We start from the raw sequence: 144,179 nt of genomic DNA, 5'->3' as shown, positions 1-144,179 counted from the left end.
TGATACCTAAATTAAGTTTTAGTCTTCACAATCAGATTAGGAGCTAGTTTATATTACCTCAATTTTTTGGATTAAAAACCAAAGGTCAGAGGGGCTTCGGATTTTTTTTTCCAGTGAGCAAAAGATAACATCAAGGTAAGTCTCTTGGATCAAAATCCACATCCAATCCATTGTACACCAACTCTTCATTATATTTAAATGTATCTTACAATCAACAATTATGAGCCCACTTGATTTACATTTCAAGGACAATATACTGCAATAATATGCTCAAAAAGAAAAGACTTTAGTTATCTTGCTGACTGTATCCTTGACGTCCTTATTTCTCAGACTGTAGATCAAAGGATTCAGCATAGGAATCACCACTGTGTAAAACACAGACGCCACTTTCACTGTGTTCCTCGAGTTTTTGGAGTTAGGAACACAGTAGAGGAAGACAATGGTCCCGTAGAAGATGGTGATGGCTGTCAGGTGGGAGGCACAGGTGGAGAAGGCTTTGCGACGACCACTGGCTGAACGCATCTTGAGGATGGTGACAAGGATAAACACATAAGACATGAGAATGATAAGCAGTGTGCTGACCACGCTGAAGGTGGCAAAAATGAAAAGCAGCAACTGATTGATGTAAATATCAGAGCAAGACAGGGACAGCAATGCAGAGAACTCACAGAAGAAGTGATTGATTGTGTTGAAACCCTGGAAAGATAATCTGACAGCAGAACATGTGAGTATCAGGGAACATGCTACTCCCCATGCGTATGATCCGACCACCAGCATGGCACAGAGTTTCTGGGACATGGCCGCTGTGTAGAGCAGAGGGTTGCAGATGGCCACAAAACGGTCATAGGCCATCACAGCCAATAAAAAGGATTCAGCTACCACAAAGGTACAAAAGAAAAAATATTGTGCTATACATCCTGGAAATGAAATGGTCCTGTCTTCTACAACTAGGTTTGCCAGGGTCTTGGGAACAATGATGGAGGAATAGCAGAAATCCACAAATGAGAGGTGGCTGAGGAAAAAGTACATGGGGGTGTGCAGTTTGGAGTTAATCTTGATTATAACTATCATCCCAATATTTCCTACAACAGTGACACTGTAGATGGCCAAAAAAATCAAGAAGAGAGGGACTTTCAGTTCTGGGTAATCTGAGAAGCCCAAGAGAGTGAACACAGCCCCAGTTTTATTTCTCTCTGACAGTAACATGATGGTTTCTGCCTGTCAGAATCTGAATCGGTCCTGAAAATAAAAATAGTAAGGGAGTGAGCATCTAAGAAGCTTCCTAACTACCCCTTACCAAGACTGGAAGATGAAGCAAAATATCTTTTCATAATTTCTCTATGTATTTTTATGTAAGATATGCTAAATGTCTAATATTTGAAAACACAAAGTCATTTTTGAAATGTTCGTTAAGTTTAAAAGCAATACAATTACTGAATTAAAATTTTTTAAGCTCTCGGGATGGATGCCTGACTGACTCAGCCAGTAGAGCATGTGACTCTTGGTCTTGGCATTGTAAGTTCGAACCCCATGTTGGGTGTAGAGATTACATAAAAATAAAATCTTTAAAAGTTGTTTAAATTATTAACTGTAATTTTAATATTTACATATAAAAGTATGAGATAAAGGGATTTATGGTTATTTTAAATCAAATATTAGCATAGCCCTTTCAGCCCTCCTTGCACATTATAAGTGCATAAAAGATACACCTAATAGGGGCGCCTGGGTGGCTCAGTCGGTTGAGCGTCCGACTTCAGCTCAGGTCACGATCTCACCGTTCGTGAGTTCGAGCCCCGCGTCAGGCTCTGGGCTGATGGCTCAGAGCCTGGAGCCTGCTTCCGATTCTGTGTCTCCCTCTCTCTCTGCCCTTCCCCCATTCATGCTCTGTCTCTCTCTGTCTCAAAAATAAACAAACATTAAAAAAAATTAAAAAAAAAGATACACCTAATATAATATAATGACTGATTATGTCAGCCCTATAAGCAGTACAAACATGAGAAATTTCCAAATAAATTAATTTTTACATCACAGGTTTACACTGTGACATTAAGCATAAACACCTTTAACATTTTATATTTTTGCCTTTATTATTCATTTCATACAACACATTAATCTTTTTCTTTCTGACTCAGTGAATCTGATATCAAAATAAACCTTAATTCATTTTTTCAGAGTATTCTCCTCAACTAATGGGCTCCAAATTGTCAATGTGACCTCATTACTTGATAAATAATTAGATTAGATGCTAAAGATAATCATGTCTACTTCCTTGTTCTAGAGGTGACAAAACTTCTGGAGACACCTTGACTTTCCCAATGACATGCCAATAATGACCAATCTACATACCTGCGACTAGAGCCTTGATCAGAATCCCAACCATATGTCCATTCCTCCACACCAGACTCTGACCCCTGTTCTAGGTCTAGATACCAAGATATTTCTTTTATTGATGATCATACTTGTAATTTGTGACAAGCCAGAGTCTCTGGGCCTATGGGAAATAGTCTACTGACAATGTACAGACCAAAGAGCTGCACTAGAAATCAGCATCATGATGAAATAAGAACAGGAATTAGGGAAATTTTCTCTCCCAGAAATAACTAAAGTAGTAATAAGCAACTTAGAAACTTTCCTTGCCTAAGAATCTCTCTCTTTCTCTCTCTTTTCTCACACCTCTCCTCTCCCTTCAAGACATGCAGGATATTCATTCTGTCCATATAGTATCTGTGAAGGAGAAGGATTTTTTAAACACTCGAGGTAGTAATACACTATGAAGGCATTTTAGAAGAAAATAGTAATACAATAGTATCGTTGTACTTCTCCAGTTGGTGCCCAACACCTCTAAGATCTTACCATAGCAGAAACTCTTAATCATCTCAATGGTAAGGTTATCTTTGGTCCCACAACCCAAGAAATAGTTTCAGATGGCCCATCAATAAAGATATCAGATCATATTCAAGACTGAGAGCTTAATGGACCTCTGTCCCTATAGTCATACATCTGAGTATTAAAGACAACCTCAAAAGACATCCATCATGAAGCTAGACGTTCTCATTATCACACTTCTTGCTTAATATGATATTTAACTGACTAAGGCTTTTCAGGTTTCATTTTAAATGAATGTTATATTCAACATGATGATTCTTGCATCCCAAATACTATTTTTACATTGTTGGTAAAATCTTTCTCTACCATTGAGTCCAAGAAATATAACAGCTGAAATCTTCTTACCTTTGTTTTCCCTATTTTTTTCTAATTCTCTAATTTTTTCTGCTTTCTCATCTTAATTAAAGCTGGCCCCTTTTAATTTTTTTCACTAGATAGTCTATTCAATCTCTGCTAGTTTCATTTTACTTAAATCTTCTCTATCCTACCTTGACTATTTCTCCCATAACTTACAGAAACAGAACAATGCACATTCCTGAAGTTCTCAGACCTCTTCTATCCTCCCACCCAGGGTACCCCTTGTTCATCTGAGCCAGGCCCTCTGAGACAAAACCGTGTAGCATAAATGCACTTTCTCTTCCTTGCGTGTTCCAGATATGTTACTTCTGCAGTGACTAAATAATTCTCAAGAACTGTCTAAGTTTCCCCCACTGTGCTGCTTCCCAGATACCCTACATTGAAATTAATATCAGTCGGTCTCTAGAATCTGAAAACAAACCTGCTGATGGCAAAGGTAAGGCCACTCTTAGTTGGGACTGATGGATATATTCTTATATCTATAGTGCAACCTTTGGGACATGAGCCCTAGAGATTATGTCTTGCCCCATTCTCTTGAGGTCATGAAATAAACAATTAAAATTAATCATTTTTCTCTAATGTAATGCTTGAAACCCTGGAGCAGCATTAGGAAAATTTTATATAAAAATTTATATAAATATATGTTTGAGTTTATTAATTTAGTCTGGAAGAAAAGGAGAGAGAGAGTGTGGGAGGGGCAGAGAGACAGGGACAGAGAGAGAATATCAAGCAGGCTCCACACTGTCAGCATAGAGCCCAGTGTGGGGCTTGAACTCATGAACCATGAGATCATGACCTGAGCCAAAACCAAGAGTCAGACACCTAGCCGACTGAGCCATCCAGGTGCACCAAAATGTTATATTTTAAAATCACTTCTCCAACCCCTGATTAGTCCCATATATACCTACAACCATTATAAAATTATGGAATTATAAAAACCATCCTTATCAAATATTGAGTGGCTACCATATAGCAGGCATAAGTGTCTTCCTCCCTGCCATCCACTCTGACCCTGTTGGAGAAGGGTGAAGATCCCTCCTTTAGGTCATCATGATTCCCTGAGAGTTAAAGCAGAAATATTTAAAAAGTTAAATATCAACTTGGGAAAATAGCCCCTTTGAAACCTTGTCCTATTCTATTACTCTTAACCACCTCTGCTTCTTCTATCTAGTCTGACCTCTTTGATTTTGTGTTTTGCTTTATGTTTTCCAAAAAATATTACTGACTCTTTCTTTATGGTCTTTTCTCCTCATGTTTCCTGCACACTGTAATGTTTTCCCTTAAGTTTTTGTTCCAATGCAGCTTTTCAGTGATACCCTCCAAAACATACTGTTTTACCACTGGGGCTATTCTACTACCCAATATAGTGTTTAAAGTACTTCACATGTTTCAAATATATTTACTTTATTTATTTATTTTGAGAGAGAGAGTGTGTGCGTGAGCGTGATTGGGGGGAGGGGCAGACAGAGAGAGAGAAAGAGAGAGAGAGAGAGAGAGAGAGAGAGAGAAACCCAAGCAGGCTCTACACCATCAGCCCAGAGTCCCAGGCAGGGCTCGAGCTCATGAATCATGAGATCATGAGCTGAGCCAAAGTCAAGAGTTGGACGCTTACCAACTGAGACTTCCAGGAGCCCCTCAAATATATATTTTAATCCTTACTTATTTCTTTATTTGTACGTTGCTTGTTTTCTTCTGCTAAGATAAAAGTTCCAGGAAAGCAGAGATCATTCATTGCTTTGTTCACTAATATATCCCAAGCTCCTAGATGAATGAGTAGCATAAAGTCAGTGCACCATGAGTCTTCATTGAACAATAAATATGGCCTTCCAAAGGAACTGGGAATAGAGCCAAACTACCAGAACTACGAGGAATTTCAGTGCAAAGAGGAGATAGTTCACAAAGAATGATAAGGATGTTTTAGAAGTGATTCTTGAAACTGCAGTCACACCAAAACAGAATACAAACAAAGCAAAAGAAATTTGCACTCCTCTCAACTTCCTGTCTTTATCAGGTTTATTATATCAGAAATCTTGACATTTTCAACATCAGGAGCAGCATGGTGAAATTACCGGCAAATGGAAAATATCTCAAGTATTCTCCTTTAGAAAAATTTACAGGTAGTTTTGCTAAAGTTTTATCGCGTTGATCCATTTGGCAAATGTTTTTTACATATCAATTAAATACAAGGCTACACTGTTGATATAAGAATAATAAGGAAGTGGATCACATTAAAACTTTTCTTTCAAAAGATGTATAATTTCTCTGTAGTAACAAGCAATACAATTGAATAAAGACTGAAGGTTGTACATGCTCAGAATTAAAGCAGGGACTGTTCTGTGAATTTTGTGTTTTGCTACAGGAACCAGGGAAAAGTGGTTGGGTACCTGATGAGGGTAAGTAATTATTTATTATAAGTTTATAATGAGCTAGGTACTATCTTAGATATTGGGGGAAAAGAGAAAGAATGTTCCTTTGTCAACAAATTTCTATTTAATGGGGAGTACAAATAAATAAATATGTGATCATTTTTTAGTAATTATAAATGCTATAAGTATATAACTGAAGATATCATTTTTTAAAAATTATTTAATGTTTACTTATTTTTGAGAGAGTGAGACACATGGTGCAAGGAAGGGAGGGGCAGAAAGAGAGGGAGACACAGAATCCGAAGCAGGCTCCAGGTTCTGAGCTGTCAGCACAGAGCCGGCCCAATGCGGGGCTCAAACTCATGAACCATGAGATTATGACTTCAGCCAAAGTCAGAAGCTTAACTGAGCCACCCAGGTGCCCCATTTTAAATAAGGAGGCCAGACAAGACCACAGTGAAGTACTATTTGAGCCTGTACCATGATGAACTGAGAGAGGAAGACGTACAAAGATTGGGAAGAAGAGTGTGGAGTTTGGGGCAAAGGAAACAGCAAACACTACTTATTTTCAAATGCATACTCAGCAAATGGCAAGATTGTGTTCTTTTTTATGGCAGAGCAAGATCCCATTGTGTGAGTGTCTATGTCTATGATATATGTCTAGACATATATACTCCTCTTTATCCAGTCATCAATCCATGGACATTTGGGTGATTTCCATAGTTTGGCTCTTTTAGATAATGCTATTGTAAACATCAGAGTATGTGTATTCCTTCAAATCAGTATTTTTGTGTCCTTTGGATAGATATCTAACAGCGCAATTGCTGGGTCGTTGGGTAGTTCTGGTTTTAACTTATTGAGGAGCGTCCATACTGTTTCCAGAGTGACTGCACCAGTTTGCATTCCCACCAACAGTGTAAAAGGGTTCCCCTTTTTCTACATCCTCAGCAACACCTGCAGTTGATGGAGATAGAGAGTATTATGCTAACCAAAATAAGTCAGTCAGAGAAAGACAAATACTATATGATTTCATTTATTTTATTTATTTTGTTTCTGTTCAGAAACAAAACAGATGAATGTGGGGGGAGAAAGAGAGGCAAACCAGGAAAACAAACTCTTAACTATAGAAAGGAACTGAGGGCTGCTGGAGCGGGGGTGGGTGGGGGGGATGGGTGAAATGGGTGATGGGTACTAAGGAGGGCACTTGTGATGAGCACTAGGTGTTGTATGTAAGTGATGAATCACTGAATTCTATACCTGAAACTAATATTACATTGTATGTTAACTAATTGGAATTTAAGTAAAAACTTAAAAAAAAATACACACTGTGTTTTTACGCATCCCAATAATTAATCAGTTCGTCGTGATGTTTTGTGCTTTCTAAATCTGCTTGCAAAATTATAACTTGGATATTTCCAAGTGACATTATTCATGGCAGAAAGGAAAAGAAGGAAGCCTACTTGGTATATCAATGGGTGTTCTTTAAAGCTCTGTTTATGCTACTAAATGGGTATTGGAACAATAACAAAATATGGGCTGCATTAGTTTATAGTACATTTTCATTAAGAAATTATCATTGAATAATTTCCGCTCTGCAGAAATAATCTGAGATGATATAGCTTAAGAATAAAAAAGGTTTATCGATGTAATTTTTAAAAGTTTAACGGCGGGGCGCCTGGGTGGCTCAGTCAGTTAAGCGTCCGACTTTGGTTTCTGCTCAGGTCATGATCTCGTGGCGTCGAGCCCCACATAAGGCTCCGTGCTGGCAGCACAGAGCCTGCCTGGGATTTTCTCTCTCTCCTCTCTCTCTGCCCTTGACCACTTGCCCTGTTTCTGTCTCTCTCAAAATCAAATTAGAAAAACTTATTTTAAAAGTTAATGTTTTTTTCTTTTGAAAATATTCAAGGAAACAAAAAGCCCTTGAGCCAATGTGAGAAGCCTCAAAACAAGACCCACAAGAACTGCTGGCCATGCTGATTGTTTTTTTCTGTCCTAAATGTATTTCTTGGCCAAGAGTCCTGTGTGCAGCCTGGAAAACAAGACTAATGTGGCTTGCTCTTTGTCCTGAAGGGCCAGAGCATTTAATGGACAGTGAGTCCCTGACTTCCAGTCTTATTAATTTGAGTCCTCTACAATATAATGATATTTATAGAATATTATATTTCTCTATCAATCCACTTGCTAAGACAACTGAGTCATTAATAGGAACTTATGAAAAGTGTGACAGTTGGTAAAATGAACATTTGAGTAAATACCCTCGTCAAAATTCCACCTAACAAAAAATATATCCTTACAAAATTCTACACGTATTCTGTTGTTATAACTCAGTTTCCTTTATTATGTAAATGCTCAATGTATCATGTAACAGTTCCCTGGGGGCGGGGCGCATGGGCATGCACACACATGTGGACCGGTATGTGCGTTCAGGTAATTTTGCGGAAGACTTGGACCCTTTGCAGAAGGCTGCGTTCTCTGCATTGGGCTTACTGCTTTAATTGGCGTCATTTGACTTGTTCCTGCCCTGGGTTTTATAAACTGACACCTCAAGAAGCTTTATTAGTTTCCGATTCATTCTTTTAGCTTCTGTTCGGCAAGCATTGTTCAGACATGGTTCTGACTCCTCCCGTGGCATTGGATCACAAAAGCACCTGTTAACTGATCGTCTTCTAGGGATCCTCGGTCCCATCTGTGGATGCAGGTCCTGTCAGCTAGATCACCTCATTTTAGCATTCCCCACCAACATTTTGCGTAATGATTTTAATATTTCTTGAAACCATTGCCTTGGTGCATGTTTTAACATTAGGAGTTCTGAAATCGCGATTTTCTAATTCCATCCTCTTTTCTGCTTTTACTCTCCCTGAATTTCCCCTCACAAACTGTTAGGTAACCCTGAAATGCAACTCATAATAGAAAGACAAAATAAATATTTGTTTCCCTTATTTGTCAGTTTTCAGAGCAATGCCTTGACACCCCAGCAACCTTCAATAGTAGCCAATGATTTATTATCTTTTTTTCTTTTTTAGTACCTAAATTAAAATTTTTAAACTTAAACATATCTGATGTCTTTTTGAAAAAAAAAATCTTCTTTAATGTTTATTTATTTTTGAGAGAGAGAGACAGAAAAAGACAGAGAGAGAGAAAAAGAGAGAGAGAGCAAGAGTGGGGGGAGGGGCAGGGAGAGAGAAAGACACAGAATCCGAAGCAGGCTCCAGGCTCTGAGCCGTCAGCCCAGAGCCCGACGCGGGGCTTGAACTCACGGACTGCAAGATCCTGACCTAAGCTGAAGTTGGACGCTTAACCGACTGAGCCACCCTGGCGCCCCTTATGTAAAATACTTTTAACTTGATACTCAGTCATCATGTTTCACGTCACTTCCAATACTATAATAAAAGTACAAAAAGCCCTTGGAAGAAGGAACAAAGAACTTGGCCAGGTCTTAGAAACAGTGCCTCTCTGCTTATTACTAATTCTTCCATATTTACATTCCTGATTAGCCACCACTTTGTAGAATTCCTCCATGACCCTAATGATGCATGAAACAAAGGCAGAAGGAACTGGCAAAGGAACTAAATTTCTTTATAACCTGCAGCCCATTGACAAATACTTGAGGCAGCCAGAGCAAAATGTTCCTCAGGGAACCGCCTTCTGTCTTAATGCTAATGCTTTGCTAGAGGGGAAAACAACCTTAGCGTGACAATAGCTAGGCCTCCGCTATCCTGGGAATCTTCTTTGGCATCTGAAAATCTCACTGGAAACTTCCCTTGGACTTTACCTCTCCCCAACTCCGTAGTATATAACTAATCTCTCCTTGTGGTCCTGGGGCAGCTCTTCCTGCCCACGGGTTCTGTCCCCGTGCTTTAATAAAATCACCTTTTTGCACCAAAGACGTCTTCAAGAATTCTTTCTTGGCCATCAGCTCAGGATCCCGGGAAACCCCGCCCCCATCACCACCAAAAAAACCAACCACCAACCAACCAAGCAACAAATAAACAAACATCTCATCATCTAACATTCTCAATGTTTAAATGGAATTGAGAAATGATTTATCATGCCAGCATGGTAATCCAATGGATTTATGGATTTTGGATTTTATGGTCTGCTGTTTACTGTTAGATAAGTTTCTTAGAGTTGCTGCAGTAAGTTATCACAAACGTGGTGGCTTAAACCAGGGCAGTGCATTTCCTCATAGTTCTCAAGACTAGTAGCCTGAAATCAAGGTGCTGGCAGGGTCATGCTTCCTTTGAAGATGCTAGGGGAGAAGCCTTCTTTGCATCCTCCTAGAGCCCCCTACTCAGTATCAGCAGAGCACTAATCTTCACAAAGACCTCTCCGTGTGTTCTTTTTCTGTCTCTTATAAGGACACACTCATTGGATTTAGGGCCCACCCTCATCCAGGGCGATCTCATCTCAATCTTCACCTTTATTACATCTGTAAAGATCCTGTTTTCAAATAAGGTCATATTCTGAGCTTCTGGATGGACTTGGATATTTGGGGGGACACTATTCAACCCACAACACTATGTTTCTTCACCTGTTGCTCATAGTTCTTTTACAACACATTGAAGTGACCAGAAATCAATGATCAAATAACTGGTTTATTACAACAGTAGATTTCAAAATGTGGTGAATTGACTAAATACTTTGAACTGTCATCTCTACTAGAAGCATTGAGTAATTCTCCGTATAATAAATCAAATCTCTTTTGAAAATCCACACCTTTGACAAAATTGTAGTGAGTGATTTATTAATTTCCTGACACTCTCCTTCACATCTTTGTTTCTGAGGCTATAGATTAGAGGGTTCAGCATGGGGATCACCACGGTATAAAATAAAGAACCTACTTTGATTATGAGCCATGAGTTTTTGGAGTTGGGTACACAGTAAAGGAACAGGACGGTCCCATGGAAGATGGTGATGGCAGTCAGGTGGGAGGCACAAGTGGAGAAGGCTTTTTGGCGCCCACCAGCAGAAGGCATTTTTATGACAGTGACAAAAATAAAAATATAAGTAGTGAGGATGATTGCCAGGCTGCTCACCTCATTGAACATGGCGATGGCAAAACAAAGCACCTGGCTGATGTAGGTGTCAGAGCAGGACACAGAGACAATGACAGAGTGCTCGCAGACAAAATTATTTATGATGTTAGAGCCACAGAAGGACAATGTCAGGAGAAAATAGGTGAGTGTCAGGGAAGAGACTACACCCCATGTGTAGGGCCCCGCCACTAACGATGCACACAGCTTTTGGGACATGACAGCTTTGTAGAGTAGAGGGTTACAAACTGCCACAAAGCGGTCATAGGCCATCACTGCCAACATGAACGTTTCTGACACTGCAAATATACAAGCCAAGAGGAATTGCACCATGCAGCCTATAAAAGAGATGGTTCTGTCTTCCACAACCAAGTTCTCCAACAGTTTGGGGGTAACTGTAGTGGAGTAACAGAGGTCGACAAAGGACAAGTGGCTCAGGAAAAAGTACATGGGGGTGTGGAGTTGGGGACTGACCCTGATGATCATGATCATGCCCAGGTTCCCCACCACAGTGACAGTGTAGACGGTCAGGAATAGCAGGAACAAGGGAATCTGCAGATCCGGATATTCTGAGAAGCCCAAGAGGGTGAATGTGGCTCCAGTACTGTGGTTTCCTTCCAGGAGCAACATGCTTGTGGTTGGAGAAGAATCTGAAATAATACTAAGAACAGTAGCAATGATCATCATGATCACGCATTTCTATTGTACTCACCACGTGGCAGGCATTGTGCTAAAACCTTAAAATGCATTGATTGAAATCTTCAAATAGCACTGTGAATCGTAAAACAAGGAGCTTCATATTTTACTTAAGGATGGGGAGGCATATATAAGTTAAGGAACTCGTTTGAGGCCGCACAGCTTCCCAGTGATGAGCTCGGTTTTGAAATTGATCCTGAATGGCAGAACTCCAATTAAATTTAGGGAACAGACAGAAAACTACACCACATTGTTGTAGACCACATGTATTTTTCACAGTTCCGTCATTCTGAAGATCTGCCCTTTTTCAGGGGGTTAATATAACAATGCAGCTAAATGTAGCACTCAATTTTATAAAGCGAGGATCAGATGTAAAACATTAGAGGCGATAACACTTCGATAGTTATGATGTTCAACCCCAGGCTCAGGGAAGGCAACATTTATAAGGCACTGCAAGAATTTCCGTGTTTTGAAAAAAATATGTGGATGTGGACAGAACATAGCCCCGCATATCTTCAAGCTTTCCACTGATTCTATCCAAATGCTACAATAATTACTTCAGTGTTCCAAAAACAATGTAGGAACCTGGTAAAATAATAAAGTTCCACTTGTGACATGTTTTACCCCCACTTCTGTGTTTTCTTTCCTACCTATTTTCTCACTGTCACTAATGCTTTCCTTTTTTTTTTTTAAGTTTATTATTATTTCTTTTTTTACTTTGAGAGAGAGCATGAGGGGAGGGGCAGAGGAAAAGGGAGAGAGAGAATCCCAAGCAGGTTTTGCACTGTCAGCGTAGAGCCCAACATAGGAGTAGGTCTCACCAATAGTGAGATCATGACCTGAGCTGAAGTCAAGAGCTAGACGCTTAACCGACTGAGCCACCCAGGTGTCCCCTGCTGCTTTCAACATACTCATCTAGATTCCTTAATTATTATCTTTTTAACTTTCTATTATTTTTAATCTGATAACTTTACTAGGCATGTATAATATTAAATACTCATAGAATATCTAAATTAAAGAGCAATTTACGACGTGTTTTGCTCAAGCTTCTCAAGCTAGACGTTACAGCAATAAGCAGCAATGGCTACATTATGACCCGGAAAATTTCTGGTGGGGCCATTGGTTTTGATTAACGTTATATATATGATTATCTTGTTTTGAGTCATGCCATCTTTGTTTACTTGTACCTGTTATTTTGAGAAAGCAGAAGCATCTTGTATTCACAAGCAGTCCTTAGCCACAGAAGTATCTTTAACCATTTAACAATATTTTTTTGTTTTTTTTTTGAAACAATAAGTTAGCCAGTAACAGGCACATGTCTAAAATATTCAGGTTAATTAAAATCTATTAGCATGAATCTCATAAACAAAGACATCATTTTAGTTTTGTCTGACCAGGTCAAGGTAGAAAGAAACTATTGTTTCCCTCATAGCTAAATGCTGTTTTTTGATATTCAACAACATGTGCTTTCTATGTGCAGAGAAGGAATGGGTGGGAAAGGGACAAAGGCTAATGACAGTCCAGCATAATGAAAGAAGCCCGTGCTTGGGAACCTAGATTTAAATTCAATTTCAGGCTTTGTCACTTACTCTGTGATCTTTGATGAATTAAATTTTCTGAACCTCAGTTTTGTCAGCAATAATGACATGATGATACATATTGCATGCGTGTATCAACATTATTTTAGGGAATGATGTTAATGTACTTAGCACTGAGTCTGAAAATTGTGGAATCCAGTAGGTGTGGGCTTCCACACCCTCACTGTTTAAAAAAAAAAATTCTTAGTGCTATCACTAACTAATATTATTTTAAAGCCCTTGTATTATTTTTTTTTAATCTAAGAAATAGGTCAAGGGCCAAAGTGGGCAGCTGCAGATAGGTGGGTACATCTGGGATGCCACAGGGAAGCCCAGGTCTCTTTCCTCAGGAAATCAAAATGTCATGATCTGTTGCGTTCACTACGACTTTATACATGTTATTCTTATCGCCTATCTATAGGACTTTGAGATGTTGAGGACAGTCTCAGTTTTTACAATATTCTTTTGAAGTTTTCAGTGTGATTCTACTATGCTAGGAGCATGGTAGCTCTTCTCGAAGTAAAAATTGGGATGATACCCTAGCGAAGGAGGAAGAAATCACAGCTCATCAGCGGGAGCTGTTAGAAAGACCGACTTCAGAGACATTATGTCATTTAGACCAGCAAAGAGTATTCCCTGTCTCAAAGGCTGCAGGTCCCCCATATAAATGAAAGATTACACAAAATACATCAGCCAGCCTGATACCAACTCACCTGAAGATCCTGTGCTATTATTAACAGTCTCCAAGGAAGTTCCAACTCAGAATTCAAACATTATTAAACATATTGAGCAGTTGGTAAATATTGCGGGAGTAGAGAATAAATTTTAATTAGTGTGACAGGAATATATTTCTTAGTGTCCAGAGAAACTCAGAGAAAGGGGAGAGAGAAAGAGAGAGAGAATCTGACTCCTAGGACCGAAATGTAGGGTTTATGTATGCTTCCATGACCTCAGAGATTTAGACCCTGGAGAATTAGTACTCAACTTTTATTTTTACATCACAAACTCAGAAATGAGATTGAGTGCTAGCTTGTGTGGCGTTTTACAAGAATGCAATTTCTTCTACATCACTGGAGACAATGTCACCAAGTCTACAGCATGAATTTCTTTTAAAAATGTAATTATAGAAAATATACACACTGACTTGGAAAATACGGTAACTAGAGTAAACAAAGATACGGATAAATCAGCTAATATGCAACCATTCAGAGATAACTGCTATTAACATTCACTGTATGATTTTTCTCTTTTTCTCTGCAAAATATATTTGTTGTGAGATGTATAAACAAGAGAACTTGGATTCTGGATTTTTCATTTAACATAAAATAATCATTTTTGTCCTTGGAAATATTGATTTGCTTCATTGAAATAAATGTGTGTGTGTGTGTGTGTGTGTGTGTGTGTGTTTCAAATATGGGCAATCTATTCTTCCAAGTTTGTACTAATACAGTTGAATATTATAATCTTTTTGTGTCTGTACGTTTTTAAAAATGACTAAGTATTTTGGTTTTTTAAAATTTTTTTAAGTTTATTTATTTATTTATTTATTTATTTATTTTGAGAGAGAAAGAGCTGGAGCAGGAGTCAGGGAGGGGCACAGAGAGAGAGGTAGAGAGGGAATCCAAGCAGTCTGCACACAGTCAGTGCAGAGCCTGAGACAGGGCTTGATCTCATCACTGCGAGATCATGACCTGAGCCAAAATCAAGTTGGATGCTTAACCAACTGAGCCACCTACTCACCTGACAAATGTATTTTGGAAGCATGTTTAACTCTCTAAAAACAATGGGTGCCAACCAATCCATTGGGTCTACTTTACCTGAATACCACCCAATTAGATCCATTCAACACTCTCCCTGGGCCCCTGACAACCTATCTCTTACCCTACTCTTGCAGGGACCCTAACACAACAGAGGCTATTTATCACAAGGAATAGAAACATCTGTGGTAAGTGACATTGAAAAGAACAGCTTTAAATCCAAATGACAGCCCTGCCTTAGTTTAAAGCTGAAGTTCTCTTTTCTGCTTATTATGGATCTTTGATAAGAAATACAATTGCTGAGAAGTCTGTTTTGCTTGCTGTTTGCTATGAGCATTGTGAGGCCTTTCCTGAATGTAACCCGCTGTGTAGTAGAATGGGTTGTAAACCTTCCTAAATGTAGTCTGATATGTAATGGAATGAGTGATTGTACATAAACTAACCGGCATTTCTCGCTTCTGTAAACCTGCTTGCTTAGCACATTCCTCACCTACCCTACCCCCTTCCCCCTTCCCCCTTTTTTTCCTCCCGCCACAAGTAACAGACAAAGCCTTCCCGCCAAAGGACAGACAAAGGACGCCCAATCAGAGAACAACAAATGTCCTTACTTTAAAATCAACTAATCAGGCCCCTCATAATTTGAAACCTCCCCTGTGCTATTTGTCTCTGTCTATAAAAACGCTGTACCAACCCTGATCGTGGCCTCTTGCGTCACCGGCGACGAGTGCGCAGAGGACCAGGTTCGAACCTGCAATAAACGACCCTTGCCGCTTGGCTTTGACTTACGACTCTGGTGGACTTTTGTGGGAGGTTTCGGAACTTCGGGCATTACAACATGAATCCCAGAGATCTGCATTGTCATTCGCACACTGGGATTGGCATCAGTTCTGCCCTGCCTCTGCTCCCCACCACTACACCTCTGCACACTGGGAATGTGAATTCTTTCTGATTTCCTTTCACAATTAGAAAGGTAAATAATACATTTGCCAAATCAATGTTTGCATGTTATGTGCCTTAACCCATATTCATCTGCCCGAGGCCTACTATTTGGTTGAGTTTTCCATGGTCTATGGTTATTCTCCAAGATCCATCTGTCTCCCTCTTGCTTGAAGAACTCTTCATATGACTTCTTTTACTGACAGTCACCAGATGTTCCTTCACATTCACATTTTTTGCTGGTTCGGGGAACAAGCTGAGGAGATTTGGCCCTTGCAGAGGGTCAATACTGAGAAAATAATCTAGCAGTGCTTTGTGGAGACACAGGAAATTTATTTGATAAAGTTTTCTAAAAATTTAGTGATGGGAGTGCCTGGGTGGCTCAGTTGGTTACACGTCCAACTCTTGATTTTGGCTCAAGTCATGATATCATGGTTCGTTAGATGGAGTCCCGTGTCTGGCTGGCTCTGCCATGAACAATATGGATCCTGCTTGGGATTCTCTCTCTCTCTCTCTCTCTCTCTCTCTCTCTCCATCTCTGCCTTTCTCTCCATCTTGCTCTCAAAGTAAACATTTTTAAATGTTTTAAAAAAAGAATTTACTGATAAATTGAAAAGTAAAGAAATCCTAAACTCATTATTAATTTTTCCCTACAGAGCCTTTGTTATGTTCTAGGTTTCTGTGGGAGGCTGGGTATGTGAACCAGAGAGACAGATTGAAATGTCCTGGGAAATTTCATGGTGTTTAAGAAAAAAAATATCTCACAAGAGAATTGAGACCTTGCTCAAAGGCTTGACCATCTCTCCCCTCTCACAGTATTTGTCTGGCTATTAAGCTGCAGAAGAGAAAGTTAAACTCCAACACGAGAAGGACAGAACACAAACACTACACATTTTAAGATCTGAGGGAGCTACATAGGAGCTAGGTCTCTCTCAAAAGCCAGCTACGCTGAAGGAACAGTGATGGATCATGGGATGATTTTAATGGTTTCTTTCCTATTTTCAGAGAACCTCTCTTCCCCCTCTTATATCAGCAAGACTTCTATGACTTCTATGACTTTTATGACAAATCATTCTTCTAATCTCCCTCTGTTTAGAGCCAAGAGTACTTCATTTCTTGTCCTCACCAAACATTTACTCATGGATACAGCATCTGTCTTTTCTCAGAATTCATAACAATTTGAAAACCATTCTTCCATAAACAAGTGTCACCCTTACCTCAAATCTCAAAAGGACAATTACGTGACAGGACGATTATACCTCATCAGTACAGTTTTCAAAGTCTTGGTAACATAGATGCTATAAGATTACCAAAGGCACAATGCAAAAGATTTAAGTATATTAACAAGTTTATATAGTAGCATATTTTATTTATTTACGTAAATTTAAGTTTCTCTATGTTAAACTGACAAAAACTTGTCATATCTTTCCTGCCAACTCTTGTTTATCCTTGATAGGTTTCTAGAAAGAGCTCTTCATGAAAGACAAACTACTCCTTCTAGAAAAATCACTTTTTAAAGGCAAAAAGTCAAAAAAAGTTTATAAAAGCAAAAATATCTCTCACACACTATTTTTCCTATTCTTTTCCATTTCCTATATTATTGCGTGTACCAGAGAGAACAATTTTTTCTTCAGTTAAAATAAATAAGTCGGATTTCGTATCTTACAGATGAATACTGAAAAAGAGAATTGTTGAGGTCCATGGGAAGTGTTCACATAACTTCAGAAGACACAGCTAAACTGTTCCCAAAGTCATTTTATGTTTTACCTCCATCCGAAATGTGTGAGCAATCTGCTTGCTGCACATTTTCACCAGTACGTGATATTTCAGTTTTATTTATTTTAGCCATTCCGATGTGCAGCAGTATCTCAGCGTTAATATGAATTTCACTGATGATTAATAATACTTAGTGTCTTTTCATGTGCGTAACGATTATTCATTTATCTCGTTTTGTCAAGTGTCTGCTTACATATTTCACCTTTGACTAGATCCTTTGTCTTCTTGTCTTGAGTATGAAGAGCTTTCTTTCATATGTTCTACAAACAAATCCTTTGTCAACCATGTGCACGTGCATACATGTGGCAAAGATGTATATATAGCAAATATTTATTCATAGCCTGTGGCTTACTTCTTAACACTGTCTTTTACCACCAAGGAACGTTTGCAACAGATTTTAATGTTGATGAAGTTCTTTTCATCAGTTTTTTGAGGATCCATCCTATTTGTGTCTTATCTTTAAGTGACCAGATATGCTTGGGTCCCTTTAAAGTTTCATGAGTGAAAGTCAACTTCTGCCGTTCAATACAACAAACAGCAAAAGGTTGGCTTCTGTACAAGGTACAGTGAGCTGACAGAGCTGACACACCCCGCCAAAGCCGTCCCTGGAACATGAACCACCTGATTGTCATTCGAGGGAACCGTTCTTGACCTGCACGTATTTGATGAACTGGTGATTAGTTTTATTTTGGAAACATACATATGAAATCATACTACATGATAAAATAGTTTAAAATAACTTACAAACATTGCAAAAATATTACGATCCAAGAGTTTATTTATTTGTTTAAGTTTTGGTTTACATGTCTGGAGATATTTCCCTAAAAATGAATGTGTACAAAATCAATTATCATAAAATGCCCTGCCATAAATATATTCACTGAAACATATTAATTGCAAAATGATTTGAATCATCAACTGCATGACAAGGGTTGAACAATCTCTAGCATAGTAAATCAGTTTGTTTTTTCAGGAATAAAATAATGAATCTAACAAGATTATATTGAGGGACAAAGCAATTTTGCAACAACTAATCTCAATGTGTCCTTCACATCTTTGTTTCTAAGGCTGTAGATTAAGGGGTTCCGCATGGGAATCACTACTGTGTAAAACACAGATGCCACTTTAACTCTGAGCCAAGAAGTTTGAGGATTAGGGATACAGTAGAGGAAAAGGATGGTCCCATGGAAGATGGTGATGGCTGTCAGGTGGGAGGCACCGGTGGAGAGGGTTTTCCGGCACCCACTTGCAGAAGACATCCTCATAACAGTGACAAAAATGAGGGTATAGGACTTCAGAATAACCATCAAGCTGCTCACCTCATCGAATATGGCAATAATAAAACAGCACACCTGGCTGATATAGGGGTCCGAACAGGAGACAGAAACAATTACAGAGTGGTCACAGATAAAATTATTTATGATGTTAGACTCACAATAGGATAATGCAAGGAGAAAATACGTGAGTGTCAGGGAACACACTATACCCCATGAGTATGACCCAGCCACCAGCGGAGCACAGAGCTTTGGAGACATAATAGCAAGATAGAGCAAGGGGTTACAGACCGCCACACAACGGTCATAGGCCATTGCTGCTAACATAAAAGCTTCTGTTACTCCAAATATGCAAGCAAAGCAGAACTGCATAATGCAACCAGAGAAAGATACGGTTCTGTCTTCCACAATCAAGTTCTCCAACAATTTAGGTGTCACTGTGGTGGAATAACAGAAATCTACAAAGGACAAGTGACTAAGGAAAAAGTACATGATCATGTGGAATTTCCGATTTATCTCGATGATTATAATCATGCCCACGTTGCCCACGGCAGTGGCCATATAGATAGACAAGAAAACCAGGAAGAGTGGAACCTGGAGGGCTGGGTATTCTGAAAAAACCAAAAGAATAAAAGGGTATGATACTTAGATTTCCTTCAGATAACATCACGATTCCTGTTGATTGAAAAGTTATTTCTAAAAGTAGACCTGAATGGAAAGGAGAAACAGACAGAAGAAAGAGGCTTCATATGCCTCTGTGAAGTTGACACAGAACAGTGACTCTCAACGTGTGGTCCCCAAACCAATAGCAGCGAGAGCACCTGAGAAGTTGTTAGGAATGCAAAGTCTCCAACCCCATCACCAGCTTTCGGAATCAAAAACTCTGGGATGGGGCCTGCAATTCCTTTTTTTTTTTTTTTAATTTAAATGTTTATTTAAATTTGAGAGAGAGAGACAGAACATGAGCAGGGGAGGGGAGACAGAGCAGAGAGAGAGGGAGACACAGAATCCAAAGCAGGTTTCAGGCTTTGAGCTGTCAGCACAGAGTCCAAGGTGGGGCTCAAACTCACAAACCGCAAGATCATGACTCGAGCCAAGGTTGGACATTCAACCAACTGAGCCACCCAGGTACCCCGGGCTCACAATTCTTGATTTGACTGGGTCTCCAGGTGATTTTGCTGCCTGCTAAATTATGAGAACTACTAGGCACATAAATAAGTATATGTATTTATTATTTATATATATTTATTATTATATTTTTATATTATAATATAATTATAAAATATAATATATAATTATAAAACAATATATTATATATAATATTATATATATATATAATTCTATTGTTTAAAATTCAGCCCTTCTTAGTATTATTACTATTGGACTGAAATATAAACTTAGGGCACAAAAAGAAATTGTAAGAGCGAGAGAGGCAGACAAGAAGCACGGAGTACTTTGTTATGGTCCTAAGAACCATACTAAGGATCAAGATCACTTGGCATTGCAAATGGTGCCCCATAACACTTAGTATTCATTGTTTTTATATATTTAACATTTTCCAGGCATTGTACAGAATTAAATATGCACGGAATTTATGAGTCGGAATAAACCTTAAAATGTATCTAGTCTGTGCCATCTGCCTAATGCTTGAGAATCCATTACAAACTCTTACTCATGAAATAATCATCTAGCTTCCATCAAAGCCTCCACTAAGGTGCATGGCCTACAGGGGTAATTTTGTAGGCCTTTCACTGACATTTTGCTTACCATGTATTATTTTAATTCATTAATTAATTTAGATTAATTAAATTTGTTATATATTATAAAATCGTAAATATATAATTAAATTGTATATTTTTTGAGAAACAGAAGAAGTATCTTATTTTCACCAACAATAGCTCCATACAAAATATGTCCCGTGATACAATGGAAATTACACATTTTCTTAACCAATGGAAGTAAGCCCTCTCCTACGGTGAGGCAAACTTGGGGAAGGTAAGGAAGTTAGAGCAGGAAGCCCATAAAATGAATGGTCCCAAGATTTAGACATGAGACTACGACAGAATTAGATGGGCAATCTGTTCCATCTTCTGAAGCATCAAGCTCCAGACTCAGCAACGTGGCTGCCTACCTTTCCATGTGCCACAAGCAACCCCACACATAGAGCATCCATCAGCAGCATTTTTTTTTTCCAACAGCAAGAAGGACCAGGCAGATACACTGTAAACATCCATTGTTGTTCAGGCTATTTTAATAAATGAGTTCCCTTCATCATGTGAAACTATTTGCAAAACCCTGCTTATTAGGGAGATTGTTGCTACTACTGTTCTGGCTTTTTGGCACGCTTCTTAGGTCAATACCAAAAAGTTATTCAGAAAAAGACTTGGTAGCCCAACCCTAGCAATTTAAAAGGTTTTGGTGAAAACCAATGGGACCGGATTAGGTTTGTATCCAAACAGAGACCAGGCCTATGGAAATACAAAATCAACAAATACCCCATGATTTTCTGTGTCTTTCCCATTGCTCACTGTTGCTAGTTTCTGTCATACGAAATTTAATTCTCAAAAACATTCATGCCTCATGAATGAAAATTAAAAGGTCTCTGACCAGAGAAAGGGGTCCACGTATAATTTTTGGAATAATCTATATGAGCTGGAGCTCCATGTTTTCTTCCTAAATTGAAAGCTACTGAAAAAGAAATGAACTGACCTGACACCAGAAGCTCTTGATTGTTTTACTGAGAACGTTTTTTTTATGATCAGTGAATCTCAGGCATTTTTCTTCTTAGTAATAAAACATTCTTTACAGTAGCAACAGGCTTGAGGTTTGAAATAAAATGGTAGTATATTTCAATAAGTATAACCAGTCAAAAGGCATTTTATTTCCAGGACCTAAGAAATCTTTGGGAATTCAAAGAAAAAACCAAAAGTTGAATCTACAATCTAAACCCTGCCAAACTCTGGGTCTTATATCTGCCTCCATAACTCTGAAGATATAGATTACAGAGAATTACAATTGGAGTGTTCTTCAGTGCACCACAAATCTTACAGTTAGTTGAAACACCGTCCCTTGGGTCATCGTGGTATATGCATTTTCTCTTAAATCATTAAGGATAATTACATCACCACATCTATTCCACTAATTGCTTTTAAATTTTGAATTATTGAAGTAATATGTATTAACTGAAGAAAACGTCAGCTGTTGAGTTTGAAATAAGTAAGGGGAAAAAAGAACAATTGAGAAACAGCTGTTAGGAACTCAACTGCATTTTTAAATTCCACAGTAAGTTTGGAGTGGAATACTGCCCCAACGCTACCTTAGGGAAAAAGAAGGTGACCATTATCAGTGAAACAATGCAGATATCATTTACCCCTTGATATAATGTGATGAGAAAGTGTTCACCTTTCTGACACTCTTAATTCCATAATTCCAGCTTAATATGAAAAGAATCATTATGCAAACTCTTATTTGGAAGCATTCTATGGGATACCTAACCAGTATTCCTTAGGGCTGTCAAAGTCAAGAAAAAAAAAAGAGTAAAAAAACTGTCACAGACCAAGGTAGACTGGGGACACACAGCAACTGCATGCACTGTGGTATCCTGGATTGGACCTCAGAAAACGAAGAAGGCATTAACGGGAAAAAATAAGGAACCTATATAAAGTTTAGATTTTAGTGATCATAACATACTAATACTTCTTTTTAAAATTTTCATTTTATTGTGGTAAGAACACTTAATGTGAGATCTACCTTCTTAAGAGGTTTTTAAGTGTGCAACACAGTATTATTGACTACAAATACAATTTTGTACCGCAAATCTCTAGAACGTACTCATCTTTCTTAACTGAAACTTTATAACCACTGATTGGTAACTCCTCTTTTTCCCTTCCCCCAGTCCCCAGCAGCTATCATTCCACTCTTTTATTCTATGAGTTTGATTATTTTAGATAACCTCATATAAGCAGAATTTATTTTTTCTGACTAGCTTATTTCACTTGCATAATGTCCTCAAGGTTTATCCAGGTGGTCACATATTGTGGAATTCCCTTTATTTTTAGGGCTGAATTGTCTTCCGTTGTATATTCATACCACATTTTCTTTATCCATTTATCTGTCCATGGACATTTAGGTTGTTTCTGCATCTTGACTATTGCTAATGGTTCTGCAATAGAACACAGAAATGGTAGTAGCTCTTTGAAATATTGATTTCAATTCTTTAGGATAAATAGGATTACTGGATCACATGGTAGTTAAATTTTTAATTTCATGAAGAATCTCCGTAACTATATCCATAGCAACTGCACCATACTGCATTCCCATCAACAGTGCATATGGGTTCCAATTTCTTCATTATCTTCACCAACACTTGTATACACACACACACACACACACACACACACACAGATGTGAGGTGAGTCTTATCGTTTTAATTTGTATTTCCCTGATGACTAAGTGACATCGATAATTTTTTTTCATATACCTATTGGCTATTTTCAATACCTATTTTCAATATTTATGAAAAGAAGAAACTCAAGACTTTATAATATAGATTTAGCCATTTATATTTGCAAATTACAACTATAACTTACAAAGCAGCTCTGCATATCATCTCAGTTGTTTCTTGAATAAAAATGGGATTATCATGAGATTCTAATGTCTACCTTGTCAGAGAATGTACTTTCATAAAGATAATTGCATTCTGGATATTAATGATCTGGGAGTTATTGTAAGTACTCCAAGCATGTGTTGCTAATTAGAAATAGAAATTGGACCATTCCCCGGATCATTAACTCTCTGTAGTATTTGAAACTCCCTGTACACAATACATCGCAATGGAAAATTTCTGGAAGTCTAAGCTAATTATAAGTAACAGAATAATCAAAATCTGAAAATAGATTGAAAGTTTATAATTTCATGAAACTAGCTAAGGGTATAAAATATGAACATTGTCAGAAATGGTTGAAGTAATTATTGAAGCAGAAGTGATGTATCATATTACAATTCAAAGAAGACAATAGCAAGTCCTCTAAAATTATGGAATAAAAGAGTGGGGATGAATCTCAATGAAATTTTAGCTCATTTTTTATAGGTTCAGTATAATCTGGCTCTCAATGTGGCATACTGATATTTGTAATATAATATATTTACAACCTGAAATACATAGATCAAATATGTAAATATTGAACTAAATACAAATATATTAATATATATTTGTATCTGTATGTTATCTGTATATATGGGTATTCATATCTCTGTATATAGGCATCTACCAATTAATCTACAAAAAGAGAAAGATAGAAGCAGATACCTTGGTGATTATAAAATTGAGAGACCATGCCAACGTTTTTTTAATCATCAATTTCTGCATTAAAGATATTTATGATAAATTACATGAAATGGTCTTCCTTTAGATAATGCATTTTCTTAATGTGATTCCAAAGATAAGTTTAAAAAAAATCTCCCACATGCTTCTGCCTGTCAACCCATTAGTTTTTCTACCTGAGGTAAACAGTGCTACCTGTTTCTGTTTGTTTATTTGTTTGTTTTGAATCATCAAGAAACTGCAGTGCATTTAATATGTTCATATGTACAGAGAAACGTATATACACTCCTAACATAAATGATGCTGAATTAGGACTACTGCGTGGTTCTTGCTCAGTTTTTCTGGAACATTTTATTTTGGCGATGTAGGTATATATGAAAATAAGCTAACATTTTTAATGGCTACATGGTATGTTCTTTTTTAAAAAAACACTATCGATGGATAAAGAAGATGTGGTATGTATATACAGTGGAGTATTACGTGGCAATCAAAAAGAATCAAATCTTGCCATTTGTAACTATTTGGATGGAAAGAGGGTATGATGCAAAATGAAATTAGTCAGAGAAAGATAAATATCATATGAATTCACTCATATGAGAAACTTAAGATACAAAACAGATGAACATAAGGGAAGGGAAGCAAAAATAATATAAAAACAGGGAGGTGGACAAAGCATAAGAGACTTTTAAATATAGAGAACAAACAGAGGGTTACTGGAAGGCTTGTGGGAGGGGAGATGGGCTAAATGGGTAAGGGGCATTAAGGAATCTACTCCTGAAATCACTGTTGCATTATGCTAACTAACTTGGATGTAAATTTTAAAAAATTTAATTAATTAAAAAAAGAATAAAAAAAGAAATGCAAAAAAAATTATTTGAGGTAATGAGTTTAAATAGAGGAAAAAAAACTTATCATTTTAGCGGGGTGCTCAGTTGGTTAAGTGTCTGACTTTAGCTGAGGTCATAATCTCATGGTTCGTGAGTTTGAGCCCAGCAAGGGGTTTGCTTCTGTCAGCTCAGAGCCCGCTTCAGATCCTCTGTCCCCCTTTCTGTCTGCCCCTCCTCCATTTGCACTCTTTCTCTGGAAAATAAACATTAAAAAAAATACTATCACTTATAAGCCAAACACATATTAATGGGCATTTCAGGTTTTCTAGTCTTTTGCTGTTCTAAATAATACTTTAAAAATATCCGAATGTATACCTCTACTTTGTTTTTCAAAGTATCTCTAGTATAAATTCCCAGAAGCAGTACTGCTGTGTATATTTTCTTAGGATAGCTATTACCAAATTGCTCTCTACCAGTTTTCATGCTCACCAGCAATGTGAGAGTCCTTGACTCCCCACACCTTGCTGTGGTGGGACAAAGATGCACAGTACAGATAGATCCCTCTTCAAGGAAAGATGTGTTCTCCCAGCTGTGAATTCCAAGATTGACTTCAGCTCTACAGAGCCATCATGCCCATATGACAGATTATATGTGGGTAGGGGACCTGACCCAGTGGATCGACTCTGATATATGATATGTGTGCCAAAACTCCCCATTGGGTAGGCAGGACTTTGGTGGCTATATCACAATCTAAGTTGTCCCTGAATTCCATTCTGCCTCCTTCCCTTTCCTTCTATTGCTATGTATCCCATGAAAATTGCATGCCAAATTCCGTCGCGACATCTATGTCTGGAGAATTCAGCTACAACATTGCCAACTCTACATTTTTTCCCCAAATTCTTTGAGAACATTTTTATTGAAGTAGAACTGCTACAGGTGGGTAGGAGAGACACTGGTCTCTGTCTCATGGAGTCAAGGAATGAATCTCGTGGAAGTGGATAGTGACAAAACGATAGAGTTTATGGAGTGAAAGTACAAAGCTCTCAAGAGTGAGAGGGTCCCTACTGGGTTGTCGCCAAGGAATCTTCTCTGACTTTTTATTGGGACCTTATCAGGAACGGTTTGTGAGACTCCATTCATGGTGCTTAGCACCTGGCAGGTCTAGAATGCATTTATCCTTTATTTATTTATTTATTTATTTATTTATTTTCAATAAATTTATTTATTTAAATTCAAGTTAGCTAACATACAGTGTAGTATTGGTTTCAGGAGTAGAACCTAGTGATTCATCACTTACACAGAACACCCAGTGCTCATCCCAACAAGTGTCCTCCTTAATGCCTGTTACCCATTTAGCCCATCCTCCCACCCACCTCTCCACCAGCAGCCCCCAGTTTGTTCTCTGTATTTAAGAGTCTCTTATGTATTGCCTCCCTCTCTGTTTTTATCTTATTTTTACCTCCTTTCCCCTATGTTCACCTGTTGTGTTTCTTAAATTCCACATGTGAGTGAAATCATATGATATTTGTCTTTCTCTGCCTGACTTATTTCCCTTAGCATAATACACTCTAGTTCCAACCACGTTGTTGCACATGGCAAGATATCCTTTTTTTTTTTCACCAAACCCAGCTGCAGCTGCAGACAGCCTCCCCAAGGATCCCTTATCTATCCCTGCCCACTGTTAACCCTTTCCCTACTCAGAACTTAAATCCAATGACATGAAAAATTAAGAGTTCAACTCAATGAATTGTTTAATTAAAAAAACCTTGCACACCTACCAACAAGATCATGATATCAGTTATTATCAAAATATCACTTAGAAGCATCTGCTATGCCTTCCCAGTGAGTAGCCCAAAAGAGCAGCAACTATACTGACACATTACTGTAAACTAATTTGACTATTCATGAATTTTATGTTAATAAAATAATATGATTTATACACTCTGATGTTTGCATTCTTCTTACTTAACATCATGACTGTGAAATTCCATAACGTTGTACTGAATATCGGTAGTTTTTTTTTCATTTCTATACAGTATCCAATTGAATAAATGCAACCAAAAATTATTTTTTTAGAGATATATAAATCATTTTCACTTTGGGACAATTGGAAATAGTGTGGTTGTGAACATTCTTGTCCCTGTCTTTGGTGCAAATATATTTGCATTTCTGTTGGTTAATACCAAGGACTGGAATTATGGGTTCATACTTCCAAAGAGTTTTCAAAAAACCTTTGTTCAACTTTGCAATCATACTCAGCATTTATGAAGGTTTTATTTAATCCATATTCTTGTTATTTGTTTTAATTTGTTTTTAATGTGTGTTTATGAGATTGTTTGCAAATGTTTATTGGGGTTTTTGTACTTTACTGTAAGTAGGAGCTCTTTCTATACAGTTATCACATATATCTCCTACAGATGTTCCGAAGATTTTTTCCATTCTATCCAAGGTTGATTTCCTTAGTAGCAGACCTTGAAACAAGATTTGGATGCAAGTAGTTTGTTTGGAAGATGATCTTAGGAAGCACCAGTAACTAAGTAAGGAAGAGAGACAACCCAAAAATGAACAGGTTATTTGTGTGGATAATTGGGTGTCAGTCCCACTAAGGGCCCCTAGAAGACTGTGTAAAACCTAATTTAGACTTGTTCCCCCCTCAAGGAATGAAGAAGATGGGATCTTTATGTTCTCACTACCATATACTACCACTGGTTGAAAGCTATTCCTGTAGATGTTCACTGTTTGGCACTTTCACACTGGCCTATGTATGGATTGAGGGCACTCCCAGAAACAGGAGAAAAAGAGCCTTCAGATAGAGTCACAGGTATTTTCAGCAGGAAAGCATCTGAAGAAAGAAAAAAGAATTAAAAGGCAAAGACAGAAGAATTTAATAAATAGCAAATATAAAATAGAAGCAATCAACAAATCCAAAATTGGAGAAACCTGATAATATTAAACTCTCATACATCTAAACAAGCAAAAGAGAGAGACAGGGAGAGAAGGCACTAATAACTAATGTCAGTAATGAAAACTGATCATAACTATAGACCATTTCAACTTTATAAAAAACTTTTATGAAAAAAGTTGTGCCACCAACTTTGAAAACTTGGCGATGATGAGTGGGTGAGCTCCAAGAAAAAGAAAACAATATATGGTTTAAGAAAGTGCTCCAGGTTCATTCCTCCGCATGTCGCTGTCCAGTTTTCCCAGTACCACTTGCTGAAGAGACTGTCTTTTTTCCATTGGATATTCTTTCCTGCTTTGTCAAAGATTAGTTGGCCATACATTTGTGGGTCCATTTCTGGGTCTTCTATTCTGTTCCATTGATCTATGTGTCTGATTTTGTGCCAGTACCATACTGTCCTGATGATTACAGGTTTGCAATACATTCTAAAGTCTGAAATTGAGAAGCCTCCAGCTTTGGTTTTCTTTCTCAACATTACTGTGCTATTTGGGATATTTTATGGTTTCATACAAATTTTAGGATTATTTGTTCTAGCTCTGTGAAGAATGCTGGTGTTATTTAGCTAGGGATTGCATTGAATGTGTAGATTATTTTGGGTAGTAGTATCAACATCTTAACAATATTTGTTCCTCTTATCCATGAGCATGGAATGTCTTTCCATTTCTTTGTGTCTTCTTCAATTTCTTTGGTAAACTTTCTAGAGTTTTCAGGGTACAGATATTCTACCTATTTGGTTAGGTTTATTCCTAGGTATCTTATGGGCACCTGTCGGGATGAGCACTGGGTGTTATATATAAGTGATGAATCACTACATTCTTCTCCTGAAGTCAATTCTACACTGTATGTTAACCAGCTTGAATTTAAATTAAAAACTTAGAAAAAGGAAAAAGAAAACAATGAAACTGACTCAAGAAGCAATTGAGATTATAATTTTCTTACCACTATTTTAAAAAGTGCATTAGTAATTAAAAACTTTACTATGCAGTTAAAAATTCTCTTATTTTTCAGTGAATTCTATTAAGGAACATTTTTCACTGAATTGAATAAGGAGAAATTCTTACCATTTCATCTAGAGAGGCCAATACAACTTTGATGTACAAAACTGACAAGGACAATGCAATAAAAGAAAATTGCAGAGCAATTATGAACACAGAATTTTAAATTACAGATAAAATATTGACACAAACTGATCCGCTAATAGAAAAAAAATATTCTATTCTATAACTTTTAAATTCATGTTCTCGGGAAAAGATCACTTGAGTTGATATTAGAAAATTCAAAAAATGTAAGTTACCATATGAAAATATTAAAGGAACTCAGATGAAGAAAAAATAGCTTAATAAAATTCCACATCCACTCACAAAAACCCAAAATACACACAAAAACACAGACAAATGAAGCAGATAACTTTGTTAATCTGGAAGCAGGAGGAATATACAAAAAACCTATAGAAAGCGAGATTTTAGGGAAGCCTGGGTGTCTCAGTTGCTTGAGTGTTTGCCTCTTGATTTCAGCTCAGGTCATGTTCCCAGGATCTAGTCCTGCATTGGTCTCTGTGGTGAGTGTAGAGCCTGCTTAAGATTCTCTCCTTCTCTCCCTCTCCCTCTCTCCCCTGAGACTCTCTTAAATAAATAAATAAACAAATAATCTCATTTAACCTGTAAGAAAAAAACCTAAATTTTCAGGAATGGCTTTACTGGATACCATATCTTATTAGTTATGGATGGTTTTAACTATAAAACAGGGAAGCATGTAGAAAATTTATATACTGTACATATAGGGACATTTACTTTATAAAAAACCTGGCACTATAGATCAGTGCAAATGGAGTGGTTTTCAATAAATAGTGCTGGGAAATATACATCCACAAGTTAAAATACAAAATCAGCTGATTCTCATATCACACCAAAATTTAATTCCAGTTTTATCTTAGAAATACATTGAAAAGTCAGTGTAAAAGGAAAATTGAAGTCTACAATCCAAGAGGAAATAGAATATAATATAAAAGGCATAATAATGTACTAAATTTAGGACAACTTAACCCATAAAATACGGGAATATCTTCATTATTTTAGGGGAAATAAATATATCTTGAATAGGACCTTGGAAGAACAGTTTGATGAACCCTGTTTCATTAAATATAAGGAAATCTGTGTCCCTCAATACATCGTCAAGAGAGTGGATAGAGAGCCACAGTTTAGGAAAAATTAGTCATGGCAATTTTACCAAAAAAAAAAAAAGGACTTTTATTTAAAATGCATAATGAACTACATATTTATAATAAAATACAACCTAATAGGAAAATGGACAAAAAAACAAAATAGGCATCTCACAAAGAAAAAAGAACCAAAGGGCTACTAATAACCCTATTAAAAGAAATTAAACCACATTGAAACTATGAGGAATTTAAATTATAACCAAAATGACATACCAATACTCACCTATGAACTTTGAAGATATTAACATGTCTAGTGTGACCATATTAAATGTTGGCAAGAATGCGCAATAATTAGAATCACACGCCATATAGGAGGAATGTAAATTAGTACACTGACTTTGGAAAATTGTTTGATTGTATCTAGTAAAAGAGAAGAAACCAGCTCTCTGTTATCCAGAACTTTCACACATAGGCACATCCCACAGAGTAAGTGCTTGCTTATGTGCAAATGCCTGTGCAAGAACATTCATGGCAGTGTTTCCATAAAAGCCAAGAAGAGGAAATAACTAAAGTCCATTAATAGTATAGATACACCAATGATGGCATATTTATTTTATGGGACATTCTTCAACAAGAAAAAATGAACTACGGTTACAGCTAATAAATTGAAACATTCACTTAAAACAAATGCTGAGCCAAAGCAGCCAGACATAATGGAATATATACTCTAAGATTTCATCTATGTGAATTTCAAAAGGAGGGAAAGCTAGCACTTATACTCTCAGACTTATTCTTAGGAGTTGTAGCTAAACTAAAAAGAAGCAGCTTTGAAGACCACAAATTCCACAAAGGAGTTTGCTCCTAGAGGTGCTGGAGAGGCAGTGATGAGAAAGTGCTTATGGAAATTTTGAAAAATGCTGATAATGCTCTGCCTTTACTTTCTTACAGAAAGTAACACATGGGATAATTATTCAGAATTACTTCTCTATGTGTTTGTCATATGTCATGATTCAAGAGGAAGGATGAGAAGGGAAGAGTAAGGTGAGAAGGAAGAACGGGAGCAGGGAAGGGCAACATCTTTGCAGGTTCTGAGAGTTAGGATGAAAACCATTATTTAGCACACTACCCTCTGGGATTGGAACTTGAGAAGAATTTTCATTCTTTCTTTTCTTTTAACCTGTAAGCAATTTTTTAAAGCACAGTGAGATTTAATGTCACAGATGTATATGAATGAACTAATTATCTGAATACATTTTCTCCAGTTATTTGAAGAAAAATTAGTAACCCTTAGTGCAACATATGAAAAGTATTTAAAAGTAATTGTGTATGTGTATGTGTATAAAAATCAAAATTAAGGGCACTTGGGTGGCTCACTCGGTTGAGTGTCCAACTCTTGGTTTTGGCTTAGGTCATGATCCCAGGGTTGTGGGATCAAGTCCCACTTCAGACTCCATGCTAAGCATGGAACTTGCTTAAGATTCTCTCTCTGTCTCCCTCTGCCCCTTTCCACAACTCTGTCTCTAAAATAAAAAAAAAAAAGAAAAAAAAAGAATCCAAATTACATTGAGTGAGAAAGCAGTTTGGTATGAATTAACTTTCTGGCTGTGTCTTTCACATCTTTGTTCCTAAGACTGTAAATAAGAGGGTTCAACATGGGGATCATGACAGTAAAAAACACAGTGGCCACTTTGACCAGGAGCCACGAGCTTTTGGAGTTGGGCACACAGTAGAGAAGAAGGATGATCCCATGGAAGATGGTGATGGTGGTCAGGTGGGAGGCACAGGTGGAGAAGGCTTTCTGGAGTCCTCCAGTAGACGGCATCTTGACTATGGTGACAACTATAAAAATATAGGAGGCGAGGATAATCAGGAGGCTACAAGCCTCATTGAATGTGGAAATGACTAAACACATCCTCTGACTAAAGGAGGGGTCAGAGCAGGATAAAGAAAGGATGGCAGAATACTCACAGCCAAAGTGATGTATAATGTTGGGACCACAGAAGGATAGTTCCAAAAGAGAGTATGTGAGTGTCAGGGAACATATTCCACCCCATGCATAGGTTCCAGCTACCAAGAGGGCACAGAGTTTCCGAGACATAGCCACTGTGTAGAGCAGGGGGTTGCAAACAGCCACAAACCGGTCATAGGCCATAACCGCTAACATGAACATTTCTGTAATCACAAACGCACAAACAAAAAAAAATTGCACCATGCATGCTTTGAAGGAGATACTTCTGTCTTCCATGACCAAGATCTCTAGCAGTTTTGGTGTAAATACACTGGAATAACAAATATCCAAAAAGGATAGATGACTGAGGAAAAAGTACATGGGTGTGTGGAGTTTGGGGTTGATCCTTACAACCGCAATGATGCCCAGGTTTCCCACCAGAGTGACTGTGTAGATGGTCAAGAACATGAGGAAGAGGGGTGCCTGGAGGTGTGGGTACTCCGAGAAACCCAGGAGGATAAATATAGTCACAGAGCTCTGATTTCCCTCATCCAGTGCCATGGTTCTTGATTTTAAAAAATAAAGGAGAAGAAAAGAGAATTGAGCAGCGGAACTTGAGAAGGAAAAGTAAAAGGAAGTCAGGACAGGTCAACGCAAGCCAGTGAAGGCAATGGGGTCAGTGCGTACACATGAGTTCTCTGTTTCACTTCGGAGTCTTACTTGACTTTTCAATTATGTGCAATTAGCTGTATCCTTCAGTACTTTAGTTGCCTCATCTGGAAAATAAGAAAAAAAATGGGACTAATCAGTAGTATTAAGTTATATAAATAACCTGTAGATGTATATGATCCTTACAACATTGAATATCCCAGGATAAAATATAGTTATATGAGCACAAAGGAGACATATAGCAAAATTAAAAAACAAACAAACAAGCAAACAAACCTCTGAGCACATCATAGTACTCATATGATCATGTCAGAAGCCACGTTGGGAAAATTAAACACTTTTAATACATAAAGAAAAACATAACTGTAAATATCTTTGGGGGAAAATGTATCATCAGACCTTCACAATTTTTGTATTGCTATATTGAGTATTTCCCTATTCTAGATATAGCCCATTATCAAGGACTTAAGAGTTTCTTTAAGTGGTCTGGTCAAAAATTCCATGGATGACTATATTCTGTCAATTACATACCCACCATGTGGTCATTTTGAAGGCCCAAACTACTCAATGATTTATAACTGTTTTCTAAGGGAGTATTTTGCATATAGTCTTGAAAATTTCACATCAACCCTCTTCTGTTGGTTATACAGTTTGTAGTGTTAATTGTACTAAAATGGAAAAAAATATGCTTATTTATCAGTGATTATAATACACACACACACACACACACACACACACACACACACAATACGGTACTGAGAGAGAAGTATCACTTACAACAACAACCAAAACTTTGTTCTAATGTGGCAAGTCTATCTATAGTGGTCAATGAAGAATAAAACAAAATGTGTTAGATTAAGAAATATAAACATTTGGTTTCTGTAAAACAGCAGGAGTTTAAATATTACCAATTCCACAAGGTCAAATCCTAAAGAACGGATTCTAGAAGTGGATGTGGAGACATAATGAACATGATCCTGCCATCTTGGACACATCTGTGAACCCACACAACTTTAGCTTTGTCTATAACACACAACAGCGTATCATTAAATCTACCACTAATCCAGGAACAGAGCATTAGCTATGCAGTCACATTCTCCATCACATAGAAGATTGGGTCTACCTGTTGTGAACTTCATATATTTAGTTACGTGTATTGATTTAAACAAAAATCCTCTCTAAATTCAGGAACTTAGATTGCTTTTATTGGGTCACATTCATGCAAGTTAAGAATTCTGAGATACAATCTGCTATTATTGCCAGAAGGCTAGATAAACCCAATACATCATGGTTTAGTTGTAGAGCTTGGTCTAGTTCAAGTGAAAGACTCCCTAAATTGTTAGTCATATTCTACCTACTAAAGAATAAGTGATCTTTGTGAGGACTCTAAACCAAGATAAGACAAGACTTAGTACAGTTGAAAGGCAAAGAATTTCTGAGTATTTTCATATGTCTTGTGTTCAGACTTCTTTAGTAACACTTCCACTGCCCTTTCCTTACATTAAAGCTCCTGTCCTCACACCTAATGATCTCTCTTCAAACTCGTCAGTGACACTATCAAAGCAGTAACCACCATACTCAATTCTATGTTTATCCTAAGTAGTATTCTCCTATCGTATTTCCAGTGCTTTCAAAGTCCAAATGGATCTTTCTCTCTCTCTGGAGTTCACAGGATTTGAAGCTAATCCTCTCTATAAAGAGACTTTCAAATGTTTGAAGACATAAAGGTATATCCCTTCTCTTTTCTTCTCTAGGTAAACAATGTTAGTGTTGGTTTATTGTTTGTGCTTTGTTTTTCCATTTTCTTCCTCACATGGGTTTCTAAATATTTCGGACAAACTTAGTCAATATTCTAGGTATAGCATGGACCCCTTTGAGCTGATATTGACACTAAGAACTAAACTAATCTTTGCAGAGATATCATGGAGTGCCAAAAGGCAATGAACTCTGCAATCTGCTTGTACTTGCTATATATGTATACATATGTGTATGTGTATATATATATATATATATATATATATATATATGTATATGTATGAGTTCCAAGTTTTTAAATATATATATAGAGAGAGATATATAGATATAGATATAGATATAGATAGATAGATATAGATATAGATAGATAGATGATAGATAGATAGATAGATAGTGCCTGGGTATTTGTACTCAAATATTTGACCTGTGTTAGGTCAATTTACTGCCCTGCCAAGCTTTGTCCAGGATTTACCAGTAAGCAACAAATCTCAGACGTGTACTTGAAACATTTGTACAAAGTTGAGGATTGTGCATTTATTACTAAATTTCATGCACTGTTGACTCCTTACTTCTCTCTTCACCCCCGGCGTGGCCTTTTAGCCTAACTGAATTGCTGCTGATCTCACTACTTCTTGCCTTTACTAGAGCCACTCAGTCCACCCAGAAGGTCTTCAGGTTCCATTCATATCACCAATCACCAGTGCCCACTCCATTCTCATTACTACTTGGGCTATTTGTTAAATTGTTGGTAAATATGCTTTCCCCGCCACTTCTCAAGAGTGCACATGTTGTGTTCAATACGTGTCCCACATAAACTTTAAGTGAGAGAATTCCAGGATGCCTTAACGACCTAGAGGAGTTCAAGGTCAGGAAAGAATGCCAGGAAGTCTTAAGGAGTTCAAGAGTTAAGAGTTCCAGGTTACTCATAATGAATGTGAGACTTCCTCGCCCATTCCACACCCCTTGTGAGGAACATGCTCCCATTGTAGATTTATTAGTTCACCAATTCTACAGGTACAAAAAAAAATGCATAAAGGCAATAATTTTTAAGGTAATATTGTGGTGATAAGCTTGTCAAACTAAGTAGGGTATTGTTTTTAACTAACTTAGCTTGGTACTGGGAGTATGATTGGGATTGAATAAAGAAGCTATATCTTTGTTCACAGTGCAGAAAAAGGAAAATAAAATATCTCACTTACCTTTTCATATCAGAAACTTTTCTTATAAAATTCTACTATCAACTTTTTTGAAAATTAGCCCCATTCAGAGAAGGGGCTAATTTGAGTGGGTGGAGAAAAGACAGCCTTACATCATGTTATTTTATAGAGAACGTGAATTTAGGAAACAGATGTTAGTTCAGTTTCAGTCTATGTTGTATATTACATAAGCAACTTTAACAAATTCTTTAATCATATGAGCCTCAGTACTCTCATCTACAAAATGTGGGTGGTAACACCACGCTAGCTCATTTAATGTTGAGCGTGAACATATTAAATGACGTATGACCTTAAAATATCCAACAAATCCTACACTTGGTTAAGATCTCCACAGATATCGGCTTCCTTCCATGTTAATTTTCTACTGCCATTAATCTCTATGAAAATAGTACGAGTTCCAAGTTTTTAAACGTTCTTGCCGTGCATATTCGGAAAGCTATTTTAAGAAGAATTGTATCTCCTGGACTCTTTTTGAGATGTTTCACTGAGTCTTGGATTCACAATCGTATCCATTTCTAATCCAGCAACACAGAATCTTCATTTTCCTTTGCTTTTCTAACCCTGCCTGGTTCTTTCTGTCTCTTCTGCCTGTCATATGTGTGACTGTGGGAAAGGCAATCAGGGAGAGGTGAAAAGAGAGAAATAGTCTAAGTGTACCTCCCTCTTCATTTTTACTATCACCAACTATCCTCTCACCTGTATATAAGATTTCCAACTGGAGTCCAGTCTGTGAGATTAACTTTTGTTGACTCACACTTAGCCTGGAATGCAATGGTGTAAGCATTTTTGAGAGCATTTTATACTAAGTGAATCAAATCGAAACTTCTGCCCAGATGTCTTTAATATCTCCAGGCACTATATAACCACATCGTCTGCCATGACCATAGTGCTTCATTCACAGTGGGGCCTTAAATCCTTATTGTACAAAAACAAGCATTTGTAACTCTTAATCTTCCACCATCCATCCCTCTGAAATGGCACCTCTACCCTTGTTGTTGTACGTTGTGCCACCATTTCCTGAAGTACCACATAGCCCCTCCAAAAAAACTGCTGGTTAATAGAAATGCCTTTTCTCTTCTTCTATGTTCTTTCCACGTCTATTACCACAATGTATGTGTAGTGCCTGGCACGTTTGCTACATTTATGGGCATGTGTGTGTATGTGCATGTTTGCATGTGCACCTTAGCTTTTTCCCTGAAGAGTATCACTTCTTTAGGAGAAGACTTGCATTTAACATTTCTTGTCAAACCACACAATGTGTTTAGCTTAGCAATTGGAGACGAACTTTCCAGCTCAGGACAACGGTTCTGGGAATAATGCAAGTAGAATGCAGCCAGTTGAATATACACATAAACCAAGTCGAAATTGCTGTTACTCAGCTCACATAGGTGGCTCCGGCCAACAACATGCTGGGTTCCAATGTCCCTCACATCAGAATGAAAAGGTAATCCTAGGTTGAATCAACTCACCAAAAGCCAGATTTTCCTGATGCATTTTTATTGAAGACTTCCTTGCTAGTATTAATAAGCTGCCTATACTTTCTGTCTCAAAACTGAAAGTTTTGTTTAAATGTTTCAGTTCTTTGATCAGAGTTGATGTTTCTTGCAAAATTTTATTCAATAAAGATCCCAAGAAATGCCACTTTTGCAATTGTCAAGAAATTTTGGAGGGAACATAGAGATGTCCTTCAGAAGTAGATAGACCTGGAAACTATGTTCCATGATGGTGTTTGTTTTATTCTAAGTACCTAACCTTGGGGGCACAGACCTCAGGGAATCCTGACAGTGTGTGCTATAATGAGCTACAAACAAAATAATTAGAGGGAACTTCCTCTTCCTCAGCTCAGACTATAATTTCTTTTAAATCATTGACACGCTGATCTTTACATCTTAAAAAATAATGTGCCTCTGTATAGAGGTTATACTTATTAAAATCATGAAAAATTATAGTCCTATCTATCCCATTGACTCCGGCATACTTATAGCTGCTATGATATGCTTTTTTAGTCTCTTAATTTTGCTTATCTGTTCCTACATGAATTTATATAGAAACACACTTAATATTATACTATGTATATATGTATATACATATACATATATATATAATATATATAACACTTAATATTATACTATGTATATATGCATATATACTATGTATATATGTATATACATATGTATATGTGTGTGTATATATATATATATATATACACATGTATATATATTTTACATTCAACTATTAAGGCTTATTGCTTCTTATATGCTGAACATGCTTGCCTTCAGCTGGGGGCTAGGATATGTTAGTTAATCATCATCTTGGCTATAAAGCCAGCTATATTCTTTAGTTCAGCCAAAAAGGTCATAGTGCTAATATTTTAAGTCCACCTATGTTATTCCTGTACCTCTAGGAATATTTTCTAGGCCACATATTAGGAAAGAAAGAAAATTGTGTTCAATATGGACCTGTTACGTCACAGGCCTTGGGCAGAAAGAAAGTCACATTTATGCCTACTACATCTAAAATTTTAAAGGAAGAGTAGCATATAAATCCATGGGTAGAAAAAAAAATAGTCACGTAACACAACCACTAGTGAACAAATATATTGTCTAATGTGTTTAGCTTCACTGTTAGAATGTCTACTTTCAGGCTGAACGTACAACGTGAGGCTTTTTGAAAATCACTTTACATTACATTTGTGGAAATAAGCTGCATATGTAAGAGCAGTTACCAACATAAAAGAATATGTTCTAAAAGGATTTTTCAACTCTTCACTTTTTCTTGTTTTTATTTTGTTTTCCACTGAGAAACACAAAACTAATTAAAGTACCAAACCCCACGTTACATAACTTCAAAATCAATATTTAAAAATTATATATTCTAGTTTTTAACCTTAGAAACCTTACTGAATATACCAAATATTCCATGATAACACGCTCAAGCTTCCTAATCTATTTTTGTGTTCTTAAAAGATCACACACACGCAGAGGCATGCACACAGCGAAAGAAACTGATAGTACATTTACTTAGGGCCCTTGGTTGACAAACAATTAAAAATTAAAGTAAATCCTTTGTTATTGCTATGATAAACAATGAGTGATTATAATTTTGTTATATATCCCTAATTTACACAAGATACCTGATTCCACATAAAGCATTATGGTAAAGAGCATTTAATTTCCATATGAAAATAAGACTCTAAATAATGGAGAGAAACAAGTAACGTTTAAGTGGTTGAATTAGAGCAACCACACATGAATGTCTCTCTAGTCTTTGCTTATAAACTTTAATCATGATTAAGACAACAAAGAAAATGTGAGTTATTATATTTAATCCCAGGCATTTGCTTAAAGCAATACAATAACCAGTCAATTATTAGAAAACTTGGATGAAACCTACCACAATCATGGGCTATCTGTTATCTGCCATAAAGTTATCTGGCATTATCAAAGAATATGTTCAATGAGGCAAATGTTTTGGTCAATCTTCAGTAGATTTTGAGCCAGATTCTTTACTTCTCCCTATATATACCCTGTTGACTTATAATTTAACAGTTCCACAAGATGTAGATACCTTTCTCACCCCTTGGCCTTGGGCTTAGCCATGTGATTTGCTTTAACTCCGAACATGTTAACAGGTGAGACCCAAACAGGCACTTATAATATACCTTTGCTTTATGCATACTTTATTGTGACTCAGCTTACAACGTAGACCATTAACCGAATAGTCCAATAAAGATGACCTACCTACAGGCCTGTAGATTGAGGTTAGCTGATCTGGTTAGCTCAGAATTGATGCTCAAGTGACCCAGCTGCTATCAGCCGAGGTACCTTCGTCAACTCACTGGTTCTAAAGGATTGCTATTGTTGCATCCTTCTGGAATTTATGATTGTTTTTCATCAATAAATAATTGATGCCTGAGTAAGATCTGTACATTGTGTCATTATTAATATCCTGATTGTTGTATTATATGATCATAGGGGAAAATTGGTAAAAACTACCTGGGATCTCTCTAAATTATTTCTTACAACCTAAAATGTACCTAGTACTATTACAATAAAATTTTGAATAAATGAAGAAAGTACAACTACATTGACACAAAGAGAAAAACTACAGTGATGGGCGTGTATCTCCAAAACGTATATTGGTTTCTTGTGCTACTACAGACATAGAAAATATTTTATATTTGTTCGTACTGCTAGTTATAATTTACATTGTATTCTGGACCTTTTAAGGGAGATATACTTTTATTTATTTTTATTTTTCAGGGAATCTTCCAGTACCAAGATGATTCTTGTGGAATTAAATATAATTTTTGTTTTTGGAACCTTAGAGTTTTATGTTGAAAAGCTTTTTAAATGTTTATTTATTTAACTTGAGAGAGAGAGAGAAAGAGCATGAGCAAGGGAGGGGCAGAGAGAGAGAGAGGGAGAGAGAGAGAATCCCAAGCAGGTTCCATGATGTCAGCAAAGAGCCCGACATGGGCCTCGATCCCAGGAACCATGAGATCATGACCTGAACTGAAATCAAGAATCAGATGCTTCACCGACGGAGCCACCCCCGAGCTCCTATGTTGAACAGCTTTTAAGGTACTATTTTTACATTAAGAAGTAAACTACCTTGTAATAAACCATAACTCTTCAGACCATCTCAAAAACCCCACACTTCCATGACTTAAACTGAACTGAAATTTGTCTGAGCAATTACATGATCATGTATACTGACACAGACACTTTTGTATTTCAATTTATGAATCAAACACTTGGTTTAATCTTTCATCCCTAACATCATATGTAATTTTAAAGTTATTTCACTAAACATTAGTGTGAACAGATTATGGACTGTCAATTACAAGTGTATCATACCCTTATGGACTGATTTTCTATTGGACAAGTCTTACCGGTACTCTAAAAAAAGGACTAATTCATATTTCTGGCTTTACATTTTATCAAAGAATAATTTAACATTAACGTCTTGACTGCCTCTTTCACATCTTTGTTCCTGAGGCTGTAGATCAGTGGGTTCAGCATGGGAATGACCACAGTGTAAAAGACAGAAGCTACTTTGACCATGAGCCATGAACTTTTGGAGTTGGGAACACAGTACAGGAAGAGAATGGTCCCATGGAAGATTGTGATAGCGGTCAGGTGAGAAGCACACGTGGAGAAGGCCTTGTGGCGCCCCCCAGTGGAAGGCATCTTCATGACAGTGATAAAAATGGAAACATAGGAGGGAAGAATGATCACCAGGCTGCTTATTTCATTGAATGTGGCAGAGACTAAAATGACCCTCTGGCTAATGTAAGGATCAGAGCAGGACACAGAGACAATGGCAGCATGCTCACAGACAAAGTTGTTTATGAAGCTAGTTCCACAAAAGGATAAAGTCAACAAAAAGTATGTGTATGTTAAGGAGCAGGCTATACTCCAAGAATATGATGCTCCCACCAACAAGGAACAAAGCTTCTGAGACATGACAACTGTGTACAGAAGAGGGTTACAAACTGCCACAAATCGGTCATATGCCATCACGGCCAACATGAAGGTTTCTGTCACCACGAATATGCACGCAAAGAAGAATTGCATGATGCAGCCTGTGAAGGAGATGGTTCTGTCTTCCACAACCAAGTTTTCTAATAGTTTGGGTGTGACTACTGTAGAGTAACAGAAATCAACCAAAGATAAATGGCTGAGAAAAAAATACATGGGGGTGTGGAGTTTGGGATTGATCTGGATAATCATGATCATGCCCAGATTTCCCAAAACAGTGACTGTGTAGATGGTCAGGAATACCAGGAACAGGGGCATCTGGAGTTCTGGATATTCTGAGAAGCCCAACAGAATGAAGGTGACTCTACTAGTCTGGTTTTCTTGATTCCTGTGGACAAAATATAAAAGTTTATCCAGAAAATAAGTTCCAGAATATGAAATACATAAGAGAAGAAAAGACAAGTTTAGAGGCTCAATGGGTCTCTTAAGAGTGTTGCTGAAAATAGTAGACTTCCTTCCACTGTTACATTTAAAAAGTGAGTATTGACTTATGTAACAATTACACAGTGAGTAAAAACTTTGTGTGACTAGAATCATCAAAACCAAGGTTAAAACAGGAACATAAAAAACAGACTAGACTTTGCTCTATTTCAGATAATAAAATCAGTATTATCATAGGCAGCTGACTTCATAAGCCACTCTCTTTGCATGAATTTGAGCTTAGTAAAAATACAGTTGACCTTTGAACAACGGTTCGAACTGTGCAAGCCCACTTATGTGCTATTTTTTTCCAATAAATATAATATAGTACTGTAAAAGTACTTTATCTTTCTTACAACTTGTCTTAATAATTCTTTTCTCTAGCTTACTTTATGGAAAGAATACAATATTTAATGCAAAACACACACATACATATATACAAGCATAAACCAGGCAACATACAAAATACGTGCTAATCGACTGTGTATGTTACCAGGAAGGCTTCCAGTCAACACTAGGCTATTAATAGTTAAGTTCTGGGAAGTCAAGAGGTATATGTAGGTTTTTGACTGCATGGAGGTTGGTGCCTCTCACTCCCATCTTGTTCAAGGGTCAACGGTAGAAGCAAAGAATTACATGACTTTCTTTACTTTCTTACCTGCCTCTCCCCTTAAACTGTGAGAAAATCAACTTCTAACTGGTTTTAAAAAGTTTAAATGCTAGCATTCATGCAAAATGGTCAATTGAAGATTTTCTTGGTTGTCTCATCTCCTTTTCAATGCCCTTGTTACTCCTGGTAATCCAATATTCTCAACACAGATACAGCTGTGCTGTAGAAGTATACTAAACTTATACACTTATGTTGAACTAATCTTGAAAATTTTTAATATTATCCCTCATGTCATATTATATTATTCATCGAGATATGTTCACAGCAAAATATGTGCTGCGTTTCTAGGGAAGACAGTTAAAACGATATTGAACAAAAATCTCTTCTTTCTCCAGTGTGGTAAATTTTGGAAACTGGATAGGTGGTACACGGTGAAAACTCTCAAAATACTGGACAGTGTGCATAAATCTCATGCTGCAGTGAAAAATGCATTCTGTCGTTTTGAACTAAGTTTAAAGCTTTTCCAAGGACACGTGTCAGGACAAAGACCCATCTCAAACAACACACGATATTTCTTGAAAATTACTTGCTGCCACGAGGCATTTTCTCAACAGTAAAATGAGAATATTTGTAATATAAAATTCCGGGCGCCTGGGTGGCGCAGTCGGTTAAGCGTCCGACTTCAGCCAGGTCACGATCTCGCGGTCCGCGAGTTCGAGCCCCGCGTCTGGCTCTGGGCTGATGACTCGGAGCCTGGAGCCTGTTTCCGATTCTGTGTCTCCCTCTCTCTCTGCCCCTCGCCCGTTCATGCTCTGTCTCTCTCTGTCCCAAAAATAAATAAAAACGTTAAAAAAAAATAAAAAATAAAATTTAAATCACTACAATGGGTGTAGATACTTTGGTAATGAATTCAAGGCTACAAGACACGGTGCAATGCATACTTGATATTCAGCTTTCTTATTTAGTGAAATTTTGAGTAATGGGTAGGATTCCAAAAACCTTACATTGTTACAAAAATCAGGGCCAAGTATGGACATCTATCAATGGGTGGGCACATACAATATAGAAATTCTTTCCTCCTGAACCCATACAATAGAAACGCTATAGAATTTCATTGGGGCATTTAATCTAAGATGCATAATTATATTTTCCCCAATCTGCTATAGGTTTTCTTAACACACTATTGCTTTCTCTGCTTCCCATGTGTTCGTTCCTATAGGAAAGATATATCTCAAAGACCGATCCCACAGCAAAGCCACTGTGACACTCCCTTAAAAAGTCTTAGCCAGGCAAGGCTAGATTATGGACATACACCCCAGGAGCATTCCTTCAATTTGAAATATTCTGTGCAACACTGTGAGAATAATTTTCCACGATTACTTTAACCTGACAACCAGTGACTTCTAAGACTCCAAATACATTTTAAAAGTGAATGCAGGCAATTTACAATGTTCAGCTGGCTTTTCCAAAACTTCTTGGATCTAGAAATTCAATCTCATTGCCACCTGACACATTTTTCTTCAGTCATGGCGGACTTATGAAGACCTGTTACATAATACGTGATCTATTGCCCATAGTTTATTTTCCCAATTTATTCCCACTATTGTCATATTTTATTTTACCACCTACTATTAGAGACATTGCTCATTGTTTCTTGCCTTTTTATAAACTCTACTGTTTATAACTAACGAGTGCCATATGCTGTAGCTTATCATTTAAAATAAGGTTGTTATTATTACTTTCTTCTTTGGAGATTGTAGGCAGTGTGAAAGACAAGGCCCATTTTTTTTTTTATTATTGTTATTCTGGATTTGCCAAGTGTTTGTTGCCTTGCTGGCTGTAGAGTGACTACAAAATAAGGAAAACAGGATGAATAACATTTGAAAGAAAGAAGGAATTAGGATACAATACCACAAACCCTTTGCGCACAGAACTAAGTGGTCTGTGGGCACTTTGTCCTACACACGTGCTCGTCTCCTGCAAAGATTACTGGAACTCCATATTTTCCTTCTAAAGTAAAACAAAATCAACTCACTTAAATGCAGAAAGGCTTGCGTGAGTCATTTAGGGAAGAATTCTTCTCTTGGATGAATGAACTCCAAGAATGTTCCTGCAAAGTATTTAATTAATAGAAACAGAGCTGAAAGCAAGAGAAGTCCACAGTATGTTTCATTAAATGTTTCAGATAGTTACTTGTTTTTTTTCCAATTTATTAAGACAACTCAGAAATAACAGAGATAAGATCACACCTGAAAACTAAATCCGGGCACCAAACTGTGTCACAAATATATGCCAGTAAGACCTTAGGGATGCAGAGACTAGAGAATGTCACTGAGGTACTGCCTTGCAGACTGTAATTCAAGAAATTAGTTGTAACACGTCCCATGTGATATCTTGGTTGTGTATTATTTTCCTGAAGCCCTGAGGTGTTTGCATTATCAACATTAAGCTTAAGGAAAATAAACAAGATTCTGTATATCTTTACATTGATGTAAAATACAGAAATGTGTGAGAAAAAGGAGCTCCTGGATGGCTCAGTTGGTTGAGCGTCTGATGTCAGCTCAGGTCATGATCTCATGGTTCATGTGTTCGAGCCCCGCATCAGACCCTGTGCTGACAGCTCAGAGCCTGGAGCCTGTTTCAGATTCTGTGTCTCCCTCTCTCTCTGCCCCTCTCCCACTCACGCTCTGTCTCTGTCTCTCTGTCTCAAAAATAAATAAAAATAAATAAAATTTAAAAAATTTAAAAAAATTTAAAAAATAATAAAATTAAAAAATTAAAAAAAAATAAATGCATGAAGAAAAAATAACCTGTAAGACAGTAGTCTAGCAGGACACCTGGGTGGCTCAGTCAGTTGAGCACCGACTCTTGATTTCCACCCTGGTCATCATCCCAAGGTCTTGGGATCGAGCCCCATATTGGGGTCCGTGCTGAGCATGGAGCCTGCTTAAGATTCTCTCTCTCCCTCTAGCCTTCTCCGCCACTTGCATTCTCTCTCTCTCTCTCTCTGTCTCTTAAATAAAAAAAATAGGTAATAGTCTAGAGATAGTCATTGTAATTCATGTTGAATTTATATTTTCTATTTTCCTATGAAAGTATACTTATGTCCCTGTGTATGGTAATATAGAGCTTTCTAAATAATAAATTACAGTGTCTATTTTTAATTAGCAATACACTGAAAACTTCCTTTTCTAGTCACACTATGGGTTTTATTAATAGAAGACAATCTGCTTTGGCCTGTCAATACAGGTATGGTGTCCTCGGATATTTATATTTACTATTGACTCTGAAATAATTTTGGATTGTAGGTTTCCTAAAATACCAATTTATGGAAAGGATGATATATTCATTAATTTGGTAATTCTATCCAACATGCATGCGACAAAAATCAAAAATACCAGTAGCTAGATGCAGTAAGAGCATATTTCTTTCTCACTAATGGAAGATTCAAATTGCATTCCTGAATATTAGGCAGTTATGCTCCATATAGTAATTTCGGGGCTCCGGTGTCTTATAACCCCTGGCTCACCATCAACATGGTGCTTCTGAGGTTATGATTCTCTTTTCTAAGTATAGAAGAGGCAGTTAAAAACTCTGTGAATACATCCTTCAGAAGCTCAATTTTTATCGAGTCCAATTTATATAATGCATAAGAAAATCAAGGATAAAAGATGGTCAGCAGTCTCTGAAACAATACATAAAAATATGGCAAATATTTTGAGGATCCACACATAAAAAATGATATGGATCTATGTTCATCAGGGATCTTGATCTGTAATTTTCTTGCAGTATCTTTATCTAGCCTCAGTATTGGGGTAATAGTGCTGGACTAAATGACTTTGGAAGATTTTCTTCTACTTTTTGGAAGAGTTTTAAAAGGATTGGTGTTAACGCTTTTTGAAATGTTTGGTAGACTCCTCAACAAAAGGGTAGCAAATTGAATCCAACAGCCTCCTGAAGGGGTCATATCACATGACTTAGTGATATTTTTCCAGAAATACAAGTGTAGTTCCACATAGGAAAACCAACTAACATATGTACCACATTAAGAACAAAGCAGTAAAACCACATGATCATCTCAGTCGACACAATTTCAGCAAAGTTTCACAGCACACAGTAAACATGCAAAAATCAATGGTGTTTCTAGATAGCAGAAATGAACAATCCTCAATGGAAGTTAAGAAAAACATTCCACTTAAATGAAACTCAAAAGAATCAAATACCTAGATACAAATTTAACAAGGAGGTGAAAGACGTGTATACTGTAACTACAAAACATTGCTGAAACAAATTAAAGAATATCTAAATAAATGAAAAGTACGGTGCATTCATAGGGAAGGAATCCAGAATATGCCCTGCTAAAATATGCATTTTGATATTAAAAAAATTGTTTTGAGCTGAAGGCAAGTAGAGCAACAAATGCAGGGAAAGCTCTTTGTACCGTCCCCTTTTCTGCCAAAAAGCAGAATATAAATTTTCTTTTTACTAGAGACAGACACTTATCAGCCCAAAGAAATCTGCAAACAATCTTACTCCATTACTTTCCTTTTTTTTGTTTCAAGTTTTTATTTAAATTCTAGTTAGTTAGCATATAGGGTAATATTGGTTTCCAGAGTAGAATTTAGTGATTCATCACTTGTGATACAACACCCAGTGCTCATCACAAGTGCCCTCCTTAATGCCCATTACCCATTTAGCCCAACCTCCTGCCCACTTCTCCTCCATCAGCTGTCAATTTATTCTCTATTTTTAAGAGTCTCTTCTGGATTGCTTCCCTCTCTCTTTTCTCCCCTTCTGTTATTCATCTGTTTTGTTTCTTAAGTTCCATATTTGAGTGAAATCATATGGTATTTGTCTTTCTCTGACTGACTTATTTTGCTGAGCATAATACTCTCCATCTCTATCCACATCTTTGCAAATGGCAAGATTTCATTATTTTTTATGGCTGAGTAATATTCCATTGTATGTATATATACCACTTCTTCTTTATCCATTCATCAGTCAATGGGCATTTGGGCTGTTTCCATGATTTGGCCATTGGTGATAATGTTGCAATAAACATCGGGGTGCATGTGCCCCTTCAAATCAGTATTTTTGTATCCTTTGGGTAAAAAGCTAGTAGTGCAATTGCTGGGCCATAGGGTAGTTCTATTTTTAACTTTTTGAGAAGTTTCCCTACTGTTTTCTAGAGTGACTACACCAGTTTGCATTCCCACCAACAGTGGAAGAGGCTTCCCTTTCCTGCACATATTTGCCATGACCTTCCCACAGTTTGCTACCCTTGGAAGCCTACAACTGTTTTCCTTTGTCCTGTCGACTCTCTACACATTCATTGTTCTTTGTTGAAGATGCTATCAAAGCTGCAGTTCTAAGCTGTCTCTGCGTTATTTTATGTTTAAACTTCTCTCATGTGATGTGCACTGCATGCATTAATAAACTTTGTTTCCCTCTTGTTAACCTTTTTTGTTAAAAAGGCCTAGCTGAAAATTTAAGATGAGCAGAGAAGTTTTGTCCCTCCTGCAATAGCGTGGAACACTTAATGTTGTTAAGTTGGCCATAGCATCACAGGTTATATAGAGTTTCAGGGCAATCTCTATCAAAATTCCAAAGGTAATTTTATGGAAATGGAAACTGATTTTCAAATCCATATGGAATTAAAAGGAGTCCAAAAGCTAAGACAATCTTGGAAAAGAACATATGGGGGGGATTCATGATTCCTGATTTCACAACTTACTCCACAGATACAAGGAATAGAATTAAGAATCCGGAAATAAACCCATATATCCATGAACCATTGATTTTCAACAGTATCCCGAGAAGATTCAATGGAGAAAGGAATTTTTTCCATAAGTGATGGCAAGGAGAACTGGATATTCACATGTAAAATAACGAGGTTGGACATCGACTTTGTTTTATTTTATATTTTTAATGTTTTATTTTATATTTGAGAGACAGAGACAGACAGGCAGAGCACGAGCAGAGAGACAGAGACAGAATCTGAAGCAGGCTCCAGGCTCTGAGCTGTCAGCACAGGGCCAATGTGGGGCTTGAACCCACGAGCGGTGAGATCGTGACCTGAGCCAAAGTTGGACGCTTAACTGACTGAGCCACCCAGCATCCCTGGACATCTACTTTATACCATATACAGTGGTTAACTCAAAATTGAACAAAGACCTAAAGTAATGTCAAAACCTATAGAACGCTTAGAAGAAAACTTAGCCGTAATTTTTATAGCCTTGGATTTGGCAATGAATCCTTACATACAGGACCAAAAGCACAAATGACAAAAGAAAAAAATAGATAAATTGGACTTAATAAAAATTTAAAATTTGTGTGCATCAAAAAAAACACACACTATTATTGAAGTCAGAGAATAGGAGAAAAGATTTACAAATCATATATCTGATAATGGAGTAGAATCCACAACATATGTAGAACTCTTACAACAAACACCCAAGAGTCAAGCCTTCCAGTTAGAAAATGTGCAAATGATTTAAATAGGCATTTCTCCCAAGATCTACAAATGCCCCGCAAGCACATGAAAAGATCCTCAACGTCTTTAGTGATTAAGAAAATTCAAATCAATACCACAATGACATGCCACTTCTTCACTAGGAGAGCTATAATTTAAAAAGGAAAAAAAAAAGCACAGTAGCAAACATTGGTGATGATATAGAGTAACTGGAGCTTTTGTACATTGTTCTTGGAAGCCCAAAACAGTTCAGGCACTGTGGAAATCAGCGTGGTTATTCCTCACATAAATAGACTATTAGACTCAATGTGTGGAAAAAAAAAAATTGGTCTCGCACAAATGCAAGTCCGGCTTTTAGTCTCAGTTTCTTGGAGATGATCTATGTCTTACCTGATAGGAGGGTCTGTTTATGATCAGTGCCACACCTGATCTTAAGTTGGGGATGACCACATATGTCAATCTTGGCCTATAGTGGTCTTTTGTCTACAGTCAACCTGGAGGCTGAGATCAACAATGTGGACAGTCAATAAATCAACCCTATGTAATAGAACCGTAATAAAAGCTGAACACTGAGGCTTGTGTGATCTTCCCTAATTGCCAATGATCCATGTGTATTGTCACACGTGGAAGCTGGAATGGTAACATATCCAAGGACACTGGAAGCTCCTCTTTGGGATCTCTTCTAGATTCTGTTCTGTGTGTTTCTTCCTTCAGATGATTGATCTTATTTTGGTTTATGTGGTTTATCACTGGATAAACCGGGAGTTTCAGTGAGTTGTTTGAAAACTGTTAGAAAATTAATAAACCTAAGGGTGGTTTTGGGGATTCCTCTAACTTGCAATTTGTGTCAAAAGTGAGTGTATGGGGCCTTTTAACCTTACAGTTTGGGTAATTCCAAGTACCCAGCAATTCCACTCCTAGGAAAAAACTGAATAGGTGTAGCTGAATACAGTTGATAACAGGCACCCAAACAGATACTTGCACATAGATGTTTACAATAGCACTATTCACAAACGCCAAAAGGTCAAGCAATCCAAATATCTATCAATAAATGTACTTCAACAGATGTATGAACTGTAATATGCACATATGATGGAAGACTGTTCAACCATATAGAGGAATAAAGTACTGATGTATGTTACAACGTGGATGAACCTTGAAAACATGACAAATGAAAGAAGCTAGGCACTCGTGAAATATGAAATATATAGAATGGATAAATGCATGATATGAAATATAAGAATGGATAAATACATTATGACAGAGAACAGAATGGTCATTATTGGGTTCTGGGTGGAGAGGCAGAATGGAGAAAAACTGATTAATGGGTATGACATTTGCTTTTGAAATGGTGAAAATATTTTGGAACTGGGTAGAGGTGTTGGTTGAATAATACAGTGAATGTTTTAATGGCACTGAATTTTTAACTCTAATATGGTTAATTTTATGAAATTTTTGTTTCAATATAAAGGAAGCCAGCTATTGAAAGGAAATGAACTTTGACTCTATGTTTTCTCTCTGCCTCAAGTGTCTGCAGTAATTAGCTCAAATATGTCTAAGGAAAATAGTTTGTTTTCATCCTAACTAAAATTCTAGTGCTCCAGTCTTACACACTATTGATGCCTTATTGTCCAGAAAGACGTAAATGAGTTCTTCCTTCTAAAAATCTGTCCTTTCTATTCCTACTTTACTGAGTATTTTTATCATGAATAGTTGCTTAATTCCATCAAGTATTCTCTACATCTGTTGAGGTAACTATATGTTTCGCTACATTATTTTGTCCATGGGACAAATTATAATAATGGACTCAAATTATACATCATTCCTGCATTCCCGGATTAACTCCCTCTTGTATATGATGTACTAGCTTTTTTTATATACCAATAAATTGTACTTGTTCTTTTAAATATTTGCCCATGCATATTTATGATATGTTTTTCTATAATTTCCTTATCTGGGGATGCTGGCCTACAATGAACTGGAAAGTGTTCCCTTCTCTGCCTGCTGGGATAAATGTATGTAAAGTTGGAATTATATCTTCTCTAATGTGCTATTTACATTGGAGATAGGCTTTATTTTTTTTTTTATTTTTGTAAGGCTTTCCTGGAATTTCAATTTATAGCAGTAGGGAAATAAACACCAAATGCAACCAGAAAATCACTCCAGGATTTTGCTTCTATCAGAGGCACAAGCTCAGGACTGCTTTCACATCCCTTGTGCTTTGAATGCAACTTTTTTCTTCAAGACTATCCTCAACTTGAATGAACTAAGTAACTAAGCAGTAATATCCAGAAAACAGAGCACTGATGAAGGAGAGCCACAATCCCTTCCTCTAATTGTCCATGTAGCTTTCCTTTTTCTCTTTCAGGTTCCATCTAAGATGATGAAGTAGGAAATACCAGATACACAATAAAAATATCACCTATCACCACTGAAATATTCATATCACAAGCCAACTGTCCAACATTAGTAAATTTCCTGAACTCTTATTTATTACTAAACACAATATGAAAATTAATATGTACATAACTTGGTCAACATTCAACTTATAACAGTTCCTCCATTAAGTGGCTATTACTTCTGTACATTTTTTGTTGTACCAGATGATCTTGTGAATATCTTTACCAAGAGTCTTGCCACAGCCTTCAGAAACCAAACAAAAAATTTGCCGCTATCCAAACTACTAACAAAAAGTTAAAGAAGAGTATAACATACATAGAAATAAATAGCTCATTACTATGACTTTATAGAACCCCCAATGAAATAATATACATTAGTAATCATACACTTATCACTTAAAATGTGCACATTCAGATTAAAATTATAATTTTGAAAGTCTTGGAGAACTTCTGTATTACATTTGTGTGAATAAGTGTCCATTCAAAAGCATTTTCCAGAATAAACCAGTAACCTATTTAAAAAGATTTTGCAGTTATTCAGAGATCTTTCTGTAGAGTTTAATTTTGTCCCGCACGGCACAAATCCAATTAGTTTCAAAATAACATTTTACCTCACATCTATGACATTTTTTAAATGTTAACATCTTAAATCCAAAGCTCTATATCATATGCCACATATAGTTAATTCTATACTGTTTTCACACACTCCCTAAATACATTTTTTCTATCCTTAAAATATTTGTATTAACACACACACACAGCCTATAAAGGTATTCTACTGGAATTGGTTGAATGCTTTTGATACTTGGTTAATAGAGAATTAAAAGTTAAATAAATCACAAAAGCCCATAATTATATATCATGATTTGCTCATATATTGTTACGTATTGCTAAACAATCAGATGAATAGGTGTATAAAGAGCAAAGCTTTATATAAAGGAAATTGGAATATTTTATTTGGAAATAAAAACCTCATGATTTGGGCGAAGCCAGTAATATAGTGTGCAGTTGGATTGAAACTATGCTACTTGGAAATTTACCAAGACGTTACCTCTCCTGGGAGTCATCAATCACAATCTGCAAGCAATAACCAATACAGTCATGTAGTTAAGCCAATCAAATGGTGCACCAATGTATTTAAAAGTTCTGTCAAATTAAGACAGTTATATTATATTTATCTGGAATACAGGAGAAGGATATTTTCCACGAAATAAGATTTACCATAAACTTCAGGAATATTGAAATATTGGACCCAGTTCTTCATGACTCCTTGTATGTATGCTCTTTGCCATGAAACTTTTCAGTCTTGCAGCTTAGATATACCTTGGCAACCATCGACTTTGTGCTCAGCTATGTGATTTGCACTGGCTGATAGAATGTTGATAGACATGATACACAAGGGAACTTGAAGCATCTTTTGTTATATCGCTTTCTTTTTTGTGATTCAGCCGTGAACACTGCAAGAAAATCCTCTAACTAGTCCCGTGGTTCAAAGGGGACCATAGATCCACAGAGCACAGCTACCCAATCACCATGCAGATCTATGAACTGGAAGTAAGTTGTCCAGTTAGACAAGACAATATCAAGTTAACCAAGATGATTTTGCTGATATTAGCAGGGCTATCCAATCAATCAACCAATAAATAATTACCTAATGTGACATATGACTAAAATCTTATGTCATTGTGTTATTATGCATCAATAGCTAACTCACAACACAAGATGAACAGGAATGATAAATTTAGATTTAGCAAAAGCTGTTTCTGAACTATACAGTTATTAATTTTTATTTTCATATTTTGTATACAAAAAGAGAATATAAAATTTATATTAAATACAATTTTACTAAGCAGTGTTCTGAACTTTAGTGGGGCGGAGATACTCCTTCTTTGTATTTGTAATGTATCAATGTTGCTTGTGTAAAATTGAAGAAATATTACTTTTAAAATTAGTGTGTGAGTGTTGATCAGCTCTTAATTGACTAGACTACATTTGATGTATCCTTCCCCACGATAAACCATATGTTTTCAGGGTAACTCTATAAACTCAATCTTCAATGACTTAAAAAGGAATCGAAGATTTACGTAGGTGGTCAAATGGTCATGTGTACTAACTCAAAAGTCTTTACGTCACAAGCCACTTTACATTATGTGTCACGATAATTTGGTATTGATTAACTTCTTGACTGTCTCCTTCACATCTTTGTTCCTGAGGCTGTAGATCAGTGGGTTCAGCATGGGGATGACCACAGTGTAAAAGACAGAAGCCACCTTGACCATGAGCCATGAACTTTTGGAGTTGGGAACACAGTACAGGAAGAGAATGGTCCCATGGAAGATTGTGATAGCGGTCAGGTGGGAAACACACGTGGAGAAGGCCTTGTGGCGCCCCCCAGTGGAAGGCATCTTCATGACAGTGATAAAAATGGAAACAGAGGAGAGCAGAATGATCACCAGGCTGCTTATTTCATTGAATGTGGCAGAGATTAAAATAATCTTCTGGCTCATGTAGGGATTAGAGCAGGACACAGAGATGATGGCGGCATGCTCACAGACAAAGTTATTTATGATATTATTTCCTTTGAAGGATAATTTCAGTAGGAAGTAAGTAAGAGTCAGGGAACACACTATACCCAGGAGTATGATGCACCCACCAACAAGGAACAAAGCTTCTGAGACATGACAACTGTGTACAGAAGAGGGTTACAAACTGCCACAAATCGGTCATATGCCATCACGGCCAACATGAAGGTTTCTGTCACCACGAATATGCACGCAAAGAAGAATTGCATGATGCAGCCTGTGAAGGAGATGGTTCTGTCTTCCACAATCAAGTTTTCTAATAGTTTGGGTGTGACTACTGTAGAGTAACAGAAATCAACCAAAGATAAATGGCTGAGAAAAAAATACATGGGGGTGTGGAGTTTGGGATTGATCTGGATAATCATGATCATGCCCAGATTTCCCAAAACAGTGACTGTGTAGATGGTCAGGAATACCAGGAACAGGGGCATCTGGAGTTCTGGATATTCTGAAAAGCTCAAGAGAATGAAAGTGACTTCAGCACTCTGGTTTTCTTGGTTCCTGTGGACAAAACAAGAATGTTGACTCAGAAAAGTCAGAAACAAAATCCAGATAAGGAAGGTTAAAATGAGGAAATAAGGAGAAATTTAGTGATTATTCATAAATAGTCTTGTAGAAAATACTTGATTTCAACCTTTATTTTTAAAGTTAGGATTTACTAAAAAAAAAAAAAGAAAATAAGAAAAATGAAGTTAGAATTTACTAATATCACAATTACAGGGTAAATATGAAATTTGTACAAATAGAGTAATAAAAGATGGCAGTCAAGAGAGACAGAACAAAAATAGAATTGCCCCTGATATATTTCGAATGATCAGACCCAGTTATCTTCAGAGGCAGGTGACTTCATGAGAAAGACCAGTCTGATTTATTTCATGAATCAGAATTCAGTTAAAATGCTGGTCTTAGGAGCACCTGGGTGGCTCAGTCAGTTGAGCATTCGACTTCGGCTTAGGTCATGATCTTGCAGTTCATGAGTTTGAGCCCACGTCAGGCTCTGTGCTGACAGCTCAGAGCCCAGAGCCTGCTTCAGATTCTGTGTCTCCCCCCCCCCCCCGCCCGCTCCTCTCCCACTTGTGCTCTCTCTCTCTAAAATAAATAAATAAACTTTAAAGATGTTTAATAACAAAAAAATGTTTCTCTTGGTAGACATACATATCATAAATTTCTACAATCTCTTCCTGCCTAACCTGTCTATGGGAACTTAGAACTCAAAAGAAAATTAAGGATCCAAAGAAATGACCAGATTACACTTTTTTACTATTGTTGCTATAATTATTTTTGAATTCCCTTTCCAGGAAACTTCTTATACTCCGTTACACATTTCTGTCCCCACATTTTAGCTATGTCCTACAGAAAAGTAGCATGCTTGGTCAGCCACATTTCCCTAAGTATGGAAAATTGTGAAAATCTATTACCCTTTCTTGGTGCATTGTAATATCAGATATTTCATGAGATGTGTGATAGAAATAAACTTATTTAAAATATGTACAGGCTATTTTTTTATGCTGGAAATCTTTCTACCAGATTATCATCAAACTTAGTCTACCTCAAAACCTCCAAAGATTGCCACCTGCTTCCTGAAGTATTACAGTGTGGTTGTTATTTGATTAGGGATTTTTCTTTCTTTCTTTTTTTTTTTTTTTTGTATTGAGTTGATTTCATAGACATAAAGATAATCCTTCCAATACCCTTTTCTCTTAATTTCTTATCTCTTACAAAATCTTTCTCTCCACTTGACCCTTTTTTCACGGCCATGGTCATACTCTCGGGGCCATTATAAGAAGTATAAGCCCTCAAAATACAAATTTCATCCACATTTGTGACATAATTGCATCTTACTTTTTAAAAAATCATTTAACATTTATCATTGTCTGTTCCACGGCAAAATAAAATTCATGAAAACAAATTTGGGATACCAGAACCAGAGTGGATACTCAATAACATTTATTGAATAAATACATATACGAGCATGTGAAAGAGTAAACTCAGGCATATAATACACACGTATTGGGGTAAAAGTTGATAATAATAATAAAAAAGTTAGGTATGCCTATTAAATCACCACCACACACAATGCACTGAGACACATCTTAAGTCCTACAAAACAAACAGAAATAGTGAAAATCCTGAACTTCCTGAATTAGCATAAAACGAGGACCTTTGAGGGAAGAAAGGAAGCAATGAATTGTTCTCTTAAATTGTCCTGTGTTCCTCCAAAATGCCTAAACTGCCTTTTTCTGCCAGTGTAATTAGTTACTCTAAAACCCACTTCCTGACCACTTACTGAAATCTACAATAGCACAAGGCACAACAAGGAAGGCCATTCCACATAGAATTCAGTGAAAATTCTATGCCGTATTATCGGCCAAAATGAAATTCTCCGTGTTTTTCGTTCAGTTGTTCCGGTTTTATCCTCTGGGACCAGATATAGCACTTAGAAGTATGAAGGAAAGCATATATATAAAGACACAATTCCCATTCCCCTGCACTTTTTTCTTCTTCAATTGCTCTTTTAAGAGTCCTTTGATACTTGTGACTTCACCTTCCACCACATTTATTATCATTTCCTGAGTGTATTTTTCAATTTAATATAAAACTCAGTAAGCGCCAATTCCAGAATTGAACACACTTCTCCCAAAATTTGTATTAGTTCCCTCTGTCTGTGGTAGGAAAGTCTGAGCAATTCAGAACTGAGGAGGATAGCATCACCATCAAAAATAAATGTAACTGGGGCGCCTGGGTGGCGCAGTCGGTTAAGCGTCCGACTTCAGCCAGGTCACGATCTCACGGTCCGTGAGTTCGAGCCCCGTGTCGGGCTCTGGGCTGACGGCTCAGAGCCTGGAGCCTGTTTCCGTTTCTGTGTCTCCCTCTCTCTCTGCCCCTCCCCCGTTCATGCTCTGTCTCTCTCTGTCCCAAAAATAAATAAACTTTGAAAAAAAATATATATATAAAAAAAAAAATAAAATAAATAAATGTAACTGGAAGACTGTATCTCCCACCCCTTTTCACCCATTTTGTCCCTAGCCTGCCCCCGCACGTCCCTCTGGCAACCATCAGTTTGTTCTCTGTATTCATAGAGAGTTTTTGTTGAATCTGTTGAATCTGAATCTGTTTTTTTTTTGTTGTTGTTAGTTTACTTACTTGGCTTTTTGTTTTGTTTGTTTTGTTTTGCCTTGTTTGGCATGCCACATATGAGTGGCATTGAATGGTATTTGTCTTTCTCAGTCTGACTTATTTCATTAGCATGATACTTTCTAGGTCCATTGATGTATGATGTGGGGTGATTTTGTACGATATTTTGTGTATGGTGACAGATGGTAATACACTTGTGGTGGGCAAAGCACAACATATAGAGATATTGAATCACTCTGTTGTACACCTGAAATTAAACTAATGCAATATTGTGTGTCAATTTACTCAAATACAAAAATTTGAAGATAACTATAATTTCTGATGTATATTTAGCTCATTCTTACCCACGTATCTTTTCCACACATGTAGCTTTCCACTCCACTTCCCGTACTCCTTATATTTATACCAGCAGCCTTGGGGTCAAAGTTCACAGCCCCCCATTTGGCTCCAGGAAGTGTCCAGCACATTCAGCTGAATGAGCACACAAGGTGCTATGCACACCCTCTCCCTCCTCTCTAGTGACATCTATCATGCTTTCTCATTGCATCTCTACTATGTACTCGACACCGTAATAGGCATTTAGCAACTGTAAAATTATAAAATATAGGCCTCGTCCTCAAAATTGTTCTTTTTTTCTGAGAATTATTTTGAGGAGTATCACATATCACAAATGATATATTGCAATGTGTAATTCTTATTGTTATTAAAATTCAATTTGTTTATGAAGAGAAAGATGAGAATACTGCGGTGCAATAAAGCTGAAAATAACTTCTTAGTGATGTAGGTCAGTGAATAATAATAAATGTGGTTAGAGAAAAAGAACTGAGTTAGTTAGTTAGTTAGTTAGTTATCAGGATGCTTGGATTTACAAATGTGTTTGTCTCCTACAAAGATTATTGGAACACACTATTTTCTTTCTAAACTAAAATACATAAGAATGGAATCAACTCACCGGAGCGCAGAATAATTGGGCTTACTCATTTACTGAAGCTTCTTTGTTGTGATCAATGGGCTCCAGAAAACTTCCTGCTGAGAATTCAAATAAAAAAAAAAAAAGTAACAAACCTGAAAAAATAGTCAAAGAAGTCTACAGTATATTGTAATGAATATTTCAGAGAAATGAATTTTCCTCTAATCTATTAAAAATAAGTTCAGAGATGACAGAGAGAAAGAGAGATCAGAAAGCTGAATCCTAACACTAAACTTATCTTGCCTATATTCCATCAAGACCCTAGGGATGTCAACCCTCGAGAATATGATGGAAGTATTGCCTTAGCAGACACAAAGCAATTAAGTGAAGTAATGTCCCATGTGATATTTTAGTTGCATATAATTTCTTCTGAAGACTGGGGAATCATTTCATCATGAACTTTAATCCAGTGCTCTTTTAAAAATGTTGAAACAGACCCTACATTTTGTCTTAAATACCTGTCAAATGCCGCCATGTCAAAAAGAAAAATCAGCTGCTATGCGACAATCCAGAGATAACTACTCTTATTCTTTGTGGTATTTGTGAATTACTCTCTATATAAGGTTATATATTTATCCGTATGTATTGGGTTATGAAATGTATGCAGTAAGAATCATACTAGTTATATTGTTCATTATCCTTTTAAAAATTTAACATTGTATCACAAGCTTCATTTTTATGAAAACCATTGGTTTTCTTAAGCTGAGACAGTTTGCTTTACTCTTCCAAATGTGACCACAATACTGTTCAATGTTTACACTTATTATTGAAATTGAAAAAAAAAAACTATTACTCTATTTTTCAGTTTATAATCTGGCTTTGTGGAAAGAGTAATATATCTATTATTTAAGAAGCTATCATATCTTAACATATAAACATCTCAATCTCAGTGACTTGTTGTAACAGAACACGTCAGCAAACTTTTCTCATAAAAAGCCATAGCGTTAATAATTTAGGCTTTGTGAGCCATATAGTCCCAAGCCCCACTATTCAGTGTTGTAGCATGAGTAAGGTCATAGGCAATACACAACTCAATAGGCATGTCTCTGTTTTAATAAAATTTTATTTTTAAAAAAACACAAAAAAAATTGGTTTGTGGGACATAGTTTATTAAACCACACAATAGAAATTTATTACTTGATTGCATAAGTTCCAAAGTTATTTCCGGATCGGTAGGCAGATGTTCTCTGAGTAGTGATAGAGAGACCTAGGCTGCTTCCAAATTGTGGCTTATAATAATGCGATTATTATAATGTAAGTATTGTGAGAGGAACAAGAACTTGAAAAGAAGACACTGCACTTTTCTACATCATCACCATGCGTAAGGTTTTTCAGTTTTGTTTCAGTTTGGTTTGGTTTTTACTTTAAGTTTTCGTTGAGTGCATTAGGGGTACTCTTCAGAAGCTGAAATAATTAAATAAAGTCCAAGATTTTTACTGATTGGCAAAATCATAATAGGAATTTGAACTTTGGGATGAACTATAATGTTAGAATAGAATTACGGGGACCAGGGGCACCTGGGTGGCTCAGTCGGTTAAGCGTTCAACACTAGCTCTTGGCTCAGGTCATGATCTCACGGTTGGTGAGACTGAGCCCCTCATCAGGCTCTGCTTTGACAGCACAGAGCCTGCTTGGGATTCTCTCTCCCTCTCTCTCTGCCCCTCCTTGGCTCTCTCTCTCAAAATAAATAAACTTAAAAAAAAAAAAAGAATTACAGGGACAAGAGAGAAAACCAAAAGCTTTTCAATCAGAAGAGGTAGCCTGAGCCAAGGTAGGAATTTGGATGCTTACATTTCTATCAATTAGAAATAGATTTTATGCAGGTAGCGTAGCAGATGAGATTGGAGAATCAGAGGGGCCAAATGGTATAAAGAATGCAATTGGAATCACTGTAGGTCATTGAACCTTGTAATAGGGTTCCATGCTGATAGGACAAGAGTGGAATAATGAAGAGCTTGGTTGTAAAAAGGTACAAGCATTGTGAATGAAACCGACGTAGTTCTAATACAATCACAGCATTCAATTTGGCTACACTAATAGATCATGTAGACAGATACAGGTAACTCCTGTTTTCATTCTAGTTTGGAAGGGAGCAGAATGCTCTTGATGGCATCTCAATGCAGGTAGGCCATCATTTCCCAATAATCATTGGTATTTGTATAGGTTTCTACAAAGTCAAGTAGTTAACAGTGATATCTATATATCTATATCTATATCATCTATACATATATACATACCTATGTGTGTGTGTGTGTGTGTGTGTGTGTGTGTGTGTGTGTGTATATATATATCTCATAAGCCAGTCAAGGGCTTGAAGACATCTGAAATACAGAAGAAAAATAAAAGGGGACTCTGACCAATGATGTTTATATATTTCAAGGCTAAAATGTAAAAAAATAAATAAAAATAAAAGACTAGCCTTGTTTCCTGTGTCTTCAAGAGGGAAAATTAATTCCATTAATTTGAAAAACACAGGGAAAACAATTTTAGAACCAAAAAAAATAAGAACTTTCTCTCTGTACTGTCCAAAACCAGAATAGCATGAATGATTTTTAGAGTCCTTGGGTTGCTCAATTTCACTAATAGGGTATTAGTAGGGACTATAAATAAATAAACTTTAATGTAAGTAGAATGAAGGGTGTGATTCAAGAGGAAGAATGCAGATAAAACTCCATAACGTCCTTCTGTATTTCTCCTATTCTGTGACTAATACTCATTTTGGGTAGGAACTCTCACTAAAATCACTTCATTTTTGGAGTTCTCAAAATACACTGTTGTTTTTAAATTGTCTTTATGCTTCTCAAAACCCATAACCTACATCTATCTCACAGGTTGGCTTAACTGCCCTTCCAATAAAAGTAACTATTATAATAATTAAATAGACATTTTCTAATCTTGCTACCTTAAGGATTTGGTTCAATTCAATCTCTGTTACTTATTATCTATTAATGAGGGGACTATTCAAGCAAGCACATGTAAGTGTATAAATATGGCATATCATAACAAGTTAGAAATTCAGTTCAAAATAGCCTCCAATATCCATCTATGATATACAGGTATATAGAACAAAAAGTATAAATTATATGCCCTTGACTAATATTCTGTATCTAAGATAAATCTCAATTAATGTAACTACAGGCAGTTTTCTTCATCTTTCCCTGATCTAAGCTGAGTCTCCAATATGGCATATATTTCAGAAAAGATCAAAGAGTTAAGGTAGACTTGATAATGAATCTCTTAAATCCTAGTCCAGTATTATTTCTTATTACACAAGAGTTAATTTTTTAAAAAGTTTATCCTAGTTTGACGTAATGAGAATGAAATGTTGGTTTCAATTACCCCCAACATCGCAGATTTGATTATCATCTATTCGTGTTTTTTCAACGAAATTACATTGTAATTGGTAGATTTTTTTCATGTGGTCAAAATAGAGTCTGAGTTGTCTTTTTCTTATAAGTGATACAAATAGAATATCCACTAGATGGCAGGATGATACCAAAATTTGAATCAAGACATTAAAATCCCTGTGTATTATTTGCTTTAAAGAGAGGAACAGAACCCCATAGAAAACACATTCATAACTTGAATATACCTTGAAGACTATTCATTCCACATACCTTGATTTCAGAGACAAGAGAACAAATATTCAAAGATGGTAAATCGTTTGACCACATTCAAACACTGACTCACCTTTAATTTTATCTTTGTTTTCAAACATGGATTAATTTTGAGCTAGAAATAATGTGTGTCGGCTTTCGGTCACTTACACAATCACACAGTTGGAGGAATAAAGAACATTAACAATCCATCTTAATTGATTTGTAATGAGTAAATACACAAATCAAAAGGGGATTAATAATATATAAGGATTTTATTATAAGGATAAAAATCCTTACAAAAATACAAACCTTACTCAAGCCAAAGCTAAATGGTGAAAAAAACATTTATCTATTTACATACACACACCATAGCCATATCTATACATATGCATATACATGATGTAAAATATCATATGTATGACATAAAATATAACAAAATGGAAGCAGCACACATTGATTATATTAATAGATGTAATGACAAAGTTAAACCTAACACTGTGCTATCAACATGAGAAACATAAGCAAAAAGATTCAGGAAAGTTAAAGAATAAATTAGTGATTTCTAAATTAGTTTAATTTTCTCACAGAAAATATTCTGAAAGATTTGAGTCCTTTGAAATTTGTGGTGGTTGGCTTTATGATCCACGAAATACTCAATTGTGGTAAATTTTCTACACGCACAGAAAAACACATATGTTCTGATTTTGTTGATTGTCATATTCTATGTAGGTTAAGTAGGTCAAATACATAAAGTATGTCATTTAGAGCTTAGACATCATATTGCTTATTTATTCATTAATTGAAAAAAGTATGTTAAAATCTCCCACAATGATGAAGGACTTGTCTATTTCTTCTTATAGCTCTGGATTTTTTCCTTTACTTATTTTGAAAACCTATAGTTGAGTGAATGGACATTTGAATTGTAATCTCTTCTTATTAGGGAAATCCCTGTATCACTGTGAAATAACCCTCTATCTTTGTGATTTTATTTTACTTAAAACCTACAATGTCTTATATTATCATAGCTGCATGAGCTTTCTTCAGAGAGACTTTGCTTTGTACATATTTTTACAAAAGCTAAAATAGATGAACACACGCATAATTTACCAGAAAATTTACCCAAATATATAACCAACAGAAATATTTATGTTCACCAAACAATATGCAGGATTGTTCAAAATGCCATTATTTATAATACCTGAAAAGTAAGAAACGGAACAAAACAAAACTTAGAAAGCCATCAACATCTTTATGGATAAAATTTGGGGTATATTCATACATTAAGTATCATACAAGCAAAAAGAATAGAGGAATTTGCGACAACAAGATGAATACATGTTATAAACACAATGTTGATCAAAAGTTGCCAGATACAAAAAAAGAAAACAAACAAATAAAAGAGATGTATTCTGTATAGTTTTACTTATATAAAGTTAAAAACAGAAAATATTGGTATTACAAATTTGAATTTGAATTTTGGTGAAAGGGGGCTAGTAAATGAGAAAAGAGCAAGTATTTTTCTGCGTTTTGTTAACGTCCTGCTTTTGGTCTCTATGCTGGTTACAGATGTGTGTTCATTTTGTTAAAATTGTTGGTGTTATTAGTAGCCTTTTCTATGTGCGTGCTAAAATCGTTACAGAGAGGGAGGGAGGCAAACCCTAAGAGACTCTTAAATACAGAGAACAGGGGCGCCTGGGTGGCGCAGTCGGTTAAGCGTCCGACTTCAGCCAGGTCACGATCTCGCGGTCCGTGAGTTCGAGCCCCGCGTCGGGCTCTGGGCTGATGGCTCAGAGCCTGGAGCCTGTTTCCGATTCTGTGTCTCCCTCTCTCTCTGCCCCTCCCCCGTTCATGCTCTGTCTCTCTCTGTCCCAAAATAAATAAACGTTGAAAAAAAAAAATTTAAAAAAAAAAAAGAAACACTCAGTTACAAAAGCTAGAATTCACAATGACGTTACAGCAGTTATTAATATCTATATATCTAATGATCAAGCAACAATTTTCATAAATCAGAAACTAGAAGAGACGAGAAGTATAGAAAGACTCTTAATTCAAGAGAAAAGAAACACAGCAGACATTTACTAATGCTACAATCGCAAACTGTACAATCCCAAATATCGCACAGAACTCCAGTTAACAGAGAATATAATTTTTTCAGTTGCACCTGAGTAGTTATAAAAATTGAGTATATTTCAGCCCATGAGTAAAACACAATAAATTCAACAATAGGAAGTGAATAAAGAAGATCTGAATATTCCTTGAGGATGGGTGAAAGAGTGGAGAATAAAACACAGCCAGGTTTACGTCTGTGAGTTTCGGGGATCACAAGGGAGGAGACCAGTGGTTTTCGGGAAAGTAACACGAGTGTTAACATATAAGACTACATCCAACCGTGTCATCTCCACAGTAAGCCAATGGACTAAGCAAGGAAGGAGGGAATATCACAGGGCTGAGATTTACGTGATTACCAAATAATGTTTACTGACAAATAAGGTAGTGGTAGAAATCAAAAGGACCTTTCTAGGGGTGCTTGAGGGGTCACTCGATTAAGCCGCTGACTCTTGATTTGAGCTCAGGTCATGATCTCACAATTTATGTGTTCAAGCCCCATGTGGGTCTCTCTGCTCACAGCACAGAGCCTGCTTCAGATCCTCTGTCTCCTCTTTCTGCCCCTCCCCAACTCATATTTTCTCTATCTCAAAAATAAATAAACATTAAAAAAATGTTTAGGGGCACCTGGGTGGCTCAGTCGGTTAAGCATCCGACTCTAGCTCAGCTCATGATCTCACAGTTTGTCAAGTTCGATCCCCGCGTCGGGCTCTGTGCTGTCAGCTTGGAGCCTGGAGCCTGCTTCTGATTCTGTGTCTCCTTCTCTCTCTGCCCCTCCTCCACTTGTCCTCTGTCTCTGTCTCTCAAAAATAAATAAATGTAAAAAAATGAAAAAAAAACAATAAAAACATAAACAAAATGGAATGACATCATTAGTTCTAAATAGGAAAGATTTGGAATATTTGAGTGTGCGTTGCATGGTGGGCTGCAGGAGTCTGTGAAATCCCTCTGGAAATAAGAGGAGTTGAACTGACCGGCAGGACTGAACAGGGCCTGATTGGGAATGGTAAAGCTCCAGTTACGGTACTGCAGAGAGCCCTTCGGGGTTCCAGGAAAAGATACTTAAGTTTAAGCCTACAGACACTGCTAGAGATTTCGACATACGGGTGTACATAAAGAAAACTGTGTTTAGGGAATTGAAAGTAGCAGACTATGATGGATCCTGCTTCTTTTGGGGAGAAAGGCCATTTTGTTCTGATTGCACAATTAACTCAACTGCCCTTCAAGGAGATAAGAGGGACAACCAGCTGAAGCTATTCATTTATTCTGATGTGTTTGGAAGAAAGACAACCAGCCATCAGTAGCCAGCTGCTGACTCCTCCTAAGGGAGGTCAGAATCACGGACAGGTCCAGCCCAGAAGACGCGACCTTAAAAGATCTGGTTTAACATCCCCCTTCCCCTCCAGTTCACTTAGGGTGAAACTGAATAAAAGGAATGCAGCATATTAAAATCATCCAGTTAAGAAGTAATGCATCCAGATGAAGGAGATAATGTTTTGTTCTGTTTTACAAACAGCCCAGTGTTTTAAGGGATATCTACTGATGCAGTGGTATTATTATCTATGCTGTAAAAATGCAGAATGAGTCTTGTAGAATATAGGAGTCATCGCTTCTCAACTTTTTATAGAAATACTTGACAATAAGGGATCTAATACTTTCAAGTGTTCAGGAACATAGATTATAGTTTTTGAGTCATGCACTACACAGATTTTGTATTTCAAAAGGTAAATTAAATGGTAGGTCCTGTCCACATCTTTTTTTTTTTTTTCCATCTTTCTCACAAACTGGATTGGATGCATTCATGTGGTTATAATCTTTAAAACAAGAGTGTATTTAGCTTGCTTCTCAATAATTCTTCCTTAGCCTATCAATGACACTTGAAAGTCTATCACTAGAAAAGTATTTCTCTGTCCTGAGGCTTAATGGTTATACCAAAGAGACATTAATAGAGCCAGTTGTTGGGACGCCCGGGTGGCTCAGTCCATTAAGCATCCGACTTCTGCTCAGGTCATGATATCTAGGTTTGTGGGTTTGAGCCCCGCGTCGGGATCTGTGCTGACAGCTCAGAACATGGAGCCTGCTTCAGATTCTGTGTCTCCCCCTCTCTCTCTGCACCTCCCCTGTTCACTCTCTGTCTCTCTCCCTCTCAAAAATAAATAAGCGTTAATTTTTTTTTAAATACAGCCGGTTGTACATTACTATATTACAGTGAGAGGGTAGTAATACATTACTGTATTACATTTCATTCAATGGGAATACTGGAAATGTGCTAAGTGAAGGGAGTGCACACTTTCAGCATGGGTGGTTAGGAAGAGGTGAACAATTTGTGGACGTCAATTAAAAAGAACCCAATTTGGGGCGCCTGGGTGGCGCAGTCAGTTGAGCGTCCGACTTCAGCCAGGTCATGATCTTGCGGTCTGTGAGTTCAAGCCCCGCGTCGGGCTCTGGGCTGATGGCTCGGAGCCTGGAGCCTGTTTCCGATTCTGTGTCTCCCTCTCTCTCTGCCCCTCCCCCATTCATGCTCTGTCTCTCTCTGTCCCAAAAATAAATAAACGTTGAAAAAAAAATTAAAAAAAAAAAAAATAAAAAAAAAATAAAAATAAAAAGAACCCAATTTATGCAAGTGAGTAAGGCATTACGGGAGAGTCTAAAATCCAAGCTATTCCTACTACCCTTATCCTCAAGTGCCCTGATGAATGTCAAAGACATTTCAAATGATAATGTTTTGAAAAGTAGAGATAATTATACGTCTCTTGTTATCCATATATTGCCTGTGAAATGTAACAAATCCTTCATTTGTAAATTAAGCATATTTACAAATTGAGCACAAGAAAAATAGAACTGATTATACCCATGTGTAAATACTTCACGTTTCTAAATATATGGGCTGATTTTTTTTTTATTTATTCCCTTTCCACACGGGACATATGGCAAGAAATTTTTCACATCTAATATTATCCACTTATTATACTATATATATTTGCAGTTTTTCGTTTTCACTCAATGTTTCATTTGCATGTGTATTTTTGCAATAATGAAGAATGAGAACAGCCAAGAGATATCTTTTTTCTTTCTCTAAAAATACCTTTTTTGTAATTCTATTGAGGCATAATATCCAGTTATGTTTTATAATACATGTTAACAGAATGGTAACACAAACACCCTATATTTTACAAAGTTAGTCCTCATTTCAGGCACCTAAGATGTTTATCACTAACTAATGTTTTCAAGAAAGGAACAAAAAGGCCTGCAGAAAAACCTTCACGGATAACAATTACATTTCTATTTTCATCAACCTTCGAATGCTTTCCATTATAACCAGCTCCTTACCAACGAATCATATGGATCATCATATTTAAATATATATCACAAGAATTAATAATTTATCTAATTGCAGGTAGCTACAAACTGGTCTGGATCATGGAAAATAGGAATAACATCATAGAATTTACTCTTTTAGGACTTTCTCAGAAAAAAGAAATAGAAGTCTTCTGCTTTTTACTGTTCTTGTTTTGTTACATTGCCATCTTGATTGGCAACCTTCCTGTCGTGATTTCTCTCACCTGCAGTCAACTTATTGACCACCCTGTGTATTTCTTCCCGAGTTTCCTATCCCTGGCAGACCTTTTCTACACCTCCACTGTGACCCCCACGTTCATCATTGACTTGCTGACAGAAAAGAAGGTCATTTCCCACAGTGGCTGTACGACACAGCTCTTCACCGTGCACTTCTTTGGGGAAATCGAGGTCTTTGTCCTCACCGGGATGGCCTATGACCGACACGTGGCCATCTGCAGGCCCCTGCACTGTGCAGTCATCATGAGTGGAAGTGCAATGCCATGCTCGCGGCTTCGTGTGCGGGTGGGTTCCTACATTCCTTTTTGGTCAGTTTCTCCTCGCCATTGTCTTACCCTACTGTGACCCCAGTGAAATAGATCACGTCTTCTGCGATGTGTATCCTTTGCTGAAGATGGCCTGCGTGGACACGAGCAGAATAGGTCTCCCTGGCGGTTGCCAACTCAGGACTGATGGGTCTGGTGACTTTCGTGGTCTCGCTGGTATCCTATGCTATGATCCTATATATTGTCAGGTCCTACTCCGCGGAGAATCGCCACAAAGCCCTTTCCACATGCAGTTCCCACATCATCGTGGTGGTTCTCTTTTTTGCTCCTTTAGTCTTTATTTACATTCGACCAGCAACGACCTTACCAGAGGACAAAGTGTTTGCTCTTTTCTATACTGTCATTGCCCCCGTGCTCAACCCTCTCATAGATGCACTAAGAAACATGGGGATGAAGAACACCGTAAAGAAACTCTGGGGCTATGTCATGGGAAGTGAGGACAGAAGCTGAAAGGCATGCCTGATTTTCACCACGGAACTTGTTGAATACATGACTTCTCCACTCAGAAACCTTTCAGATGCGCAATGCTCGCCTGGGTATCTTGTTTGTAGCCACATGATATAGCCCCAAATATGAACAAAATATTGGGATTCCTTAGATTTACCCAGGCTCCTCTCTGCTATGCTTTCTTTTCTAGTTTTCTTACTTATATCTCCTTTGCCCCTGTTGATCCTTTGTCTGTGCAACTAACCTAGGTATTTATTAGCAGACGACCCAAGCAGTGTCACACATATGAACACTACAAACCCATGTAGCTCATTTTTGGATATGGCTATATTCAATAAAGCCAATTCTAGCCACCAAAACAATGCCTTAAAAAAAAAAACTCTCATCTTTTACTTGTGATGAGGAAGCAAAAGGCAAGCTGAGGGCAAACGCGAGTTAAAACCTGGGCAATTTCTCCACCCCCCACTTCTCATTCCCCTCAACCCCACGAGATTCTTCAGGCACTCCTGGCTACCCAAGAATAAAGGAAAGGGAAAAACAAGAAAATAAATGGCTAACTGATACAGATGGCAGTCATGATGGCCATGAGCCTCCACCAGTTTACAACTGTCTTAATGATTTGCCAGAAAAAAACCATCTTATCAATAACCAGGCCCCCAGAAACCTATAGACTCAATCTTCTGGAACCCTAACATCACCCTCCCCTCCACAGGATTGAAAGTCTTACATACTCAGTTACCCCTCACAACCCCAGTGCAGCCCTTTCTGCCCACAGGTCCTGCCCCCATGCTTTAATAAAAACACTTTTTTGCACCAAAAATGTCTGAAGAATTTTCTTAATATCCTGAAAGATCTAATTGACGTACCATAACAGTAGTCCTCAAAAAAAAAAAAAAATCTACTCCGATCATTTTGTAGCCAGTGGCATTTTAGAGCATTTCACATGCCCCCAAACCAGCAGTCCATCCCAAGCCCCACGTCAAAACCTTTTCGTTTGTTCTAAGGCCCTTCCTCTCCAGCTCTGTTCACAGGTTAACTAACTGCACCTCCCTAGCTAATTCTAGCCCCTTCTGGTGCGTTGATTAAGACGTGAATTCTAGACCCAGAATTGGGTATCCACTGTGAGGACTAACACCTATGCCCAAGAAATCATCTATAACATGGAAATAACAACAGTCTTCTGAGGGTGATAAGTGAAGGGCTGAAACACTGACAGACAGCGCTCAAAAAGATGAGGTTTTTTTTTTGTTGTTGTTGGCCCTATCCCCTGTTCAGCATCAGAAAAGCAACCATTCTGTTAAATGACTTTTCTCTGGAGACGTGAGGTATGAGGATAGGAAAAGTTAGGGAACACTCACATGAATGTCACATTCCTGTTACTGGTGAAATTACATCATTCTCAGAATGGGCAGGTAGAAAAACAACACTTACATCCAATGGTGCACTCTTCAGCACCGTAAAAGTTAAAGGCGGGTTTTGTTTTGTTTTTGTTTTCAGTGGTAATTGAAAAGTCACCCTGGAGAAAATTAAAATTTGCCTCAAATCAGAAATGGGTAGGATGAGGGGTGCCCAGATGGCTCAGTTGGTTAAAAGTCTGACTTTGGCTCAGGTCATGATCTCACGGCTCTTGAGGTTCTCGAGTTCAAGCCCCACCTCAGGCTCTGTGCTGTCAGCTTGGAGCCTGGAGCCTGCTTTGGATTCTGTGTCTCTCTCTCTCTCTCTGCCCTGCCCCGACTCAAGCTCTGTCTCTCTCAAAAATAAATAAACATTAAAAAATTTTAAAAAAAGAAAAAAAATGGCTAGGATTAAAATCAGGCCACTGGATAATTAATTAGAACAGAGGAGAAACTCTCAAGTTCTTTTAGAAACTCTTCTCACGTGAATGCTTGGCAGAATTTGTTTCGGGCTGATACAGGAGACATGCTAAATAAAGATGGGTTATTATTGCTGAGGCTTTCCTAAAATGGGAGAAGAACATAAAGAGGAGAATAGCCTATTGTTGTGACTCCATTTAAAATACCCAAAAAATGGAAGTGAAAATATCGCATACTTAAAATTCTTGAAAAATACGCTAACATACGTTCTTAGTTGTTCTTTGTGTAATTCTTGACATTTCTACCAGAACTCCAGAGTAGGGCTTGAACAGGTATGCACGAGCCTACTTAGAGTAACAATAAAAATAAATGAAACAAACAAACAAAATCCTCTTTTGTCCTTTATTTTTCTTCCCCATGTCCCCAATTCTCATTTTTTTTTCTCATCTTGTACTCACTGTATATAATTTCCCTATGCTCAGGTTTATTTAGTTTCTCAAATCAGATTACCTCCTCTCTTCCTTCACTGAAACTGTCCTTTGCAGGACTGTCAATGGTTTTTACGTTGATGTATCTGGAATTTCACAGAGTTGATCTCTCTTTTTACCCTGAGACATTTTGACTTGGCCTTGGGGTCATCATAGTTCTGGTTGTCCATGCATGTAAAAACTATGTCTCAGTTTCTCTTCATTGAACTTGTTCTTCTCACTAAACTCTGTGTCAGACTGTCACAGGGCTCAGGCCTTAGAACTCTTTTGTTTTCTATTTTGGTCGTTTCACATAATCTAGTGGTTTTAAATAGTTTCAATACTTTCTTAAATTCCACATAGGAGTGAAATCACATGGTATTTCTCATTCTCTGACTGACTGACTTCACTTAACATTATACTCTCTAGCTCCATCCATGTCATTGCAAATGACAAGGTTTCATTCTTTTTTATAGCTCAGTAATACATATATATATATGTATATGTGATATATATGTATATGTGTATATATACATATACATATATATATGTATATATATATACATACATACATACCTCATCTTTATCCATTCATCAGTCTATGGGCTGGTCAACCTCTTTAAAATTTCCACACACATTCACATCTATACCCAGACTCTTTTTATCTCTCTTCATTGTTCTATTTAATCTTTACACTTATTCGTATTTAACCTATTACACATTAATACTAAATACTTATTAGCATTTAACCTATTACTTTATTTAGTGGCTGTCTCAATTAAATGCAAGCTCAATGAAGCCAGGGTATCTGTGTTTTTTGTTTTTGTTTGTTTGCTTATTTGTTTTGTTTTGTTTTCACTTTGTTCCTAGAATAACGGCTAGTACATAACAAATAACCAACACATATTGTGGAATGAATAAACGCTAAATACATATACTGGGAAAAATCACTCTGACAGAGAATATAACCTAAAAGAAGGGAGCCTATTAATAGAACTATATATTTATCATGTAATACATTCTTTATATATATTAAGAAATTTTTCTGGGTTCCAAATCTTCTTCCAAAAAGTATTTGTCCTTCCTAAAACCAATTCCTTATTGAACTGATAATCTGAGAAAGCAAATGCCCTTTCAGGGTTCTTATTGTGTATACTATTTCAGATGTTTCCAGATGCCTACCTAGATTTCTCCTTTTTAAAAAAATTTCTATCAGAGCTCTGAGATTGTTCATGCTGGTGGTTCCCCAGTCTCTCTTCTAACTAGGTCAACCAGTGATGCAGCCATCGTCCACGAAAACTAAATGGGAGCTTCCTGGGGAATTCTGGGAAAGTTTTACATCTTGACATTTTTGTTTTCTTTCCTTTCCCCTTCTTCCTTCCTGAAACATGAACATAAGCCTATAGTTAGAACAAGTGCCTGCTCTCTTACTTAACTGTTCTACAGGCCAATGTACCCTGCTGGGGAAGTGAAAACATTACACTTAAAGAGGTGATAGTTTTGCCAATATCACTGTTTTAACGTATATACATTTAAGGGAATGTTAAGTGGGGGAAAACGACAAGGCTTTTAGAGGATTATAAGTATCTTCATTTCTAATGTTCAGATGTTATGTGACATAAAACACATTTTTTTGTCCCTAGATGCACAATGTATTTGTTCATAAGTAAATCTATACAATATATACTTTATTTGGTGGTTTTGCTATTTATAAATGTTATGTTTTAACTATTGCTCTCTTATGGTTTGTTTTGGGTGTTTTTAATATGTCTATCATCATGCTAATTTCTAACAGAAATGCAGTTCATAGTATATACTGTTACTGGTATTAAAATACTTCGCAGCATAATGTCGCCTCCAAGCAAAAGCGAGTATTTAATTGTACAACCAAAAAAGCAAGCTGCATGTTATTGCTGGTTCCTGATAGGCTAGGCCTATTTAAAGAAAAAATTGGGGGTACCTGGGTGGCTCAGTCGGTTAAGCATCCAACTCTTGAGTTCGGCTCAGGTAATGATCTCCCAATTTGTGGGATCGAGCCCCATGTCGGGCTCTGCACTGGCACCACAGAGCCTGCTGGGGATTCTCTCTCTCCCTCTGTCTCTGCCCCTTCCCTGCTCATGCGCCCTAAATAAATAAACAAGCAAAAAGAAAAGAGTTTTACACTTATGCATTTCCCCCATCGCCAAACACATCCCCCAGGTATGACATGAGGTTTTCAAACTGGATTTTAGCCAGTGTATTCATTTAGCCAAAAATAAATAAATAAATAAATAAATTAATTAATTAATTAAAAACAAAAGAATTCCATTGTAACACATCTGAAAACTTCTTTGTTGTGACTTGACACCATGTTTTTTTTTTTTTTTTACTTTTTTTTAAAACACAGCCTGGGATGGGATGGCCATGGCATCTTTTCAGACAATATCCTTTATCTGTTAGAAAGAATCCTTCAGAAATATTAGCTAAAACCTTTTGATTTTTAAGAACAATCTAGTAAATCCATGAAGTCTTTTAATAGCCTTGAATTGGCATTTCTATGAAGATGCTGAGTTATATGGATCATACGGATGGTTATGACATAAACTCCTTTCAAGGATGAACAGCAGAATGAAACATTTTCTGGGTAGTTGAAAATTACACAAGTCAGTTCCCTTTTCATTTCATTCCTGTGTCACCTGGGTCTGTGAAGTCTATACAAAAATACTCTTCTTCAGATGCTACTGTGAGCTTTCCTGTCAGATGCTTAGAAAGTATAGCCAGTTAAAGGTTCATTTCAGGGGACACCTGGGTGGCTCAGTCAGTCGAGTGTCCAACTCTTGATTTAGGCTCAAGTCGTGATCCCAGAGTCATGAGATCAAGTCCTGCATCTGGCTCTGCACTGAGCATGGAGGCTGCTTGGGATTCTTTCTCTCTCCTTCTGCCCCTCTCCCCCACTCACACCTCTTCTCTAAAAACTAAATGTGTTTTTTTTTAAGTTCATTTTGAAATATATGGCCTCTGGGGGATGAGCCAAGAGCTATAAACTCAAAGAGAAGCAGTTTTTATATCTTCACATTTATGGGAAAGAAACTTCCAACCCTCAAGTTTCTAGGACAAAACCAAACAGACAAGGAGAGAAATGTTGCAAAGCCATTACAATTAAAAAGGTAAAAAAGAAAAATATGCAAATGCGCACACAGACAGAATAGCTGAGAAAAAATGTTCAATAGAATGTGAGGGCTGTGTGTATGTGTATATGTAATTACATATTAGCCCCTAAAATTCTCTTCTACAGTATCCATTGTGAATACGACTGAACAGTTGTCAAAAGTTAACACAGCTTGTCTTTGGTGCTAGTTTTTTTTTTTTAATTTTTATTAAAAAAAAATTTTTTTTTTCAACGTTTATTTATTTTTGGGACAGAGAGAGACAGAGCACGAACGGGCGAGGGGCAGAGAGAGAGGGAGACACAGAATCGGAAACAGGCTCCAGGCTCTGAGCCATCAGCCCAGAGCCCGACGTGGGGCTCGAACTCACGGACCGCGAGATCGTGACCTGGCTGAAGTCGGACGCTTAACCGACTGCGCCACCCAGGCGCCCCAAAAAAATTTTTTTTAACGTTTATTTATTTTTGAGACAGAGAGAGACAGAGCATGAGCGGGGGAGGGACAGAGAGAGAGGGAGACACAGAATCCGAAGCAGGCTCCAGGCTCCAAGCTGTCAGCACAGAGCCCGAAGCTGGGCTCGAACTCACAGACTGTGAGATCATAACCTGAGCCGAAGTCAGACGCTCAACCGACTGAGCCACCCAGGTGCCCCACTGGTGCTGTTTTGTTTTTTTTTTCCTCACAGAGTGGACTTATTTTGTTTTCATGTTTAGAAACGAAATATATTGATTCATGTGTAAATTGCACATTATTTGACATCCATATTATGAAAACCGCTATTCGACTCAGTGAGCCTTCCAGTTAGGGCCAGCTTCAAATCTATGGGATTTATGACAAATGTATTATACCTTGTTGAACTTAAACTTTTTTGTTAGCCTGTAAATAGAGATGGCATCTTCCAAAGCTATAGGGGGAGCAGCCGTTTTGCAACCAGAGGGACAAGTGCTTCACAAAAAACATGGTGGAGCAAGAATCTAGAAGGATTGTGGGTCCCAACTAGATCAGCAACTACATCGTTCAATCAACTACATCGTGGTTTTAAGTACGATCTTTGTGCACATATGCTGTTTTTATTGACTTATTACTACATTAAAAAATACTTGCTTAAGTTCCTAACCTGTTTTCTATTAACAGTTGGGAATAGTTCCCAATTAACTGAGGGAAATTTCAACTAATAGAGATCTGGGTTTGGGGTTTTTTGTTTTTGGGTTTTGCCCCTGTTTGAGCACTTATCCTTCTTCAGAAACCTTAGGATTATGTTATCAAAACGAAAACAAAAATATCCTTGGATGTTAATGGAAAACATAATTACATTTATATATTAATTCAGGAAATGGCTATTTTTATGATATCTCCTGATCTAAATCTTTGAGATCTGATTCTGTCAGTGTTTATTATATGGCTTTACTTAAGGTCATGTGATTTTATTCCTATTGATCCAGAGTTTCTTAGTAAAATGTATTTGTAAATAACATTGTTTTCTCATTATTGTGAATAATTTTTCTATTTCTCTATTTTTATTCCTAGATTAAATACAATCTATTTATTTTGTGTATACATATCTTAGATTTAGCTACCTTACCAATTTTCTTATTAATTCTAGATATTTTTACCATTTTTCCCATTTTCCATTTTATAGAAGTATAATCTACTCCATTTTATAGATGAATCAAGCTGTCTTGCAGAAGTTTAGCATCTATCTTACTAAATTAATAGCAAACAAATTATCTTTAATTCCCAGTTTGGGGCATGCTTCATGAAATCATTGCAGCCATTGGTTGCTTTAGAGAAAGTTATGGGTACCTGGGTGGCTTAGTTGGTTAAGCATCCGACTTCAGCTCAGGTCATGATCTTGTGGTTTGTGAGTTCCAGCCCTGCCTTAGGGTCTGTGCAAAGAGCTCAGAGCCTGGAGCCTACTTCAGATTCTGTGTGCCCCCCCCCGCCCCTCCCCTGCTAGTACTCTGTTTCTCTCTCTCAACAAATAAAAAATAAATAAAGCTACGTATGAGATAAATTGTTTCTGGGCTGAAAGCCTAATATTGTAATTTTATAAGATGCCTTTTTTACGGGTGGAGCATATGGACATGTTTAAAATGTTCTCCAGGAAACTTTCAGCTTGAAAGGAAGAGACTACAGGCTAAATTGGCAAACAAAGAAGGCGTTTTAACAATGTAACACCTGGTAAACTTAGAGCGTTGAAATAAACTGGAAGAAACTGAGAATTTAATCCTATCATCAAGGAGTCTGGGGTGATACAAATGTAGGCTATGTTTACCAGCCTCTGCGTATTGTAGAGTTTTAAAATATTTTACTATGATGTCAAATCCATTTATTATTTTAAGCCTACAGTAAAGTCTCTCAGAACCAGTCGAACATGTGATCCTTAAACCAGGCAGTCTGAGGGGCGTCTGGCTCTTGACTTTGACTAAGGTCTTGATCTCCTGGCTTGTGGGGTCACACCCTGTATCAGGCTCCATGCTGGCAGCACAAAGCCTGCTTGGGATTCTCTCTGTGTGTCTCTCTGTCTCTCTCTGTCTCTCTCGCTCTCTTCCCATCCATTGCTCATGCTCTGTTTCTCTCTCAAAATAGATAAATAAATTAAAAAAAAAAAAAAAAAAGGAAAGAAAGAAAGAAAGAAACCAGGCAGTCTGAGTTTAGATCCTCCCACCTTCTCCCAAACATACACCTGTTTCCTACATAGTGTAGATTATAATTAATATTTCAAAAATAGAAATTGAGACATACTAATACAATTGTAACTCTTTCTTTCGTTACTTTCAGAACACAAATAGATTAGAGGAATTTCCCACTGAACGTAACTTTCTTGAAATGAGGAAGAAAACATGAACATTAATATTTGGAGCATGCAGATGTCTTAAAATATTGTTAAAATGTAAAAAGCAATCTATAAAAATAGATGCATTCCTAAACATGTGCTGTTTAAAACAATTTCAATAATAATGACAATTTCTATTAAGCTTTCAAGCAGACGGTAAGGAGAAAGTAAATTTTTTGTTAATTTAATCGTGTCTTCGCAGTTTTAGAACAGATAGAAAGACAAGACTTTTTAGATGTAAAAAAGATGAGAAAACACAATTGTCTTGTAGAATTACTTCAATGCAAATTCAATAGACAACCAAGTTGCAGTAGCCAAATAACATAGAAAAGTTAAAGATTTACTGTTTAATAAAGTTTCCATATGTTTGAAAAAAAAGACTAGCAGTTCCCTGTTCTTTGCTTTTGAATATGCTGTTTGTAATCATATATTTGTCTGGTTTATTATCTGCCTCTTCTTTTAGTCTCTAGCCTCCTTAAAGTCAGAGACTGTCTTGTCCACCAATATATGCATTCTTTATGCTGAATTTTATCCAACTCACACTTTTTAGATGTAGGTGACAGTAAACGTATTTTTTTTAATTTATTATGAATATAATTGATTGTCAAATTAGCTTAATTACATACAACACCCGGTGCTCATCCCAACAAGCGCCCTCCTCAATGCCCATCACCTATTTTCCTCTCTCCTCCACCCCCCTTCCCGCCATCGACCCTCAGTTTGTTGTCTGTATTTAAGAGTCTCTTATGGTTTGCCTCTCTCCCTCTCTGTTTGTAACTATTTTTTTTCTCCTTCTCTTCCCCCACAGTCCTCTCTTAAGTTTCTCAAGATCCACATGTGAGTGAAACCATATGATATCTGTCCTTCTCTGACTGACTTATTTTACTCAGCATAATACCTTCCAGTTCCATCCACGTTGTTGCAAAAGGCAGGATTTCATTCTTTCTCACTGCCAAGTAGTATTCCATTGTATGTATAAACCACATCTTCTTTATCCATTCATCATTTGATGGACATTTAGGCTCTTTCCATAATATTTTTGAGAGGGTGAAAGCAGGGAGGGACAGAGAGACAGGGACAGAGGATCCTAAGCAGGCTCTGTGCTGACAGTAGTAAACCCCATTTGGGGCTTGAACTCATGAATCATGAGATCATGACCAGAGCCAAAGTTGAACACTCAACCAACCGAGTCGCCCAGGTACCCCGGTGACAGTAAATATTTTTTAAATGAAGAAATTGAGGAAACCATCTTATTTATTATAACATTCTTCTGTGTTTTCAAAAATACACATATGTGAAATTTTAATAATATAATCATATAACAATATAAAAGAATTTAATTTAATAAAGGAGGTTGTCATACAGAGATAAACTTCTAAGCTACATGCACACCAAGCAAGAGAACCCATGGGAGCAGACAAGCTTCATGAAAGAATAGTGGCAAAGGAAAGGAGTCTTTTCCAAGCATCAGTTAGAAATCCCAACACCTTAATAGGCTTGTTTTTCTGGGGAAAAAAAAATAACTCTTTAACCTTGGTCTACAGTCTGTACTTTTCATCTGGGTCATAAGGCTCTCTGGTGCTTCTCATTTTAGCTCTCCTATTCCCTCAGTCACCCACTTCTGCCCTGTACTGACATACGAACATTGCATTCGACGTTTCCTTCTAGTCCCGTGTCCCACATCTAATCTCAGTGCTTTGGATACTATGCATTAGGGAAATATAATTATTAACTTTGTTACTAGAGAGAAATTTAAGCAATGGTTTATATTGGTGGCAAAGTATACTGATGGGAAACTTGTAAACCCTCAGAGATGTTGAGAGCTATTCTATATAACATGTTTTCTCAAAATTTGCTTTAAATACCAATTCGATATCTATATCAAATATATATATATATAATGTATATATACATTATATATACATTATATATAATATATAAAAATACATTAATATATAAATATCAAAAAGTATATATATACTTAGTATATATGTAAGTTTTTAGAAGGTAAGATGAATGTCAGAGAGACACATTTCTTTTTCAGAAATGAAAAAATAATTTGCAAAGATCTCAAATCTGGCTCAGTTTACAATGGTATCTCTCTTGTTGATATATCACAAGAGTTCCTTCATAAGACTGTATGCCATAAGACTGCATGCAATTAAGATTTATTATTGCAAAGCAACGTTAATTTTTTTCTCTTCCAATTTTATCTTAGGCGTGAAGCCTCAGCTTACAAGAAATCTGTCTGTTGAGCGAAGCAGCTGGTAAGTTAAATCCAGCTCATAAAGAGGCCAGTCATTCTAATTCAAAAGAATACGCCAGTCATTCCAAATGCAATTTGTATCTGATGTTTTTAAGAAATCTTTGCATGGGAAAACTTCCATAACCATTGAAAATACAACCTCTACGATCTGGGGAAAGTTCCGCCTTGTTTTCCATCTATAACACACGGTAGCTATGTGGGCTGAAGATATGCGTGTCGGATGCTCTAGTCATTAGTGCCGCATCCTCAACAGCTATCAAAGTATTTGTGGGTTTATCTGTTTGGCCTCATTTAGAATATCATGAATGTAGTTATTCATTATCCCTTGATATTCCATAGTCGAGGATAATTGAATATGGAGAGGGGTTTACTGGCTTAGGAGGTCCCTGGACAGAAGTTCAGTAAAGGAGCTGAATATAAAATGATTAAACACTAAAATACCCATATGATTCTAAGACTGAAGAAGCAAAAGTGTATGGCAAAATTTTCAATCAACCTGCTCCATTGTATAATATCTAAGGGGTACATTTCTTTTTGTCCAGGTTTAATACAGACATTTTTTTTGAGGTGAAAGGGGAATTGAACATCCATGTAATTTAGAGAAGGTTGATGAATCCAAAGGAAAGAAAATAGAAGCATTAAATGACTGTAGTGAGTGAGAAGTTGACCTTCAGGTTTCTGGGTTGAAGGTCAGCTGACAAGGTGGGAAGGATTTTGTATTTAATGTTATGGGAATGTTAATCCTGATGTGAGAAACCCCAGCCCTCAGGTAAGAAAAAAAACAGATTGTTTATGGCAGGGAAACTATGCTATGTCTAATCTACTTAACCTTCATTTACCCGTGTTGAAATATGTGCTTTTAATAAGCTATTCACAATTTGTAATAAGAATCATAATCTGACTTATTATTCTTAATTTATATTTATGTCCACTGAAATGGCAAAAATGAAAATATTAATGCTAACAATATTCATCAAATATCTAATTTTTACATGCCAAGTTCTGTACTAAGCTTTTACATAAATAAACTCATCAAATCTTTACAATAGACCTCAGAGTTACAGTATTACTCATTTTGTGAATGAAGGAAATGAGGTTACATATTTTTCCCAAGATTTTTCCATGAATTTTGGAGCCAAGTCCTATATCTTATTTTATATAGCTCTAGAACTTAACTTCTTAATTAGTGGGATCTCCTACCGCTTGAATATCCTGAGTATCTCCTACGTTTATAACACTACAGGAAGTTGCAAGGAGGAAACGGGAGCAACTAGTATGTTTTTTAACATTGAGCTTCATATGCATTATTTTACTTGACTTTCTCAGTAATTCTGTAAGTTAGGCACTGCAATGTTCATTTTATGGAAGAAGGAAGAAAATGTTCAAGGAAGTGAAGAATCTTGCATTTAAGTATCAGGGCTATGTTAAGAACTAGGGTCCATCTCCAAAGTTTGTTATTCCTAATATTGTGAAGGCAGGGATAGTATCAGATAACAGTTTCTGATCTGGTCTACTTACATTTTTCTCTAGGGCTTTGATCTTACGTTCAGTCATTGTGGAAGGTGGCTAACAGTTATTAAACGTCTAATACTTTCCAGACACTGCTCTAAGAAATTTCCCACTTATTAACTTTATTATTTCAAAATGTCACCCTATAAGGAGGTATTATTGTTACTTCAATTTTACAGAGAAGGAAACTGAGGCACAGAAATGGCAGTGAACTTGCTAATACTATATTTTCTGCAGTTTCAATTTATCCAATGGAGCAGGGAAGGCATGAGGGAGGCAGACAGATGTCTTCCCCAAACTACTGATGAATCGGGAGTCATACAGTCAAAGTCAGGGGAGCAAGATCTTCAAAGATTATCTAATCCAACTTCTTTATCGTATGGATGGGAGTCTGATTTGTAGGGAATAAGCAATTAACAGGATGGGGAAAGATCTATTGGTACAGTGCACTTACCAGATAATTACCTGGAATGTCGTATAACTGCTTCTATTTGACAGAATATGAAGAAATCATTTTCTAGAATCATGCCACTTGTGTGGGCAGATTCTCTAAGAAGGTAAGGAAGAAAATGATGGAGGAAAGCAACTCCATTATTTTAAAGTATTGTGTTTGAGGACGTATTTTGAAATTAAAGGAGCCCACTTTTTTGTATATTTCCAACTTAGGCAACCGTAATTGATCACCTGAAAAAAGGCAATTCAAATAACTTTTCTGAAACACTGCTTATTTTGAAGGGGTTGATAAGTAGAAAAAAATATGGAGTGGGTCAAAAGAAATTTACATTGATCTTCCTATCATTTCTTTTTTTTAATTTTTTTAAATGTTTATTCATTATTGAGAGATAGAGAGAAACTGAGCGTGAGCTTGGGAGGGGCAGAGAGAGAGAGGGAGACACAGAATCCAAAGCAGGCTCCAGGCTCCAAGCCGTCGGCACAGAGCCCGACGCGGGGCTTGAACTCACAAACCGTGAGATCATGACCTGAGCCGAAGTCGGTCATTTAACCGACTGAGCCACCCAGGCGCCCCTCATATCATTTCTTCATCCCATGCTGAGTCACAGTCTTGTGACAACAGTATTTAAAATTGTGTAATGCTTTGGCATTTTCTGAATCCTTATTTCTTTGTCTGACATTGCAAGATCTTTGGTATTATTGACACAGAATTGAAACATTTCTTTTATTTAGCAAATTTGTGGGTGTTATCGTTCAACTAAAAAAAAAAACCTGACAAAAATCAAAACATTTTTGTTTCTCAATAAATTCTCACTTAAGGATAAATAATTTTCAGTGTGACCCCTGGCCTCCGTTTCCTATAAAAATCTAAGTGGGCTTCCAGAATCTAGTGGGCATAATCCTTCAATATTTTAAACTACATTTAAAGGATAAATGGACAGGATAAAAAGATAAATTTACAAAGACACTTTCAAATTCACTTACATCATAAACATTAGATGTATAAAATACACATATTTATAAAATATATCTTTTTCTAAAAATGAATAGAGGTTCATGGTAAAAGTTTTGGGCAATAAAAAAAGTATAAATTGGGAAACTAAAATCTGTGTAGTGTAATTATCATGAAATAGCCATTGTTAATAATTTACTTAAATATTTAAATTAATTTATCTTGGATATAACATAACTTGATATAAACTAAAGAATGTTTGCACTTTGGATATATATTTCTTATAAAGAAGCACCATTGACTCCTAAGTATTAATTCTAAAGTTACTATTTTTCAACTACATGGCTCTTAATTATTGTTAAGTTTAATTTCTCTTGTAGTAGAATACATCCAATTTAACAGAAAAGCAGAAGATATCAGTGATGTATAAACATGTTTTAATTCATTTAAAAATTACTGACCCAGAGACATCTGGGTGGCTCAGTTGGGTAAGCATCCAACCCGATTTTGGCTCATGTCCTGATCTCATGGTTCATGAGATTGAGCCCCACATAAGGCTCTGCATTGACAGCATGGAGCTTGCTTGGGATTCTCTCTCTCCCTCTCTCTCTGCCCCTCCCCTGCTCAGGTGCTCTCTCTCTCTCTCTCTCTCTCTCTCTCTCTCTTTCAAAATAAATAAATAAACATTTAAAAGAATAAAATAAAAATTACTGAACCAACAAGAAAATTTTAAAAGTAAGGTTGGTTTTCTTATAATCATGCAAGAGAAAGAAATAGGAAAAACAGAACAGTAGCTACATTATGCTACAAAGAACTCTTAAGTAATATAAACATTTCATGGAGTAATTTCTATACTTATTTACTCTTATAAACCCCTCAAAACTACAGGGCAAATTAGAAAAATAACTTCCCTTTTAGTTCTATCATGAATTACTTGATTAGTGGATTAATGGTCATTTCTAGTCCTGTATTGTTATTCCTTTAAGCCTCTAGCAAACTGTGTACTTGCCAGTTGTTTCTTTTTTTTTTAATTTTTTAAAATGTTTATTCATATTTGAGAGACAGAGCACAAGGGGAGGGGCAGAGAAAGAGGGAGACCCAGAATCCGAAGCAGACTCCAAGCTCTCAGCTGTCAGCACAGAGCCAGAGGCGGGGCTCAAACTCACAAGCCGTGAGATGATGACCTAACCTAAGCTGAAGTAGAACACTTGACCGACTGAGCCACCCAAGCGACCCCAGTTTTTTTTAGTTAGTATCTATTTAACATTGATTATATGCCCAGCATTGTATAAATCACTCACATGCCCTCCACTGTTTTTGTGACCTCATTAGAAACCATCTGTTCAAGTAAATTCTCCAGTTTACATCCTAAAATTGTTCACTTAACATTGATGGAAATAACACTTAACACTATTTACATTAATACGTATACTTTGACTTAGTACTTGAATAAATACTTAACACTATTAGATATCCCTCTTTTATTCTTAGGGAGCATAATTTCCTGTCTTCTCACAAAAGGATGTAAACTACACAAAAACTCGGACTTTGTTTAATTCACCATGCTATCCAAAGTTCTTGGACGAGTATTGGCACTAGATATTTAAAAGGATTTTGTTAAATGAATGAGTGATTTCAGTGGATCTCCAAATGGCTAAGGTCTTAAAATATGCATCAGGCAATTTTAATTGAATATTAGATTTCCATTGTCTCATCAATTATTTGCTTCATTACTTTTGTCCTCTCAGATACCTTTCTGGAGCATCGGATCATGGAAAATAGGAATAATGTTACTGAATTTATTCTCCTGGGACTTTCTAAGAGTAAGAGAGTCCAGATCCTCTGCTTTTTATTTTTCTTACTCTGTTACCTCGCTATCTGGTTGGGGAATCTGATTATTATGGCTTCTATCACCTACAGTCCGCTAATTAACCAGCCCATGTACTTCTTCCTTAATTACCTTGCCCTCTCAGACCTCCTCTACACCTCCACTGTGACACCCAAACTAATGACTGACTTACTGACAGGGAAGAAGGTCATTTCCTATCATAACTGCATGACACAGCTGTTTACCACACACTTCTTTGGGGGGATCGAGGTCTGCATCATCACAGGAATGGCCTACGACCGCTATGTGGCCATCTGCAAACCACTCCATTACGCCATCCTCATGAGTAGACAACGATGTAACTCAATTCTCGGAGCATCATGTGCAGGTGGGTTTCTGCATTCCATTGGCCTGTTTCTTCTTGCAATTTTTCTGCCATTCTGTGGCCCCAATGAAATAGATCACTATTTCTGCGATGTATATCCTTTGTTGAAACTGGCCTGCACTGATACACACAAAATTGGTTTCTTAGTCATTGCCAATTCTGGCCTGATGGGACTGGGGATCTTCGTGGTTTTGATGGCCTCCTACTTCATGATATTATGCAATGTGAGAGCATATTCTGCAGAGAACCGCCACAAGGCCCTTTCCACCTGCAGCTCCCACATCACGGTTGTGATCCTGTTTTTTGCACCCGTCATCTTTGTTTACATTCGACCTGCCACAACTTTACCGGAAGATAAAGTGTTCACACTCTTCTACACAATTATTGTCCCCATGCTCAATCCTCTTATCTACACACTTAGAAACACAGAGATGAAAAATGCCATAAGGAAAGTTTGGTGCGGTGCAAGGTTTTGGAAAGGGAAGTCAATGATTTGAAGGCTCGTCATCTTTAAATGTAAATGGGTATCTTCTCATCACACACCCCCTTTCTCTGATTCTTTGCCAATGGAAAAATCAGTCACAACATGCAAAAGGCAAGCCTTAAACAGCAAAACGCCATCAGTGGATTACTCTTTCATATTCCTTTTCCGGGTGTGCTTCCCTTGTTTTCTTGCTTCGCTAAATTTTAAGTTCCATGAAAGTAAGGGCATATCGTATTTATTTTACTGCTAATTTCCTAGTAGCCAGCAAAGTCTATATCACATATAGGAGCTCAATAAATATTTATTGAATGAATCTATAAATATCTTGTCACATAGCTCTGCTTCTCATCCCTTATAGGAACCGCCTTCATGGCTTAATGACCTACTTAGGCATTAGATACTTCTGATATGTACCTTCTCTGCTTATTTTTCTGCTTCTAAATATTCTGGCTTCATCCAGACCAGACAGGATTCTACCCTGGATCCAATCATATAGACAAGATCCTCCAAAATGTGTATGGGTAGCAAAGATCAGTATGGCTGAATTCATGCTATTCTAACTGGTTTGACATAAAATATATATAATCAAGGAGTAACCACAACTACTTGTACTGCAGGAAGGAAGAAAATATAAATCTCTCCAAACGAAGGACCTTTTCAAAGTAAAAGATTTTCACTTACTATCTAAATTGAAGTTTAAAATAATCCTAAAATAGTATTTCATATAAAATATAGAGCAGGTTTACTGATGGGATAGATAGGGGATGCTGATAGGAAAAAGAGAGAGGAAAATGATGGATAAATGATAAATAGATGATAGAGTGAGTCAGCAAGTACAAGGGAATGGAATGTTTAAGCAGTTCTCTGATGAAAGTTAATGGAAAGAAGTGCATCTTTGGAGAAGGTGGATTCACTCACCCAACTATGTGGTTTTTTGTTTTGCTTTGTTTTGTTTTGTTTTTTTTAAACAAGGCATTCCTCAGTTGTATCTAGTCTGAAAATCTTATCTGACTCCGTCTTCTACTTTTTCTCTTTTCTTTTCTTTTCTTTTCTTTTTTCTTCTTTTCCTTGTCCTTTCCTTTCCTTTCCTTTTCTTTTTTTTTCTTTTTAAGTAGGCTTCAAACCCAGTGTGGAACCCAACACAGGGCTTAAACTCACGACCCTGAGATCAAGACCTGAGCTGAGGCCAAGAGTCCCATGCTTAACTGACTGAGCCACCCAGGCACCCCTTCTACCTTTTCTTTTATACATGACACCATCAAGAGTGAACTCTTGGGCACCTGGGTGGTTGCATCGGTTAAGCATCTGACTTTGGTGCAGGTCACGATGTCAGCTCAGATTACCATCTCATGGTCATGAGTTCCAGCCCTGCATGAGGCTTGCTGCTGTCAACGCAGAACCTGCTACGGATCCTGGATCCTCTGTCCCCCTCTCTGACCCTCCCCCCACTCACACTCTCTCCAAAAATAAATAAACATCAAAAAATAAAAAGGCAAAAAAGAGTGAAATCTTGATCTGGCTAGTGTGAAAATTTCCCTCTTGCTGGCAAGCCTGATAAACTTTGACTGTTGACATCAATTTATACGAGAATTTATTTTTATTTTTATTTTTTTAAAAATTTTATAATATGTATTTCTTTTTGAGACAGAGAGAGAGAGAGAGAGAGGAGACACAGAATCTGAAATAGGCTCAGAGAGAGAGAAAGAGAGAGAGGGAGACACAGAATCTGAAACAGGTTCCAGGCTCTGAGCTGTCAGCATAGAGCTTGACACAGGGCTCGAGCTCATGAACCGTGAGATCATGACCAGAGCCAAAGTCGGACTCTTAACTGACTGAGCCACCCAGGCACCCCAAAAGTCTTTTCTTTACCAAACTATGTAATTGCCTCTTTAGGTTCCAGTTTGATGCTTAGAAAACTTTTAACCTCTAAATTTCAGTTTACTCATCTGTAAAATAAAGCCAATAATTAGGTAATTCAAAATTAAAGTTTTAGAGCTTTTTTTTTAAAAAAAGTCTATTTATTTACTGAGAGAGAGAGACAGACAGAGAGAACTGAGGAGGGCAGAGAGAGAGAGAGAGAATCCCCATCAGGTTCCACACTGCCAGCGTGGAGCCCGATGTGGGGCTCGAACTCATGAACTGTGAGTTACAGACCTGAGCCAAAATCTAGTCTGACGCTTCACTGACCGAGCCACCAAGGAGCCTCAGTTTTAGAGCTTTTTAAGAAAAAGATCCTCAAAAATAACTTGTGTTGACTGAAATCATGCTTTATTGTAATGTTACTTATACATGTATGGACGTAAGTCACAAAAATCATTATGCTTATAATTCTAAAATAAAAATTTCAAAGTATAAAATCAAATATTTATGTTAAAATGTTTTAATTTGAATGTTCCACAGAAATTAATTTACAGATGCTAGGGGATAATAACAACAATAAAAATTATTTTGAGCAGTTTCTTTTCTAAGAACAATACTCATATCCTTCCATTTTTATAATTACCTTATGAGGCAGTTACTATTATCTCGATTTTACAGAAGAAGAAAAAGAGGAGGAAAGACTAGTTGTCTTTCCAGGGTCTCTCATGTAGGAAGATATTATTCATTCACATGCTTAATTATGTTGCTAACGTCATATTTTCTTTTTTATTTTGAGCGTTGTAAGACACCACTTGAATCATAATTGTCATCTCTGTTATTATTTTACTTTGTAATACTAGTTACATATAATCACAAGTAATTTTCATTAGACAATAAATTTAAGAGTGTAAACCAAAATCAAGTGTTAAAAATAAAGCATTCGTTAATAGTCGTCTTACTACTCCAAGAGTTACCTTTAATGAACTCGTATAAACTGACATGTGTCATGACCTAGGCTGCATAAGAATTTCACTAAAGACCCAGTTAGTTTATCAATTGCTCTAGTAACAATTCTCTTAAATTTTTTTTAATTTTTATTTTTTTATTTTTTAAGTTTATTTATTTTTGGGACAGAGAGAGACAGAGCATGAATGGGGGAGGGTCAGAGAGAGAGGGAGACACAGAATCTGAAACAGGCTCCAGGCTCCAGGCTCCGAGCTGTCAGCACAGAGCCCGACGCGGGGCTGGAACTCACGGACCGCGAGATCATGACCTGAGCCGAAGTCGGCCGCTCAAACGACTGAGCCACCCAGGTGCCCCAAAATTTTAATACCTTTACAAACATGCCCTTTCTGAAGACAGCTCTCCAGTCATTTTTCTTTCAGAGAATTAGAGTTTAGTTTTTATTTTAAATTTACTTATTTAAATTCAAGTGGGTCAACAACCAATCATATCTTTCCATTTGAACTCCCTAAAATTTTTCATTGTACACTGTGCTATGACTTTTTTTTTTGCTGCTCTATTTATGTATTTGTTTATATATTCAGTCTCTGTTCATTTCCCCCCTAAGCTGTGCAATACAATGTTTGTTCCACTTTCATGATGTCCAATGTGCCTGACTTCATTAAATAATTAAGACAAAAACAGTTATTTACTTCAATTATTTGAAGAACTTTTCAATTCTGCAGACATCAATGGATATCCAGAGCTATAGATGCTCTATAGAAATTGGAAATTTATGGTTTTCGTTCTGATGGCAATGGAAAAAATAAATTTAAGCATATTCTTAAATTAAATAAATTAAGCATGTTGAAACAAGTAGCTTCAATGCCAGAATTTATATCGGTTTTTACAGTCACATTGGCCCCAAGTAATATTAAGTGGAGATTCTACAATGTAACTGCCACTAGCTTTTCTGTCTAAGGCATCCATACTTCTCATACATTTAAAAGTAGCCAAACATCCTACTCTCCTGGTGCAATCTCATTTTATGTCGGCTGTGTCAGCACAAGTATCAGTAGATCCCCATTTTACACTCAAATGAGGCTCAGTTTGGAGAATGTGTTATATAGCTACCTTATTTATTACCAATGCCACTTTTTTATCACAATACAAACAGGATTTTTATAGCAAATATTTCTGTAATTATTAAAATGCTGTGCTTTTTAAATGATCTAATTAAGTCATTTTAGAAAAACTCTTCGGGTTTTTATACAACCATTATTCCTTACATAAATAATGCTTTTATTCCTCAGACCCTATTTAAATAGTATTTGCTTTTAAATTGTTGCAATGAATATGGAAACTAAAGAGCTAAGTGGAAAACATGATTCTAAGTTTCTGATGCTCCTTTTTGATGAGAACACAGGGAGGACCGTTTATGTCTGGGATGATTAATAGGATTGCAGTTTATGTACATCTGAAGATTTCATTCATGAATCTAAAGTATAGGGAGATTAGAAAAGGGGACTTTCAGTTAGCAACTTATGGACAGAATCCAAAGGAAAAATATATCAAAGAAAAGTGTAACAGAACTTCAGCAAGGAAATGAGGACTCAGATTACAAGGGAAAAATAAAAATAAGAAACAATAAAGAAAAAAGAAAGTATTTCAAGGTAAATTATTATATTAATGCAGTCACCCCAATGTCTATGCTTATATTTCCTAGAGAAAAATTCATGGTTTAATGAACTTAAGTAGAGAGAATATCACTGACACCGATGTCTATTCTTATTTTTCTTAGAGCGGAGTTCATGGTTTTTCAAGACAATGAATGTCACGTAAGATATGTAATGAGGAGGGAAAATGCCTTTCAGATGATTTGCCTTCCAATAAAACATAGTTTCTGGCACCACACTTTTCTCAAGGCACTCTTCATCTCCACGTTTCTGAATGTGTAAATGAGAGGGTTAAACATGGGGGCAATGATGGTGTAGAAGAGAGCAAACACTTTGTCTTCCGGGAAAGTTGTGGTTGGTCTAATGTAAATGAAGAGAACAGGCACAAAGAACAGAACAACAACTGTGATGTGGGAACTACAGGTGGAAAGTGCTTTGGTGCGGCTCTCTGCAGGGTAAGCCCTGATGGTGTATAATATCAACAAGTAAGACAGCACCAAGACCACAAAGGTCACCAAGCCCATCATGCCTGAGTTGGCAACCACTAGGATCCCAACTTGGTAGGTGTCTGTGCAGGCCAATTTCAGCAAAGGATACACATCACAGAAATAGTGATCTATTTCATTGGGGCCACAGAAAGGTAAATTGATGGTAAGGAGACACTGGAAAAAAGAATGCAGAAATGCCCCGGTACAGCTAGCAGTGACTATGGTATAACACCTCTGCCTGTTCATGATGATGGTATAGTGCAGGGGCTTGCAGATGGCCACGTAGCGGTCATAGGCCATCGCTGTGAGGATAAAGATTTCAATCCCCCCAAAGAAATGCATGGCAAAAAGCTGTGCCATACAGCTAGTATAAGAAATCATGTTACTTTCTGCCAGCAAGTCGGTGACTAGCTTGGGTGTCACTGTTGAGGTATAACACAGATCTGAGAGCGCAAGGTTATTAAGGAAGAAATACATGGGTTGGTCAATTAGCGGGCTGCATGTGATAGAAATCATTACGAGCAAGTTTCCCATCCAAATAGCTATGTAACAAAATAAGAATAGTAGAAAGCACAAGTTTTTAATTTTCTTGTTCTGGGAAAGTCCCAACAGAACAAATTCAGTGACGTTGTTCATATTTTCCATGGTCTAATGCAGCTAAGTCTCAACAGGTTTTCCTGAAAAAAAGAAAAATGACAAGTCCTCGTGGGAAATATTGACTGAGCATGGTGTGGATTCGAATGAGTGTTGTAAAAATAAATTCATTTATCTCATCAGCTTCCTATAGTACATTTTAAAGTACTTCTAAGTTTTTATGAATAGGCTTAACATATAATTTAACAGATCAGGTTACTTTGTAGAGTGAAAAGGAATAATATTAATGGTCATACTCGCTCATGTCATAAACAAAGATGCACAGACATCTTATGTAGAAGATGGAAAAGGTGAGCTTAGAGGGGATGAATTTCTTTTCCTGGAGTAACTCATCTGCTTGATGGTTTGAAATATCCAGGCTGGAATCCAAGCAAGTGAGGTGAATTACACAACTGTAAGATAGAATCCTGTCTTTATTTAAAATTCCGGGTTTTTTTTCTTTTGGAAGGGGGTGGGGGGTTGAATCACTAAATTCTATACCTGAAACTAATATTACGTGTATGTTAGCCAGCTGGAATTCCTTAAAACAAACTTGGAAAAATAAATAAATAGAATTCTGGGGTTTTTTTTATGGTGGAATTTGCATTTTTTAAATACTGCATAAAAATCTTACTATCTTCATTATTGAGCTGTTTGCACACAAGATGAGTAACTCATTTGTCTCACTCTAAGTCATGACTCTGGGTTGGAACCATTTAATATTTATCAAGAGTATAGCCAGAAATAAAGAAAATGTGATACCAGCTGAGGAGCAAGTGGCTGTGACATATCTTTTGACGGAAATAGATGAAAAGAAAAGAATGAAATACTTAATATTGAGAGACACACGCTATGCTAGAGCAATTCAAACAGGCATGAATGGCACTTGCTAGACACATACTGGACTTCAATCATTATTTTTTTTAATAAGTGAAAGATTGCATGAATAAATCATGATTTCACCATTTTTCTTATATTTTTAAGGTGACTGAATTATTTCTTGTAGAAATAATGACGATTCCATAAAAAGTGCATCCCAAGGACCATTTTTCAGGCTATTACATATATTCTCAGTAGTCCTGTAATCAGAAAAAATATATAGAAGATATTTTTAAAATAGCTTTAATTTAAATAGTGAATATGCTTATTTTCTTTTTTTTTAATTCTTTTAAATGTTTATTTACAGAGCGTGAGTGGGGGAGGGGCAGAGAGAGAGGGAGACACAGAATCCCAAGCAGGCTCAATGCTCTGAGCTGTCAACACAGAGCCCGATGTGGGGCTCGAACCCATGATCTGTGAGATTACGACCCAAGCTGAAGTTGGACGCTTAACTGACGGAGCCACCCAGATGCCCCTTTTTTGTTTTCTTGTTTTCTTTTGTTTATTTTCAATGAATTTGCCAACGTGCCTCTGTAAAGCCTACCATTAGTCCTTTCCAAGAATCTAAGCTCATTTTTAATACTTTTCTTCATACAGCCTTGAAGAAAAACATGATTTTCATAAGAAAAAAAAATGAGTAGAAAAAGTTCATTAATTAACAAGCAAGATAGTTTTAAACACTGTCTTTCTGTCTCTGTTGCTCTTTCACGTTAACTAAATCTCAAACTGGCAAACTGGGCAAAAAATTCAATGACTCCCTGGTTCCCTTGTTTACCCCAGTCGAACATTTCTTTGAGACAATTCTCCAACGCATCATCAGATACCCAAAGAATTCATAAGCGTGCTGTTTAAATTAGAACTTACATTTCCAGGGCGCCTGGGGCTCAGTCGGTTAAGCATCCGACTTCGGCTCCGGTCACGATCTCGCGGGTTCATGAGTTCGAGCCCCGCGTCGGGCTCTGTGCTGACAGCTCAGGGCCTGGAACCTGCTTCAGATCCTGGGTCTCCCTCTCTCTCTCCCCCTCCCCCTCTCACACTCTGTCTGTCTCTCTCCTTCAAAAATAAATAAACATTAAAAAAATTTAAAAAAAAAAGAACTTACATTTCCAACACCTTCATATTATTTACAATGCCTCCCTTGTTAATATTAAAGTCGCTGAATTTTAGATTTACAACATCCCGATTTCAGGCTTATGTGGCTTAGAGAGAGAACCTCGTATCAGGAGCCGGAAGGACTCATTTGGCACAAACACATAGCACAAGCTATGACCATAGCTGGGTTTCTTCACTTCCTCCCAGTTCCTCCTTTCTCTCATCTGTTAATTGAAATAAAACTTTCATAAAATAATCACATAAAATAAAAAAGTCAAAGAAAAGACACTTCCCTTCTCTATACTACATGGAGCTTTTCAAAGTTTCAAATCAATTGCACGTAGTAAGGGTTTCAAGATGGTGTGTACAAAAACAGAGATGAATACTTTATTTCTTTCTTTGACAAATATTTTTTCAGTTCCTACCATGTAGTGTAATGGACTTTAGGAGTAGATGTGAAAGGTCCTGGCCCTCATGGTGGTGACGTGTAGAAAAGCAAAATAAATTTCAGGAAGAACATGGAACTTGGCCATTTAAACTTAGCTTTAAATATGGAAACATTACATAAATATTCTCCACTTTTACAAATATGCACACAATAAATATATGAAATACAAATAAAAAAATGAAAGCTGGCCCTTCCAAATTGATTCAGTCACCTCATCTTCAATTCTGCAAAAAAATCTATCAAAATCCTGGAAGGTACAACCTACCTGCTTTTGTAGGAAGCATTAGCCTCAACAGACTTATCTCAAATAGGAGCAAGGATATTTTAATCCCAATTTTACATACAGTCAAAGAGCTAGTGTAGGGGCTGAGATACATTTTTTTTTAAATTTAAACTTGCTTTGCTTTACTAATTTGTAGGCCATAAAATCCAACCCTTACTTAGACTCTTTTTCTCTTATCTTAAAATGTAAGAACTATACCAATTTTTTTTAAGAACTCAAATTTCTGTCACTAATTGATTCCTTGATTTTGAAAAAAAAATAGAACATATCCTTTTTTTAAAGGATGTAGGAGGTAACAGACTGTTTTTCCTGTCCTTTTTTGCAACTAATAGATACTTTAAGGCACTTGTTGGAGGATATATTTCAGGTTCCCCCTGTCCTTAGTCCTCTCTCCTTTCTGATAGCAAAGGGTCCTATAACAGCACCCAGGCTAGTCACCTAGTGTGACAGAGATATTCCACCTCTATTTTAATAACTCTTTGTCCCTTTTTAGTTTATTCAATATACCATGCTAAATTAATCTCTAAAATTATGGTTTTCTATGTCATACCCACGCTTAAAAACCACTCTTTTGCAAATATTTCACCCCTATACTTATTACTGTATTATTTATAATAGCCAAATTATGGAAGTAACTCAAGTGCCCAACAGTAAATGAATGGATAAAGATGTGATTTCACACACACACACACACACACACACACACACACACAGTGTGCAATGGAATATTACTCAGCCATAAAAAGGAATGTAATCTTGCCATTTGCAACAACATAGAAGGACATAGAATATATAATGTTAAGTGAAATAAGTCAGTCAGAGAAAAACAAATACCATATGATTTCACTCATCTGTGGAATTTAAGAAACCAAACAAATGAACAAAGAAAAAAGAGACAAAAAAAAAAAAAACAACAAAAAACAGAAACCTCAGAATTTTAAACACAGTGAACAAACTGGTGGTGGCCAGAGGAGAGATGGGTGGGGAGATGGGCGAAATGGGCAAAGGGGATTATTTTGATGAGCACTGAAAAATGTATACAACTGCTGGGTATTTAAACCTGTGGAAATCTTTATCTCATTATGCCTCCCTGAAATACTTCCATTTATCTCATTATTAAAATTTAAATTTGAACATCCAGGAAATTAATTTTCATTACATTGATTCAAGGCAGTTCATGAGACAGGCAATGACAGTGCCTTGTATTCTTCTTACCCTTGATAATTTAATATTACACTCAGTGGATTCATTTTGGATTTACACAAAACCAGGCTAGAGATCTGGCCATATGGTCTGGAGTAAGGTAATTAACTTGTCTGGCAGTTTTTCCTTCTTTAACATGGGCATTCCTAACATCAATGTTCCGTAATTGTGTAGGTTGAATAATCAAGTACAAAGTATGCAACAGGCATTAATTTTTTTCTCTTTCACATTTTTTTCCCTCAAATCATTATGTATGGATTAGGTACCCAATATATAATGGGGAAAAAATAAACAAAAGTACACTAAAATGTTAATAGATAAAAATGTAAGCTATTACAATTTATATCAAATAGATTGCTATTATTAGTAGAGCCCTTCGCAGACGTAAAAGAGAAATAATGACAATATCTAATATTATTTAGTGCTTACCATACTCTACAGGTAGTTCTAAATCTTCCACTTGTATTAATCGTTGATCCTAAGAGGCCCAGTGATTCTTTCATTATCTCTCTTTTGCCAAAAGGAAACCAAGCCTCTTTAAATTTTGGATAAAATATTGATAGCTTCTGAAGACTAATTTTAAGAATATTTTGATTTTTAAAATAAATGATTTTGGATACTGATAACTTGGCTGTCAAGATCAAATTATTCTTAGAATTATTCCAGGGGCATATTACCTTTTTTGTTATTTCTTTCTGTAACCAAGTTGCCTCACTCAAGAAATCAAGGTTGAGCTAACTTTTTGACAACAGCTCCAAAGTTTTCTCAGGGATATAGTCACAATCATTCACTGAATTCAGTACTAATGTGACAGAAAGTTTCTATAGAAAATATTTACAAAACTTGAAGAGGGAAATGAGCCTATAAAATCAGCATACTTATAGATAAAAATTTATGCTGTATATATAAGCTTTGTAAAATTTGAAAGTCATGGTTTTTTTTATTATAAAGTGGTTGGAATTTTACTTACCAGGCGATTATCTCATTGGACAAATTTCTTTATCTCTGAGAAAAAGGCAGCATTTGGTGCTTTCAACAGGATCAAAATAAATGCTTAATTTTTGCTGCTGAAGATTAATGAATTTCATCACACGAGCAGCCCATGTAAGTCCTGGTTCTGGGACTTTCCTATTTCCCTTATAAAGAGAATCATTTTCTCCTGATTTTTGAAACTAAAAAGGAAATAAAATCATCATTGGCATTTATTTTAAAAATGCTCTTGTGTGTTTTCTACTCAAAAGGTGCCTCTTCATTGGTTTCAGCATTGGACCTGTATATATAATGCTATTTAATTTCCAAGTGTTATTTAAACTAGATTACCTGGGAGATTACAGCCCAGACCTCCCTCTCATTTTTTTATGGGGTAAGACATTTCCCAAAAGAAAAGTTGGCCAATGGACAGCTGAAAATGGCTTAATTCCTTTTCAGTCCTTAAAAAAATAGTTATGCCATGGTTAAGAACTTTTTATACCCTGAGGAATTTGAGCACAAACCAAGAATTCACCTCTATTCAATATTGATAGACAATAAATTACATGCTTTTTTTGAAATACATTCTGAGGAAACAGTAGGAAATAATGTAACGTCTTTACAGAGGTTGAACTAGAAAATGCAGAAGAAGCCTAAGGCCAGGATTTGAAGTCTGCCTTAGTGCAGAATAAATTGATGGAACAGTGGGTGGCAAGGTTCTTGTGTCCTACTGAACATCCCAATGGCCCTACTTCTTCCTCTAGCCTCCGCTTTGGCAACCATTTTCCACATATTTGACTCTGAGAGCAGGCGTAAATTTATAGTACTTTCTCCTACAAATACCACAATGAGGATTTGTGTTGAATAAAACTTAGAAAATGTTCCTCTAAAATAAAAAAGATGTTTTTGTAATCCAGGAAATCAATTAAAAAGGTATATACAATGGAAAGCATGGTCAAAATAGCTAGAAAATGGTGCATAACGAAGTGAAGCTTGAGCTACAGGTCATGGTACCATCGACACCTGCACAACATGGGCTTGAACTATGTGAGTTCATTTATATGCGGATTTTTTTCAATAAATACATTACAATACTCTAAGTGTATTTTCTCTTCCTTAGGATTTCCCTAATAACTAGCTGAGTTTATTATAATAATACAGTATATGACATATGTAGCATGTATAACATACAAAATTATGTGCTAATTGACTGTTCGTGTTATTGGTAAGGCTTCCAGGCAACAGTAGGCTATTAGTAGTTAAGTTTGAGGGGATGTGGGGCCAAAAGTTGTGCACATCCCTAATCCCCACATTATTCAAGGGTCAATTGTAGATTATGCAAAGCGTAACTGGGGACTTTCTGGGTGCAAAATATGAGTAAAGAATTGGGGCAGACTGAATGTGCCTGAAAATGATGCATAGGTTGTGGTCAGGATTGGAGAAGAAGAGTATGCTGACTAATTTAGAAAAAAAGTGAGGAATTTGGTTGTATTGGAGCAGCCATAGTCTGAATAAGACTGAACACCATACAAGCTGGTTATTCCTATCTGTAGAAAAAAAGTTATTAAGTGGAAGAACATATAAATTAGTAATTTGAGAGAAAACTCTTATAATGCTTCTGCTATTGACAATTTTTACCTTATGTTTGAAGAGAACATTTTTCTTATTTTCCACGCAAAAAAAAAAAAAATTTACTGATTTTCCACAAACATCATTGATGTATTGGGATTCACAATGTCTGTGGAGCTTGAAAGGTGTGTGGTGTGAGAAGCACAAAATTATAAGGATTGTGAAATGGCCCGCCTTCTGTTGTTGGTATCAGAAACCTTATATAAAGTATAGAGTAGCTATTACTTCGCCTACACAACTTATCAGGATGAGAGGTTTTCTGTCGTAGCTCTGGTCTCCAGAAGACAAAACACAGACCCTGAGGAAAATGAAGGATTCGATCACAAGCACAGCAGGGCGGGCTGTCAAGGGAACAGAAAAGTACAGCCTTTATGGTCTCTTAAGTCAACAACAGAACCCTAAAAAAGGAAAATGAAACTGCAAGCTAAGATAGTGACGTTTGGGGTTGAATCTGAGAACTTTGAGCACCCAAATGCCCTGAAACCTCTGTACAAGCAGAATCTGCTTCCTACTCCTTTCCAGAGTAGCAGAGATTCCCATGGCCTGGGGATTATATAACAACCTCACCTCAGTTATTTCCTGGTACCATGATGTTTATTTCCTTCAGGTCTGATAGGCTCAAGAAACATTGAGGAGATTTCCTGTGATCTCATCTCTTTTGTCTCAGTCAGCACATGTAGCTTTATGGGGAGCTGGCTGCAAAGGAAATATATGATTCTCTCTGTTTATGTTTAGTTCTACATGGAAACTTGGCACCAACTGGAATAGAATGTTGTAGCATTAAATCCCCGAATATGAATGTCCCCAAAATGATAGGGGTTAAGGAAGACCTTCTTAGTTGGCAAAAGCTTAGCCAGTTCATCTTGTTGTCTACTTTGTACACACCAAGAGATAACTAGAGGCATAGATCTGTTCCAATTCATGGCAGTCGTTAATGGTTTTACTGGTGTTTAGAGATTTAGAAAGCATGAGTAGAAGATGTGGATATATGAATAGACAAAATGTGAGTCATACACATCGGTGTCTACTGCAGAGGAACTTCTTAATGATGGTAGACAAGATTATATGTTTCATGGATCTCAGCCATCCTCTTTTCCCAGCTACAAGTTCAAACTCTTTGGTCTAGGTCTAAAGTGGCCATTGTGGCCTAGAAAGCATCCCTATGAATGCTATCGCTAGGGATGAGCAATATGAAATTTACCTCATGAAGGTTCATCTGGCTTCTGTGACTACTTTGTAGTTATGACTATGTAAGGCAACCCCAAATTTAGTGGTGTAAAACAACCAATTTATTATGCACTTGGGCACTATGGATCAGGAATTTAGACACAGTGAGGATGGCTTGGCTATGCTCCATGATGTCTTGGGTCTCAGATGACAAAACTCAAAGGCCAGGGGTGCTCACTAGCTAGCAGCTGAAGTCATCTGGGGCCATCTTGACTTACATGTCTGGCAATTGACACTGGTTCTGAGCCCAGACTTCAGACGAGATGCTGGTCGTAAAATTCCTCATATGGTCTCTCCATATGGACTAATTAGGAAATACTGCTGTGGCCATCTTTAGAAGTTACTGTCTGTCACACCAACATTGAGTGCTCAACATGTACATTCTTCAGGGAGACTACTCAGTTACTCAGTCTTGTGGTAGCAAGTGGATTACACTGAAAACCTTCCAACATGGAAGAAACAGAATTTGTGTTCACATAAATAGACACTTATTCTGGATATGGATTCGTCTTTCTTGCTTATAATGCTTGTACAAGCAGCACAATGCATCGACTTATGGAATGTCTTATTCACCACCACGTTATTTCACTTAGGATTGATTCTGATCAAGTACTTTATTTCAGAGTAAAAGAAGCATGGTAGGGGCACCTGAGTGGCTCAGTTGGTTAAGCGTCTGACTTTGGCTCAGGTCACGATCTCACAGTCCACGAGTTCAAGCCCCATGTTGGGCTCTGTGCTGACAGCTCAGACCCTGAAGCCTGCTTCAAATTCTGTGTCTCCCTCTCTCTCTGCCCCTCCCCAGTGCGCGCGCTCTCTCTCTCTCAAAATAATAAAAATAAGCATTACAAAAATTGAAAAAGAAGCATGGTAGTAGACATATACACAGGAATTCACTGATCCTACTACATACCCTGTTATAGACTGAACTGTGGTTTTGAAAATTCATATGTTGAATCCAAGTAACTCAGAATGTGATTATTTAGAGATAAGGCCTTTAAGGAGGCAATTAAGTTACAGTGAGGCCTTTAGGGTGGGCCTTAATCCAATATTACAGGTATCCTTATAAGAGAAAATTTGGACACCCAGAAAAAGTACCAGGAATATCTGTGCACAGAAAGAAGACCATGTGAGGACACACAGAGAAGGCAGTCACCTACAAGCCAAGGACACAGATCTCTGGAGATACTACACCTGCCAGCACTTTGACCTTGGACTTCCAGACTCCAGAACTGCCCAAAAATATATTTTTGTTTAAGTCACACAGTCTGTGGCATTTTGCTATGGTAGCCCTAGCAAACAATTCATAACCCATTTCTCTTAAGTAACTGATCAGAAGCAGTGAGTAAGTGGCTTACTGAACAGTGTCAATTCAGAAACAGCACGCTGAAAAGCTGGAGTTCTATATTTAAGGATGTGTTAACCAATATATGATTTTATTTAATCCATAGTCACGATAAAAACAGTTATAGAATTTTATGGAATAAAAGAATGTGTATGCAAGGACCTCCTTTATTATTATACTAAAATCATTATAGAATTTGTTTGCTCCCTGTGCCAGCATTTTTCAGCTCAGCAGATTTATAGGTTTTACCTATAGAGGTTATGCTTTCATCAGGGAACACAACAATTATTTTATTGAAGTGGAAAGTGAAGTTGTCACTTGGACATTTTGGGCTCCTCCTGCCTCTATGAAACCAAAAGACAGAAAGGGGCTGGCGCGATTGGTATTGATGATAAGGTCAGATTTGTTTGTTTGACACAATGGTGCATGGATGACCAATATCTGGAACCCAGGGCATCTCTTAAAAGTTCCATAGCTATTAGTAAAAATTAATTTAAAAAAAGAAAAAGAAAAATGACAAGATCGTTAAAGACACAGAATATCAGGAATGATGATTTGGTTCACATTAGTAGACAAAGAACCCGAATAATAAAGGTCAACCTGAAATTAAGGGAAAGAATGAATAGAAAGGACAAGAAATAAAGGTATAAAAGTTAACTAAAATCTCATTGCCAGTTATCATGAGTTATCTCATGACAGTCGAAGCAATGTAGCAATGTATTGAGTAATTTTACAATCTGTTCTTAGTGTTACAGATTTTCTAGGGAGGATTATAACATGACCTAGAAAGGAAACTAACATTGGAATTAACTTCGTCCAGAATGTTGAGGATGTTCTGTTTCTTTTTTGGAAGGAAGAGAGTGAGACTACCTTAGCAGCAGCATCTTGTTCATTGAAAATATAAATATAAGCTCCTTTCATAAAGTTCAAATACCATACAAAAGAGTGTTTATGAACGCTGTACAGCTCATGTACACCTATTTCCCTCAGCTCAAAAACCTACTTTTATATGCTCTCCTCTGAGATGCCAGGAGTAAAATCTACCTATATTTGTTATCTACCAGGAGACTTATCAGTTTCTGTCAATAGGAGTACACTTTAGTGACAGTGGAAGTCCAGAGGAGGGAAGAAAAGGCTTCATTACACGTTCACAATAAACTATCATATTAAGGAGAACTTGTGACAGGTATTCGAGGAGAATGGAGGAAGAATGAATTGAAAAACATAAATGAAAACTGTCCAATCATCAATAATATTGTACTCATTTCGTATGGTGACAGATGGTAATTAGACTTACTCTGGGGATCATTTCAAAATGTATAAAAACATTGAATCACTGTGATGTACACCTGAAATGAATAGGATACTGTATACCAATAATACATAAATAAAAAAAAAGAAAAAACATCTTAAAAAATAATAAAATTGTCCAATCAGGAGAAGTCTTGAAAATGCTAAAGTTTCTGAGCTCCAACCTGAGGCTGGCTTTGCAATCACTATACACTCTCTGTATGTCATTTCTTATTAATTCTAGGGTCAGGATGGAGCTCTAACGTGAAATTCTAGAACGCTTTGCGTAGAAGTTACTTCCCTTCCAAGAACAAATGTCGAAACCAAATTTTCTTCATGGCATCCTTCATCTCCATGTTTCTCAGCGTGTAGATCAGAGGGTTGAACATGGGGGCAATGATGGTGTAGAAGAGAGCAAACACTTTGTCTTCTGGAAGTGTCGCGGCTGGTCGAATATAAATGAAGAGAACAGGCGCAAAGAACAGAATCACAACTGTGACATGGGAACTACAGGTGGACAGAGCTTTGGCGCGGCTCTCTGCAGGGTAAGCCCTGATGGTGTACAGAATCAGAAAATAGGACGCCATCAAAATCACAAAAGCCAGTAAGGCAATCAGACCTGAATTGACAATTACCAAGACGCCAATTCTGTACGTGTCAGTGCAGGCCAGTTTCAGGAGAGGATACACGTCGCAGAAGTAGTGATCTATCTCATTGGGGCCACAGAAGGGTAAGAAGATGGTGAGAAGGAACTGGCTGGCAGAGTGTACAAATGCCCCCGTGCAGCAGGCTGTGATGATTGTGTTGCACCTCTGTCTGCTCATGATGACCGTGTAGTGCAGGGGCCTGCAGATGGCCACGTAGCGGTCATAGGCCATCCCCGTGAGGATGAAGATCTCGATGCCTCCGAGAAAGTGGAGGATAAAGAGCTGTGTCATGCAGTTACTGTAGGAAATGGTCTTCCTCTCTGCCAGCAAATCAATCAGAAGTTTGGGTGTCACTGTTGATGTGTAGCTAAGGTCAGAAAGTGAGAGACAATTAAGGAAGAAATACATAGGTTGGTTAATGAGTGGACTGCATGTGATGGAAATCATTATGAGCAGATTGCCCATCCAAATGGCGACGTAGCAAAATGAAAATAATATAAAGCAGAGGATTTCAACGTTCTTGTTTTGAGAGAGTCCCAAGAGAATAAACACAGTGACGTTGTTTCTATTTCCCATGATCCAGTGCAGTAAGAATGCATAACAGCCCCCTGGGAAGACATAACACACAAGTCAGTGTCAGAAACGTGCATGGAGAATATAGATGATGGCACTAATATCATGAAGGTATATTTAATAGATATGATCCCAGCGTTTGGGAAAATAAAATCTAATATGTAATATTTTTTTCCAATTAATCTCATGATGATTTCCATAGGTCAGTCTTTCGGGACATTAGGTTCAATCTTGACATTAATAAAAATTAATGCAGTTCATCGGTAAATTTTTTTAAAAAGAAGTGTAAAAATTCTTAGTAGTCGCCAAATGTTTTCCAATTCTAAAGGACTATACAGCTAAGTCTTTGTAAAGGACATATCTCTGGGTCCCTGACAAACTCAGATTTGTCAAAGATGCAAGTATAAGTCATCAAAGTTTTCGTTAAGTGATATAGAAGTAAATGTGAAGCTTGACAGTGGTCACTAGTAGAATATATGCTTCCCCCAAATAGCCTCAGAATGAGGTAGAAAATAAAACTAATGATTCATATATGATACGTATACTTCTACAAAGTGAAAGACAAACAATTCTTGGCAGGAGGCCCCTGAATTGGTTTGAATACTTTTTTTGATGGCTTGTTTATCTTTGTCTTAGTGATTCGTGACAGTAAGATGACGGTATTTTATATCAAAAGTACACTTATTTCCATAGGCACGTCAATAAAAATCACATACTTAAATGAACCACAGAATGAAGCAAAGTTAAAACTGAAAAGAAAAGCAGAAGTCAGTTTCACCTTTATGGTTTTGCTCTTGACTCAGTGTATCATAATTTGCAAGTCATTTTCTTCACAGTGGTTTGAATTATAGTACGAATTTGTTTCCCATACCTGTCCCATGCATGCCCTTTGCCAAAGAATCTTGTTGCCACATAACTCAAAGAAAATACGTTTGGGAAGTGTTTCTATGGAAAACAAATGGTTGAGACCCAGGCTCCATTACTAATTATACGAGTCTGTGAATTTAGATACCTACCAACTTTTTTTTTTTCAACTTAAAGTGTCTCACTTGTAAAATAAGTAAATCTGCCTGAACTTTGCCACAAAACGGTGGAGAAACTAACTCAAACAATCAAAAAATGGCTCTTGCTTTATTAAGCGTAGGAGTTTTCATTGCTGATTTTATTATATTAGTGCTAGTGTTACCAAATCAGTAAAGTTGTCAATAATTAAGTCCAATAAATATTACTCCCATGTAGAAAGTGTATTATTTAGAATGGTAAAATAACTTTGAGACCTGTACTAACCAAATCATTTTGTTTTAAATAGGAGTGATTTGGGGGCACGTGGGTGGCTCACTGGGTTGAGCAACCGACTTCGGCTCAGGTCATGATCTCACACTCCCTGAGTTCAAGCCCCACGTCAGGCTCTGTGCTGACAGCTCAGAGCCTGGAGCCTGCTTCTGATTCTGTGTCTCCCTCTCTCTCTGTCCCTCCCGCACTCACGCTCTGTCTGTCTCTCTCTGCCTCAGAAATAAATAAACATTAAAAAATTTAAAAAATAAATAAATAGGAGTGATTTTAATTAAAAGTATATAGAAAATACGGAGGTGCCTGGCTGGCTCAGTCAGTAAAGCATGCGACTCTTGTTCTTGGGACTGTGAGTTCAAGCTCCATCTTAGGCATAGAAATTATTTAAAAAAATAAAATCTTTTAAAAAAAGGTTTTTAACAAAGTATATAGAAAATACATAGAAGGAATAAGGGTAGTTTCAATCTCGATCTCTTTATCATTCAGCAATTATGCTAAACCTACAAGATTTGATATGTGAAAAGGCATGCAAGTTAGTTGGGGTTGGCCATACTTTCTGCTAACTTACTTGGGGACTTTGGGCTAATGAAAAAAATGACAGGGGTGCCTGGGTGGCTGAGTCTGATTCTTGATTTTGGCTCAGGTCATGAGCTCACAGTTTGTGGGATCAAGCCCACGAACAGGCCGTCAGCACTGAGTCTGCTTGGGATTCTCTCTCTCCCTCGTCCCCAGCTCACGCTCTCCAAACAAGTAAATAAGTAAATAAATAAATAAACTTTAAAAAAGAAAAAAAAAGAACATAGAATGGTAACCACATGATCCAATTGTTTTGTGTATAAATTTTGACCTCAAAATGCATCTCTAATACCTATCATCTTTCTTTACATTTTGTGATATATCTTCTGCTCTAATCTTGTAGCGACAATTTCTCAATTAATTTTTAAATTCTCCCATCACTCTCTTTTAAAGAGATTAAGTTAACTGTGCCACCCACCAATTACAACATTCATTTACAAAAGGGCCTTAAAACAAATGAATTTATTTCTTTGGTACAATTCTAAGATTTGCAGTTAGCTTACAGAGGGGTGCCTGCATGGCTCAGTTGGGTAAGCATTGGATTTGGGGTCAGTTCATGATCTCCTGGTTCATGAGTTCAAGCCCCACATTGGACTCTGGGCTGACGGTGCAGAGCCTGCTTGGGATTCTCTCTCTCCCTCTCTCTCCCCGTCCCTCCCCCACTCGCATGCATGCTTTCTCCCTCTCAAAATAAATAAACTTTAAGAAAAAAAAAGAGTTAGCTTAGAAAGAACCATTGAAAAGTAAGTTTTCATGACTCCAACTATGCCATCGTAATGTCTTCTTACATGTAAACAAATATACAATCTTAAATATAACATTTAAAATATTGGTTCAGCCAATTCTTAAAGTAATTGCTTGTTCGTTTGAATGAACATAAATAAAACCATCATTTTAATCATGTACATAGAAATGAATAACCACCTGAATTGTTTTTCTTCTTCCCCTGTGCCAAAACTATGCAAGAAAATTTTGCTTCAAACATGAAATTAATTCTCTGTAGAAACTAGTTGTTGGATTATGCAGGCAAAATCAATCAATCTGTTTTCACTCGATACAAAATCAATTTTCCAACTAACTAAATTAGGCCTAACCTTCTAACCAAACAATATTGCTAAATATATGGTTCAATTTCCAATTTTCTTTGTTCTTGGGTCCATAGGAAGCACTTAATTTCCCTTCCTTTTCTTTCATTTCAATGTTCCCAAACTTGTGTGGTTCACCAAGTATAAATTACCACCTATATTTCTAGCTTCTCAATTTTAGAGTGCAAGAAGATCTCTAGTCTCTCTTTTCATGTTTATTTATTTATTTTGAGAGAGGGAGAGAGTGTGCATGAACAGGAGAGGGGCAGAGAGAGAGAAAGAGAGAGAGAGAGAGAGAGAGAGAGAGAGAGAGAATCCCAAGGAGGTTCCATGCTCACCACAGAGCCCAACATGGGGCTCGATCCCACGAACCATGACATTATAACCTGAGCTGATATCAAAAGTCGGTGGTTCAACCGACTGAGCCACCCAGGTGTCCCACTAGTTTCTACTTTTGATTCAGTTATCAATTTTAAGTGTGAACTCTGAACTTCATTCCCCTCAATACTTTCAACTATCTAAAATGTAGACAAATTATCTGTTCCCTAAATAAATCAGAGAGTTCTGAATTTCAAATTTAAAAATAGATGAATGAGAACTCTGAAACAAAACACCATCTAAATGAATATGGTAGTAAGCGCAGTTTGACACACGTACAAGAGTAATGACACCTTCCGGAGATAGAAATTACTTGAAGCTTTCCTGATCAAGTATACATAGAATATCCAACTAGTATTTAGCAAAACAGAATTTGAAACCAGAGTTTTCTGAATCTAGAGCCTGAGTTCATACATAAAGGGTATAGAATCAAAGCAACAGAAGAAATGTAATGTTTAAAACCCCCTTTCTCTTATTATTTCATGCAAAACCAAATAACCTCCAAAATCATGGTCCTTAAACCCTTTCAACTATTGTAATTTTGATATGCAGATGGCCCAGAGATGATGAATGAAGCCAAAGTCTCTAAGTCTATACCATGCAGGAAATACTCAAACGAAACCATAAACTCCCTCTGTTCCTCTCTCCTGCATATGTAGCCCAATTATCAAGAGGAAGAACGTTATGCTCACGTAAGTGAATAAAATGCACTGAATCTTGTGATGCTCTCATACATGAGGAGTGATGCTAGCCACAAATAGTCCCTTTGTAAGAGCAGTGGTTAGAAAAAAAAGAGATTGTAATTTATTCTCTGCTATAGCTCTTCCCTCCCTTTAGGCATTTGTACTCAGGGTCCCCATCCTAAAAAGGATAAATCCAGTCTTGATAATTTATCTGTTTCGGTTAAGATTTTGCATAACCCTTGGGCTGTCTGCTCTTGTTAAAGTTTGGGGAAACCTTGAACATAATGAGGTGAACTTGCTTGGGTTTATATTCTGACTGCCATGAACGAGCCCATGGACCCATTCCGTTATTTTACTATGCTATCAGTAAGTCTAATAGTTTATATTACCTTCCAATTTGAGCATTCCCATGTGCCTACCATAAAGTTTTAAACCCTCACAATAATTCTCACAAGGAAATATCACTAACAAACTGATTTTATGATTAAAAAGGAAGCTGACTCATAGAGAAATTAAATAATTAGCCCAAGACCATACACGCAAATAGTACAGTCAAAATCTGAAATAATATATATCTCACTTTGCAATGCACTTAGCAAAATGTTACGTAGTTACCACAGTTACTGGTACTTAGTGTTTACTCAATAAATATTTGATATCGTAATTACTTAGAAGATTGTCTCACTGACCCCAATATTTCCATTTTTGCCCTATGCCAAAATAAACCCTATATGTTCTTGTTTTTTGTAATCCTAAATTCCTGAAGGATGGGGAGACTTTTATATTCTGCCTTGAAATAGTTAAGAAGTGCTTGCACAAATTTAATTTTGAATTTTAGCCGTCTAATCCGTATGATCTTTGGCATGTACTGTTTTTCCTCAGACCATCATACTGCCAATGGATGAGTCCATCGCTGGTGAGTATGTTTACCTCCCAACACTGTTGTGAGAATTAATTGATAAAATGGGTAAGTCACCCAATACATGGTAGGGACTCAATAAATATTTCTAACTATTTTATCTTTGTTCTGTCTCTTGTCAAATACAGGCTACCATTATTTAACCAATAATCAGTAAATGTTTGTAAATGATTAAAAGAAATAATGGCAATGATTTCAAATGGTCTAAAATAATTGAGATTATTGTCATTACAGTTATTGCAGTCAATAAGGGCGGGCAAGAAAAATAAACAGAGGTAAGGTAAACAGAGACTCAAGTTTTGAGATACTTTCATTTGATTTTTCAGTGACCTGAGGAGGGTATTCAGTTAACATAATGCTTGGGGATATTTGTTGTTGTTAAAGGAGAAAGGAGAAATCAGTTATCATAATAGTGGTTACTGGAGGGAGTGTACTTGTCCTCTGAATTTGAGTTTTATCATTTTCCTTGGTGACCTGTGAATCCGTTTCTTCTAGATCAATACTTTATCAACTTTCCAGCGAGAGTTCTAAGAGTCCTTTTATTTTTTTCATTTGAAATTTGCTATCCACCTAAGCGTCATTTCCCTTTCACTGTCTGCCTGTCTCTTTCGAATGTCCTATTACACTCTCAATGGGCAGCTCTTTGAATTTATCGCTGCCCCAAGCTCAAAACAAATTAGGCTGTAAAATTCAGAGAAGATGCCTGTATTTAACTTTAAATGACAGTCAGTCTGTTAGCTATAACACGGAGGCAAAAGTAAATTTAGCTGATAGCACACATTCAGGCAAAAAACGGGAAGGGAGGAGAAGTAATTCACCACACACGTTCCTCCACTTTGCTGTGGATCCATCCGTATTTCTTCTTTTCAGTGTTTTCTCTTTCCTCCCTGAAATTCTAAATTCTAGTCATTCGCCTCTGCTATTTCATTTCAGCTTCTTGAATTCACATTTCACTCGGCATAACTCGTTACCCATTCTCAGAAAAAAAAAAAAAAAACCACCTTGTATCATTTCAGAGACAACTGACACCAATCACTCAAGCAACATTCACACAAACGAGGAGGAGTCATATGTTCCGAGTGACAGTCTGAAGTCAAGCGGCGTATTTTTTATATTCACAGGGATCAAATCACGGTCTATATTTTCATCCTCTAAATTACTCCTAGAGATGTCCAAGCTCGCATGAATAATACTTAATAGACTATGCATTATAAAACTACATTTCTTTTATTCTACCGCACTGACTTCTTTCTGAGGAGTTTGATTTACCTTCCCCAAATCATAAGTCCACCATGTAGATTTCCTTTAGATCTGAGTTATCAGACCAAGTGCAGTGAGGATACATATGATCTGGATTATAAACAGCATGCAAGCCACAATTAACATTGCGTGTGACTTAGGAATCTGTCATTAGAAATTCCTCCTGGGCCCCGATGACTGAATTCTCCGCACCTGAGGAACTGTGTCATGAAAACAAACTTGAGGGATTTTTTTCTTCAAGGGCCTATCCTTTCTCTAATCTCTGCAAAGGGACGGGAGTAAAGGACAGCCCTGGCCCTCACGGTGGCTAATGGTCTTCATCTGTCCTCAAAAACTGTCCTATTGTATTCTCTACGAGAATTACAATGAGTTTTAGTTCATTTCCAAGAGTATAGGTAAATTTCTGGAAAATTTGTAAACTAATAAGGCTTAGTATTATTTTGTATTAGTTTTGGTAGAGAAAACTAAAAAATAATAATTTGAAAAACAAAAGTTGCATTTGGACATGTTTTCATTGTTTCCCAAGTCCTTCTATCATTCCTGCACATCTGTCTTTCCTCCTTTTTCTCTGTCTGTATGTAAAGATTGAGCTGACTTCCAATGTGCTGTGTGAGCAGAATCAATAATGCAAATTCACACTGAGGGTTTGCCGTGTATCATGTCCAAAGTACTCTTGCTTAATTTTCACGAGGACCCTGTGTTCTTATTTTACCCATGAAAAAAATCTCTGTAACAGCTAAGATAAATACTTTGCCTGAGGTTGCCAGGCAAGGAGATGCAGATAAAAGTCAAGAGAATAGGTAATTCTGGGGGCAGGGGAGAGAGTGAAGACAGAAAGGCACATATGGTTGACTCTGGAGATGTCATTGTTCTACTCTTTGGTTCATATGGAGATTACAGGGATATTTCTTTTACAGTTCTTTTCCCCAACCCTGGCCCCCACCTCTCTCTCCCTCTCTCTCTCTCTCTCTCTCTCTCTGTCTCTCTCTCTCTCTCTCTTACAAGTTTCTTTGTATCTTTTATTTCTATGGGAAAAATACATAACAAGACAACCCTAAAACTATATCCAAGGCACTGAAGATACCCAGGGCAAAGTGCGAATTTTGGTTTGCCCTCAAAGAATTAACTTGAAAACAAGTCTAGGTATTTCATTTTGGTCCAGTCTATTCCCCACCCTCCTAAGGAAACCTGTTTTTTTTAACTTTATTGAGGAATCATTGACAAACATAAAGCATACACTGTGATGATTTCATACACATATATATTGTGGAATTATTATCAAGACATTATTACCTCATTTTACATAGTTGACCACTGTGTGTGTGTGTGTGTGTGTGTGTGTGTGTGTGTGTGTGTGTATGTGGTAAGAATGTTCAGGATCTACACTCAACAGCTTTCAAGTATACAAAACCATATTCTTAACTGTACTCACTGTTCTGTGGTTACATTCTCAGAACTGATTCTTCTCATAACTGAAATTTCTACCTTTGACCATTGAAACCTGATTTAAGACATTCTGACATTTTGTTTAAAGATACTTTCTCCAGTCTAGGTCATGTTTTCACAGTTATTCCTGTTCTCAGCCCAGAACTTCCAGCAGATCCCCTCTGGGCTTCCAGTTTCCCCACCAGGCAGCCATATCCAGGCTCTGTTTTGCAACCCCTACCCCTGAATCTTTCTAGCTTCACTTCCTCATCAAAAAAGGACATTTGTTCCTATGGACTCACCACCCTCCAGGGTGAAAATATCCACATGTGTCTTGCTGTACTGGCTTTTTAGAAAATAACAATTCAAAAAAGTACATTTAGTATCCGTCTAGCCAGATAAAAACACTATCAATATATATCATATGTGTACACATATACATTTTTTCAAACCACTCTTTCAGGCATCATAGCATCACTAATTCTTGAATTAGGCATAAAGACCAAATAAAACCAGTTTCTCTACTTCTTCTTCCAACAATAATAACTTACATTCAACTTTTTGGAATATTTTAATATGGCTTTCAATCTTGGCTTTTTGCCTTTTGTTTTTACATATTTGAACATCCTATGAGTTTTATATCTTCTTATCATGAATTTCTTATTTAACTTTATTAATCAATGTTATAACATTTCCTCTGTGCATGAAATTCTTAATGGAAAATACCTTAGTAGAAAATTTCAGTTTCTTTGGTGATACAATGCATTTAATAAAAATGTTATATATTGATATCAATGAGAAATATAGTTAAATAATAATACCTTTTTTCTTGCTCACATTGTCAGTGAAAATGGGAATCAAAAGCGCCTTGGGGATTGATTTCACTACAGAATCTTAATAGTTATAGTAGAATTTGAGGGGTCAATGTAACATAAGTAGTCTGTGACTTAAAAATGATGAATGAGCTAATATTAACCCATAAATCACAGAAGGGAGAAGAATATGCTTTCAATAAAGGCTGTTGTGATGTATTAGCACATAGTCTAGCTGGGTTTATCCATAGAACACATTTTGAATAGGGAAAGCTTGGATAGAATCTGGGCAACTCTGAAGGTTAATTAAACAAGCATTTGCTAGCTGCCTATCTTGTATAGTTAAACCTCAATTATAGCCATTTGGAGAATTCATTATAAATTATGTTTCTCTAAATAACATGTTATCTTCTTGGTGGGTTCCTTTCCTCACGAAACAGAAGAAGAAATCTGCATCAAGACATAGCCATTGAGGGGCGCCTAGGTGGATCAGTTGGTTAGGTGTTCAACTTCAGCTTAGGTCATGATCTCACCATCCACAAGTTAGAGCCCCACATCTGGCTCTGTGCTGACAGCTTGGAGCTTGGAGCCTGTTTCAGATTCTGTGTCTCCCTCTCTCTCTCTGCCTCTCCCCGACTCATACTTTTTCTCTCTCTGTCTCTCAAAAATGAACGTTAAAAAAAAGAAAGACACATCCATTGAGTAAGAAAGACGGAAATAGTTATATGACTTCTGTTGTAGATGTTTAAAGTCTTAATTAAAACTGTTCCATGTATCTTAACCACTAATCTATTTCTCGAATGCAATTTCAATTCATAATTTCATATTTAAGTGGCATTAATGACTTTCCTTATCAGTTTTATATTATAAATGAAGAACGATGATGCATAGATGTTTGTTGATTTGAACAGAGTCATGCCATAAAAAACTTGGTAGACTGCCATGCATTTCAAAGTGTGAGGACTCCTTGTCCTAAGTGCTATTAAATGTGGCCCGTGAGGATGAAGGCAAAATATGCCAAGTATTTATATTCTGATTTCCCTTTAAGGTTTTTATATTGATTTATCCCTTATGGTGTTCTGAAACTTATCAATAAAGTAAAATATTTGATCGAAAAGAATATGTGGTTAGTAAAATTATGAAGCCCAATTGGTATGCAAGTGTCTTTTTATTTTTTGCATAAATGAAAGACAGTAGGACACAGAATAAGGCTTATCCCTCCCTGTCAATCTTTTTCTCTCAAAACCTGTAGACATTGTTACCCTCTCTCCTAATACTTGGTAGTAAGTGATGTCGTCTAAGCAAGCACAAGACTCATTGTGTTTTTAATTTTTTTTAACATATATTTATTTTTGAGAGACAGAGAGAGAGTGTGTGAGCAGGGAAGGGGCAGAGAGAGAGGGAGACATAGAATCTGAGGCAGGCTCCAGTCTCTGAGCTGTCAGCACAAAGCCCGATGTGGGGCTCGAACCCATGAACCGTGAGAGCATGACCTGACCCGAAGTCGGGCGTTCAACTGACCGAGCCACCCAGGCACCCCAAGACTCATTTTTTCTTAGTAATTTGTCAAAATTGTAATTTATAGAATTCTTCTCACACATAAATTTGCTGCAATTTGCATTTCTTATCATTTTCTCTCCCTATCCTTCCCTTTCATTTTGTATTACTATTGACATTATTTTTTTGAAATTCTATTGCATTTTGTTTTCAAATATAGTTCATGTTTTCAAAATAATTCCATTGATAATACTACAGTGTTACCCTTCTTATGAATGTCTATTTTTTCCAGAAAGATTTTAATTATTTGTATCTTATTGATAGTACAAAAATATGTTCTTCCAATTTTTTTTTCTAATTCTCTTGAGAAATCTTTCTCCTAAATTTGCTTTTCTCAATACCTACAAATAATGTGTTCTATTTATGGACCATGGTAGTAAATCTTTTAATATCACAAATAACTGTGTTTTGTTGTTATTATTTCATTTCTCACCTTAAATGGAAAAAAGATACATGTAAGAACTACGCAAATGGAAGACTTATTTAAATTTTTTTCAATTGGCTCCATTTTTGTCCATTAGGATGGAAATTTAATTCATCTCTCCTGTCTATATATCAAGACAAGCTGATATGTGCAGTTTCTCCCAAATTCAGTTTCCTTTTTTTAGTTTTATGTGTTTATTTTAAGAGAGAGAGAGAGAGAGCATGAGCAGTGGAGGGGCAGAGAAGGAGAGAGAGGGAAAGAGAGAGAATTGCAAGCAGAGCCCAACTCTGGGCACAGACTCATGAACTGTGAGATCGTGACCTGAGCTGAAATCAAGAGTCTGAGGCTCAACTGACTGAGCCACCCACCCGGCTGCCCCCCAAAATGCAGTCTTTTCTTTTTTTTTTTTAGTTTTTTAAATATTTATTTATTTTTGAGAGAGAGAGAGAGACAGAGGGAGGGAGACAGAGAGAGAGAGAGAATGAGACAGAGCGTGTGTGGGGGAGGGACAGAGAGAGAGGGAGACACAGAATCTGAAGCAGCTCCAGGCTCTGAGCTGTCAGTACAGAGCCTGATGCAGGGCTCAAACTCACAAACCATGAGATCATGACCAGAGCTGAAGTGGAACGCTTAACTGACTGAGCCACCCAGGCGCCCCCCCAAATGCACAGTCTTGAAGTCATTCAACTAATTGAGCTTTACTGGAAAGGGAGAAGATCTATTAATTTTCTCATTCTGTCTTTCCACATTCTGAACATATATGATGTAATAAACACTATAACGGAAATGTAAATTACCACCTGTTCCTTTGTCCCCGCCTATGAAATTTTAAGGCAGATGGGATTGGGAAAAGTTGCTGTAACTCCCCAGGGGACCAGTGTAGCCACGCCTTCTTCTTTGCAACTCTAAAGCAAATTATCTGCCTGAATTTTTTTCATCACATAATTTATTGCAGAGTGTGATCACATAAGATTCAGATGAATATTCTACAGGAAATAAAATTCGATAATTAAAAACATTCTGTTTTAATTTCGGAAAACCACTTTTAAACTTGTTCATTTCTCCAGAGGGCCAAAATGTTGTCGAATCCCCATGTATCAATTTCATATGCAAATGAATATTAAAATTCGCTGTCAGCCTCACAGCTCCATAACTGACTACTGGGTATGACAGCCCCACCGTTCACTCAGCCTGGAATATGTTTAATATGCAGATGCCCTAAGCCAATCTCAGTTCTGCTGGTAAAATTGTCACCTTGCTCACAATGCTTCGGCTCATCATCTCTGACATTTATAAAGTGAACGATTTGGTTTCGGTGATCTGAACACCAACAAGCTCTCTGATTCCAAGTCTACTTTTACTCCTGCATAAACTTTTTAGCATATTGAATAGGACAAATCAATTGTGTTTTTCTCCTGAAAATATCATTTGAAACCAAACTTTTCTCATCATGCTTTTCATCTCTGTATTTCTCAGGGTGTAGATTAAGGGATTGAACATAGGAGCGATGATGGTGTAAAATAGAGCGAATATCTTGTCCTCGGGGAACGTGGTCGGAGGTCGAAGGTAGGCAAAGATTGAAGGCCCAAAAAATAAGATGACCACAGTGATATGAGACCCACAGGTGGAGAGGGCTTTGCGTCTTCCTTCAGCCGACTGATGTCTTAAAGTGAATAATATGACAACATAAGACCCAAACAAGAGAACAAAGGTCACTAAAGCGACCAGACCTGAATTGGCAACCACAAGGACACCAGTGATGTAGGTATCAGTACAAGCAACTTTCAGCAAAGGGAAGATATCACAATAGTAGTGATTGATTTCGTTGGGGCCACAGAAAGGCAACTGGAATATCATAGAAAACTGAGAAAAAGAATGGACGGCCCCACCAGCCCAAGCAGCCAAGACTAGGAGATTGCACCTTGCTCTGTTCATGATAAGCAGGTAGTGGAGAGGTTTGCAGATGGCAGCGTAGCGATCAAAGGCCATGACTGTAAGGATGAAGATTTCAATCATTCCCAAAAAGTGCAAGGAAAAGACCTGTAACATGCAATTACCATAAGAGATGGTTTTTCTGGCCAGCAGCAGATCACCTATCAGTTTGGGTGTCACACAGGAGGTGTAGCAAATGTCCATAAAGGATAAGTGACCGAGGAAATAGTACATTGGTTGGTAAAAAAGGGCACTGCATCGAATGGAGAGAAGAATTAAGAGATTTCCCACCAAAATGGAAACATAACAAAACAAGAAGAATACAAAGCAAAAAATTTGTATGTTCTGGTTATAGGAAAGTCCCAAAAGAATGAATTCTGAGATGTTCCTCTGACTTCCCATAAATTGTGTGCTATGTACAGATAACTGAGCATCTGGAAAGAAAAAATTTGAATGAAAACATTGATAATATTAACACAATCATAAATAAATTTCTAATTAAAGCAAAAAGCTAACTCAACAAATCACAGAAGGTAAATCATAAATCAATATTATTATGTTTTTTTTCTTGGGAATCAACTGCTTCCGCTATGATTTTTTAATTTTTTCAAATAGTCTGTCATACTGATAGTGTTAAAAATACATTTGATTAAATTTTGAAAATATCATGATTTAAAAATTACTATTTTCCAAACAGAAGTTCTACTACTGTTATTTATAACATTGAGATAACAGTGGCATTGATTTAATGCATAAAATTTATCTTATTCCTCATTTCCCTTGTGTTCATTACTCACAACAGGCTTTTCATTCCAGGTAAAGCTCTTTCCCCAGCATGATATGGAACATTCTCCTGAATTGCCTGAAGACATACAATCAAGGAATGCAGTTGCATTTAAAAACAAAAACAAAAGCACATTTGCCTAAATTGTGCGTTGAGTGATTAGGATTGCAAGTAATACTCTTTGAAATACAAGGGTGGGAATGGAATGGGTAGCACATAACCAAAAGTCGATCTTGCTGGCTATGTTATGACACAAAAATAGTTGAAAACACAGCACAGAGCAGATTTTATCAGTGACATCTTGAGAAAGAATTAGAAAAAATATGTAGATCTCTTATTTTGGTTTTAGAGTACATGCATGTTTTAAGGTAAACTCCATCGTCATTAAACTTAATAATGGGCATAAATTAAAAAAAAAAGAAAGCACTAATGGAAATGGAGGACTTTGTAGTCTCCCTTTTTTAACAGGAAGATAACAGGTCTTAGCCTCAAAATTGTGCACAAGTTATGCTTCCTTCATAAAAGTTAATGTGTTTCTTATATCTTTGTGTACATTGTTAGAGTTGCAGTTGCAAACCATAACTAACTTAGGAAAATACTATACTGCATTCCTTTATTATTTTTTATATTTATTTATTTATTTATTTGGAGAGAGGGAGTGTGCAACAGGGACAGACGGAGAAAGAGAGAGAGAGAGTGAGAGAGAATCCCAAGCAGGATCTGTGCTGTCAGTGCAGGGCCAGACACAGGGCTTGATCTCAGGAACTGCGTCATTAACTGAGCCAAAATCAATAGCTGGACGCTTAACCGACCAAGCACCCCTACCTATATTGCATTCCTTCAAGTAAATATACATAAAATCTGAAATTGAGGTAATTTTTAATTACCTATTTAATTAATTTAATTTAATTTTTAATTACCTATTTAATTAATGATAGGTCTAAATAATTATTACTACATAATTATTACTCAATAATAATTACTAAATAGCAATTATTACTAAATAATAAGTCCTGTTATGATAATGACTTAAATCTTAGTATTCATCGAATCCCACCGTGTTCTTTTCAGTATGGAAAGAACAGATTAAGAAAAACTAAGTGAATGTCCCAAATCAGAGAGCCAATACACTGAAAAATTTACGATTTCATCCCCTAATTCTTGTTCATTTAGTGCAGTTTCCCACAGAAAAGGGGCATGCATCTGAGAAGACAGCAGTGGAGGAAATATAATTTTCATCTCATGAGAGGTGACAGACTCCCAGATCGCTGTAAAATATACGATAGTTCTACGAGTGAATGCGTGGTGTAGCACATCTCCTCTTTGAAACCATCAGGCTTTCAATCTGACCACCGCAGCTGTAACTATTCCAACCTGTGTGTTTATGGAAATATCATCACTCCTTGGGGGCACCAGAATGACAACGGCACCAACGTCCAGAGAGAGAAATTGTAGTAAGAAAAATAAATGGCATGGTTTGAGACCCTCAAAGCATAACAGAAAAATGAAGCAAAGGAGGCATTACCAAGTAAAACAATAAGTGATCCTACAAAAGCAATATAGACAGGATTCGAACTGATGGAGGAGCACCTGATCGGCTCAGCCGGTTGGGCTCCAACTTCGGCTCAGGTCGTGAATTTCACGGTCCATGAGTTCAAGCCCCACATCGGGCTGGCTGTTGTCAGCACAGAGCCCGCTTCAGATTCTCTGTTCCCCTCTCTCTGCCCTTCCCTCATTGTGCTCTCTCAAAACTAAATAAAACATTTAAGGAATGACACAGAGGGTAAAGGAACTTAGAGAGCAAACGACTCGTATTCAAGCGTTGCTTATATCTCAGTAAACTTCTGATGCTATTGGTCACCTAAGGCTTTCAGTGGTCACCTGTTTGATATCAAGTGAAATCATGTGAACTGATACGTGGCTACTTTTTTTTCTTTGTCTTCAATCTCGATATTTAAGCTTTATATAGAAGCTGACATCTAAATCTAAAAAACCCTTCCAGATCAGAAGAGGCAATAATCACCCAGCACGAATTTAGACTATTGCCACACCTTACTCCCCCAAATTTATGTGTTTTGCACTCTGTTGCTACCCATGGTGGAATTTTAATGAGAATAAATGAGACCATTTTGGATTTCCCCATTCACACAAGCAGTTCTCACTTCTACAGGACATTGATCCTTTCTAATCTTGGACTTCAACGTCTGTAACTGTGGTCTAGACACATCACCCAAGGAAAAAATGAGGAATGCATGAGTTTATGAAACATAATCACCAAAGAAAATTGAGACTACATTGCAATTATACACCTTTTCCTTATGTTCTCTGCTCTTTGAGTGAAAGGGTTAAGAATTAAATTGTCCTCCAAATACACATACATCCTGAATCAAATCCCTTGAAATAAACAAAAGCAAAACTGCGACAGAGATTTTAGAAGGACCATCAGAACAAACCTCAATGTGGATAATGTTTTGGTGGAAAATAAAATCAGTTGGGTGAAATACTGGTTACCTGGGGGAATTTCTTTACATGTAGTTTTAAATACGTTGACTGTTTTTCATGTTACCAAAATTAAATGAAAAAGTCAATTTGTGCCTTTTGTAGTATTGTTTCACAGTCCTGTTCACCCCAGGAGTTAAGACCAGCTTTGTAAAACTACATTTCCTATAAGTCAACTGGGGTCTGTATATACTAATTACATACATTTCTACTGATGTGATCAACGTGTCTTACTACAAACTTACCTTACCTGATTATGATGAATCTAGAAAACTTAAAGTGATGATTCATTTGAAAGATAGGAATTTCTTCAAAGGTGGAAGGCTGGAAGGAAACTGGCAACCTAAAAATTTTATTATTTTTAGCATGTATTCTTCAAAAGCACAAACTCTATAAGACACAGTAAGAAATAAATATCGCAAAATCTCTTTAGTCTTGCTTAAATTTTGACATACCATGTGAGACTGTATATCCTTAAAACAACACAATAAATGTCAAATAGATCTAGTGAGCCTAAAACAAGGATTTTAAGAGTGATTACCTGCACATCCGTTGTAGATGGTCTTCAAGGTAGTTTTAAATTACTCAGGAAAATGTCGTGGTCACACATACCCCCCTTCAGTTACAGTTGGTAACCCTTCACTTGCGTTTATGGTTGAAAATATGAAACTAGAAAGCAGTGATTGAAACAAACCTAGGTACATTCTCTAAAAGTATCTACAAACACTGCTTTCCTTGAATTTCCACGAGGAGAGTAGCACTGTTTTGCTAAGTGAATGAAGATTTAAATATCGCTGAAAATGATCCTGATTCACACAGAAGCATGTATTCACTCCACAAGTGAGTGATCTAGGATTTTAAATGCTAGTAGAACTCCCTGGCACCTGCTCATACTCAGAAGTAAACAAGAACGTTTCAAAATATATGTGCAGTGTGCATATATATATATATATATATATGCCGTAGGAGTCACTCACCTTCTTTGAGCGTATGGCTGCAAGAAATTTTCTCTGAAAGAGACATAAACTGAGAGGAGATCATAAGAACTTGTTGACTTGGAAATTTTAAAAAATTCTTTTCCCAGAAGCATTTCTTAAGAAATCCTCAGCAAATAATACTAATCAGCTGCCCTAGGTCATATTCCCTAGGCTCATAGGAATTTTCAGGCTTTATCTTTATTTTCTCTTTTAGCATTAGCCAAGTTCTGGGCACTGTGTCTCTAGAGACTGCTATTGTTATTCGGATCCAAAGTAGATAAAGAAATTCTGCCAGTTCTGATCAATTTCTTCCTCTGAAAAGCAGGATGGAAATTTGGGTAATCCTATGGGAGCAGTGGGATTCTTTTGGAGGAGGTCCCTATTCCCAGAGAGGAGAAGGTAAAAGAAAATCAGAGAGAGAGAGATCCAGAGTCCTAACAAAAGTCATTAACAAAAGCAACATAAGATGCATAATATTCAGTTAACAATTAAGTCAAAGACTGTCACCCCACTATTCTCCTGGACCAGTAGCCACACTCTACAGTAATTAACTGTCATTGCTACAATGGAAGGTTGGGTTGTGCAAAGAAAAAAAATAGCAAATTAATTAAAACGTAAAACAAATTCCCCACTCCTATCGGTAGATTGGAAAAGGACCCACCAGGTTTGGTGAAAAGTATTGGAGAGTATAATGAAGTTAGGAACCAACAAAATATGTACACATCTATTCTAATTATTACCAGGCACTTTCCTTTGTGTGGTTGCAGGGCTGCAAGGTGTATAGATTCAGGATCATGTGCACTGAAATTCGGGTGGACTCCCTTTTTGCACAAGAAGTCTATATACAGGGGCGCCTGGGTGGCTCAGTCGGTTAAGTGTCCAACTTCGGCTCAGGTCATGATCTCGTGGTTCATGAGTTCGAGCCCCGTATTGGGCTCTGTGCTGACAGCTCAGAGCCTGGAGCCTGCTTTGGATTCTGTGTCTCCCTCTCTCTCTGACCCTCCCCCCATTCATGCTCTGTCTCTCTCTGTCTCAAAAATAAATAAACTTAACGTTAAAAAAAAAAGTCTATATACATATGAGCTCATTTAAGACTTCAGAAAATCAGTATTTTGTAGTATCCCAGCTAGATCAGAACAATTCACTTAGTAAGCTAATCATAACATTTATAAGCATTTTTTAATTACTATAGGTCAATCACTGTTTTAAGAATTTTAAGTGCATTATCTGATTTAATTCTTAAAAAAAAATTTCATGGTAATTATTGCCTCTATTCCTCAAAGCAAAAAAAAAAAAAAAAGAATCTTCTAGAGTTTAAATAGTTTGTTCAAGATAACAGAGGTGGTTTCAAAAATGATAACAATACGTCTGGTGTTCATAACATACGTAGAAGTCAAATGTGTAAAAATATTCCATCAAGGCTGGAAGGAAAGAAATAGAAGGATATTATTGCAAAGCTATCATACTGTACATAAAATGGCATCATAGGAACACTCAATTGATTCAAGAGAAGGAAGACAAAGAAAACAGAGAAGAACAAATAGAATTAATAGAAAGGTATTACAAGATGATAGACTAACACTCAACCTTATCAATAATCACATTAAATGGAAATAGTCTAAACAGTAAAATTAAAAAGCAGACCTTGTCAGGTAGTATACAAAAACAAAACAAAAATAAAAAACCTCTACAACCTAACTACATTTTGGATACAGAAAATGTATTTTACATATGAAGGTACAAATAATAGTTTAAAGGTAAAAGGATAGAAAAGATAAATAATGCTAGCGAAAAGAGATGTAAAGGTTTTTTTTTTTATCAAAGATAATTTAAGATTAAAGAATATTACTAAAGATAAAAAAGTTCATGTCATACGGGAAAGGGGTCCAGTGATCAAGGAGTCATAACTACCTAAATGTTTGTGACCCCAATAACAGGGCTTCAAAATTCATAAAACAACAACTTATAGAATCTTAAGGGAAAATAGACAAATTCACAATATAGTTGAATATTTCAGAACTCATCTGTCAATAATTAATGGAACAAGTAGAAAATCAGCAAAATAATAGTGGACGAGCAAAACCATCAACTGTCTTGACTTTTGTCTACATGAAGTACTTCATATAACTTTTTCAGAATACATATTCTTGCTAAGTGTACTCAGAACATTTACTACGACACATCATTTTCTGGGTCCTGAAGCAAGTTTCAATAATAAAAGGACTCTAGTCTTTCGAAGTATGTTTTTTGATTACAGTGGAATCAAATTAGAAACAGAAAGAAATCTAGGAAATTTCCAAATATCTGGAAATCATATAGCACACTTCCAAGTAACCTCATGGGTCAAGAAGAAATCAAAAGGGAAATTAGGAAGTCCCTTTATATGAATGGGAAAGGAAACAAAATATATCAGAGTTTGTGGGATCCTGTGAATACAGGACGTGGAGGGAAATTTATTGCACTAAACATCTATACTGGAAAAGAAGAAAGGTTTCAAATTAATGTCCTCAGCTGCCAGTTTAAGATTAGAAAAAGAAAAGTACACCAACATGAAAAAAAGGACATAATAAAGACCAAAGTAAACATCCATGAAAAACAAAAGAAAACCAATTGGGAAAATTGAACACAAAAATCTATTAAAGAAATTCAATAAAGTTGATAAGCCTCTGGCCAGATTGATCAGGAGCACAGAAAAGAAGATACAAATTATCAATATCAAGGATGAGAGAATTGGCATCACTACAAATTTTGCAATATTAAAAGTCTACATAAGAATAGTATAAACTATTTTATGTCTAAAAATTCAGCCACTTAGGTGAAAATCTTCAAGATGGGCAAAAGATTTGAAAAGACATTTCACCAAAAGGCATCACAGCATTTTAGTCATGTCAAAATAAGTGCATGAAAATCTGCTCAACGTCATTAGTTATTTACGAAATGCGAATTAAAGTAGCAACTAAACATCAGTTCACAGGTTTCGAAATGGCTAAAATTAAGAAACTTAGTATATGAAGGGCGGAAGAGCAATGAGAACATTCATAAACTTCTTGTGGGGAGGTACGCAGGTATAACCACCTTGAAAAACCAGTGAGGTGGTTTCTTAAAATGTTAAACGTATACCTACAGATGACCAACCATTCCCTACATAAACATTTGCCAAACAGAACTGAAAGCATATGTTCACATAGAAACTTACACATGAATGTTTCCGAGCAGCTTTATTTGTAAGAGCCAAATAGTGGAAACAACGCGAGATTGTGGAATTTGCAGAGTGGAATACCACTCAGCAATAAAAAAGGAATCAACGGCTGAGGCATGCAACAGTATGGATTAATCTCCAAATAATTATACAGAAAGAAGCCCGCCAACATAGAATATATACTGTATGATAAATTTGCGCAAAGATCTAGAGGACACAAACTCGTCTATAAAGACACAAAGCACATCGAAAACTTTTCAGAGGGAGGGATACGCTCACCATCTCGATTATGGTGGTGGATTCCCAGGCGTATACTTATGTCACAACTTAATGAGATTGGACATTTTAAATATGTGCCGTCTGCTGTAGGTCAGTGATACTTGAATACAAGTGTTAAAAGTAACCTAGGACTGAGGAAGAGTACCCAAAGAACGAACTTGGAAGAGGAGAACCATTGCCAAGGTTGGGATTCAGACACGGTTGGAAAAAGTGAGATTGCAGATGGTGCCAGAAAAGCCAGTCACCCAGCAAAGCGGGACGTGCCTCTCGAATGCAGTACTGTGCAGGCTTCTGGACGGCTCTGCTTAGCTTGAGTGCAGAGAAGCAGCTAAATGAGGGGCTGCGCGAGGCTTGGAGTATGCAGTGGTCTTTCACAGAAGAGCCTAGTAAACAAACTTGCATGGCTGTAGGCTGGCTGGCGCTGAGCGGGGAGTGCTCCGATATAGTCAGGCCTTGTGAACCAAGAGGCTCACGGGAAATGTCTGCTTCCGAGGCATCAGGAGGGTCAAGTGCTAATGCGTTTGCCTGCTCTCTCCTTTTCATGATTGTAGTTCCAAATTTCATGCCATATAATATCCTTTGTAAAAGCGCAGGACTATATTTTAATCTATTATGATAATCTTTGTCTTCCTACTAGAGAATTTAGTCCATTGTGTTCATTTTGTTTTATATATTTGGACTACCTTCTTACCATGACTTTTGCTCCTTTTTTTTTTCAACTTTTCCCAATATGTCTATTTTTTCTCTCCTTGTTTTTTTTTTTGTGTGTTTTTTTTGTTTTTGTTTTTGTTTTTTTTTACTTTTTAATTGGATGGGTCTCCTTTCATTCCTCCAGTGTATTTTTACCTGTCTACCTACTGAACCACCTTCCTACCAGCCTGTCTCTTTCCTGTTATTTTAGCTACATGTAAGAAATCATGGCTGTACATTGATGCTAACAAGTGTCCGAACCTGACATTATTACCAACCCCCTCCCCCCCATCCCACTGAATGGTACATGGTACTTAACAACCCTTTTCTTCTGATCATTTTCTTCCATCTCATAATATGTCGTGGGCCAGGATCTTGTCCTCCCTTCTATGTTTCGTCTCATGTTTTAGACAAGATGGCTATTTTAATACAATTTCTAGGTTTATAAATAAGTCTACCATTTCCATCATTATCCGTTCCTCCGGGGACCTCTTTCTTCTCAGACTTCTTCCCTTTTAATGAAAACGTCCTTCACAACTTCTTTTAGGGAGTGTAGGTTTGTAGTCAATTCTTGGTTGTTTTTCACTGTTGTTTCATTGAACTGAAAAGTCCTCATTTTACTCTTCTTACAAAAATACAGAAGCCAAGGGTGACATTTTTCTTTTAGTACTTTCATTATGCAATTCCATTATCTTCTGTTTTCTACTCAATGATTTTGTTTTCTACTCAATGATTTAAATTATTATTAATTGGTAATAGTGTTTTCTATGATTCTTCGTAAGAGCAACTCTTAGGGCGCCTGGGTGGCTCAGTCAGTTAGGCGTCTGACTTTGGCTCAGGTCATGATCTCATGGTTTGTGGGTTTGAGCCCCGCATCGGGCTCTGTGCTGACAGCTCAGAGCCTGGAGCCTGCTTCAGAATCTGTGTCTCCCTCTGTCTCTCTGCCCCTCCCCTGCTCATGCTCTGTCTCTCTGTGTCTCTCAATAATGAATAAATGTTTACAAAATTTTTTTAAAAAAGCAACTCTTTCTCCCTCCTCTGAATATTTTCTAAAGATTATTTTCATCAGTTCTCAAAAAATACTAATACTTGCCTTTTTAAAAATATTTTTGTCTCACTATTACCAAACACTAGAGTCTGACAAACATAGGTTGCTTTCTCTTACTTCATTCATGATGTCTCTTAAGAGATCTATTTTTTTTCTATCACTCTCCTCTCTAATTCTGTCTTCTGGTAATTTGTTAACATCTGAAATTTTATTTACTGAGTTTTTCTTAAGATATAGCTACTCTGTTTTATCCATCAAGTTTACAATTAAAATATTCTTTTTTTTATTTCCTAAATTATTTTAACACCCTGGATAATTTTGAGAATCCTAATACAATATCATGCTTTACATATTATTTTTTTATTTTTATATCATAACTATAATCATATTCTATTTGTCTCTGATAACTGCCATAAAAGCTGTCATTGTATGACGTATTCCGCTTAAAGCTGTTTCTCACATTACTTCCTCCTCTATCGGTAGTTTTGCTGTGTGATCAGATACTTTTAAACAAAAATTAAATATTACCTCTCTCATTTTTGTTGTTCTATTCAAGCCTGTTTATTCTAATTATGGCAGAGACAGTAGCCCCTGGAAGATGTTATTTACTCTACTGTGCATTTCTGCACATGTATATGGATGGGTGACAATCCAATGATGGCATGTTATGTAGAGCCTACCTTTCTTTTTTTTTTTTTTTTTTTCAACGTTTATTTATTTTTGGGACAGAGAGAGACAGAGCATGAACGGGGGAGGGGCAGAGAGAGAGGGAGACACAGAATCGGAAACAGGCTCCAGGCTCCGAGCCATCAGCCCAGAGCCTGACGCGGGGCTCGAACTCACGGACCGCGAGATCGTGACCTGGCTGAAGTCGGACGCCTAACCGACTGCGCCACCCAGGCGCCCCTAGAGCCTACCTTTCGTATCTGGAACCACTGCCCTTATTTGGAGCCCCCCAAAATATTTGTTTTCACTTTCACTAGCTAAATAAAGAATTTTGCTAGTCATGCTCATTATGACAAGCAAATTCATATATTCCAGTGAATATCTTACGTATTACAATTTCCCAATTGTGACCACTTATGTGTGAATCTTGCTAACATAACCTAATGCTCTGTTTCTGGGGGTTGTTCTGAGTTATGAATGCTCTTCTAAGAGTTTTCTTCTTTCTAAGAGTTGTGTATCTATGATAGACAGGTTGGTTTGTATTAATTAACATATTACATACCCTATTGTGAGGGTCCTAGAAGTGCCAAAAGTTTTACATATTTCTAAGCCATTTATTGCATTCATTCTAGTGGTTTTCTATTGATAATTTTTTTATTTATATAGTTTTATGCCAGTAATGTATTAGCAAAGTATTAACACAAGCATACAACCACTGCCCTAAAATGTTAAGTATTAATTACAATATAAAGTTTGTTAAAGAAACAATTAGAGGGTCGGTATTCACCAAAAGAAATGTTCATGAATATTCAAAGAAGCTACTCATAATGATCTTAATGGGAAACTACCCAAATGTCTAGAAACAAGGGAATGGATAAATTAACTGTTACATACTCATACAATGAAACAGTATATGTCAATGAAGACACTCAGAAAATGCACAAAACATGAGGAATGAATCTCACAAACGTAATGAGCAGACACTAAGAGTGTGATCAGCATCACTATTTTTCCACAAAATACAAGAGTATGTAAAACCAGTTGATTTAGAGACAAGATAGCAATTACCTTTGGGAGGTTAGTAATTATGCAGAGAAATGAGGAGGACTTCAGGTGCACTGGTAATTTTCTAACACTTCATCTGGTCACTGATTACCGGATACCGCTCAGTTTGTGGGAATGCATGAACCATACATAAACAATAAGTGCAATTTTCTGTATTTAGAGTTGAGTAAAAAGCTGAAAAATGGAAGGTGATATTTTATTCAGTTCTTTAGCATTTTAAGGTGTGAAAACACGCATGCTCCATTTTATCTTTTTTTTTTTTTTCTGGCACAAGAGCCAAATAGTGCTATAATCTTTCGCCTTTAAAATATCATTAATTTCATATCACATAAACACAATTCTTAATGACTATGTCAAGTGGAAGAACATCTGAATAAGAATGATACTCAATTTGTTGGTGAGCTGTTACCATAGGATCATAAAACAACAGAAGGGTGTGCTTCCTGCTCGCCCACTTATCCCTCCAAGCAGCAAGGCCAGGAGCTGATAAGAATGGATCTCATCCAAGTCCTGGGTTTCGAGGAACCATGGCCTGAAAATCCGAAAAGCATCTGCAAAACTACTTTCCTTCCGAGAATATATGACGACACCACACTTTCTTCATGGCTTTCTTCATCTCTGTGTTTCTCAACGTGTAGATCAGAGGGTTGAACATGGGGGCAATGATGGTATAGAAAAGAGCAAACACTTTGTCTTCTGGAAACGTTGTGGCTGGTCTAATATAGATGAACAGTGCAGGTGCAAAAAACAAAGCCACAACTGTGATGTGAGCACTGCAGGTGGAAAGAGCCTTGCTGCGACTCTCTGCAGAGTAAGCCCTGACACTGCACAGTATAAAAAAGTAAGACAACATCAGCACGACGAAGGTCACCAAAGCAATTAGGCCTGAATTGGCAATGACTAGGAGACCTATGAGGTGTGTATTAGAACAGGCTAGTTTCAGTAAAGGGTACACGTCGCAGAAGTAGTGATCTATCTCATTGGGGCCACAGAAGGGTAAGAAGATGATGAGCAGGAACTGGCTGGCAGAATGTACAAACCCCCCAGTACAGCAGGCTGTGATGATTGTGTTGCACCTCTGTCTGCTCATGATGACCGTGTAGTGCAGGGGCCTGCAGATGGCCACGTAGCGGTCATAGGCCATCCCCGTGAGGATGAAGATCTCGATGCCTCCAAATAAATGTGTGCTAAAGAGTTGTGTCATGCAGCTACTGTAGGAAATGGTCTTCCTCTCTGCCAACAAGTCAGTCATTAGTTTGGGTGTCACGGTGGATGTGTAGCAAAGGTCGGAGAGTGAGAGGTAATTAAGGAAAAAATACATGGGTTGCTCAATTAGCTGACTGCCCATGATGGAAATTATTACGAGTGAGTTTCCTATCCAAATAGCAATGTAGCAAAATAAAAATAACACAAAACAAAGGGTTTCAATGTTCTTGTTTTTGGAAAGTCCCAAGAGAATAAATACAGTGACATTATTGCTTTGATCCATGGTCCAACGTAGATGGCATCCATGAAATCACCTGAAATATACAATTCATGAGGCCATATCTGAAGCTTCTCGTGGGTAGAATGATAATCATATCCTATTCAAGGAATTTACTAGCTTTAATATGCCTCATTCAAATATGTCAGAGAATAAAAATCAAGCATTCAAAGGGCCGCCTGGGTGGCTCAGTCGGTTAAGTGACTGACTCTTGGTTTTGGCTCAAGTCATGATCTCAGGGTTTATAAAATCAAGCCCTGCATCCGGCTTCACACTTACAGTGTGCAGTAGGCTTGGGATTCTCTCCTTCCCTCTCTGACCCTACCCCCAGCCCCCCAAAATAAATAAATAAATAAATAAATAAATAAATAAATAAATAAACATTAAAAAAATCAAGTATTCCATTAAAATGACTCTCTAAGGAGACTCCACGACCTAATAGCAAATTGTGATCAATGTCTAGCTTAGTCAACATGATTGCCTGTGATCAATCCAGAATCAAATCTTAGATGCTCCTGAAAACATGGCACTGACTGTTTAGCAATGTGTGCCATCAAGTATTTTTATAATCTGATGCTCAACCTTGACCAGATATCTTCATGAGGTCTGCATTTTCATCCTATGTATTTTCAGCCCTAACTTTATACCGTACCTGGCTTCTCTATCAACTCCTATTTAAGTTTCTTCTTCAACCCTTTCTATTACTGAGCAAATTAACATGGTCACCCACACAATGAATAATCCTGCTGTAAGGCAGATGGAATTTTAAAACAAAAACATTAATTTCCATAGTGGAATTTTAAGAACTTGAATGAGTTTAAGAAAAAATTATAGAGAAATAACTTCAGGATGATTCCCCAAATCAGATTATACTGATATTAACCAATAAGTTAAAGAGGCTATTTTAATTTGCATAAAATTATAATACTGAATATATTACTGGCTTGAATCCTTCATTAAACATACTTGAAATATGTTTCTTATCTTTGGTCAAGCATAAAGGCTTTTTACATAATTTTAAGTCTATAAGCGAAGAAAGGCTTAGAATGTTCTCAAGCAAAGCCATTTCATCAGTCCGTCTGCATTTATTAGGACTTCGCTAATAATATTACTTAATCTCTATTTGTCTCAGTTCAGAAGGCTACAGCTATGCTTAATTTCCTGACATCAGTTCAACTTCTTCACAGACATACGGCTACTATGATTGCCTGGCACATATTTTAATCTCTTTAAAAATATTATGTGCATAATCGAATCATTCATTGTAATTTGAGGTAAATCCCTGGTTACACGCCTTAATTTAGCCACTAACTTCATATAGGACCTTCGCAAAGCAGTTAATTTCTTTTAAGAAGTTTTTCTTCATTTGAAACCTGGGAAAATATACCCTGCTCTATATAATTCAGACTGGTTCTGAGACTTAGCTTTGATTATAGATGAGAAACATCTTTTAAAAAAATAAAATAGTGCACACATGATAGTATTATTGTATTTAAATTAATGTACACAAAGAAAAATAACTTCGAATTACTCTAGTTTACAGAGGTTAAGGCACTTGTACATAGTAGCACATTAGTATATAGCAAACAAGGGTTTATAACCTGAGTTTTCCAATTCCAGTGCTTGTGTTTCTTAATACCTCACTATACATCCTTTCAAGGGAGAAATAATGAAGCAACAACATAAATTTAACACGAACCCCGGCTGGCCCAACTCGGAAATTTGCATACATTTCTGAGTGTTCCAGACAAAACCAGGATCTCTCCTGAATGGATCATGGTCCCATTTTAGCCACTCACATTTAAATGGAAAATGTGTCAATGGAAACACAGAACTATAAGATAGGCTCAAGTCTCCATGAAAAACCACACACCAAATCAGTTCAGGATTCTGGAATAAATAAGCCAACTCTAGAAAGAAACAAATGTACAGCTCACGTGCTTTTGTGGGAAGCAATATATTTCTTATTCTCTCAAGCATGAGTAGTGATATTGCATGCTTAGCTATTGGTCACATAACAAAAATAGTTGGAGAAAAATATTTGAGTGCATGCCCTAATATTGCCACACCTTGCATTTGGGACCCCATACACTCTTGGATAATAAGTTTCTTAGGAAGAATGAAGGCACTAGCCTCGATTATCCTATCATATGTCTTTTCCAGAAATAAAATTACTTTATTTGTGATCAATGTCTTACTGACCATCTCCCTAAAGTTATCATAATTGGTCCTTTTGATGTGCAGTCATCCAATAAAAAAGGCAGAATTCGCACATGACTTTGATCTCAGTTTTCTAGAATGTGTCATGCTACCCTCAGTAGACAACCAAGATCTTTCAATTTAGTCTTTTCTTAAACCAAAAAGTTTTAGAGTATAGAATTCACAGCAAAGTCTACTTTAAAATTAGCTGCTAATTAATGTTTTCCTAACATAATAGTTAAAAATATTTTTTCAAAATTATTACAGATTTATGCAGAATAATGGTAAAAAATTACTCACCGTTTTTTTTTCTTTGCACTGACTTTGAGTCTGTCCTTTTATATTTTTTTAATGTCCTCTCTTCACTGAAATTGCATTCTTTAACTATTTGAATGACTATCTTTCAAGTTTCCGATTTGGAATTTTAATCAGCTCAGTGAGTGTTACCCATGAGTTTCACTGCCTAATTTCCTTCGATGCACACATAAAAATTTAGAAAATTCATGCATTTTTTTTCACTACCACCACCTATCATACCTTCATTTCAAACAAATGATAGGAGGTCACACCTCAGGAAAGAAAAAAGCTGAAAGGCAAGACGAGTACTTAGTTTTCCAAAACTAGTCAAATCCCAGTTTATACAGACTCAGTATTTGTATCACTGCATTATTCCTCAGGGCTTCAGCCTTGAAACCAATGCTAAATAAAATTTCAAATATTGTTTATATCCTCCAAGTACATGTGTTTCCTCCCAAGGTATTGCTTATTTAGTTTGAGTTAATTTTTTTATGTCCCCAAGTAATCAATTCACCGGTCATTATCCTCTTAGATCCAAGTTACTACAGCAGATTTACAACCAGATGGCAAATGCCCTGCAAAAAAAGGTACCTCTGCAGCGTGAGATCCTTGGTCCTTGGTGACTGAGATCTGCTGTTGATGCAATTTGACTTTCTTTTTTCCCTTTGCTATCATCTGGGGATCAAACTCTAGATATGGCCGTTATGTTAAGAAATGATACCCATCCGTTCCCACATAGTGTTTTTATCATTCTCTGGGGGAAGAGGATGCATGTATTTTTTAACACACTTCCATTTGAGGTAAGTTTTTTAAGGATGTGTTGCCATTAAGGTAAATTTCCATTTAAGGTAAATTAATTTCCATTTAGGCAAACCTTAAGGAAACTTACAGGCATTGAACTTTCTTTCATGTCCTTTGAGGGTTATGAAAGGCTCACTGAAATAATTTGCCAACAGTGGAGATGAACATTCTATAATTTTGCTCTAGTCTTATGTCATTTTCAATAACCTTTCCTCTGTTTACATCTATATTCAAAACTGATGTTTGATTCTGCTTTGCCCTCTGAGCTCCACTAACCGTAGGAAACACTTAGTAAACATGTGCTTTATGTCAGCCATGAATCACTGGTGGGGTTGAGCTTATTTCACTTTATAACAACTCTACGCAATAAATACTATTACCAACCTCATTTCACATATGAAGGAACTGGGGCAGAACAATGTGATAATACATAGGATTCCTGTAAAACAGAGGTGACACAACGAGATAGAGCACGAGCCTGTGGAAGGACAGAAATGCTATCTTTTGTCCTAAGAGTTAATGGGTTTATAATCATTTGTTATTTTCTACATTAATGGTTCTTTGGGGGTCTTATTTATAAAAAGTATAAAACTAGCCAGAGGTCATAGCCCTTGAAAATTGGCACAAGCTGTTAGTATGTTTTGCTTCTGAAATACAAATTACCAAGGGATTCTGGGAATCTCCTCGTGATCAGTCTATTTCCTACAATCCAACTAAACCTTTCTTTTTCCAATCTTTTTCTCTTGTGGTTAGAGGTCTCCCTCAAACTTGATTTAGTATGTTTTTACATCTCCTTCAGACCTCAGAATTTTCTCCATGGGATCTCGTATCCCTCTTCTCTTTTCTTACATACCTTTGCCTTCACTCTCCCATTCCTTCTAGCTACATACTTGTTTGCTCAAAAAACTCATCTGCTCCGTGGATACTCTTCCCCTTCAAAAAATAATCTAAGTGTATCTTCCTGGGTCCCTTAAAATACTTTCATATCTATGATGCATTTTGAGCTATTTTGTGTAAACTGTGTCATGGGTGTAAGTTCATTTTCTGTATGTGGACATCCAGTTGTTCTAGCACTGTTTGTTAAAAACACTATCTTTTCTCCACCAAATCACCTTTTTCTTTTCGTTCCATTGATCTTTGTGTATACGCTTTTCACCAATACCAGACCATCCACTGATAGCACACTATCTTGATTACTGTAACTTTATAGCAATTCTAAATTAATATGTAATTAATTCTAATAATATGTAATTGATTCTAAATTAATAGTAATATGAGTCCTGCAACATTGTGGGTTTTTTTAAAATTATTTTTGCTATTCTAGTCACTTTGCCTTTTCATATCAGCTTGAGAATCACCTTGTTGATATTTAAAAAAATAAAAATTGCTAGGATTGACACCTTAACACTACTGCGTCTTTTAGTTATGAATTGTGTATATTCTCCATTTGCTGAGATCTTCTTGATTCCTTTCAATATTGTTTTATAATTTTCTGCTTATAGATCTTGACCATATTTCATTAAATTTATATGCAAACAAGTTTTATTATAATTTTTAAAAATTTTAGATTTTATTTGTCTATTCTTGGCAATCAATTATGCATGTTGATAGTGTATCCTATGAACTTGCTAACTCACTTGTTAGTTTCACAAGATACTTGTAGATTCCTTGACATTTTAACATAGGCACTTGTGTTGCATAGAAATAAAGACAGTTTTAGTTGTTTTTTTACTTTGTATGACTTTTTTTTTGGTCTAATAAATCAGCTAGGACTTTCAGAACAATGTTGAGTAGTCGGTGGTGAAAAAGGACATTTTTGCCTTGTTCTAGATCACAGAGGAGAATAAGTTAGTGTCTTACCATTAAATATTGTATTTGCTCTTGGTTATCCCTAGATATTTTTTATTTGGCCAATGAAGTTCATTTTGTTCCTAGATTGTCAAGGATTTTAATCACAACAAGATGTTGAATTCTGTTGAAAGCTTTTTCTACATCTCCTGATATGATATTATGGTTCTCTTAATTTGGTCTGTTAATATGATGAATTACATTGATTGTTTTTTTAATTGTCAAACAAGGCTTTTATTGCTCGGATGAACCCCCTAGACTGTGGTGTATTGGTTTTTATTGCAGGATCTGATTTACTAATGTTTTGTTAAAATTTTTCATGTCTGTGTTCAAGAGAAATAATGGTCTTTCATTTTCATTTCTTGTATTCTGTTTCATAAATAGAATCCTGTTGTTATCAAAAATATATTATACATTATATTTGTATTTTTTATTGAAAAAGTTTTTTTTTTCAATATATGAAATTTATTGTCAAATTGGTTTCCGTACACCCAGTGCTCATCCCAAAAGGTGCCCTCCTCAATACCCATCACCCACCTTCCTCCCCTCCCCCCATCAACCCTCAGTTTGTTCTCAGTTTTTAAGAGTCTCTTATGCCTTGGCTCTCTCCCACTCTAACCTTTTTTTTTTTTTCTTTTTTCTTTTTCTTTTTTACATTTTCTTTCCTTCCCCTCCCCCATGGAAAAAGTTTAATGCTGAGTGCTGCTTTCCTATTAATCTACTACCTAAAGGCATCATGACACAGTGGAAAGAGCGGAAATGAGCAAGATAGGCAGGTGGATCTGGGTGAAAGCTGAGCTCTGCAACAAACTGTGGGTGATCTTAAGGAAGTCACTTTACTTCTTCAGAGCTCAGCTTTCAACTTTGTAAAGTGGAAATAATTACATCTACCTTTTAAAGTTACCATTAGGATACAACAAGAAATAAGAATCTCATGCATTACACGGCATGTACCCCTAAAGCAAACCACCAATCACTATTGAGCTACCCATAGTAGGTGTTAACCGATATTATTTTCTTTATTTATTAAAGAAATGACAATTCATTAAGCATTCCGTAATGGTATACTTTGTTCTTTCTTTTATTATGCAACGTTTCGAGGTAGTATAGTATCACACTTAAGAATTTCAGCAACCTTGGGGCACCTGGGTGGCTCACTCAGTTAGGCATTAGACTTTGATTTTGGGCTCAGGTCATGATCTCACAGTTTGTGAGTTGGGGCCCTTGTCAGGCTCTGTGCTAACAGTGTGGAGCCTGCTTGGGATTTTCTCTCTCCCTCTCTCTCTGCCCTTCCCCCCCCCACCAAAATAAATAAATAAGCAAACTTAAAAAACAAAGAGTTCCAGCGAACCAATGATGAGACTTGAGTTTGAATCTTAGCTCCACTGCGTGCTGGTGAGTCCATTTGGACTGAATACCCAGCTTCCCAAACTCAGTCTCCTTACCTTTACAAAAGAGATGAGAAATTCATGTAAATTGACTCACAAAGTACTTCAAAAATATAAGCAATTACATTTACATTTACCTATCAAGAATCCCATATGACATCTTTTTTTTTTCTGAATTCCTTTGGTTGTAAATATGCCAAATCTCCATCAGTTTATACAAAGGCAATGTCAACACAGAAACACCTGCAGACATCTGCTTTCTGCCTCTTACACTTAACCTTCCCAGCCAAATAAGCCACAATAATGTTTATTTATATATATATAATTATTATTTATTATTATTTTATTATATTAATATATATTATATATATTTATATATATATACATAAATATTTATTTATTCACAAGAATAAACCTTCATTGTAGGACATGTGTGCCCTCTAAGTCATGCCAGGAAGGTAAAGAAGACATCTGGTTTCAGCAAGGTGCACAGCCATGTCTGAGCTAGTGGCTCTCCACCCTGGGCAAGGTCTGCAAATAGCTCTGTTAGTGAAGCTGTAAGATTCTTGCCCATCCCCAGTGAGAATCCCAGTGTAACAGAAATGCCGAAGTAAGCACCATTTGGAAACACTCCTTTGCATCCAGTCAGCCTTTTGCCTGGATTAGCCTCCAACTCAACTACATTTTGAGGAGCCACGTAAGTAAGTTCACAGGAAAGCCGGGCCAGACAGAAAGAACATGATGGAATCAATATTCTTGCAAGGAAGGGTCCCCACTTTGTTCCGTCCCTGAAAGACAAGCTTACCTTGTGGTTAACTCAGTATCATTTACAACTTCAGGCTTCAAAATGGGCATGAGAATGTGAGGAGGTAAAAGGGACTTGATCAGCTTGATCAGTACGAACAGGAGGCCACAATGCCTAGGCAGCCATTTCCGGGGAGAAAAGGAGTCCCCAGGAAACCAGGGTTCTCCTCATGCCTCCGTCAGACAAAGAAGATGCAAACCTAATTTCAGCCCTGAGTCATGCCCCCAGCCCTGACAGTGTGCAAGCCATTTCCAGATTCTGAGATGGAATATGCAAATGGGGATGGAGAGTCAATAAGAAAACAAAAAATGATTTTCGCACCAAAGGTCAAGAAGGATGAGGGCTTTTTGCCTCCTCTGTTCTTCGCCGGTTCTTCTTCCTCTTCCCTCTCACCAATTCTCTCATTATCGTCTATCCCTGAGTTCCAACTCAAGAGAGGGGCCAAGTCCAGAAATGGATTCTGTCAGGCCAAGAGCATACCTGTTACCTCGTTGGTCTCTCAGCTGCCTCATGTCTCTCCCCACCCGCCCATATCTTTGGGCTCCTGCTTTAGCCACCACACAGCCTCAACTGTGGCACTTCTCACTCAAATACAGGGAACAGCCTCCCCCTGCCCTCCTAAAACCAGTCATAGTAATGTTACTGCACGTGTGCTCAGGGACTGCACAAGGACTTTTCCTTTATTATGCCCAATGCTTCCAAAGACTCTGGGAGGATATTATTATTCTTATTATTGTTATTATCCCCAACGTCATGCAAAATGCACATTAGGTCACATCTGGATTTTCAGCTTTTTTCCCCAGCATTGTTCCTTAAACCCCAACCAAACTGACCTTCTCAACTGTTGCCCATTCAAGCCTGGTAGTTCTTTCCCTTTGCTTCTTGCTTGTGGTTTCCTTCCAGTGAGCATGCTCTCTTATTTCAGACCTATCCTTTTTTAAAGCTGATCTCAAACACACCTCCTGCATGAGGACTTCTTATTCCTCTCGGCCAAAAAGAGCACGTTCTCTTAATTATCACAGATACTCTTGTACCACCTTTTAGGACCTCCGTTTGATCTTTTGCATCTCTCTCTCTTTCTCCTCTGCTAGACTGCCCATATTTTCAAGAGACTGAATATCATGGCACTGATGTCTGTGTTTGGCATTAGGCACACAACACGCATTTGCTCAAAGAGTGTCATCTGGATAAATGCCAACCTTGAGGAGAAAACCTAATCTCTGTAATGTCTTAGACATCTGCTTCTCTCATTGATTAGCTTACTTTTCCTAATTTACCTTTTCACTCACATGTAAAAACCAACATCAAAGTAAGCCCCCTATAGTATTATATCATTTTTCAAAGTACATCAAATGATGACTACTTTTTTAAATTTTTAAATTTAAATTTAATTTTTTTTTAATTTTTTTTTCAACGTTTATTTATTTTTGGGACAGAGAGAGACAGAGCATGAACGGGGGAGGGGAAATTTAATTTTTTAAATTTATTTTTTTTTTGACAGAGACAGTCAGAGACAGAGACAGAGTGCAAGCAGGGGAGGAGCAGAGAGAGAGGGAGACACAGCAGAGAATCCGAAACAGGCTTCAGGCTCCGAGCTGTCAGCACAGAGCCCAATGCGGGGCTCAAACTCACACACCATGAGATCATGACCTGAGTTGAAGTCGGTTGCTCAACCGACTGAGCCACCCAGGTGCCCCTAAATGATGACTATTTAATCAAGGTTCTGGTTGGCTCCACAGTAAATGGACCCTAACAAGAAATTAAGGGAGAAATCTATACAGAAAACTTTCTGTGCCTATACAGGTTTTCCAAGATTATCCACATTTTCATCTAGATGAGTTTGCACATTAGGAGAAATATGTTAGTATTTTGCTTCATCCTTTTCCCTATCCCTTTCCAAAAGTGGTGACAACAGCCACAAGAAAGAGGTGAAAATGTGGAGATGTAGAAAATAAAAGGATTTGTGAATTGATCTGATTTGTTACTGCTACATTTCTATAGCAGTAACCATCTGAATATAAAAAGAAAACCAGGGCACCTGGGTGTCTCAGTGAGGTAAACGTTCAACTCCTGATTTCAGCTGAGGTCGTGATCTCATAATTTGGGGGAGGGAGCCCCACATCAGGCTCTGTGTTGACAAAACAAACTCTGCTTGGGATTCTCTCCCTTCCCCATTCTCTCTCTCTTTCCCCCAAAATGGATAGATAGATAGATAGATAGATAATTTAAAAAAGGAAACCAGTTCCCCAAATATTTCTTATATTAAGAAGTTTGATATTAAGTGAAATGTCCCCTTGGATTTATCTTTTTTTTTAAATTTTATTGTAATTATTTGGAGTTGATATGTAGAATTTAAAACCTGACCAATCTTGCCAAGGTTGTAAGAGAAATCTACTACCAAGTATAAGCAAGGATAGTATTCAAACAGTAGTCTTACCAATTTTATTAAATGTCTTTATTTCCTAGATGCCAAATCTTAAAAAGAGCTCAGGAAACAGAATTAACTTGCTCTTTTCCATAACTTTTGTGAATGTTGGGCTAATTGCTAAACTCTCTAAGCCTCATTTCCTGTATTATAGAATTAGGTAATATCATATAACTCAGAAATACAACGAGGAATACAAGAAATAGTATGAAATACCCCAGTGTCATATGTGGTTCATAACCACACATGTTAGTTTCCTTTTTATTTATTTTTTATTTTTTGAGTGAGAGTCTCTAAAATTGTCACAAGCACATACATAATTAATTGAAAAAAAAAGAAAAGGGTTTTGTTCTTGAAATGATGGTCATGAAAATATTGTAAGACAATTTATTGGAAGTATGGATGAGATTGGGGAGGAACACAATAGGAAGAGGAAGTCCTCCAGGTTATATTTAAATACACCACATTTCAGTTTATATTGGTATTTGCATATAGTGTCCCTTCCAACATCATCTTGATAAAAGGCTTTTCTTGAAATTTTGGTCAAGAAAACATTTCAAATTAAAAAAAAATCTTCATTGAAAGAAATAACATTTATTTATTTTTTTAATGTTTGTTTCTGACAGAGAAAGACAGAGACAGAGACAAGCAGGGGAGGGGCAGAGAGGGAGGCAGACACAGAATCCCAAGCAGGCTCCAGGCTCCGAGCTGTCAGCACAGAGCCCGACGCGGGGCTCGAACCCATGAACCGCGAGATCATGACCTGAGCCGAAGTCAGATGCTCAATCGACTGAGTCACTCAACCACCCCAACATTTCAAAGTGATCATTGACTTTGCCAGGACTGAAAAGAATTAGGAATCAATCAGTTACTGACTATATGCTATGTTCTTTTTAAAATCACATCTTCTTCCCATTTCTGCTTCTCTGCTCTGTTCCCTGAATGTGCAGCTTAAGGGGCTACAATCATGATCTGGTCCTACATCAAATGCCAGGTGATACCCATGCACAGCCACCCAAGATCTGAGACGCTTACGTTAAAACGTTGATTTGTGAATATATGAACGATGAAGTTTATCTCTCTCTTTTCACTTACAAATGTATATCCAGAGGCTCTGAGGGCTCTCAGGTTGCCGTTCAGAAAATGGAGAAAGAAAAACAGAAACAGGGATGTGTGAGATATTTTCAAATATGAAAGAATATTCACTTCTGTTCGTTTGTATTGATCAAGTCCTACGTATCACAAATATGCTTGAAATTTCCGGCATATTATTTAAATGCTGTATTTCGTGTTCCTCCTTTAAAGCTGCTATATGTGAGAAGGTATGCAGAGAAGCAGAAGATGTTGGATTTACAAATAATACATTTATAAAAATACGTGTAACAAATACATGATATATAAACATATGCATCAAAAGGACATTCTTTATAAGATTGGGAGTGACATGTGAGGTCACATGAATCTTCATGAACCTCCAAGAACAGTCAAATCCTGTAAGTTGAGCAATATACGATGCAAAACAGGACCCCAGTATTTATTAAATGTATTTAAAATATAAATAAAGAAGGAAATAATAGTATGGGGCCACATAACTTAATTTTATAATCACTGAATTGGCAAAATCAATCAGAATCATGTCAAATCTAGCAGGGGGTTATATTTGAAGAGTGCTAGGGGTTCCCTGGGTGGCTCAGTGGGTTAAGCATCCGACGTCAGCTCAGGTCATGATGTCACAGTCTGTGAGTTGGAGCCTCGCGTCCAGCTCTGTGCTGACAGCTCAGAGCCTGGAGCCTGCTTTGGTTTGTGTTTCCCTCTTTCTCTGCCCCTTCTCTCCCTCTCCCTCTCTCTCTCTCAAAGTAAATAAACATTGAGGAGTGCTGAGAAAGGTGTCACACTAGTAAGATAATTTGGGACTCATAATGCCCATTGAAGTGGTCATTAAAAATTAAAAACAAAATACTGTAGTGACATGGAAAAAAAAACACCCACAAAATGTACCTGATGAGGAATATTTATTTTTGCTGAAAATATCCCACAATCACACACGGTATCATGAATTATTTTGCTTAAAATATTCCATAACGTCTCCTAGCACACCGTAAATCAATTTCTTTATTTTTTCACAGACAAATCTTTTCACACTTCCCCTTCTCACTCATGATCATGCAGCTGAATAATGTTAAATTTTCCTGCTCCAGTTGACAGGGGATCCTGTTAGGAGGAAAACAGCGTTTGTCATTTTCTTGCTTCTCTATTCGGGCATGTTGCTGGGTAACGTTCTGATCATTACCACTGTCAAGGCCCCCCCGGGGAACTCAGGAGTCCCGTGTGCTACTTCCTAGCCCACCGATCCTTATCTGACACCTGCTCCTGTACTTCCTTAGCCCCTGGAATGATTGTGGATGCCCTTTAAAAAAAGACCACTATCTCTTTCAGTGAGTGCGTGATACAGGTCTTCCCGTTCCATTTCTTTGGCTGCCTGGAGATCTTCATTCTTATCCTCATGGCCACTGACCTCTATGTGGCCATCTGTAAGCCCCTGCACTACACAACCATCATGAGTCGACGGGTCTGTGCTGTGCTGGTGGCTATGGCCTGGGTGGGGTCCTGCGTACATTCTTTAGCTCAGGTTTTTCTGGCCTTGAGTTTACCCTTCTGTGGTTCCAATGTGATCGATCACTATTTTTGTGACTTGCAGCCATTGTTGAGACTCGCCTGTACAGACACTTACGTAATCAACCTACTCTTGGGGTCCAATAGCGGGGCCATTTGTACCCTGAGTTTTGTCATGCTGATGTGCTCCTATGTTAATATCTTGTATTCTCTGAGAAACCACAGTGCTGAAGGGAGGAGAAAAGCCCTCTCCACCTGTGTCTCCCACATCATTGTGGCCATTTTGTTCTTCGGTCCTTGCATATTTATATACACACACGCCCTGCAACCACCTTCCCCATGGATAAGATGACAGCTGTGATTGGAGCGCCTGGGTGGCTCAGTCAGTTAAGGGTCCGACTTCAGCTCAGGTCATGATCTTGCGGCTCATGAGTTCAAGCCCCAGGGTCCAGCCCCATGGTCAGGCCCCACCGTAGGGCTGCGACCAGCAGCATCCCGCTGCCACCGGCTCTGTGCCGACAACTAGGAGCCTGGACCCTGTTTCAGATTCTGGGTCTCACTCTCTGTCTCTGCCCCTCCCCCACTCGCGCTCTGTCACTCTCTCAAAAATAAACTTAAAAAAAAAAAGATGATAGCTGTGTTTTATACAAATGGGAAATGTTTGCTCAACCCTCTGATTTATATGCTGAAGAATGCAGCAGTGAAAAGTACCATGGGAAATTATGGCACAAGAAGTCGATCTCAGATGGCTAAACATGAATGGAAGCTTCAAGTATTTCTTCATAGTTTGGGCATACCTAGAAGCCTATAAAGAATATAATATTTTTTCATGTTTATTTATTTATTTTTGAGAGAGAGTGAGCACAAGCATCAGAGGGGCAGAGAGAGAGAGAGGGAGACACAGAATGTGAAGCAGGCTCCAGGCTCCGAGGTGTCAGCACAGAGCCCCACACAGGGCTCAAACCCATGAACCGTGAAATCATGACCTGAGCCGAAGTCGGACGCTTAACCGACTGAGCCACCCGGATGCCCCAAGAATATAATCTTCTCATGGTTGAGCTAATATAATCCCGTCCTGGGGGCATGAACACCACTTCTTTCAGGAAAATAAGCAATCTGAACGCAGACCGGTTGGTGCTAAGTCGGTTTTACGTAGAGGAATAGATAGCATAAGGTACAAACAGGTATGTAAGGTCTACAACTTAGATATCCTTCACCGTTCTGTCTCCACCTGTCTCGTCTAAAAATTTGTGGTTTTGATCTAGTGCTTTCCCTGCCCCTCTTCATGTCGACTCCTGGTGTCTTCTGCTCTTCTGTACCACCCTATAGACTCACAACCACAGACTGGCAGGCTTTCCCTCATCCAGTGTCCTTCATCAGGCATTTCCATCTCATCGTATCTGACTGTTAACCTTCAATTTAGTTCTTCTTGACTTGACAGAAAGTATCAGTTTCAAGTAATAACAGGAGCTTCAAGTTGTAAAGGATAGTATGCAATCTAATAATCTCCCTTCCAGTCCTTGGGGTTATATTCTGAAATCTTATGATGTGTTTACCGACATCCTTCTAGAACAGTAACAGGAGTTGGTGAGAAAATCAATGTTTCTGAGGTAGTTCTCTGATACTGGGAAGGCTTTGATGGTTGGGTTTATCATCATAATTGTATCCTCTTGGTAAAATCGACATGTTTTCATATTGATTCCACCTAACTTTGAGGGTCTTAGGTTCCCCTTGAATCATACTAATTATAGTAATTTGTTTATAATATTAGTTATTAGGACTGTAGCATAGATGACCGAAATTAAGGACGATTGACATATTTATGTGGCAGAAGGGGAGAGTGCAAGCAAGAGACAATAGTGAATTTTAAAATATTAATTATTAAAACAATACACGAGATAACCCCAAGGAGGATATTTAGGCTTTGAAACAGAAATATTGATATCACAGAAATGAATTATGAATTCCCTTTCTGGAAAAAGAAAAACTGTGGAAATTGTTAAAAAAAAAAAAAGAAAAAAGAAAATCAGTGGGTGATAGAGATTCAGGATGAGAGAAAAAAGAATAAGTCGGTGGAGCACAGGGCATTTTTCAGGAAAGGAAACTGTTTTGGACGGTGGTGGATATATGATATAATGCATAGGTCAAAATCCACAAAACCCGACCACACCAAGAGCAAATCCTAAAGTAAGCTACAGACTTTAGGAAAACAGCATCAATATTGGTTTGTCAGTGGTAACAAATGTACCGCACTAATATGAAATGTTAGGAGATAGAAATTGTGAGGGGGCTGAACTTCTATATGGGAAATCACTGTACTTTTTGCGTAATGTTTCTGCCAAATTAAATCGGTTAAAAAATAAAATCTACCTGACGCCTGCTTCCGATTCTGTGTCTCCCTCTCTCTCTGCCCCTCCCCTGCTCGCACTCGGTCTCTCTCTCTCAGAAATAAAAGTAAACATTAAAATTTTTTTAATTAAAAAATTAAAAAATTAAATCCATGTAAAAACTTATTCATGAGAATATGCCATTACAATGTTTAAGATATTTTATTTAAAATTCTATACAAATGTATCATATAAGTACTTCTTTTAAGTCGCATATTGATGCCCTGAAATCCTTGACAGTTTATGCTGATGCTCTGTACAAAGCTCATTCATGAATATAAAATAGCATATTTTCTGCGTGTGACTTTTAAAAAATTGAGATATTCTAAAGCTCAAGCATGAATTTGAATGCTGTTAACAACTCAAGAAGAATTTGCCGCAAAAGGCTTTAGCTACGTTTCACGGGATAGTCTTTAATACCTTTGAGTTTATATGTCAAAAATAGGTCTTTCTCTTTTTTTTCCATTTATGTTTTCTTTCTTTTTACAACATGCAATTTTTGTCAATATATTCACATCAATAAACATAGAAGTAGATATAATTTTTGTAAATAGTTTAAGCCTCAAATGATAGCAAAATATGCTTGGAATTTACTACTGAAATCTCGAGATGTATCTTAACTTCTGATATGGAATAATTAAAAAATCTACAATTTCAAATCCTCCGGCAGGATTTTGTGTAATAAAAATGAGAAAGTGTAGAATCTAAAAGCTATCATCACAAGAAAATAATGTGCAAACATCTGTGGGGATGGATGTTAGCTAGACTTATTGTGGTGATTATTTTGCAATAAATCATATCATTTTGTTGTACATCTGAAACTAATATAATGCTATACATCATTTATATCTCTGTTTTTAAAAAAAAGAAAATTCTCTCAACTTATTAAACATAACGTTCACTGTGAGAAGTCCAAAGTGATTTCTATGAAAGTTGTTAGTATTATAGAAAGCTAAAGCCTCATTAACATGGAATGTGTGTCTAGATTTGTATCAGAAAACGTCATTAGCACTAGATCAATATTGATTGCAAATAATAATTTTGACCACTAATCATGTTTTAAAAGAGAAAGTCATGTTATTAAGAAAGCATGATCATGAAAATAAATAACCACCGTTTAAAAGAGGCCATTAAAATGAATCTGTTGTTTAATTATCTGAACCATTATTTCATTTTTAGTGACAATTGTATTTGGTCCAACTAAGTAATTAAACATTCTAGAACATGCCTAGAAGAAGAGTTTTAATCTGGCAATAGTTTTATTTCTTTATGAATAAATCCTGAAACCATCTTTCCACTTCCTCTCTGCTGTGACAGTTCTGGTTAATTTTACCTTCCTCATTGTGTTTTCTGTTCTTTATGCCTCTTTATACACTGTCTACAGACTCATTGTAACTCTTGCATTTTATTTACATATTCTAAAACACTTTCCATTTTATAGCCATCTTCTTTTTAATAAAATTCTGTTATCTGGCGTCTTCTCTACAATGATATTTGCTGTGTTTCTTAAGTGACCTTTATTTAAATCCTATTAAGCACGCAAAAAAGGTCTTTCATAATTTTTTTTTCTGGTTTCTGTAGAAAATCTTTTTCAGATGTCTGTTCATTCCAGTTACAACATGATTTGATGTATCTGTTGTTCCATAGTGTATATTTTAATTAATAAACTTTATATTTTTAAATTTGCTTTAAGTTTCTTTTGAGAGAGAGAGAGAGAGCATACATGTGGGCAGGGGGAGGGGCAGAGAGAGAGGAGAAAGAGAATTTCAAGCAGGCTCCACATGCTGTCAGTGCAAAGCAGGAAGTGGGTCTCAGACCCAGGAACCATGAGATCATGACCTGAGCTGAAATCAAGAGTCAGATGTTTAACCACTGGGCCACCTAGCTACCCCAATAAACTTTATCTTTTTTTTTTTTTTTACATTTTTTTAAAGATATTTATTTATTTTTGAGAAAGAGAGAGAGACAGAGTGTGAGCAGGGGAGGGGCAGAGAGAGAGGGAGATACAGAATCTGAAACAGGCTCCAGGCTCTGAGCCGTCAGCCCAGAGCCTGATGTGGGGCTCGAACCCACGAACCGCGAGATCATGACCTTGAGCTGAAGTCAGAGGCTTAACCGACTGAACCACCCAGGCGCCCCAACTTTATCTTTTAAAGTTGTTTTAACTTCACAGCAAAATTGAGCAGAAAGTACAAAGAGTTCCATATACCCCCTGTCCCCACACACAGACAAGCCCTACCACCAGGGTGATACTTTAGTTGCAATCAGAGGAATCTGCATTGACACATCGTTATCTCCCTAAATTTATAGTTTCCATTAGCCTTCACCCTTGGTGTAGTACATTTTATGTATCCACAACTGTAGTAACATACCTAACAATGCTTTGTGATCCCCCTGCTAACCCTTGGCAAACACTGATGTTCTTGATGTCTCCATTGCTTTGCCTTTTCCAGGATTCCTGCAGTTCAAATCATGTAACTATGTAGTCTTTCCAGATTGTCTTCATTCACTTTATAATATACAATTATATTATTCAGTATATAATTATAATATTCAGTATAATAATAATAATAATTCTCCACATGGATGACAATTTATTTATCTAGTCACCTATGGAAGGGCATCTTGCTTATTTCCAAGGTTTGGCAGTTATGAATAAAACAGCTATAAACATCCATATGCAGCCAAAAATGTGCTTGCAAAATGTACTTTGGTTTGTTTTAGGTGTTAGACTATATCTTAATTTGTCTTTTTCTAGGCTTTTTTTTTTCTCTTTATAACAGAAAAGGTCTTTGGTTCTGGATCAAATAACTTTCCACTTATCAATTTTAGGCAGGTAGAGGTTAGTCAGCACTTACATTTTATTATTCAGTCCCTTAAGTTTTATGGCAAATGTTTTATATTCTAGTCAGTAGGTGGAATAAGAAATAGTTATGTTTGGACTATCTTAAATTATTGATTCTTGTTCTGTCTTAACTAGATATTTTTGTTATTTTTAATATAAATCAGAAGAACTGATCACCAGGAACCACTTTAAAACAGGTTCTACTATTGATTACTTTGTAACACAGATGATTTCTGGGTGCCACTAGAGGAGAAATAAGTGAATGTTCTATCATAAAGACATTCATGGTGAGTTAAAGTCATTATTTTAATTGTAGATTTCAACTTCACTACTGCAGAACATGTATCATTTTGAGGACTGGTGTATAAGCTCAGTTTATTTACTATAATTATCATTAAAATTTTTTTGCCTCTATAATTCACTGACTTAATAGCATTGCCTTATTTGCTTTGGCTCAGACAGTTTTTTTCTGCAGGTGATTCTATCCACACCTCCTTAATACTCCATAAGATTAAGT

The 144,179-nt window shown here is 37.0% G+C and overlaps 9 protein-coding genes and 4 pseudogenes across 10 annotated transcripts; 3 read left to right on the top strand and 10 right to left on the bottom strand.

Moving 5' to 3' along the window:
- Positions 1–270: 270 nt before the first annotated feature.
- On the bottom strand, positions 271–1,206 carry LOC124505486 (olfactory receptor 5D18-like). The gene has a single exon (XM_047071449.1). It carries the CDS (start codon positions 1,204–1,206, stop codon positions 271–273), a length of 936 nt encoding a protein of 311 aa, XP_046927405.1.
- Positions 1,207–10,300: 9,094 nt separating this feature from the next.
- LOC124506041 (olfactory receptor 5D13-like) lies at positions 10,301–11,272 on the bottom strand. Its single transcript, XM_047072050.1, has one exon. It carries the CDS (start codon positions 11,270–11,272, stop codon positions 10,301–10,303), a length of 972 nt encoding a protein of 323 aa, XP_046928006.1.
- Positions 11,273–18,382: 7,110 nt separating this feature from the next.
- On the bottom strand, positions 18,383–19,325 carry LOC124506181 (olfactory receptor 5D13-like; annotated as a pseudogene).
- A 12,161-nt stretch (positions 19,326–31,486) lies between these two features.
- LOC124506157 (olfactory receptor 5D18-like) lies at positions 31,487–32,437 on the bottom strand. Its single transcript, XM_047072181.1, has one exon. It carries the CDS (start codon positions 32,435–32,437, stop codon positions 31,487–31,489), a length of 951 nt encoding a protein of 316 aa, XP_046928137.1.
- Positions 32,438–40,449: 8,012 nt separating this feature from the next.
- On the bottom strand, positions 40,450–41,390 carry LOC124505842 (olfactory receptor 5D13-like; annotated as a pseudogene).
- Positions 41,391–53,114: 11,724 nt separating this feature from the next.
- Positions 53,115–54,046, bottom strand: LOC124506040 (olfactory receptor 5D13-like). The gene is given in 2 exon segments (XM_047072049.1): positions 53,115–53,593; positions 53,596–54,046. Coding segments are annotated over 2 exon segments (858 nt in total). The 5' UTR covers positions 53,975–54,046.
- Positions 54,047–66,773: 12,727 nt separating this feature from the next.
- On the top strand, positions 66,774–67,705 carry LOC124504638 (olfactory receptor 4P4-like; annotated as a pseudogene).
- Positions 67,706–82,916: 15,211 nt separating this feature from the next.
- LOC124506039 (olfactory receptor 4P4-like) lies at positions 82,917–93,660 on the top strand. Its single transcript, XM_047072048.1, has 2 exons — positions 82,917–83,815; positions 93,609–93,660. The coding sequence occupies exons 1-2, from the start codon at positions 82,917–82,919 to the stop codon at positions 93,658–93,660; spliced, it is 951 nt and encodes a 316-aa protein (XP_046928004.1).
- On the bottom strand, positions 84,225–89,453 carry LOC124505563 (olfactory receptor 4P4-like). Of its 2 annotated transcripts, XM_047071538.1 has the most exons (2): positions 88,541–89,453; positions 84,225–84,256 (listed from the first exon to the last, which is right to left on the bottom strand). In XM_047071538.1, exons 1-2 carry the CDS (start codon positions 89,451–89,453, stop codon positions 84,225–84,227), a joined length of 945 nt encoding a protein of 314 aa, XP_046927494.1. The 2 variants fall into 2 exon arrangements, with proteins under 2 accessions (XP_046927494.1, XP_046927495.1); XM_047071539.1 differs by lacking the exon at positions 84,225–84,256 and having other exon boundaries at positions 88,515–89,453.
- A 6,436-nt stretch (positions 93,661–100,096) lies between the features above and the next one.
- LOC124505857 (olfactory receptor 4P4-like) lies at positions 100,097–101,026 on the bottom strand. Its single transcript, XM_047071927.1, has one exon. It carries the CDS (start codon positions 101,024–101,026, stop codon positions 100,097–100,099), a length of 930 nt encoding a protein of 309 aa, XP_046927883.1.
- An 11,804-nt stretch (positions 101,027–112,830) lies between these two features.
- LOC124506177 (olfactory receptor 4P4-like) lies at positions 112,831–113,766 on the bottom strand. Its single transcript, XM_047072195.1, has one exon. It carries the CDS (start codon positions 113,764–113,766, stop codon positions 112,831–112,833), a length of 936 nt encoding a protein of 311 aa, XP_046928151.1.
- Positions 113,767–125,130: 11,364 nt separating this feature from the next.
- On the bottom strand, positions 125,131–126,060 carry LOC124506144 (olfactory receptor 4P4-like). The gene has a single exon (XM_047072160.1). It carries the CDS (start codon positions 126,058–126,060, stop codon positions 125,131–125,133), a length of 930 nt encoding a protein of 309 aa, XP_046928116.1.
- An 11,943-nt stretch (positions 126,061–138,003) lies between these two features.
- Positions 138,004–139,183, top strand: LOC124506037 (olfactory receptor 4C16-like; annotated as a pseudogene).
- Positions 139,184–144,179: the final 4,996 nt, after the last annotated feature.

This window comes from Lynx rufus, unplaced genomic scaffold (assembly GCF_022079265.1).
Source record: "Lynx rufus isolate CCGP_SWC_20201006 ecotype Redwood Valley unplaced genomic scaffold, mLynRuf1.p SCAF_9, whole genome shotgun sequence".
Classification (NCBI taxonomy): domain Eukaryota; kingdom Metazoa; phylum Chordata; class Mammalia; order Carnivora; family Felidae; genus Lynx; species Lynx rufus.
The sequence above is the reverse complement of the archived record's forward strand: the minus strand, read 5'-3'. Positions and strand labels throughout refer to the sequence as shown.

What these genes read in the sequence shown, in the direction of transcription:
- LOC124505486 (XM_047071449.1), bottom strand. Translation starts at nt 1,206, where the DNA reads ATGTTACTGTCAGAGAGAAATAAAACTGGGGCTGTGTTCACTCTCTTG.
- LOC124506041 (XM_047072050.1), bottom strand. Translation starts at nt 11,272, where the DNA reads ATGTTGCTCCTGGAAGGAAACCACAGTACTGGAGCCACATTCACCCTC.
- LOC124506157 (XM_047072181.1), bottom strand. Translation starts at nt 32,437, where the DNA reads ATGGCACTGGATGAGGGAAATCAGAGCTCTGTGACTATATTTATCCTC.
- LOC124506039 (XM_047072048.1), top strand. Translation starts at nt 82,917, where the DNA reads ATGGAAAATAGGAATAATGTTACTGAATTTATTCTCCTGGGACTTTCT. An exon ending in AATGCCATAAGGAAAGTTTG is followed by an intron (nt 83,816 to 93,608) that starts GTGCGGTGCAAG and finishes TGTATGGATTAG; the next exon opens with GTACCCAATATATAATGGGG.
- LOC124505563 (XM_047071538.1), bottom strand. Translation starts at nt 89,453, where the DNA reads ATGGAAAATATGAACAACGTCACTGAATTTGTTCTGTTGGGACTTTCC. An exon ending in AGTGTGGTGCCAGAAACTAT is followed by an intron (nt 84,257 to 88,540) that starts GTTTTATTGGAA and finishes TAAGCAGAGAAG; the next exon opens with GTACATATCAGAAGTATCTA.
- LOC124505857 (XM_047071927.1), bottom strand. Translation starts at nt 101,026, where the DNA reads ATGGGAAATAGAAACAACGTCACTGTGTTTATTCTCTTGGGACTCTCT.
- LOC124506177 (XM_047072195.1), bottom strand. Translation starts at nt 113,766, where the DNA reads ATGGGAAGTCAGAGGAACATCTCAGAATTCATTCTTTTGGGACTTTCC.
- LOC124506144 (XM_047072160.1), bottom strand. Translation starts at nt 126,060, where the DNA reads ATGGATCAAAGCAATAATGTCACTGTATTTATTCTCTTGGGACTTTCC.